Genomic DNA, 121,375 nt, shown 5'->3' with positions numbered 1-121,375 from the left:
ACTTCATTGAGGTTACCCGTCTTAAAGTTGCCATGGTTGAGAAACTCTCTCCTGTAACTTCATAGTCTGGATTTTTTTCAGCCTAGATATTTTACCCCATGTGACTGGTTTGGGGGAGGAATGTCGGATTCCGATGTAGATTTTCACTTAGGCAGAGCACAGCTGGGGCCCCAGCCTGTGAGTCAGCGCCTGAGCTGCTGCCAGCCCCTCCCAGCCTGGCCAAAGAAAATTTTTGCATTCCTTTCTCAGCTGAAAAAAACCAGGCGTTCCCTGGCTGCTCAGAACATGGGCACCCGGGGGGGGGGGCAAAGCTCATGGCCCTGATTGGCTGGGGAGGGGGGCAGAGTGGGCATGGCAACGCTTAAATACCCCCTTCCCATTCACAGCACTCGAGGTACCCGCTATGGATGCCTTTGGGCAACACTGTTTAGCTACAGTTTGGAGGCATGATTTTCAGCTGATTTAAACTGGCCTTGGCCATGTTTGAGCTATTCAAGATTTGATGTGCCAGAGGAAACCCAAAAAATGCCCTGCATTTTTAAGAGCTGCAGCCTTAAAAATATATCTGCAAGAAACCCAAGAGTTTTTCCAAATGTGCAGGCCTGCTCAGCCATGTTTCTGCTAATAATTTGTGATTTAATTCCCTCCATGCTGCTTCGAAAGTCTTCATTTTTGCAAAGCTCCCCTAACTAGTTGCATAGAGCTGATCTGTATTCACCACAGGAGAGTAGAAGAAGTCCTTTTCACAGATAACCAACTGGCAACAGAATAACATGAAAGCCGGCTGGGTGACTTTGGGCCAGTCCCTCTCTCTCAGCCCAAGAGCCAATCAGGTGTGGTAGGAGAGTTCTAGTCCCGCCTTAGGCATGAAAGCCGGCTGGGTGACCTTGGGCCAGTCCCTCTCTCTCAGCCCAACCCACCTCACAGGGTTGTTGTTGTGGGGAAAATAGGAGGAGGAGGGAGTATTAGGGATGTTTGCTGCCTTGAGTTATTTATAAAAATAAGAAAGGCTGAATTAAAAAAAAAACTAAAATAAATAAATAACCTGAGGGGATAAAAATGGTTATATTTTTTCTATACACCGTACTGATCTGTTAACAGTATCTTCTTACCCTTCCCACGAAAGGTTCTAAAGAAATTCACAGATAATAAACACGCTTTCAATGTTTCCTTTAAACAGCAGAAAACCATTTAAATATCTAGAAGAACACGAATCAAGCAAAAACTGCAACCAAGATTATACTTCCACATGATTCCAGTTAATCCCTGAAGGCATGGAAAAATAGAAAATATTTTAAATGCGTCCAAAAAGAGAGCAGGGTCAAATACAAATCTCTCTCTCAAGGATGCACATTCCCTTTTTCTGACACCATCCGTTCACGGCTGTCTACTCCCCAGAGCAGTGTTTCTCAACCTCAGCAACTTGAAGATGTGTGGACTTCAGCTCCCAGAATTCCCCAGCCAGCATGGGAATTCTGGGAGCTGAAGTCCACACATCTACAAGTTGCCGAGGGTGAGAAACACTGCTCCGGAGGATTAGACCATAATGCTCAGCCATGCTGTCCGGAGGGAAATGGGAGTTGTGGTCTTACGGATCTTGAGGAGGTGGCTTTAAACACTCCAAGGACAAATCAGGATATTGCTTACAGTGGGTCAGGGAAGAGCTGAACTCTACGTGGAGAGTTTTACAGAAGGTGCTCCAGCATCTTAGACTTGCTTCCTCCTCTGGAAATAGTTAGGTGTGTTTTCCACGGTTGCCTGGAAAATAAAGATGTTGTTTGCCGTAGATCAATCCCTCCAACCAAATGCAGGATTTCCCTTTTGTGCGTGTGTTTCTACCATTCCCTTCCTATTGGTTTGAAATGCCCAAATGCAGATTTTTTTGATTAGGAACAAAACCAAAGCGTGCCAGCCTCTTCTCTGCAGCTTTGTCCCATATCCGCGCGACATGGGAAAAACACAAACGGAAGCATCCAGTGCTTTCACGTTCCCTGTGTCTTGTGTGTGTTGAGTAGAAAAGCAGCTTCGGGATTTCCCTTGAAAAAAAGATTGAGAGAGAGAGAAAAAGAGAGGGAGGGAGGGAGAGAGAGAAAGAGAAGGAAAGTGAAGGAGGTAGAGGTGGAGATGGAAAGATAGAGTTCTGTGGATGGGTTTGTAAAAGAAGGTTGACTAATTTCTATTTGAACTCAGACAACCACTAAATCCAGGGATGGGAGAAAGGTGAAAAAAAATAACCAGGGGACGGTGAGTTCTAGTCCCACCTTGGGCATGAAAGCCGGCTGGGTGACCTTGGGCCAGTCCCTCTCTCAGCCCAAGAGCCAATCAGGCGTGGTATGAGAGTCCTAGTCCCGCCTTAGGCACAAAAGCTGGCTGGGTGACCTTGGGCCAGTCCCTCCCTCTCAGCCCAACCCACCTCACAGGGTTGTTGTTGTGGGGAAAATAGGAGGAAGGAGGAAGTATTAGGTATTTATAAAAATAATAAAGATGGGATAAAAAATCTAAAAAAAAATAATGCACATCTGTGCAGCTGTCTCATATGACTATAGATGCTTTCTTTTCTTCGCAAGCACGTCATCGGAAGGAGTCTTTTCTTTGCAAGCACCTTTTCCAGCTAACAAATGTTATTGAAAGACTTAATAAAAATTTTAGTTGGGAAACTTGTGCCTTTTAATAACATTTGTTGGCCAGAAAAAGTGCTACCAGACTCCTGATTTTTTGCCACTGCAGACTATCACAGCTCTCCTCCCACAATGTTCTCAAGCAGCTGTGTCCTGATGGGAAGGAAACAAAGGCTTTCTTGGGAATGCTCCCGCAAGGCACCTTACATCAAAATGAGACCCTGTTCTCTGTAATCTGTCTCTCATGTAACCCACAACCTAACCTGCCTTTCCCTCCTTTTGGCCCCCCTCCGGCTCACCCCGATTAAAATCCCACATCAGTCTAGCCCCCCATGCATCCAACGAAGTGAGCTGCAATTCACAAAAGATTCTGCCTTTTAATAAAGTTCGTTAGTCAGAAAAGCTGCTACCAGACTCCTGTTTTTAAGGCAGATTAAAAGCGGTAGCACATCCCATTTTTTTTCCCTTGGCACTGCTGGGATGACTCCTGACTTAACCAACGGCACAAAACGACTAAAAGGAAACATTCCCCACTCCCTACAGGCCTCTTTTGCCTTCTGTGAAAACAGGGGCTGATTCCAGGGCTGGAAAAAAACACAAATATTTTCCCTCCCTTCCCCAGCCACACCCAGCCCCCGGCCCTCTGGAGCTCCAAAGGACTGGGGTCAGCCTGCCCCCTGCTGGCTGTACACAGAATTAACTGAGAGCAGAGGGACATCCGGGGTTTTGGGACCCTCTGCACCCAACATTTCCGGAGCAAAGAGGACAGTTTCTTGGGCGCTTGCAACTTTCCAGCCTTCTGTACCAAGGGCCAGATTCTGAAGGTTTCTCTCTCGCCCGCCCACCCCATTCCATCGCACTCAGTCCATCTCATTGGTGCTCTTCTGCTCAGGAGTCCTGCTGAGCCTATCCTTCTAGACCAGGGTTTCTCGACCTTAGCAACTTTAAGAAGTGTGGACTTCAACTCCCAGAATTCCCCAGCCAGCTATGCTGGTTGGGGAATTCTGGGAGTTGAAGTCCACACATCTTAAAGTAGCCGAGGTTGAGAAACACTGACCTAATGGATGGATTTAAGAAAGAGAACTCCACCCCTCTTGTATAAGATTGCCGCTTGGAGCGGCTTTTACATTCTGCAATATGCTTTTTTCCCTTGCGTCTTTGTGGCTCAGTGGGGCGGAGACCACCCATCGCCTCCACGCAAATGGCGCTACCCGCCGCCGGAAGCTGCCTACCCTCTTCCTTTTTCGTGAGGGAGGCGCTCTTTCCTCCCCTTTCCGGTTCTCTCTCATCCCCTCTCTCGTGGCGCAAGATGGCGTCGCCGGGCGCCGCTGCTCAGGCGGCCGCCGCCGCCTCGTCTTTTCTGGGCTTCAGCGCCAGCTCGCGCGACCCGGGCCGGCTCCCCTCGCGGCGGGCCGGCGGCCTGGGCGCCCGGAACCGCAAGAAGGGCTGGAAGCGCTGGCGGGGCCCCGAGGCCAAGCTGGGCCGGGAGCTCGGGGACTGGCTGGAGGAGCGAGCCTCCGAGCTGCGGCACTTGGGGTGAGGGCCGGCGGGGCCTAGCGAGGCCGGGGGGAGCCTGCTTCCGGAGCGGGGGAAGGGGCGAACGGGAAGCAGCGGAGAAATGGCGCCTCCAGGTTCGGCGGCAGTCTACCACTGGGTGCCAGCATCTGGGGAGCAGCCGCAAGGCTGTGCTGCTGAGCTTCCCAAAGGCGCCTGGCGGCCGTGGCAGCAAAGGGGGGCTGATCCCAGGTCCATGTCAAAGGCCTGGGCAGAGGGACGCAGAAGGACGCCCTCCGTCGGTCCCAAGGGAGGGGAGGGGAGGGGTCGGCGGCGGAGCACACGCTTTGCCCCCCGAAGGGCCGCTGCTTTGACCTCGATGCCTTTAGAGTAAGGCGATGGTTCTTAAACGGGGGGTAAATGCTCCCCAGGGGGGTAATTTGGGCACATCCTGGGGAACATGGAGCAACCTGTAATTGCTTGTGAGTCGAGGATTGAGTCTGGGACTGCCGCTGCCGAGATGCTCGTGTAAAACGACCGAGTCTGGGTTTTTTTGTGGGGGTAAGAGATTATTCGAGGCCAGGGAAAGGGGCCATTGGGTCAAGCCGTTTAAGAATGTAAGGACTGCTAGTAGTGAGTGATGGGAAAGACCCCTCAGGGATGCTGCTGACCTGAGCTGGAGGGTGAGGGGTGAATGGGCTTATAGGCCTATAACCCAATTCAGTTAAATTTTCAGCTGAGAGGATTTAGGTAGAAAAGCTCAGTCGAATTAACTTGAATGAGTCCCGGGACTGCGGTGATGGAGTAAATGGCATTGCGCTCAGTGCGATGCAAGGTCAGGTTTGTGTTAGGCGAGCACTAATAGCTATATTTCTATTACAGCATTTTGTACAGTTTGGGCTGTGGGGCTCAGGACAGGATACATGACTTAATTATTTACTCATTCATTCAATTTATATAGCCGCCCATCTCAAATATATAAATCTGGGTGGCTCTTGATGGAAATGGCTAGTACTGCAAATCTGAATGTAACATATGGCTTGATGAGCATCTCTAGAGAAATCTTATTTTCTCTTTTGGCTATGATGTTTCCCTGTTTGGTGGCAACCTTGGGCATGTGTTAAAAAGTTAACGACTGTCCTTTAAAATGGTGTAAAAGTGCTAAATGAATGTTAACAGAGTCGAGTTTGTGTCCAGCAAGAGACGGAATTGGAAGAGAGCAGGCTGACAGCATAGAAGGTAAAGACTAGGCACACGGAGGCAGGACAAGAAGATGTGTATGTGTTTGTTTAAAAGATATATAGGAGACATATTGCAGGAAGAGGATAAGTGGCTGATGAAAACGGTTGTGGAGTTACTGTGGGGGTAACTGTTGTGAAAGTACTCTGGAGGGCATTTCACAAAGAAGATTCCCCAATGTTACAGTTGGGGAGAAGGAGGCTGGCTATTTTCCATTACTGAGAACCCAGGAATGTGTTTGCTGTTGGTGAGAACTCATAAACTACTTTTATATCTTCTTTTTTCCCCAGAGGTCCAGTGTCAGAAAAGCCAGATGAAAGCCTTTTCTTCCTAGATACCAGCAGCGAACAGCAAGGTGAGAGATTGCAACACAGAGCAGAACCTTTCTGGAGCTGAATACCTGAAAAATGAGAAGGTGGAACTAAATTGAGGGAACAGGTCAGTTAGCCTTGAGAGTCAGAGCAGCCATTTTGATGGGTCCCAATATCCCTGTGGTCTGTTTTCCTGAAATCATCAGTGATCCATTCTGATCACTTCCCCTCAGTGGTGTTTTCTGGTTCTTCCCTTAGCCAGCAACTTGGAAAGTAAAGAGAGGGTGTACAGCAGGGTTCCTCAACCTTGGCAACTCTAAGCAGTGCGGACTTCAATTCCCAGCAAGTGTTGCTGGCTGGGGAATTCTGGGAGTTGAAATCTGCACAGCTTAGAGTTGCCACGGTTGAGGAACCCTGCTGTACAGGATGCTTTTCTTGGCTACAACTCCCTTTGTGGATTGGCTTTAGTGCCACTAGCAAATCGAGTGGTTGGCAAGAGAGGCAGAAGGCAGCATGGGAGAGGGATCTGATCAGGTGGTTTCACTGCAAGCGTCTTGAGTCCTCACCTCAGTCGTTACCCCCCTTTGTGTGATTGATGCTCCTGGGCTCAGTTCTCGTGTGTGTTCTTTTTCCAGGCCAGAATCAGAAGCCAGCCAAAGAGAGACCTCTGAAGATTGACTTGATCCTACAGCCAGATTCCAAAGTGCCTCCACCCAAAAAGTGAGTCTTTTTCTCAGTCTCTTATTGTGAGGTGGGTGTGAGGAAGCCACCACCTTCATTCCTTTCCAGGTTCTCCTAGTATCTCATCTTTGGGGCGAGAATGTTTGACTTGGGGAAGGAGAATTTAGGGCAGAGGCAGGAGTCTTATTTTAATTGATTTGTAGGGCTGTCCATCTTGGAACTTTAGCAACTCAGGGCAGCTACCAAAGTTAAAAACTGAAGAAAACAACCAAACAGTAACCTGGTTCCTTTCGTTTGTCATGTTGTGAAGCGTTCTGCTTCTACTTTCCTGTTTTTTTGCTGTGTTAGAAGATGGCCAAGATTCTTCCCCTCTCCCTCCTGGGCTTCCCAGTTCTCAGGCTTTCTCCAATATGACTTGCTCTGCCAGCTTTTCGTGGAATCCTTTTTCATTGTCCGGTGTCATCTTTGGAGTGCTGTACTTCTATTCCCTGCTTCCAAAAACTGAGACTCTTCCGGAAGTGGTTTCAGAAGAAATGGCCCCATTGTTGCCCCCTTGAAATGGAAGATGTAGCCACAAACACTCAAAGAGAGGAATATCTAAATTTGCCCTTAGGGATGCAGGGAAAGGACTTTGGTCCCGCGCCAGGAAACCACTTCAGTTTACTTGCTAGAAATAAACTGAGTTTATTTACTGTGATTTATGGCTTAGGGGTGGGTGTGAACTATGCCATTTTAACTTGTTTTGAACCACAGCAGGACAGGTGTGTATCCAGGCTGTGGCTGGGACCGTCTGACCTAAAACCTGCCTCCTCCCTCCTCAGCATCCTTGCCTATCAGGTCCCCAACGGCCGGAAGCTGAAGCAGAAGCAGCGACTCTGGGAGAAGCTGGCAGAGAAAGGGGTGGTGCCCCGAAAAGAGCGGCTTCTCCAGCAGAGGTTGCAAAACCCCCCCAAAGCCGATGCAGCCGGAGCAGGCAGTGGGACCAATCCCTCCAGGGAGTTCTATGACATTTGGTCAGGTTCAAGTAAGCGTTCGCTCAGTCTATCGTCACAGACCTAATAATAATTCATTAATGGTTACAGTTAACCTCGGCTCTGCTGCCTCCACCCACTGCAGGAAGACAGCGATCTCTGCAAAAAGAGCTGATCCCCCTGCCCACTCCCCCAATTGTCGCTGTGGTGCTGGGTGTTCCCTCCTGCCTTGTTCTTTTGCTCCTGTTTCGTTGTTCCCCTCCTGTTTCGTTGCTTAAGAAGGACGTTGTGGCCACTTCACAGGACATTCACTCCTCCCCGTCCTGAGGATATGGGTGTCCCCAGTCCACTTCTACCGTTGGAGGTTTGGCCCTGCCTCAGTGGCTCTGAATGAGTACATAATAGCCCCTTAACCTCAGCTTGCCGGAATAAAGCGCCTCCTTTCAGGGGAAGCTCCTCTTTCCAGGTCTCCGCTGCGGTTGTTATCTCGGTGCTCTCTCTTCTTGCCCATCAGACCCGCTTGACAAAGCTCTGGCTGGGAAGGACGTCTGGTTCCTGGAGCAGACCAAGAAGCAGCCTGTGAAGGTCAGCGCTGGGCCTGTGGCAGAGTGGAGGTGGGAAGTGGTCCTCCGGGCTGAGTCTCACTTCTTGGTGTTTTCCGCAGCGTCCCGACAGGTTGAAGAAGGCCCCATCAGAGCTGCCAGCCATGGAGGTCATCTCGCCAGGAGGATCCTACAATCCCAGCTTCCAGTCTCACCAGGTATTTGCGGGGGGTGGTGAGGGACTGTGGGGTTTATTTCCCTCCTGTGTGGCACTTGAGAGTCCTGGGTGATCCATTGGGGTGGATTTCATGCAGGGTCCAGGTGGGAAGTCTGCTGAGGTCTGTGCGAAGAGCTCAATGGGTCTGTGCTTCCTCCCCCACCCCACCCCAGGCATTGCTCCTCCAGGCCTTTGAAGCTGAGCTGGGGAGGCAGAAGGCAGAGGAGAAGCTGCAGCGGCAGTTGAATTTTCCCACGGCAGCCGAGGCCCCCACCCAGGTAGGGGTTGACGCCCAAATGCAAGGAAGTCCAGTCCTGAACGAGGAGCGGACAAGCTGGCCTGCCAGGGCAGAATTCTTGGCGCAGATGAATGGCAACAGGGCCATTCATAGAGGAGATTGTGTTGATGGGGGGGGTACTTTCCCAGGGTTGGGGTCACAATTCTAACGGGGACAGGATTGGCCTGTTTTTGAGAGGATGAAAGAGATGTCATCATCAGTGGAAACATGCGCCCATTTATACGTGGGAGAGAGAGAAGGAGTGACTGTGTGTTGAAGAACATAACCTCCTGCAGTGGCCGTTGGTAATTTTCAAACGAGCGCTTTCTCCTAACCACAGCCTGAGTTCAGTGATGTTTGCCAGCTTTTTTCCTCATCTGGGTGGTGCACTCTTCAACAGAGAGCTGTGTTTACGTGAAGGAATAGGTGTACTTGCTGACTTCTAGCAGCTTGAGCAGTGTTTCTCAACCTCTGGCTGGGGAATTCTGGGAGTTGAAGTCCACGCAGCTTAAAGTGGCTGAGGTCGAGAAATACTGGGCTAGACTGTTCCCAAACAGTATCTTGCTTCTCTCAGAAGTAGGCCTATACTGAACCCCTTCCTGAATTTTGGCATGTAGAAAGAGTATTCTAGGCTTAACCCCTGAGTGTGGTATTTGAAGGGAAATCACCAAAGAGCAAAAGGAAGTGCCAAGATGCTTTTCCTTGACCTTTGCCAACTGAGTAAACCTTGCAAGCCATGCTGCGTGGGCCGTGATGGACCTGCAGGTCACTTGCCCACAACTGGGGCTGCCTTGGGCTCCCGGGCATGGTTGCAACACGGCTGATTCCTGCTTTTGCAGCTGCCCGTCAGGTGGGAATGGGGAGTCTGTTGGGAACGCTGTATGCCAAGGGACCAGTCTCTGACATCCTGGGCTACAGTGGGCACGGGCCTGCCTCTCCCTGACGCTTCCCTTTCAGCTTCTCCTCTTCCGCCCTCTTACAGGAGACAGTGTTTCAGGAGCAGTGCGAGGGCCTCATGGAAGAGGAATCGGAGGGCGAGGAAGGGCAGGACAGCCCGTCGTTGCCACAGGAGGAGGATCTGGAGGCAGCCTCTGCCCCTGCCCCCCATCTTCTCACAGCAACGGCAGTCAGAGAAAAGAAAACAGAACGACAGCGAAAGAAAGAGAAAACAGCCAAGCAGCTGGTGGGTTTGCCCAGCTTGTGGAGACTCTGCGGGAGGGAAATCTGTTTTGTACAGCCTCATTCTCTAACAGGGTTAGACCACGGTCCCCTTGGTCCCCAGCCCACCCAGGTTTGCCAGTGAAGGTAGCATTCCCGCCTTGCTGAGTGGCTCCAAAGCGTGCTTCCGTGACAGCCTGCAAGGCCTGCAGAAGGTAGAATGGCCATGGGGATTGATTTGCTTCACCCAAATATTTCACTTTCCACCGCGGGAGAGAATCAAGTTCCTTGCCCTTCGTGCAATGTGCAGATAGGATGTTTTTAAGATAAAATGGTGTCCAAAGTGGCTTCTGGCACCCCAAGGAAAGATCCAACTGGGGAGCCTCTGGTACGGCTGCAGTGATAATGCTGGAAAACAGGTCGGTGCCACAAAGGAACTTGGTTGTTGCGGCCATCTCTGCAGTCCTGGGGGTGGAGGGCTTGGGGAGGTTTCTGGCTTGGCCCTTCCCTTTAACCTTCAGAAGATCAGAATGAGTAATGCGGAGGAAGTGGGTATCGCTGTCTGCTGAACTAGCCAGACTTAACGGTGCTTGTAATTATTGAGCTCTTTCTTGCTGTCAACAAGAGTGATCTGGGCACAGAATTCTTATTCTTTTAGTTGGGGGGAGGCACAACCCAAAAGAGGAAAATACAGCACTCTTTTCTTTGGGCCTACCCTGTGCATGAGAGGGACACAGCAGGGATTCCTGTTTAAGCCCTGACGCAGCCCCCAGCTTCCCGCGCTGTCCTCGAAGCAGCACCGCCAACGCTCGGGGCTGCCTTCTGGGCTGCCTGCCAACAGGAGCTTGATTAGCCTCTCTGCTGACAATGTTGTGGCTCACAAGCGCCCGGCCATCTGGCCCAGCCGTGCGCCTGCCATCTGCTCCCTGCGCGGGCTCTGCAGAAGAGAGCGAGATGCCAGCTCGTGGACGGCTGCGGTACCCACTGAGACCAACCCGGCGTGCCAGCAGGGGCTGGGGAGGATTTGCCCTCTGCTGCAGCCAGCCAAGGAAAAGCCAGGTTGCACCACGCAGAGACCCTGCCCCATCCTCCCTTTCCCGTCACTTCTTTCTGCACAGAAAACCCGAGAGCTCTCCGAGAAGGCAGCCCGACACCGGCATCAGGAGCTCTTTCAGCTGCGGTCCATCCGGCTGCAGCTGAAACAGCGGGAGGCTGAGCTGCAGCGCCGGAAGCAGATTCGGGAAGCCAAGCGGAAGTTGGAGGCCGTCAAGCCAAAGCGGCTGGGCAGGCTCAAGTAAGAACCGGGGGCTGGGCTGGGCTGGGCTGAGCCGAGCCAAGCGGGGAGAGGGTGGGAGAAGAAACAAGCTGGGCTCATATTTCTAAGGCAGGCCGTGGCCTTTTCTCTTCGTGGCAGGTACGAAGAGCCAGACGTGGATGTGCAGCTGAGCAGCGAACTGGCAGAGTCCTTGAGGACGCTGAAGGTACGGTACCCTCCTCTCTGGCTTTTTGGCAAGCCTGCTGGGCAAAGAGGCCTGCTTGGGGGGCTTCCTCTCCCCCTCAGGCACAGCAGTATTCCTGTTTGCTCCAGGCCACGTGCCCTTCTGCAATCTCATCTGGGTGAACCCTCTGCCGCTTTTTGGAGCAGCCCTCCGGTTTCTTCCCTGCTTCCGCTCCAGCCACTTCTTGAATTACATCAGCGTTTCCCCAGAGGGGTGCCCTCCAGATGCTTTGAACGCTGTCCCCCCCTCCCCCCCCCCGCTGCTGAGCGGGGACGGAAGGGTGACCCACCCCAAGGGTGCTGGTTGGAGAAAGGCTTTAATTGGTTTGTCTCCTGCTTGCTGAGAAGAGGAACGGCCCAACTACATTGCCTTTTTGAGACAGTGGGTGGAATGGTGGGGGGGCCCTTGGGAGGGATCTGGCGCTGTGTGGAGGTCTCTCCACCCCCAGTAGCAGAAAGCTGGTCTGGAGGTGCTGTGGGGGAGAGCCAGGAGTCCTGCGTTCTTCCTTCCTTCTCGTGGTGTCCGATGATGAGACCCATCCTTGCGCTCGGAGAATTTGCAGCAGCTGTTGCTGGGAATGTGAAGGACCCCAGGGGACCCCCTGGTCCTACCGAGTGGGTAAGGATCAGGGAACTGAGGCACCACCCAGGCCTTCCTCCTCACTTTCCATCACAGAAGGTCCCCTTCTTCCACATACCAGAGCCTCCAAGGAGGAGGAAATGCTAAATTAGCATCTTCTGGTATTGCAGTCTCACCGATCAATTCGGAAGATTGTTTCTGAAGCCTCGCCTTTCTCTTTTCCCCTCCCCCAGAGATGCTACCCTTTCCTTGGCCCTTGCTTCCTAAAGGTGTTGGGATCTCTTGAAGGAGGTCTTTAGCACCCTGTTTCTGAGGACCGTCTGCTCTGGTCTTCGGTGAGACGTTTGGGGCAAAGCCTTGGTGTTATTGCCTTGCCCATTACAGGAAGTAATCTGGGGAGGAACACATCCTTTGCTCCCTCAAAACTGGTTCTTTAGGAGCCATCTGGCCATGTGTTTCTGTTTGGCTCATGTCTTTTTCAATAAACCCACAGTCAGTGTGTTAGCTTGGAGCAGTGTTTCTCAGCCTTAGCAACTTTAAGATGTGTGGACTTCAACTCCCAGAATTCCTCAGCCAGCCATGCTGGCTGGGGAATTCTGGGAGTTGAAGTCCACACATCTTAAAGTTGCTAAGGCTGAGAAACACTGGCTTGGAGCATAACTTGTCCGCTGTTTAGCGTTCAGCTTAGCAGCCCACTCAGCTTGCAGGTGGGCTTTTCGCACAACCCAGTACTCCATTGCTTTCCGCTCCCAGCTTCCTAGCCTTGTGCCCCAGCAGATCCAGAAAAACCATTTGTGTCCCGCAGAGCAGGAAGTCACCTAATGAGTGTACGTGAGGAGCTGAGGTGGTGTGAAAAGCTCTACTTTTGTCACCTGCAGAGTCTCTGCTGGAGGTGTGAGTGTGAAGGAGCAAGCGAGGGCTTTGTGCACTGCTACGAGAGAAACACTGTGGAAGTCCGTTTCCTGGTGGGGAGAAAAAGCTTTGGTTCACCAAAGGGCGACCTTTAGGAAACTGGGGGCTGGTTCACGTCTGTGGGGAGGGCAAGGACCACAGGGTGTGGGGCCATGGATGGAAGTGGTCTCTTCTGTTATTCCCTTGGTTGAAGAATTCTGCAGGGGTTTTTGCGTTGCCTTTTCTTAATAACTTACTGTAGGGATTGCAGAAAAGCATTCAGCTTTCTCAGAACGGCAGGAAACCACATCTGGTTTGGGCAGTTGCCATCAAATATGTTGCTGGAGGCCACCTCTGGTTTGGGCCCTGCAGGTTGTGCATCACCACCAAGCTGGTGGTGCTGAGGTTGGGGTTTCTGGTAGACCATTGTGGGCCAGACAGTGGATGCGCTTGATGTAAATGGATTTAATTGGGCGGGGTGGGGAGGATCAAGACAATTGGCTTGGAGCGGTACTTCTGCATGGCGAGTGTATTTCGGGCAGGGGGCAGATGCTTCGCCCTTCCAGAAGCAATCCCACCCCCTCCATCCTCTCTGCTTCTCTCTCCACCTGAACATTTTCTCTTGAGAGGCCGGGGAGCCTCCTCACAGCCAAGTCAGAGACTGACCGAAGTTGGCCTGTCTGGTGGGTAATATTCAAAATCGATGGCATTGCAAATGCCAGCAAAAGTGTTGAGTGAGATCCTGTGTGGCACAAAATGGGTATTTGCCGAGAAAGGTTTGCATGGCGACAGAAGAAGCCACGAGGATACTGTGAGCTGAATTTCCTTCCTTCCTTCCCTCTCTCCCCTCTGGGAATTCAAGCTGGCATGCATGGCGGCCTCCCTGGTTGATCTCCGTAACAAGGGCGAACACTGGGCCATAGTTACTTGGAAACTGACTGACTGGGTCTCCCTTGTCCAGTTCCAACTCCTTAACCGTTTGCTGATTCTGGTGTCGGGCAGCCCAGGTTCACGATGCTCTTTGTCCTCCTTCCCCAGCCAGAAGGCAGCATCCTGAGGGACCGGTTCAAGAGCTTTCAGAAACGCAACCTTATTGAACCCCGAGAGCGGGCCAAGTGAGTGACTGGGGCAGAATGGGATGGGAAGCGGTAGAACGGTCTCCCCAGAAGTCCACACATCTTGAAGTTGCTAAGGTTGAGAAACACCGTTCTGAATAATTCCAGGGTTTCCACACTCGGATAGACTGACAAGATCCAAAGGCAAAGTGGGAGTTGCTGTCAGTCGGAAAACTTCCCACTGCTTGCCTCTCCCCTTTAAAGCTAGCCTGGATTTGGTTTGCTGATTGTTCTAAGCCAGAATGTGGCTTGCTCGTTTCAGGACAGCACGTTGCATGGACAGGCTAGCTTAATTTCCTTCCTCCGTTGGGGGATGTACATTGGCAGCACATGACTCCAGCACGTTGTTTCTTCCCTACCAGGTTCAAAAGGAAATACCGTCTGAAATATGTGGAGAAGCGAGCCTTCCGGGAGATCACGTACGTGGCGGCCTTGCCTGGAGCTGGGAGGGGCTGGCAGCATCCCAGGCGCTCTCTGCCCCTGTGGTCAGACCAGCTGGCAGGTCCAGGCGGATTGGAGCGGGCGGGGGCTCGAGGGTGCTGTAGGGCAGCCCTTCCCAAGCTAGTGCCCTTGGGATGGCTTATGGTTCCCATCAGCAGTGCCATCATACACTTAGGGGCTTTGTATTCTAATACTTGGGGAGGGCTCCTGTGTTCCCCTTACATTTGAAGTTGTCTTTGAAAACCAAGTTTTCCCCTATTGGTTGGGGGGGGGGGGCTTGTCCTGAGATCTGAAGCGGGTTATGGCCCTGGGCCCTCCAGTTTCAGCCTAAGAAGTGATGTTCCATCTAACTGGGGAAAGGTGGGCACCAGGAGAGAAGCTTGCCAGGTCCAGAGAAGAGGCAAGGAGTTCCTGGCACATGTTGCCGTCCAGTTGGGGCCTGGTTCAGTGAAGACCTGGACCTTTTTTGTTCCTCTTTCTCCAGTTCTTCTCATTTTTGGGGAGAGAGTGGTGAAGTCCAAGCTTCCAGCACCTCCTGTTTTTTTGTTTTGTTTTTTATCATTGCACGCCTCGTTCATCCTTATTTTCTCTCCCCCCCCCCACCTTTCTTCTCTGCAGATTATAGAAGCATGAGAATAGAGCTGCCCAAGAGCTCTCACGCTGCCCTCCCGGTTCATTAAAACTCCCATCAACCAAACTCAGTCTGTTTTGCTTTGTTCTTCCTCTTTTCTGGGTGGTTCTCACCACCTTCCCCTACCAGATACCCTCCTCCTCCACTCTCACCTGGTGTCAGTGGTTCTGCCCGGGAGAGGATGGGAGTTGTAATCCCCAACGTATGGGGAACCCCAGGAGGGAGAAGGTGGCTCTGGCACTCGTGACCACAAACAGAGGATCCATGCCCCCCCCCCCTTTTTTCATCACAAGAACAGATCCAGTCGGCCATTTAAATCTGCAGTTGGACGTTCTGACCTACGTCCGTCTTAATCGCACAGATTAGCATTCATTTGATTACTTTAGATACTGCCCCTCAGCCCCTAACCGGTTGGGTGTAGGAAAGAGAGCTTCGCAGTTGCTTTAAAATCTGTTTGGTCCCCTCCCCGCCCCCTTTCAGGGCGTGCAGTGGCTGCAAGCCTTTGGGGCCCTATCGCACCAACACACAAGGCCCTTACCTTCAGGGGTGGGTGTGACTTTGCCCCCAGATGCCAGCATGACCGTTTATTTCCATTTTGGTTTCACCAAAACAGTGCTCCAGATCTCCAGGGAGTCACCAAACTTTTATCATTGCACAGGGAAATTATTCAGGCTGCTAGAAAGCAGGAAGCCACCGCCTCTTGGCAGCTGGTGGCACATGATGCGCAGCTAGAATGACAAGGGCTGCCCACTGAGGGAGAATGCCTTGTTTTCATTCCTAGTCCCCTCTCGTGATGCACTGGACTAAGACGGGCTCTCGGGCTGATGCAATGTGGGCCATTCGCAAGTGCAAGCAGTCTGCTTCTCCAGAATTGCAGGCCTGTCCTGGTCCCTTCCACGCGAACTGCCCTGAGAGTTGAGATACCTTTATCTCGTCATTAAGCCCTAAATCTTCCTTCTTCCTTTGGTCTTGTTGCTGCTTCCTTCCTGTAACAGCCTTTCAGATATTAAAGCAGCCGGGCCGTGTATCTGCTGCAGCCTAGAGGAAAGAGGATTAAAACACCCCCACTTCCGATGAGGAGCTCAAGGGTTTATCCCCGGCCCCCTGATCATCTCTCTCTCTGCTCAACTTGTCTGGCATTTGTTGCTGAGCTCCTGGCTGGGGCCTTGATCTTCCCTGCCCTCCACGGGATGTGATGGGCTAGGAATTGTTAGTTGCCGTCAAATCGTTTATGACTCGTGAGTGCTGTACGTATAACAACGAAATGCTGCTCAGTCTTGCGCCATGTGCCTGACCCAGTGTTTGCATCCATTGTTGCGGGCTAGGAATAGCTTCCTTAATATTTTAGGTCTCTGTTGTGAGCCTTTAACACCACAACTGTGCTGCAAAATTACGGCTCACCAACTAGATCTCTGCAGGAGGTCAGAAGCTGGCAGGCAGCTGGTTTATCTCAGGCATCAGATGGGAGGGTACCTGGGCTGCATCAACCCCCTTTCCCTGCCCCCCTCAATCTCCTTTCGCCCACTTCCCTTAAGAGTCCCTCGTCCTCCAAGGCAAAGTTCTCTTTGAGAAAGGAACAGCGTCCAGTTCCTTCACCTCCCTCTTTTGAGTGTGTCTGTGGCCCATTTTAACACCAAGGCATTGCTTGCTTCCCCTCTTCTTCCTGGAGCCACGATGGGCATTTCTGACAATGCATACCCCCAAAAGCCTGAAATGAGTAAGATTTGCAGTCAGCGCGTTACCACGGCACACTCAATTCTGGCACTTGCTGCAGAGAAGCATTTGTTCTTTGCTCTGGCGCTCCAAAGCAAACCCTTCTCGGGGGTCTGTTGTTAGGAAGGACTTTCCTATTCCAAGAGAGGCACAGCTACATTTCTGCATGCATCTCAGCTCTGGGTACCTCCCCAAATCAATGCTGTTGAGTTTTTGCAGTGAAGGTGATTTTTCAGTCAGCCACATCATGCCCAGGGGTAGGTCGGCCTTTGACCCTGCTAAGAGATGGGCAGCCCTGGATTAACTGTTGAGCAAATAGGCCCATGCTTAGGGCACCAAGGGAAGAGGGCACCCCAGAGTTTTTTCTAGCTATCAGGCCCTTGACTCTTTCACTGCCCCACTCGACTTCACAAGTTTTGTAATGGTTCTTACCTGCCACATTTGACTTTCACCTGCATCGTTGAAAATACTTTTTTCTCTGGCACAGTGAATGACTAAAGTTTAAAAGTTTGAGTCTTAATGTCTTGTTGGCAAAGCAATGGGAGGGCCGGGCTGCACTTAGAGCACCAGTTGGCCTGGAGATGGGGAAGCCATAGCAAGGCGTCCTTCAGAGGTGCAGCAGGCAGCATCCGTAGTCATCCTTCAGGTACCCACTGGGTGTTCAGCACCAGGAAGGCCCCAGGTTACCAGCCCTGGAGCTCTGTCTGCTGTGGAGCAACAGCATTGCCCGCACTTCCTTATGGGTTTAGTGTCCGTGTCCTGCAACCCTCCCCGCCGCCCCGGTCACCCAACCCCAAGATCAGGGCTTCTGGGTGCAGAAAAGAAGAGCAGCCGCCAATGGGAAGAGTCCTGTTGAGCTGGTGCAGGGTTCCTCCTGGGGTCACTGCTTTCTCCTGGCCCACCTCAGACTTCTGGCGGCCCGCCGGAGAAGTTGATGTGGTGGTGGTGGTGGGGATTATGAGTAATTCAACCCTGCCTGGAGGGAATCTGGAAGATAGGAAAACTGCATCTGTTCTCCAGGTATCTGGAACATCAGCATCAGACTTGTGATCTCTTCCCCGCCACCCCACAATTGTCAGCTTTTAATCTGGCACTCTGGCGGAGGCAGGCGTGAAGGGGGGCTTTCTCCTGGCCGTCCTGGTGTTGCCCCTTCCAGCAACCAGGCTGTTCTCTTTCCATGCTCATCCACCCACCCACCCCAAAACCCCAGCCAGCTGCTGGTTCAGCTTTCAATAGCACCTCACAGGAACTATGCATAATTCACACCGGATAACACTCTTCTGCTGTCATGTGCCAAAGCACCTTTAATCGGGGTATAAAAATAGCAGAACTACATCAGGTTACTGAAGGCCCTGCTCACTCGTTGCCTCCCTTGGGTCCTGAGCTCAGGCTGGGGCGGGGGTGGGGGGTGGGGGAGAGACCAAGGGATGGTCCCAGGTCTCTGGGGTGAGTTCCTCAGAAGTGGACTAGGAGGATCAAAATTGGAGGAGCAGTGATGTGCAGTACTGATGGAACCAAAGCTTAGTGCAAATTGAAGCATCTGAACTCACGGCTGTCCAACCTTTGCTTGAAGGACCCCAGAGAAGAGGTGCCGTCACCTCTGGTCATTTGTTCCTTCTTGCAAGGTGATGAATGGGGCTGGATCCTAGTGCTTCAGGTTGTTCCTTCAGAAAGTTAGTCTTCCTGGAGACAGCTGGCCTTCTCCACATTGGCCAGGTCCTGGCAAGGTGTTTTGGGCTGGACAAGGCTGAGTTCAGACAACCTGCTAAACTCTAGGGTGGTTGGTTTGATTTGGCTCCATTAGGAATTGTAGACAATGGTTTAGAGCTCAATGCGATGTGCAGACATTTGTCGGTTGTGGTTTATTAACAAAGCGTGACTTAGCACAATGTGTGAACCTGGTTTTGTGAACAGGACAGGCTTAGGGGGCAGAACTCTGGCATAGCAAGAGCCAGGATCAACGGTAGGATTTGAACTGGTTGTCTCTCCTGTCTTTTGAATTTGATAAAAGAGTCAGTGGGCAAGCCACAATTATGGATGTTGTACATACTCTAAATGCCAAGAAAGGCAAAGTTTCAGCAATGCTGCTTGTATGTTGCAACCATCTTGTAAAAAAGGAAATGTTGCCGGCCATGTGGTATTCCCACAGGCCTGCAAATTCTCTTTCAGGCAGCAATTCCAGAGAGGCCGTCATGGTCAGAGCTGAACTGCTCCAAGTGTGAAGCTTTTCTCTGTCCCCTTCCATTTTTGCAACCAAATTACTGGTTCTCTAAAGCTGCCAACTTTCTCCCAGCCTCAGCTCTTGTGCTTTAACCATCTTTTAACAAACAGAAATTTAACCAGCTGCTTCAGGCATGGAAGTGTGTGAGCCAAGAGGAGACTTCCCTAACTCTTACATTTCTGTCATAAGATTATGATTATTTATGAGTCCAGGACCTGGGCTGGTTTTTCAAAAAGACCTGCAGTCTTCTGCATCTCTTATCCTTCGCCTCCTCTAAGCCCCAAAGTCTGCATTTCCCTCCCCTTGTCACTGAGGGAAAAATGCCATGTTGGCAGCCGTTAGACCTCTGCAGGTACGTGTACAAATAAGGTGACGCTTCCTTCCCAATGCAAATGAGTCAGCTTGGAGAGACTGGGGGGGTGGGGTGGGGGAGAGATGCTGCCTGACCTCCAGGCAGGGGTGCCTGCTCAGTCCTAAAAGTCCAGCTTGAAGGTGGAGAAGAGGGGCCAGGAACTCTGCCCCTGCCTTTACCCCAGCTGCTTGTTTTGGGAAAAGTAGCTTTGAACCCGTGTCTTCCCACCATCCATGATCGTGCAGGGACCTGTCAGGATTCCTCTCTTAGGAAGTTGAGGGGTGGGTGGTGACTCCCAAGATGCCTAAATGGAGGATACCAAGCTGAAGCTCTGCTCTAGCAGGGGAGGGGAGTGCATCAGCTGCACCAAGTCCATTCTCATTGTAAACTTTGCTCGCGTCCTTCCTGGTCTTTCTTTGTACCCAAGCATCAGTCTGCACTGGCACCCTTTCATCTTCGGACTGAGCCTGAGGCTTACCGTCTTGGGACTTGAGGGTGGCACCTCATAGCCCTGCAGGAAGATAAGGGAATAACTGCCTGGAAACCTGCCCACCCCGCTTCCATCCTGATGCCGTTTGTCTCCTGGGCTTACCCAGCTGAGCTGATCCTTGCTCTTCTGGTTGGTACGCCAAAGCGGCTTAGGAGGTGAGGCACTAAATACAGCCCGGGGGTCGAGAGTGATGTTGATGGAAGAGCTACTGGGGGTGGGGGTGGGGGCGGGTGGGAGGGGGTGAGAGCACCCAGCAAATCATTCTCCCTCGGCAAGGTCAGGCAGGTCTCATGGGTCGGCTCCTGGGCTCTCGGGCAACATGAAGCAGATGGGCTTGCCTAAATCCCTTTTCTGTCTTCAAGCCATTCGAGCACAGGAGAAGGGAGAAAGGCTGGAAGCATCTCTGAGCATGGGCAGAGAGCACAAAAGTGTTGGGGAGCACTCCTTCCCCCAGCCTGGCTGAAATTGGAAAAGTGAGTGACAAAGGAGGGATTTGGACTTTTCAGTTAGGAAGGAAAATGCAGGTGGCAGGGGCTTTGGGATTTAGATTTGTCCGTGCTCAGGGTTGTCTATTCTGCTTTTGTACATGACTATTTACAATCATGTATTATTTTTCATTTATTAAATGTGTACACCACCCAACTTCCAAAGACTCTGTCGTAGGTCTTCCACAGCAGCCTGGCCTCCTGGGACAGAACAGGTGAAGTTTCACTAATGGAAATGCATAGTTACCGTATTTCTATAGGCCGAGATGTTCTTGAAGGCGCTAAAGCAGGATTTTAAGAGCGCTAACTCTAAAAAAAGTTGGAGGATGAATCTGGATTGGACTAAACAATTTTGGAAAGGAGCATTTTCAGGGGAGAAGAGGGACATCATCCTGTGTACGGAGGTTCAGAGTGTTGAAAAATAGGATTCAGTGGAAGCTGGAATGCCTGCCTATAATAGAGCTGTTTTTAAGGAGTTAAAAAGGGGAAGGGTTTTCTTGCAAATTCTGTCTGCACATTGAAAGGATTCACTTGTCATCCCTGACGGGAGTGTTTTAACACAATGTAATAAAAGTTGGTGATGGAAAAACCAAAAATAGGTGAACTGTAAGGTACAGCTCTCAGCCTGCAGAGGGGAGAGGGGCAGAACAGCAAAAGTTTTTGTGGACCTTAGAATTGGGGATTAGATCACTTTGCAGCATTACTGCCAGTTTGCTGTCATGTGAGGCCCCAGCTTAATTTAATTTAATTTAATTTACTCGATTTAGAAAACCTGCCTACCCCACTCCCTCCAGTTACTCTGATTCCAAGTCAGTTTATCACTAAAAGGAAGAAAATTCTCCTTTTTTATTGCATTCTTTACTGGGTTTTGTTTGTTCTTTTTTTTTAAAAAAAAATCACATTTCCTTGTTAATTACACTGCATAATATTTACACCACAGCAGCCAAAGAGAGAAAGCACTCTTTGTGCTAGAGAATGGGGTGGGGGGGACATCTTTTTCTGCCTCCCTTCTTTGCTGTCTTGCAAAAAGAAAAAAAGAATAAAACACCCAAAACAAGCCAGCTGTCTGCCCTCCACCCCAAAAGCCTGCCCCATGCCCCACCCTGCCCCGGTCCATAAAAAGGAGTTCTAGGCACAAGTTTCCATGCATCTCATGGCTTTGCTTGCACCACGATAGTGTGTGGAGAGGAGATTCATCTGAAGCCGGCCACGGGAGCAAAGGGAAGGACCCTTTTCTTTTGCTGCTGCCAGCGAGCTCCGAAGGGGCTGGATTTCTCCCACTGGCCCTTAAAGCGATTTGGATGCCCTCTCCCCCGGCACTGAGGAGGGGGCTGAAAAGCACCCACTGAATATTGCATATTGGGAGGTACTCTGGTCAGTTTTTTTGCATTGGCGGCATCAGCTCAGCCGAGGGCCTGCTTCTCGCAGCACCAAACGCACTCAGACGTAGGCGGACTCGCTTGACTGGGTCCGCCCGAGGGTAGGCACTTGGGCCAAGGAGGAGAGATCCTTCTTTCGCACCTCACAGATGGATTTCCGCCTGGCCTGCACCCCCCGGATGGCCGTCTTGATCTTGCGCCAGCCCAGGTGGTTGAGCTCAGCCAGGTTGAGGAGGACGCAGATCCCGCTGACTGCAAACATGAAGACCAGGAAGACGGTCTTCTCCGTGGGCCGAGACACATAACACTCCACTTCTTTCACACATGGGTAGCGGTCGCATTCAAAGATGGCCGGCACGTTGAACCCGTAGAGGAAGTATTGCCCAGCCAGGAAGCCAATCTCCAGGGCATTGCGAAAAACCACCTGGAAGAGGAAGAGAAGCTCAGTGGTTAGAGCACATCGCCTTTACCTTCTCTGATCTGCTGCTGCAGCACGGACCTGAACAATATTAAGTAGATCCTGCAGATCTGCAGAATTCTAGCCTGTTGGGCCTTTTCCTACCTCTTGTTAGAAAGCGTTGCACCCCCTCGTCACGTTTTCCTCAACTCCGTTGCTCTGCAGCTTCCAGCCAGCGAGGGGCTGGGTCTGCAGAACACCCTGCACCAAAAATTACCCCACCACGTTTTAACATAATGTGTCTTATTTTGGAGGCTGACTGTACTGTGTTATGTCAAATGAATGAGCAGAAAAAATGTCTGAGTATTAACAATATATTGCAATGTCAACACTGTTAATTGTATAGAAAGACAAAGGGGGAACCAGCCTGGGAAATCCTATCACAAACGGAACAATTCCACAATATTTTGACTCTTTGAGCGTCTCCTTCCTTGATGTTGGGTCGGGAAAATTCAGCGTTCAAATCAGTGTTTTTCAATCTTGGCAATTTTAAGAGGTGTGGACTCCAACTCCCAGAGTTCCCCAGCCAGCATGCTGGCTGGGGAATTCTGGGAGTTGAAGTCTACACCTCTTGAAGTTGCCAAGGTGGAGAAACCCTGGTTCGAATGGACAGCAATTCCCACACTGGCAAGCCACACCTACCCATTAACCTCGCTTATCATGCAACCCTAGCCTCTAAGCTTCGTTCATGGCTTGGGGTATCGTTCAAACTCAGAAAAGGGGGGGAGCTGGGAAAACTCTGGTTCTCTTAAATGAGCTGTGCAAACACACTCATAGATTGTGCAAAAGTGTGCAACTGGCTACTAAAGGATGGGATCTGGCCAATCAGGAAGGCATTGTAGAAGTTTGGCATAGCTAACAAGGAATCTACTGGCTGCTGGCTGGGGAATTCTGGGAGTTGAAGTCCAAGGTGGAAAAACAAGTTGCCAAGGTGGAAAAACACTGCTCCAGAGCTTCTCCAATCTAACCATGGTCTGCTCTGTGCTCCCCCTTGCTGCCTGGTCCTTGCTAGAAATGCCCTCTTTCCATCCGACCTCCCTTGAATTGGGGCTGGTGTTCAGAAGTCCTGCAGCTTATCAGAGGTCAGAAGGGAGGCTGCCGGGGACCTTAGGACCAAGCAGAGCAGAGGCAGTGGGTAACCTCCTATTACATAAGGCCACCCTGCTGCCTCTGCTCAGTCTGAAGACTGCTTGGGCCTCCCGCTGCTGTGCTTGGCTATTCCTCACCCTGTGAAACTCCCTTAACACAGATGGTTGCTCTCAGCAAGGCAGAGGGGAGAAAGGTCAAACCGACTCGGAGGGAGAGAATCCCTCCCTTCGGTCAACCTCTGCTTAGGAGAAGTTGAATTCCTCAAGCCGAATTGCATGAGACATGTCCTTTTGGCCCAAGGGAGAAGGGCTGTCAGCCCTTCGAGGTAGTCCAGTCCAGAAACCAGCACTACCTTTATGGTAAGGTTACAGGAACAGACCCTTGCAAGTCTGAAAGCACATCTCTCGCCCCTTGCCTTTACTTTCCAGGGAATTAGGGAGGGTCCCTTCTGAGATGCTTTTTCCATCCCCATTCCTTCTGTGGGCTGAAATGTCTCTTATCCAGTGTTTCTCGACCTTGTCCACTTTAAGACGGGTGGACTTGGGAATTCTGGGAGTCGAAGTCCACCCGTCTTAAAGTGGACAAGGGTGAGAAACACTGCCCTGACCTGACCGTTGCCTGGCTGCGACTCTTCCTCCCCCCGTCTCTCAAGGATCTCCCCACTGACCATTTCAAGAGCATTGGCCTTTCTTGGCCAGAGCTCCCCATGGTTGGCTTGGATCCCACTGCTGAACCTCCGAGCCTTTCCCAGGGCACCGCTCCTTCTAGGTGGAGGCCGAGCACATGCCTAGTTGGAAGGGTCCCCAACTCCAGGGCGCCGCATCACCTTTCCCAACGGACCTGGATGATGTAGAAGCGGGAAATGCCCTCCTGCCGCTTGACCTTCGAGCTCTTGGGGGGCCTGAGCGGGGTGCTGGGGATCTCCTTCACCTCCAGGCAGTCGGGCTCCTTGGACGAGCCATCGGGGTTCGGCACCAGGATGCCGTTGACGTTCTTCACCTTCTTCCCTTCGCAGGTGCCCTCCTTCTCCAGCAGCGGGTACAGGAAGGAATAGCGCCGATCGCGCTGCTTGGCGGACTGGTGGACGGAGTAAGTGATGAAGCAGAGGCTGGGCGTGCAAACCAGGATGATCTGGAACACCCAGTATCGGATGTGCGAGATGGGGAACGCCTTGTCGTAGCAGGCCTGGTTGCAACCCGGTTGCAGCGTGTTGCACATGAACATCGTCTGCTCGTCCTCGTAAACCGTCTCCCCCACAATGGCCACAATCAAGATTCGGAAAATCACCACCACCGTCAACAGGATCCTGTGGAAGGAGAAGCCACGGGTGAGAAACATCCCCCCTCCCAAGGTGCCTTCCCCAAATGGTGTTTGGACCCTGCCCCTCGAATGCCGGACCAGCGTGGGCTAGGACTCATTCATTCATTCATTCATTCATTCATTCATTCATTTATTCGATTTGCATAGCCACCCATCTCCAACCAGCGACTCTGGGCGGCAAACAGTCATAAAAACAGTTAAACAATTAAACGGTACAAAAGGAAGTTAAATACAAATAGCAGCCAAGAGATATTACAATCCGTCGGGGTCAGCACAACCAGGAAACGGGGCCCTTCACACACTCGGGACCCCAGGCCTGGGCACAGAGCCGGGTCTTCAAGGCCTTCCGAAAAGCCAGCAGGATTGGGGCCATCCTATTCTCCGGAGGGAGGATGTTCCAGAGGGCAGGCACTGCGGCAGAAAAGGCGCATCTCCTGGTCCCTGCCAGCCGACGTTCCTTGGCTGACAGGACCCGGAGCGTGCCCATCCTGCCAGACCGGATAGGACGGGTAAAGACAGCAGGGAAAAGACGGTATTATGGAAGTGGTCCGTCATAGTCCGTCCTAGGGGGACCGTGCCCTATGGGAGAGTCAAGGCAATTCCCCGACACCGTCTTAGAGTCTTCATGGGACACATAGGCCAGGTTCAGGCTGATGTAAAAGTGAGGGGTGAAAAAGTGGCCCTCCATGTACATTTTTCGAACTGTACCCTCAGTTCAGGACAACCGATTGTTATCAATCAGGAACGGACACCTTTTGAAGGCGGTTTGCAAGGGTGGGAGGCATGGAACATGTGCCCAAAGGTCCTTATGCCGTGCTTTTTTCCTATTGGGCTGGGGGCAATGCATGGGTATTTCATTGTTAAGCCATGACAAGCCTTTTCTCTCTTTCATTAAAGCTTTGCATTCTACAACATTCTAGCCTCTAGCAAATGAGGCCCCTCGCTTGGGCCCATCAGGTGACAGGAGAAGCCACCTCCCTCCGCACTGATGCCCCCGGCCCAGAGAGGCCACCCCCTCCGGAAAGGAGGAGGCCTGGCCAGGGAAAGGCGGAGCTGGCGACTGGAGCACCAGATCTGCTGAGAGTTGGCGGGGGGGGGGGTCGAGGCGGGGAGGAATTAAAGCGAGGGGGACTGAGTTTTGCCAGGAATCTAAAAGTGAAGTTTCCTTCAGGCCAAACTCAGCTCCGGGTAGCTTCAGGGGCACATTCTTGACAAGGGTAACATCCCTTCCAGGGTGTTTTTCAAACTACCTTCCAAGCTGTCTTGAATTGGAAAACTCGACAATCCTGGTTAGGAAGATAAATTCCAGGCCTATCCTAACATCTGCCAAAATGGCCTTCTGTTTTTTTTTTAAACAAATTCACAACCTAACACCCTACAGGGAAGGGGCATGTGAGTGAGATAGGCCTCCCTCCTTTTCTGTTCATGCAGCAGCCGTTTTATACGAGTGTTCCTCAACCTCAGCAACTTTAAGATGGGTGGACTTCAACTCCCAGAATTCCCCAACCAGCATGATTCTGGGAGTTGAAGTCCACCCATCTTAAAGCTGCCAAGGTTGAGAAACACTGATTTATACGATGCTCCTTCTCAGAGCTCCCAGAACAATTTGTGAAAGGTGAAATCCAGAAATAAAATATGCCATGAAACATGGCCTTTGCAGAACACAAACGTGGCGCCTGTTCTTCCTAGAGCGGGAGATGAAAAGTTCCCAAGACTTAAATCAGAGCCCGTGGTCAGCCCTAGAATGTATTTCCACTGCCAGAGTGCACCCCAACAGCCTTGACCTCAAACCAGAGAGTCATTCTAGCCAATGCTCTAGGCATCTGCAAACTTAATAGTGTGGCTCTCACAGAAATAGATGGTGATCTACCAGTAGACAGCTGGGTAATCTATGCCAGATCAGCAAGGATTTTAGATCCATTTAAGAGCCTCTCCATCCTAAATTAAATGGGGCAACAGGAACATTTAACTCTGCCCAGTCCTTGCACTAGAAAGTGGTTCCCGAGGCCTTGATTTCTTTAATTCTTTGGCAAAGACACTTTAGTTTGTGGGTGTTGTGGTTCTAGCAGCAATTTCAACCCCTCCAGTTTTTAGAGCCTGCCTCCTCAGTAGAATATGTCTGTCCCAACTTGAAGTCTTGGGAATGAGTCTCTCCTGAGCTAATAATTCAAGGGAGAGTGAATGAATAGATTAGGACAGTGTTCCTCAACCGTGGCAGCTTGAAGATGTGTGGACTTCAACTCCCAGAATTCCCCAGCCAGCCTGGCTAGCTAGGGAATTCTGGGAGTTGAAGTCCACACATCTTCAAGCAGCCAAGGTTGAGGAACACTGGATTAGGAACTGGGGGTGGGGGCTAAGGAGCATAACTATGAAGTGCATGAGAGTCAGTGAAGACAGTGGCACCTGCCAGAGTGCATTTCGGGACACAGAACTCTGTTTGCCTTTCTTCTGCTTTCTATTTCAAGCTTTCATTTATCACTGGAAAAATATTGTGTGGACTGGGGCTGAGAAGTGCGGGGGGTGGTGGTCTGTATGCCTCTGCCAGGTCTTGTGGGGATGAGTTTTGCTCAAAACACCTCTTGGTCTAAATTGGGGAGGTGGGAGAGGAAGTTGGGGCTCAGGTCAGATTCTGCCATCCCTTGAGATAATTTACTGCTAGTTCGCTTATTTATGGAGAGAACAGGAAGGGGCAGGAATGGAAAGAAAATTGCCCTGGGCCAGGTTGATCAGGATCCCAAAGATGGTGCGGAGAATATTGTTTCTATGTTTGTATATTGCAAGGGTCAAAAGGAGGGCGGAGAAGATACCTGCAGACCCTTCGCATCCCGGACACAAACTGTTTCAACTTCTGCCATCAGGACGGCGCTACAGAGTACCATAAGTCAAAACAACTAGACATCAAAACAGTTTTTTTCCTCATGCTATTGCTCTGCTGAACTCCTAATTAACGTAGCCTGATATAATGATTGACAATGTATGGTAAGACGTGACTGCTAAGATGTGACCGGTCATGCTCTGTTAAATGTGAACATATGTTTGACAACAGATGCAGTATATTGTCCCTTAATTCTCCCGTTAAATATGCGCGTGTGTTAGTTAATAGCCGTAGTATTATTTTCCTTCAATTTTTTTTCCTTTCTTGATTGTATAGTTTTAGTAAATAACATTATTACTTTACTATTGTTTATTTTTGATGTTATGTTATGTAAATATATTGAGGGCTCTTGCACTGAAGTCAAATTCCTTGTATGTCTAATCATACTTGGCCAATAAAGTATTCTATCTACTCTATCTAATTGTTAGAACACCCTTGAAAGAAAGCCCTGTCCTTAAACACTAAAAGAAGCCCTTTCATTTTCCAAGTCATAATTCACTGCTCAGAATTGAAAGACTTCAAAAAGAGACCCCAGCTTTAAATTGTCCAACCAGAATGCATCACAAATGTGGTTGCGTGAGTTTAGGGCTTGAAAATTTTGTTTTGCCATAAATGGACTTAAATCAGCCCAGCAAAACTCTCTTTCTCTCTCGCTCTTGTCTTCCCCAAGCTGTATATCTACAGCTTGGAAAGACTGAAAAATGTTCCCCTCTTTTCAAAACATGGCATGTTTTTCTGCACTCCTGGATACTGATATAAAAGTTGTCAAGTAAGGATAACGCTTCAGGCATCTCCTTCTGGAAAACGTACGCTGAAATCGGGGTTGGGAACAGTGGCCTGGCGGATGGTTTAGGAAGGGGACGAGACAGCAGAGGCTGCTAGCTCGGGGACAGATGCCAGGGCTCGCACCAGGAGGATTGCTGGGCAAAACAGGAGCCATCTCGGCAGCATCTCAGGCTGGGTGCGGATCAAAGAGGGATGCAGGAATGGATGGACCGCTTCTCTGCAAAAGCAGAACGCTAAGCATGTGCATCCTTTCCAGCTAAGCATGTGCATCCTTTCCACCACCGTCCTTCCATCCCACTCTCCCTCTGACTTCTTGTGCAGGTATCAGCTGCCTCTCCCACCCGCCTGCTGCCAGCTTTCAGCCCCCCTTGATGATCTCCCCAGGCTCGGCCTCCCTCTTCACCCCCACACCCTGCCAGCTCTGCCTTTCCCCACAACTTCCCCCTCCCCCAAAGTCTGGGTGCAACTGCCCCAGTTCCCTCCAGAGACTGGAGGGATTTCAGAGAAAAGGGGGGGGGGGAAAGCGGGTTGGATAAAACAGCCGGCTTGGTGGCAACGCCTCAGCTCTGCAGGACTACAGCTCCTAGTGACCCTGCCCCGGCCACTGGGCTGGTTAGGAGTGATGGGAGTTGTAGTCTAACACTGCTGAAGGGTCCAGAATCTTGAATCACGCTGCTTGGGGAGCAAGGGTGAAAACTTCAACCGGAGCGGCCGGGTGGGCACAACGCGGAATCTCAGGAAGGGATGGGGAGGTGCGGGACGCCGAGGCTGGACTCCCTCCCGGCGCGACAGCAGAGCTGGGGAGTTGCAGATCACCCCCTCTACTGCCCCCTTACCCCAACCCAGACCCGCGATCGGCAGAGGGGAAGGCGAGCCGGGGATCGGACACTTCCCGCCCGCCCGCCAGCCACCGCCAGCCCACGTGCGCGGGCAGCTCCGGGCCCCGGCGGCAGCTCCGGGCCCTTGGGCTAGGCGGAGCCAAGCTGCTAGTCCTCTTGGGGGACCCACCTCCCGATCATGGTGGAGTGCTGTTGCACTGCAGCCTCCAGCAGCCGTTCCAAAATGGTCCACTCTCCCATCGCTCCGGGCTGGACGGTCTGCCCGCATCCGAGGGCTCCGACAAGGGACGCTGGGTGCCGCCGCCGCCGCCGCCGCCGCCGCTCGCCTCTGCGCCGGCCGCTTACAGACCCCGCCGCCGCCGCCGCCGCCGCCGCCAGGGCCCCCGGCTCGCCATTGCCTCCGCGGGAGGCGGGGTGGCCGCGGGCTCCCGCCTCGCCTCGCCTCGCCTCGCCGCCTGCCGCCCTCGCGGCCGGGCGCCGTTCAAGGGCACCGCGGGCGCGGATCAAGCGCCGAGCGCACGGGCGGCGCAGGGCGCGCGCTCCCGCCCTGCCTCCGTCCCCCCCGCCGCCAAGCTGGGCACTGCGGCGACCGCGCGAGGCGCCGGGACCGCCCAGAGGCGGGCGGGAGGGCGGCGGGGGGAGGCGCGGGCGCGCGTCGGCCGCCGGGGCGCTGCGGGTTTTCTCCGCACCTGCCGCCGCCGCTGGAGAAGGCGATGCGCGCGCCCGCCCTCCGGCCGCCGGGGCGCGCGCGAGGCTGGCTCGTTTGGGGAGCGGGGCGGGGGCCTCCAGAGAGCGGCACCCCGTCGCAATCCGGGCCCCGCACCCGCCAGCAAGTGAAACGGGGAAGGTGATCGCGCCATCCCGCTCCCGGCGCGGAGGCCGGCTCTTGGGGGAGGCGCTCGCGGGCGCAGCCCTGCAGCACGCCCCGACCCGCCTCTCCCCAGTCCCCCCGGGGCGCCCTGGCGGGTTCCCCCTGGCCGGGAGACCTTCCCCGCCGGCCTGGGATGGCGCAGCAGCAAGCCTCCCCCACCCCCCACCTCCGGGCACAGAAAGCGAGCGGGTTCGCCGCGTTACGTGACACGCTTAGGCTGGTCAAGTAACGGCCTCCCGGCTCCGTTCCCACCGGGTGCCAAGCTCGGTGCGGGCTGGTTTGGGGTGCGCTTAGCTGACGGGTCGGTGTTTTTCGTGAACCCTGAAAGAGAGTCCTTTGCGCGAGCAGGTTAAGGGTGTTGTGTGAACCCGGCCCTGTGCTACAACCGTGAGAAAGAGAGAGAGAGACTCGGAAAGGCAGCAAGTTCCCAAAAGCGCTCCTGCGGGTCCGCCGGGGTCCCCCCATCCCGCTGCCGCGGCGGCGTAGGGGGAGGTCGCTCTTGTGTGCAAACCGGCCGCCTTCCCACGTGAACGCGGCGACCCGAGGATTCCTGGTGGTCGGCGGAGAAGGGACGCCTCTTTTCCCGAAGGGATCTGCTAAACTTGTCAAGAGCGATTTCTGCCCCTCCAAACTCGCGGGTGCACGAAGCTCGTTCGCTGCTAGATGTCTACAAGCGGACCGGCTGCTCTGAACCGATCAGGAAACGCCGTGAGAACGGCTGCCTCGGCAGGTTTCTCCCCGTCTTTCCCGTCCCCCGAGCGCCGTCGCGGGGATGCTGAGGAGGAGGCTCTCGGAGCGACGCGCGGATCCCCCCCTGGCGGCCCAGAGGGGACTGGCACCTCGCCTCCCTGGCCCGGCCCGGCCCGGCCCCCGCCTGGCCCGGGGTGAGAATGGCTCAGCAAAGGGTCCGCAGATAAGCCCGCTTCCCACCATCAGGCCCCTTCCTGCATGGCACGAAATACGGCATCTGCCGCTTAGAATTTCAGGGCGGACTCCCCGTTCTGGACATGATGGGGGGAGGACCACTCAGGCCCCTCACATCGGGGCGAGATGCTGCCGTTTTGGTGTTCCTGGGCGACCGTTGCCAGGGAGACAGGAAAGCGAGGAGGCTGGTTACCGAGGCCACTGGTGACCCGGTTGCTTGCCTCCTGCTTTTTTGGGTGGGGGGTCCCCGAGCTTTTTGGCCAGCCAGTTGCCCTGGCAAGGGGGATGGTGGCCTTTTTCCCCCCTGGCTTCAGACCTGGCTCTGAACCTGAAGTGGCCGGGATAATCGTGGGTTCCAAGGGCAATGCAGGTGGCTGGAAAGAGGTTTGAGGTTATCAGGAAGGGATTCTTTACAAATTTAAACTAGTCAGTTTATCTTTGCTAATCAGATAAAATGGTCAGCTGAGGCTCTGTAGCCCCGGGCAAGGTGAAGTCTGGAAGGAACTCAAATCTGAACCATCAAAAGCAATCTGGAGGCAGGGAGGTGATGTGCGTCCCAGTTTTCTTTCTTGTCAATCCCAGTCGCAAACCCTGCCAGGTAATTAAATTTTGGGTTACAGCGTGATTACAAAAAGTTGACTGGTTGTGTTCACACAATCCACATAACCCATTTCTGGTTTTCTGGTGTTTGGGTTTTTGTTTTGTTTTGTTTTGTTTTTGAGTGACTTCAATCTAGGCTTGGCTCCTGGCAACTACATGGACACACGTCCCTGCAGTTTTCTTGGCAAAATTTTTGGGAGTGGTTTACTAGCCCCTTTTTCCTAGGGCTGAGAGGGACCGGCCCAAAGTTGCCCAGCCCCTTTTCATGCCAAAAGGAGGATTAGAACTCAGGGTCTCCTGGTTTCTAGTCCCCACTGCACCACACTAAAAGAATTATTTGACTTCACCCGACATGCTAAGCTACCATACAGACATACCCACCCAAACCCCAATCAAAGCAAAAACTAACCACGTATATAGTGCGAATGTGGCCATTCGATGTAGAACTAACCCAATTAAGCCCACAAACTGGATTCCCGTGCCACACATTTAACTCTGAACCAGAATAAGAAAGCACAGTTGCTACCCTCCTATAACACATATTGCTCCTAAAATAAAGCATATTACAGCTTAAAGTGGTGGCCTGATTTACAGGCAAGGACAGGGTTTCCCATTGAAAAAAGCAAAGCAATGCCTTGGATGCAGACTTGCCCGTGGGTCTCCCCAAGGGGCGTCATAGCACTGGGTTGACTTTCACACGTGTATCTAAATGCACCTCACACAACCTCTATCAGGGAGGCATGACTGAGACTGTGCAAAACAGGCCGAGCTTCAACCGCACTGTTCCAGCCGCCATCTTGGCTTTTTTGACCATCCCCAAAGAGGCCCCTGGGCTCTGTCCACTGATCTCGGGACAGGATGTGCACTGCAAAAGGATCCAGTCCAAAGACTCTCAGGGGGAAAATCCTCTTCCTGTCTCATTGCCATCTCCACTCGTTGCTATTAATAAATGAAATATAACATATAGATAAATTACATCCAGTAAAGTCTTAAATGTTGCGTAAGTAATCTGGTCTTGATCTGCTGCTGGAACAAAAGCCCGATTGGCATTAGCTGTGCATTTCAGCAAGGGGTGTTTTGTGAGCAAGGCATCAGCACCGATTCCTCTCCTGTGGCCTCTAGAGCTGTGGATCAAAAGAACAACTGGGGATGCCTTTTAAAGCAGTAATGCTTGCTGTTGTGTTTTGGTTTGTTTGCTTCCTTGCTTGTTTGCATGCTAGATTCTGTCTCCAGACTTTTTTTTTTGTGATCATAGAACAGTTTATGAGTGGCCTTGGCAAAAAGTCATTTTGAAGAGAGGCACGTATACTTGGAATAAATAAATACCACCAGGGTAGTGCAAAATTCTCCCTGCTCAAGAGGATTACAAGCCAACTCATTCTGCAGAAACAAGCATTGAACAACGGTGGCTACTCAGAAGTAAGCCAACCCCAGTTTGGAAACAGTTGCCCCTACTTTTGCCAAGCCTGGCTATATTTTCAGGCTACCCTAGAGCATGCCAAGTTACAAACTGCCTTTCTTGCCAAAAAAGAAAAAAGAAAGACATCCAAAATGCATACTAGGGCAAAAATTCAAGTATACAGTAGCAGGGGTGTCTGCAGGGGGAGGGGGTAAAAAAAAAGTCTGTGATGCATGTGAAAATGGGGCAGGGCTTCAATCATGCAGTCATTAATTTTATCACACATACGAAGACATGTCCCTTGTGGACACTTCTGAGTTTGCTGAATTTGTGTTCATCTAATCAAGTATATATTTTGCATTTTCCTTCTTACCTTTCTTGCATTTTCCTTATCTTTCTTATCTTCTTATCTTCTGCTTATCTTTCCCTTTTGTGTGTGATAGTAAAAAGACCATAAGATTTCGAAGGACAAGATTGGTCCTAGAGATAGATAGAGAGGGGGGGGGATGATGATAGATAGATAGATGATGGATGGATGGATGGATGGATGGATGGGTACAGTAGATCAGTGTTGCTCAACCTCGGCATCTTGAAGGAGCTGGCTGGGGGTATTCTGGGAGTTGAAGTCCATGCATCTTCAAGTTGCCAAGGTTGAGAAACACTGCAGTAGATAGATAAAAAAAATAATTACCTGTTAATGTTTCTGCATGTGGAGCAGTGATTGATGAACTTAGAGTTATGGGATGGGGCAGAATGGCTCTGCCGCCTGGAAGCCAAGGTCATTGTGTGCCAATACCCAAGTCTGGCTTTTCCTTTTAGAAAAAAGTTTGGGGAGAACAAAAGGCTGGGCTGTGCATGATTGGACCAGCCCATGTGATAATGAGGGGTTTGGGTAAGGCCAGTTCCACACCATCGCTCCCCAACTGCCTTGGCTTGCAGAAAACCATGACTTTATGGAGATGCCAGTCTGATCAAAGGAGTAGAGGGACCCCATTTGGAACCCTAAGATGTTGACCCTGGTCAGCTTGACTCACCTTTCTGGAATACGGCCTCTCGGGTGCCCACTCCACAAGAGGGCTGTTTGTCTAGCACTTGGGAGTGGTGTTCCTCAGCCTCTGCCAGCTGGCAGCTTTGGTGAGTGGGTTGAGTCTGCCACGCTGGCTGGCAAGCAGGGTGCCCACCATTTGGAAGAGAAGCTCAGGCGGTTCCTGGATTTGGTAAGTCCTCCTGGAGAATTACAGCTAGCTAAGATTGGTTCCCCAGATGGCTTCTCCTATTAAGTCTTTCAACATGAGGAAAAGCTAAAAGAAAGATCTAGGCCAGTGTTTTCAGTTGCTTTTGCTTTGTTAAATGACGTCTCCTAGGCCAGTGTTTCTCAACCTTGGCAACTTTAAGATACGTGTCCACTTATCCTAAAGTTGCCAAGTTTGAAAAACACTGATGTAGGCCCACTAAAATTCAAGAAAAGGGATCAGTGTTGCCCTGTCCACGTGCTGAAGTGATTTATAAGCTTGGCACTGCCACAGCGGCAGCTGACTTTGGACACTTGCGGAAAAAATCAAAATGCCCCGGCCAAACCACAACTGGGTTTCAAACATAATGCTCTTTAGCTCTGCCTTGGTGCATTGTGCATTTCCTGCTATTTGTGGCATATGAAGTAAACAAAGGTTAAACAAATGCTGGTTGAGCACAATGTTTGGGCTCTGCTTCTACGGCATGTAGAGGGGAACAGGCAGAGAATGCTAGAGGGGTGGAGACGCATCCCCAATCGCCCAGATCTATTAATAATTTTTGATAATTAAAAAAAAACCGTTCCCCCGGATACAAGCAAGAAAAGAAACAGTGTGGAATTGTTGGGAGAGAATTGGGATAACGTAAGCCTGGGTTTTTTAGACTGACAGACAAACAGTGTATGTTTATAGTTAAATCAACTAAGTACCAGCCAATACAGTCTATCAGGCTGGTTCACACAACCCACTCATTTTTTTTAAAGTATGCTTCGGTAATCAAGCTACAAACAGCTGTGTCCAAACCTAATGCCAAGCCATAAACCCCAATGGCTGGATTCACACAACCCGAACCCCAAGCCATGGGATAGCTTAGCAAAAGGTGTGAATCAAGCCACTAGTTCAACCAGGCCAGGAAGGTGGCATCGACAGGCAAGGCACCAAGAACGAAACCTGAGGGTGATGCATCCCACACTTCAGCAAGGGTTTGTGGCAAAGGGAACACTCAAACCCAGCACCCACAGGTACAACAACCCTTCATTGAAGTTCTTCAGGCCTGGAGGGCAGGAGGGGAAAACCTTGCTCGGCCTCGGAGCCATTTCCTGTCCAAAGTTACCCACCTTCAAACAATTGGCGCCTTTAATCTCCACCTAAGAGGGGAAAAGTCAACAAGATAGTTTTCACTGCTGGCGCCATCCTGGGAACCTGCTTTTCCCCAAGTGCTTTCTAGCAAGCAAGCAAGCAAGCAAAACGGTGCATGGGGGGGGGGGGTGCTTGGAGGGGAGGGCTGGGTGAAAAGGACAGTCAATATTGACGGAAGCACTTGAAGAGCCGAGCTGTATGAGCTCACTGCATTCTTAAGAGCGCAGGGCTCCTCGGGGTTAGACCCGGACGGGCCATCCTGCACACTTTGGAGAACAGGAGGAAGATCCATCAAGGCAAAAACAGGCACGGTGGGGTGGGGGGAAGACTGGGGTAGCAGCACCCCTTCCCATCCCCCCCATGCAGATTGTGAGCAAATCCAGTTAACAAGCAGGTCGCTAGCGATGCCACGTAGTTGCTGGCCGTGAAATGGGCTCATAAAATAAGTGTGTGCAGTTTTAAAGGCAAAAATCCAGGTGTTTTAAAAAACCGGGGTGGGGAGTCGGGGTCGGGCTCAAGGAATCCTGACTGTTTTGAAGGTCCTCATATCTAAGCCCCACTGCTTTCAAGGGCCATTTTCTACATAGCTAAATCTGAATTCAACCCCACATTATAAAACACACAGAGAGAAGGAGCGAGAGAGGCCAAAAAACTCCCAATTTTCATTCTTTTTTTTTTTTTTAAAGGAGATGCCAATGTACTTTTAAGATACGCTTTTTCAAAAACGTTTTCTGCCTGCAAGTGACTACTCTATACGAAAGAGCTGTTGATTTCGATCTCTATAAAACCGCTGTTTTATTGGCTGGATCGCTGAACTAGACCCGGTTCTAGAGGAAGTATTTCTCCAACCTTAATTAGTTTTAAATTTGATTGTTAATTTATGTAGTTATTCAGGGAGGCAGGTTTTAGTGTATTATGTAGTAAGCCGTAGCACTAAATTTTGCAGACTGAGAAAATAGATAAATTCAATAAAGTTAAACGTGTGTTGTGCGAACTCAGCCACTGAAATGGGCATATCTGGAAAAAGACATTATTTTTATCTTTAACACTTATTAGAGGAAACCTCCTCTGAGCCCCCTTGCATTTGCATCTTTTATTTCACCTAGTCTGTATAATTTTTAAAATCAGGGTTGACCCCAAGAAACGGTTTTATTCTATTTGCAACATAGGCAGCAATGATTTGAAAACTCAGAGCCAGGTAGATTCATGTCATAAATATGACTCTTACAAGGAAGAAGGGACTTATCTCAGTTAAATAAGTGGGTGTTCAAATCCATCTGACGCAAAATGTGGGTTTTTTTTGTTCTGAACAAGTTTATTGACAGCAGCAAACTAGCAACGTAACAGAGAGGAAAAGAGAATTGTTTCACAGATGCTGGAAAAGTTCTCACCTGTTTGTGGTATTTAATGCCACGTATTTAAAACGCATTCATTGAGGGAGAAAAAAGAAATTGCGCTGAATGGCTCTTTTGAGAGGACATACCTGCGAACAACAAATGCATCGAGAAATTTCCATTCTTCACACTGTCCTGTTTCAGAATATTCAAGACTTCATTCAGTGCTGCTGTATCATATAAGGTAAAAGCAATGCTCTGAGGCTACATTTGTCATATGCAACCCTTTTAACATGCAAATTTAAAGCAATATTGATTACGCTTTTGTTGTGCAACAGCTTTGTAAGGCAGCCCTCCTTCTTCCCCTTCCACAAACTGGCACTTGAAGGTTGAGGACTAGGCCATTGCCACACACAAAGGCTTGAGGGCTGGGATTAAGCCTGGATTCCCCACAATGCCACGTGGCTGAGTCGGTTAGCATCCAGCTCAGCATTTGTGCCGGACAAAATGCTGCAAAAGTTAAGTGCAACCTGTTCTTCTGGAGCAGTGTTTCTCGACCGTGGCAACTTTAAGATGTGTGGACTTCAACTCCCAGAATTCCCCAGCCAGTGTGCATGGATTGGGGAATTCTGGGAGTTGAAGTCCACACATCTTAAAGTTGCCAAGCTTGAGAAACACTGCTCTGGAACCATGCAGCAGGAAGTTTCCCGCTATGGGGAAGGTCTGCTTTGTCACTTGCCCTGCTATTTCCATCCCCCCACCTTTGCTGCTCCCCCACAAACCATGGCTTGTTTGTGCAGCAAGACATGGGGGTGTTTGGGACAAAACGATGCACGGCCCTGGCTGTTTCTCATGTTCCCCCATTTACAGGTGGAGAGGGCATTAGAAGGAGCGAGGAGAATGCTCCTGGGGCATTGTGAATGCCATTCAGAGAGCTTGGAGAGTGAAAATGAAGAGGACGTAGAAGTTAGAATCATAGCACACTAGGGCTGGAAGGGACCTTGGAGGCTCCTTGGAGGCCTTCTAGTCCAACCCCAGTTCAGAAAGTTCCGGAAAGGTGGGCTTCATTTGAATGCCAGCATGCAGCTTTACGTACACCGGACTAACTGTGGTCGACTGAAAATGAGGACCAGTTTAAACCCAAGAAGCTGTAAATGGCAGTTAAGAAACTCAGTGGAAGTCAAAACAGGCTGGGGAGGGTTTCCCTGCTCAGATGCAACTGTCCGAACCCCCAGTAGGACCAACTGACCCTGGGTTTACCCATTGCACAAAGCAATCACCATTGGCTAAGCCATAAACTAGGGTTTACAAGCCACCGCGGCCACCTGCCTGCAGGATGGATGATGTGCCCTGGCAGACATTGAGAAATCCCAGCGTTTACTCCCCCCTTCCCATTTTGAAATTCCTGGTCTTGGCAGTGGGAGTGGGCACAGGAGAAGCCAAGCCCAAATCAGCTCTCTCTCTTGCTTCCTCCCAGGCACACTGCCATCGCCCTGCGTGGGAGCACTTTGGGACCGCACTTTGTTGCAATGGGGCTGCAGTTTGGGATGGAGCAAGCGCTGAAGGGCCAAGAGCATCTTGCTTTGCGCAAGACCCTCTTGAGCAATGAGGAAAAAGCTCGTCAGCTTCAGTGCAAGCCACAGCAATGCCTCCACCGGCATTTTCTCCTCCCGCGGGGCCCAGGCGTTGCTTCACTATGGGGCGTTTGTTTGCAAGAAAGCCTCTTCTGAAAAATGGAAGGACTGATCAGAGCCCTTTAATTTACCTTAGCACCCATTTTTATGCTCCTGTTTCTAGCGGTCTCTTTGCAGGCAGAGCCTGCCCGTAGAAGAAGGATAATAACTTCCTGCCCTGACATTGTTTCTGAGATATCTTGTGAGACCTTCAGTGAACAGCGGTGCTTAGTGGCTCATCCACATGCATACCAGGGCAGATGGCAATGTCTAGCTGACCTCTGCGGGTCTCAGGGAAAAAAAAAAGTCTGACCTGCTGAGAAGTTGGATGGGAGACCACTAGGAAATTCCAGGATTATAGGTTAGATGGGGAATTTGAAATAACCTTCCAGAACAAGGCAAGGGCCAACCGTTTTCCATACTGTAAACCACAAAGGAGGCCAGCTTGCTGTTAGGGAAACTTGACTTTTTCAGCAGCAGGAATAATCAAAGGATTGTTATTGGCTAATGAAGTGGAAAGGTTATTTTTTCTTGCTAGCACAGATCCCAGAATGCCCGTTAGAAAGCTAAGGAGGGGGGAAAAATAGCAGACCTGGGGAAATCTGGTCTTTCAAGTGGGAAAAGGTCATTTTTCCCTCTACCCCACAAAAAGCCTCCTTAAATTTTTAGGAATAGCAGTAAGACAAGAGATTGCCAGTGCAAAATAGAAAATCCATTTGTTACGCATCCCTCTGAGCTGATTGGCTGGTCCTGGGCTTCCCCATCTCTCCCACTGCATATTTCAGCTTCCCTCAAGGCTCGAGCTTCCCAACATGGGCCAGGTTTGTAATTCCCAGAAAGCTACATCCGGGGGAGTCGTCCCAAGCGCATCCAGAAATGGCCAGGTTGGGGTGGCCCGCTTTGTCCAAACTCTCAAATCCCAGTCCGGCTCAAACTATGGATAGCAAACCCACCCACCCCTGCCTTTGGCAGCTTCCTTTGGAGAGAGAATCTGAAATATTTGTCACCAACTGCGTGCCAAGAAGGGTTGTTTTGCTCTGGGATGGCCGGCGTTGAGGGTCTGGCCTAGCTCTGGCGGTCAACCTGAAGAAGGAAATGCTCGAAGCGCAGGGCAAGAAGACCTGGGGGAAGGAGGTCTCCCAACAGCTGCTCTGAAGGATCTCCGATGGGGGCGACCAGGGGCTGAGATGGAGAAGGAGGAAAAGGGGCCGGTAACCCAATCCGGTTGACCCACGGCAGCTTTCTCCTGTCCAAAAGCTGTCGGAGTTTCAAGGCTGAGGCTCCTTGAAAAGGCTCGAACACTCAGCTGCCAGTTGGATTTTATTTATTCAGTTATTTTCTATCCCGTCTTTATTGTTTTTTTAAATAACTCAAGGCGGCGAACATACCCAACACTCCTTCCTCCTCCTATTTTCCCCACAACAACAACCCTGTGAGGTAGGTTGGGATGGCAGGATGCTTTAGATGCCCCCCTGAGCTCCAACTGGAGAAGATTTCTTGTCCTGAATACCGAACGCTCCGCCGGGCCCCCTGGATGGACCAAGTCGTCCAGCCCTGCTCCGTGCACAGCCTGGCTAGACTACTACCACGGCTTGCCAAAGAGGAAGCTGTTTTCGGCAGTCCTGATGCTGGGCTGGGAGTCGGCGCTCGAACTGGGGCTGGAAGATAAATGCTGAAGGAGAAGCTTCTCCTCCACCGATGGGGCTCGGTGGAACGTGCAGCCGCCGTGGTGGGCCATGGTGCTGCTGTTGCAGGGTGGGGGGCCCTCCTGCTGCAGGCCGGCCTTGGCGTCCTGCTGCCTGCCCTGCTTCTTCAGCTTGTAGCGGTGGTTCTGGAACCAGATCTTCACCTGGTTCGGGGTGAGGCGCGTGATGGTGGCCAGGTGTTCCCGCTCGGGGGCGGTCAGGTATTTCTGCATCTCAAACCTCTTCTCCAGCTCGTGCACTTGGGCCCGGGAAAACAGCACTCGGCGCTTCCGCTTGGAGGGGTTCCCCACCGAGAACGGGGGCGGCGTGACCATGTCACTGAAGTAGCCCAGACAGTCACCTGCAGGCATGCTGAACCCTGGTGTCCCCATATACCTGGGGACTGGAAAAAAAGAAGAGAAGGGTGAGACATTCCCGGAGTCAGTTTATCCAGGTCTGGCCTCTTGGGAATACTTGTCCGAGAGCCCCCAGTCCAGCTCATACAGACCCGCAGGATCTCGGTGGTGTGGACGGGGAGGTGTAATACTGCAGTAACTCCTACCAGGACCGTCTCTAGCTTCAGACACTGACGCTGAATCAGCTGTGTACGCATTGTAGCGTTGCCCCATGGATCGTTCGCAGAGGTCCCCTCCCCGTAACCATCAACCACTCCAGTTGGTTCCAGCAGGCTTTTCTGACTTAATGACCGCTATTCCATTTTTTCCAGAAAAATGGGCAAATATTGTACAACAGCAAGCCCATTGTTCCCAGCCCTGGGGCTAATGTGGGTCAGGCCCCTCCTGTATTACTTTTTGTACTGTCCGTACTGTTAGTTGTTCTGCTCGGTTTACTCAGGGCTGCCTGTTTTTGTGGGTCTTAACAGGCCCACAACTAGGGTCTGTGTCACCCGGGGCAAACATGGATTCCATGCCGATTTTGGCACCCCACAGTGCTTATTTTGGCACATGTCCTGGTTGCCCCCAGCTAGTTGCGTTCCTGGGTCTTAATTGTTTTACTCCTTTTATGGGTTTTTGGTAAGCCGCCATATTGAATCGAGTAAATTGACTAAATTAAATGGCTCTTTGGAGTTGTTGGATCTGGACAGCCTCCAGTTATGCTCAGTGCCTGTTATGAACAAAAGTTATTTATTTCTTTATCTATCTATCAAATTTTACCACCACCCATCTTCCCCTTAAGGAGGGACTCTGGGCGGTTTACGATAAAAGAAAGATTTAAAATTCAATACAAACTATAAATAATACATTAAATATGAATACAAATAGAAGATAAAAATATAAAATACAAAAAAATCCAGGGGGCAGTCAGGTTCTACTCCAGCCCGTGAATATGTTAGGGGCCATTCTAGGGCACCAGCCATCCCCAAGAATGACTATTCCCCTTCCCGCCCCAGGCGAGATGGCAGAAACAGGTCTTCAATTTTTTTTTTAACGTTGGGTGCTTTGCCATTTCTGGTCTCTGTGGATAAATAAATACATATATAACCATAGGATCAACCAGTTATTCAATACAGGTAATTTTAAGGGAGAAAATATTTTTATAGAGGAATGTACAGTACTAATCAGCAAAGAGAAGGTCTGGACGGGCTGTACGGTGTCGGGATTTTGGGAGACGTGCACAAGGAATCTTTCTGCATGGAAACCTCCCCCAGCTTGCACAAGGATGTGGAAGGCGCCTGAATAGATGTGTTCGAAAGTATAAGAAGAGCTGCATGAGGGACACAGGATCCCAGCTAAACCTGAGTCAGGGAAAATTTGCCCTCCTTTCCAACCGCATTATTTTGCTTCGCCCCACGGAACTCAACGGAAAACAAGAGTCAAGCAATTTTTTTTTAACTTGGTGACCGTTTCAAGAAATTTCATGGAGGTGAACCGTCTTAGAAATGATCTGGTGGGATCTCAGACTGTGCCTTGCTAGGATTGCCCAACACACAGCTGGAAGGGGTTCTTACAGCTGTACCAGCCAATCTGTCATTGAGATCAACCATGCCCAGAACATGAGGACTTAAGGCAGGGCCTTCTTAGTGATGGCTCCCCGTTTTGAACCTGCCTCCCAGCTGGTTACTGCTGAAACTGACTCTCATAAACCTTGAGCCCCAGCAGTAGATTGGCAGATTATATCTGAGCTTCTGTGGTTTCTGCTTGCACTAGTCTATTGCCTTGAGCTGGTTTGATCTGGCCATTGACTTGCTGGGATTTTTACATGGGTTTATTTCTTTATTTTTTCTTTGCCTTTTGCATCCTCTGCAAAATAAGCAGGGCGGCAGCTGCTGAACTGAAATGAATGGAAACATTTGGAAGGATTGCCAAGGCAGGTTACTGTGGCCCTGTGTTCCTGGAACAGCCGATGAGAAAGATGGTGGCCCATCTTCTCTGAGAACAGCCCACCCAAGGGAGCATTTTGAGTGCTGCACAGGAGCACCTAAATTTCTGGTGGTGGACAATTTAATTTTTAATCATGTCATGAGCACTGATGGTGAGCAGGAGGGGGCCCCTATCCAGGGGGGAAAGCGCATGCGTAGTACTGAGGAGTTGAGCAGCCGTTCAGAGAGACACAGATCAGACCCGCCTTGACTTTTGGGGTTTATCTGTTTGGGTTTTTCCCACGCTTCTTCAGTTTGTCAGGATTTTCTGTCGAATGTAGCAGTAATAAAACACTAGAGACCTACTCCTCGTCTCGGCGTGGTTCCTGACTGTTAGGACAAATTTAGCCGTTAATTTTGAACGGCCTATTGGACTAGCAAAGGGGAGACCCAGATTCTGGTCCCCCCTCTACCCCTAAGCTCCCAGTCATTCTCTTTCAGCCCAGCCTACCTCACGGGGGTGTTGTGTTGGGAAAATGGGAAGACGGAGCGCTTGTGCATTGCTTTGAGCTCCGGAACTAAAGGCGGGGCATCTATCTAACAAACAAATAAAATGACTCCGCCAAGGGCTGTAGCTCGTAGGCAGAGTCAGGGATCGGCACACAGACAGGACACAGGGTTGCATCTCTGGGGTTGCAAAGGAGAAGACAGTACCTGATGCCAAACTGGCTGGGGGAGATGGGAGTTGTAATCCCAACCAGTCTGGAAGGGGCCCAGCTGGGAAAAGCTGATCTACAAAGACCAGTGGAAGTGACCTCTGCTAAAACAGGTGGCCTTGCAACGGCCTTCCTGGGCCTTTGCAAGGTACAGGCTGCAAACCAGCTTTTTCCCCCAAATGTGCTTAGCAAACTCCCATCACGCAGGTCGGGCGCTAGGATCAGGAGAGGCTGGCCTACCCAGCCAAGCCACAGCTCTTCTCAAAGGGTCTTGGCTGCAGTACTTGGAAAAAAGGTCCTAGCAGGGGAAAGCCACCAGAGATATGGGAAGCTACCTTGGATATACGGACAGGTCACAGACAGACATGGAAAGCAAGAAGACCACTTCCTAAATATATTGCTGGTTCTCCTGGAAAACAAGATCAGGCAGAGGCCACAAGACCTGGGGAAACTGGCTGCCCTTTTTCCAGTTTTTGACTTGCAGGGGAGAGCAAACTATCTTGAATCGAAGAAAGAGGGTTTCTGTAAGAGATTGCTAGACCTTGCATCCGGTGAAAATGCATTAGGTTACTTTGTTTGTTGGCATCTTGTTATGCCTCTGATGACACATTTGCACACTTTCGCCTTGGATAAATGAGTTTTATTGAAACGGCATTCTCCTTTGGGTCCATATGATGGAGGCACATGCATGCCCCACTTCCTCTCCCAGAAATAGCCTTGCCCAACCTGGTGCTTTCCAAATCTGATGTACTACACCTCCTATTATCCACAGCCACATCAGACACTGGGGAGGTCAAAAGACCCTGTGAGTTTCCCCAAACTCCAATGCGCTTGATTACAACCCTTTTTCATTATTTACAGCCGCGTTAGCTCTTTCTGCCTGCAGTCCAGGGTGGTGTGCATATTTATTCCTTTTTTTTAGCATTATTATTTTAGTATTATTTACTATTTAGTATTATTTTAGTATTATTATTTAGTATTTTTCTTTAGTATTATCAGCATTGTGACCCAATCCTCTCTCTTGGCTGGTATCTTCCAGATGGGTAGGATTACAAGCTGGCCATGCTTGAGATGTGCTGATAAGAGTTCCTTCTGGTAGATGGGTGGCTGTACAACTTTCTTTCATCAATAAATACATAAATACATTTGCAACCCCAGCTTCTGGAGCCCCACCTGATTATGGGTGGGTCCTGTAACACACTGGCTGGATTGACACATCTCGCCAAGCCCTAAACTGTGGTTTCTAAGCCATCTTGGCTGGATTCACGTAGCAGACACAATCACCAAGCCATGTTTTTGCTGGGCATCATGGAATGTGCTTGGCTGAAACAAATCATTTGTATGATGGTGTAAGGCAATAGTTTGAAAGTGGATGCCTTTTATTTTATTTATTTATTTATATTTATTTAATTTTTATCCCACCTTTATTATTTTTATAAATAACTCAAGGCAGTGAACATACCTAGTACTCCTTCCTCCTCCTATTTTCCCCACAACCACCACCCTGTGAGGTGAGCTGGGCTGAGAGAGAGGGACTGGCCCAAGGTCACCCAGCTGGCTTTCATGCCTAAGGCGGGACTAGAACTCACCAACTCCTGGTTTCTAGCCCGTTGCCTTAACCACTGGCTAATAGTAGTTTTAATAACATGGGTTAGTCTGAAAGGGCGCTGCCAGATTCTTCCTGATTTTTGGCTATGTTGGAGTACCACAGCTCTCCTCCTACAACGCCAACAGAAAGAGCTTCACTTACTTGAAGAGTAGGGTCCTTCTGGTGGGCTGGCGGCATACCACTCCCCATTCCTGAAGTTCTCCTGGGGATAGGCGGGCAACTCAGCCGGGCTGGGGAACGATCCGGAGTAGCATCCCAGCATGGCGTTCTGGGAGAGGCAGTGGGCAAGGGAGAATCTGGAGCTCCCCAAGCCGGGCTGGTGGGTCCTTGGCATCAACTGGGCAAGATCTTCCAGAGTGTCCATAGCAAAGCCTTTGAGATCTTCCATGGAAGGGATGGGGTGGCAGCAGCTTCAGAATGGCTCTGCTAGCTTCCCACCACCCCGCTGTCACCACAGGCAGTGAAGCTTCCTGGGGCAACCTTGCTTTTTATCTTAAGTCTGCACCTTATCAAAGATTAAGGACTCCACCTACCAGCCTGGAGGCGGGGGGGGGGGGCAGGGGGGGGAAGGAGCCAATCCTGCTTCTGGCACAGCCTAATCAAACAATAGCAGCTAAGAGCCCAGCCAGGTTAATGGAAGCTGCCAGCTGGTCAGAAAACCCCGGTAGACAGAAGACGCCCAAGTTAAGTAGTGAATCTTTTTCGGTTGAGGTGGTGTCAACTTGGAGAATGCTGGCATCATTCTAGAGCAGCATTTCTCAACCTCGGCAACTTCAAGCTGTGTGGACTTCAACTCCCAGAATTCCCCATACTGGCTGGGGAATTCTGGGAGTTGAAGTCCACACAGCTTGAAGTTGCCAAGGTTGAGAAACACCATTCTGGAAGAATATATCCATATTTATATCCCAGGAGCTAGACCTTGCAAGATTCTGGAGAACCTCAGCTTTCTTTTTTAGATCAAGTTTCTAGCCCCTTCGGTCTGCAATCAGTCATAGCAACAAGTTCAACCCCAACCCTGGTTTACAAATCACAGTGTGGCTAGATCAGTGTTTTTCAAACTTGGCAACTTTAAGATGTGCGGACTTCATCTCCCAGAATTCCCCAACCAGCCATGTTTTTTCCTGTTTACGTCCTCTACAGCAGTGTTTCTCAACCTTGGCAACTTCAAGCTGGGTGGACTACAACTCCCAGAATTCCCCAGCCAAGTTACAAGTTTCAAAAACACAGACTATGATAGATAAAATCCCACCGGCCACTATGAGAAAACTCACGTTCTCCTACGCTCAAAGTACAAAAAACCGTGTGGAAGAGGGCAAGGTGGTTCCAAAACCGTGTCTGGCAGTAGGTCTTCAGGATTCCACACAGCAATCTTTTCTAGCCTGAATTGGGAACCTTTACAATTGAAATTACCACTGAATTGCTGACGAGAGGGGAACTTTCATCCTGCAGAGGCGTTTTTTGCCAAGTTGAGTCCACATCTGTGCTTGATGGAGGAAAGATCTAGGCCAAGAACAGAATGCTGAGAAAATCTACACTCTTCTCATTTCCTTCAGCAAAGATTGTTTTCTGAGCCAAAAAAATACTTTTCCCTTGGGTATTTCTTTAGAAATACTTTCCCTTTCCATAGGCTGATGGCACTTCCCATCTGCATGCCGATACATAATCTCTCCTTAGCTTCAGAATGTTCTCCCATGAGCTTCCTGGACCATTCAGCGCTCCTAACTCAAATCAGATGTATTAGGAGGGAGTAGAACTGGAATTCTTTGATTCCATTCATGATTTTGGGAAGGAATGAGCAAGCTAAATATGGTTTGGAAAACATCTTCTCCCCCTGATCTGCTGGGCAAGACTGAAAGAAGAAGTTACAAATAAGCATCAACAGCATAAAGGAGAAGCTTAGTATGCAGAACTGGGTGTGTGTTGTGGAACAATTATTTTGCTTGGCCTGATATTTTGGGTATGTGCAATGACACTATATATTGTACTGGGGAAGGTGGGGAAATTGACACTGCTATGAAAACTCATTACTCCAGTTGGAAAGAATTACAGGTCAGGACTGAATTGTCTGCTCTTAGGTTTTCCTTTGTAAAGCCTGCATGTTACGTTGTTCATTTCCAAAAAACGAGTTTTCACAGATTTCAAACTACAGATCAGGGCTATCCAGAAGTCACAAGCCATTTAAAGTCCATTTTCAGGAGCCACATGACCCAGTGAATCAGGCTGTACCTTTGTTCAGAACTGACCTACGAGGGAAACAACCGGCAGAGGCAACAGAAACAAATCGTGAAGCAGGCAGTGTTTCTCAAATGTAGTGCATTCATGCACCAGTGAATAAATATTTGGGAAATGTGGGGATCACCCAATTAAACAAACGTCCCCTCCTTCTGATTTCATCTTTAGAGCATGGGAGTTTGGCAAATACAGTAATTACAGCTGCTTGGATACTACATGCCTTCCCATCCCCTCCATTTCAAAAGGCCTTTCCAAATTAAACCTTGTGCCAGAAACTTCAATCTCAAATTAAGTATTTATGTACCACTTGAATTACTGATGTACCTCAGGCCATATGAGAACAACTCTTAGTATAAACCACAAGAGATCACAGTCCCTTGCACAACATATTCAGGCTTACAGTCAACGACCGCACTTGAAATCTGCTCACGACTGCCCGTTTTCTGAACGTCATACTCACCCAGCTACTTGCATGTGAGCATACGTCTATTTTTGCCACTGATCTGTTTTTGCTCCTAGCAGGCTGACTGGCAGGGGAGGTAAGGGCTGAAGAAGTGAGTAAGCAGGAAGGTTGCAATAGACCAAGGCAGTCTGCAAATCACAGTTCGATAATCCTAGTTCCAGATGGGTACGGTGCTATTTTTTCTGTGCCCACTAGGGGGGAGTAGAAACCAAACTTGCTTTCCAGCGGTAGGCAGCATGGATTCAAGGACCTTAACGTAAAACTATGAGAGACTGGTTTTCATCAGATCTACAAAGAATGCTCATATATACAAAGGGCACACCCAGATTAATATTTCCAGTCTCATGATGGAAAGATGATGTGGTCCTCTGTCCTGTTTCTACTTTAGAATTGCAGAATTGTCGCTACAAACAAGCCTGCCTTGTATTAGGGTACATTCATTCTAATTCTTGTGTCTTCTGATAAAAGCTCTTCAGGCACAACCAGTGGGTGACAGCCATGAAACACTTCAGAGGCAATAAACTGAATTATATCTGATGACCAGTTTTTACCAAGAAGCTCTGTTCAAAGGCATCTTAAGCCTGGCTACACACATATTCAGAGAGAATCAATCCTCTTCTTTCAGAAAAACAGGATTTTATGCAACCATGACAATATTAATGTGACAGTTTGGCAAGATCCAAGTAATATGACCATCCTGATTGAATTAACCTATTTTCTGGGTTCACAAAATATTGTTGTTTATTTGTCCAGCCGCTTCTGACTCTTCGTGACTTCATGGACCAGCCCACGCCAGAGCTTCCTGTCGGTCGTCAACACCCCCAGCTCCCCCAGGGACGAGTCCGTCACCTCTAGAATGTCATCCGTCCACCTTGCCCTTGGTCACCCCTCTTCCTTTTGCCCTCCACTCTCCCTAGCATCAGCACCTTCTCCAGGGTGTCCTGTCTTCTCATTATGTGGCCAAAGTATTTCAGTTTTGCCTTTAATATCGTTCCCTCAAGTGAGCAGTCTGGCTTTATTTCCTGGAGGATGGGCTGGTTTGATCTTCTTGCAGTCCAAGGCACTCTCAGAATTTTCCTCCAACACCACAGTTCAAAAGCATCCATCTTCCTTCCCTCAGCCTTCCTTATGGTCCAGCTCTCGCAGCCATATGTTACTACGGGGAACACCTTTGCTTTAACTATGCGGGCCTTTGTTGTCAGTGTGATGTCTCTGCTCTTAACTATTTTATCGAGACTTGTCATTGCTCTTCTCCCAAGGATTAAGCGTCTTCTGATTTCCTGACTGCCGTCAGCATCTGCAGTAATCTTCACACCTAGAAACACAAAGTCTTTCACTGCTTCTACATTTTCTCCCTCTATTTGCCAGTTGTCAATCAAGCTGGTTGCCATAATCTTGGTTTTTTTGAGGTTTAGCTGCAAGCCAGCTTTTGCACTTTCTTCTTTCACCTTCAGCAAAAGGCTCCTCAGTTCCTCTTCGCTTTCAGCCATCAAAGTGGTATCATCTGCATATCTGAGATTGTTAATGTTTCTTCCAGCGATTTTAACTCCAGCCTTGGATTCCTCAAGCCCAGCATGTCGCATGATGTGTTCTGCGTACAAGTTGAATAGGTAGGGTGAGAGTATACAGCCCTGCCATACTCCTTTCCCAGTCTTAAACCAGTCCGTTGTTCCATGGTCTGTTCTTACTGTTGCTACTTGGTCATTATACAGATTCTTCAGGAGGCATACAAGATGACTTGGTATCCCCATACCACTAAGAACTGGCCACAATTTGTTATGGTCCACACAATCAAAGGCTTTAGAATAGTCAATAAAACAGAAGTAGATATTTTTCTGAAACTCCCTGGCTTTTTCCATTATCCAGCAGATATTGGCAATTTGGTCCCGAGTTCTTCTGCCTTTTCTAAACCCAGCTTGTACATCTGGCAATTCTCGCTCCATGAATTGCTGAAGTCTACCTTGCAGGATCTTGAGCATTACCTTACTGGCATGTGAAATGAGTGCCACTGTTCAATAGTTTGAACATTCTTTAGTGTTTCCCTTTTTTGGTATGGGGATATAAGTTGATTTTTTCCAGTCTGATGGCCATTCTTGTGTTTTCCAAATTTGCTGGCATATAGCATGCATTACCTTGACAGCATCATCTTGCAAGATTTTGAACAGTTCAGCTGGGATGCCGTCGTCTCCTGCTGCCTTGTTATTAGCGATGCTTCTTAAGGCCCATTCTGTTGGCAGATGCTGGGAAAGCCTTTAGCCCAGGAGAGGTCAAAAAAGTCACACACCAAGCATTTCTATAAAAATAATTTATTTACAGAAAGCAAAACAAAAACAAAACATATTTAAAGGATTTAGCTCCCTTTGGAGCAAGCCTTGCTTGGCTACATTGCCGGCAGAGAGAAAAAGAGGAAGTAAGAAACAAGTCCGGGCAGGTTTCCTCCCAGATGATTTGCATGAAGCACGTGAGAGGAGACAATCAATTGCAACCTTTTCACCCGGCCAAAATGACTAGGTACAACAGCAGCTTAATCTGTTAGTAGGAAAACCTCAACACTCCCCTTTTTACACTACAGATTAAGATGCAAACCAATCTTCTCTGACAACTGTGTGTGTCTTGGTACAGGAAGAGGTTTGGTTAAAATATCAGCAATCATGTCTTTTGATTCACAATATTTTAACATTATTTCTCCTTTGCTTATCATATCTTTGATATATTGATATCTAATATCGATATGTTTTGTTCTATTTCTGCAGGCTTCAGATTTTGCCATAGCAATGCAAGCTTGATTATCCTCATAAACAGTTATAGGCTGGTTCACTTCCATGCCTATGTCTTTTAACAAATGTTTAAACCATGTAACCTCATTACAGGTTTGTGTTAGAGAATAAAACTCTGCTTCTGCAGTGGAAAGAGCAACAAGTGTTTGTTTTCTAGAATGCCAGCCTAAGCTAGATCCAGCAAATTGAATTAAAATCCCAGAAGTGGATTTTCTGTCACTGACATCTGCTCCCCAGTCAGAATCGGCAAAAGCCTGCAATTTCTCAGTTCCAGAGGCATTTAGCTTCAGGCAATAATTCTTTGTTCCTTGCAAATACCTCATTAACCTCTTCAATGCTGCTTTTCCAGTATATGCAGGCTTCTCTACCTGTCTACTTAAAATGGCCACAGAATTTGAGATATCTGGGCGAGAATGATTTGCAATGTACAGTAAACTTCCAATTGCAGATCTATAGTTCTCTGCCTCAGTTGAGTTTCTCCTATATCTTTCTGAAAATCTATTATCATCGGAGTAGAGACTGGTTTACAGTCTTGCATATTAAAATCCTCTAGGAGCTTTTGAATTTTACTACGTTGGTTTAACAGAAAGCTACCATCCTTGTCTCTGTGTACTTCCAAACCTAGGTAATTGGTCACAACTCCCAGGCCTTTTAATATGAAATGGCTTTTCATGCAGGCTTCAAAATCAAGCCTTTTTCTGTTGATGTGAACAGCAGCAAATCATCAACATAAATGCACAGATACATACAGCCTTGTTTGTCCTTCTTCATATATACACAGGGATCTGCTTTTCCTTTTTCAAAACCAAAATTCTGCAGTTTTTCATCTACTTTTTGGTTCCAGGATCTAGCAGCTTGTTTTAACCCATAGATTGACTTCTGCAGTTCACAGACTAGATTCTCCCCTTTTTCATGGCCAGGGGGTTGCTGCATGTATAATCTGTGGTCTAAATCACCATAGAGAAATGCAGTTTGAATGTCATAGTGGTTAACTGACATTCCCTTGAGTGCAGCAACTTTTAACAGTAATCTAATTGATTCACCTTTAGTAACTGGTGCAAAAGTCTTGTCAAAGTCTAAATCTTTCCTTTGAGTGAACCCTTTTGCAACCAACCTTGCTTTATATTTTTGGATTTTGCCATCAGCATCCCTTTTCAGTTTGAAAACCCACCTACAACCCAGACAGCGTTCATTGGGAGGTAGATTTACCAGTTTCCATGTTTTATTTTCTTTCAAGGATGCTAATTCCTGTTGCATGGCAGAATGCCAATTTTGTGCAATCTCAGGTGGTAAAGCATTCACTTGTTCTAAAGACTCAGGTTCTGTGAATATGTGAAAAGCCTTTACTGTTTCAGCCTGAAAACGTGATGGAGGAACACCTTTATTACTCCTCTGAGATCTGCAAGGTAATACAGGGCTTAAATTTTGATTCCTATCACTTTCCTGAGAAGCATCTGTCTCATCAGACAGATCTTCAGTTTGCTTTTCTGGTTTAATGTCCTCATCAGGCAAAAGATCACCATCAGCAAGTCCTTGCTGTTCTCTTATGGTGGTCAGTTCAACTGGAGAGCTAGAATTTAATCTCCCCCAGTTTTGTTCAGCAAAAGAAGTGCTTTTGCTAATTATTAATTTCTCTCCCATTATGAACCTGTAGCTCCTTTGGCTTTGTTCATAGCCAACAAAGATGACTTTGTTGTGGGGCCTCCTTTCCTTCTCTGCTGTTTTGGAATGTGAACCCATGCAGTGCTACCAAACACTCTAAGATGGTTTACCTTTGGTTTCACACCATAAAACAAATGGAATGGAGTGTCCTGAATCATAGAGTTATACAACCTGTTCTGAACATAAGTGGCAGTAGATATTGCCTCTCCCCAGTAATTAAAACATAATCGTGAATCTTTTAACATGCATTCCATTGCATTTTGCAAGGTTCTGCCCTTTCTTTCAGCAACACCATTTTGCTGAGGGGTGTACGGGTTAGAAAGAATTTGTTCTATCCCTTTTTCCACTAGGAACCTTCTGAATTTGTGAGAAAGGTATTCTCCTCCTCTATCACATTGGAGTGCAGATACAGGCCTAGGGAATTTTCCATTTGCCCATGTCACAAAACTTTTAAATTTCTCAAATGCCTCATCTTTATGTTTTAAGATGTAGATAAATGTGTATCTTGAGAAATCATCAGTGATGGTCATTGCATACCTTGCTTGTCCAAGACTTGGAGCAAAAGGACCAATAATGTCAGAGTGTACAATTTCCAAAGGTCTAGTTGTAACTCTGTCACTGTGCTTACAGGAGCTTTTAGTGTTTTGCATTCTTTGCAAACTACACAGTCTAAGTATTTATCACAGGGTTTTATCTTTAGGTCAGCACACAGCTGTGGCATTTGTGCTATATACTTGAAATTAGCATGACCAAATCTCCTGTGCATCAGGTGTACACATTGGTCATGATATGGAGTGTTGCCAACTGCAGCCTTGCAGCTTGGCTTCCTTGCATTTTGCACAATGTACAAGGAGTCTTTTAACATACCAGTAGCACACAATTTCCCATTTTTTCGTATCTCACAACCATTTTTCTTAAATGTTATGATATACCCTGTTGCAGCCAATTGTGCCACAGATAAAAGGTTTGATTGTAAATTTGGCACATACAACACACCTTTTACAGTTTCTCCTAAGCAGGATAAATACAAGTCACCTTGTCCCATAATTTTGGTCACAGACCCATCAGCCAAAGATACACTTTGTCTTTCAGTTTTAGACAGTGACACAAAAGAGCTTTTACAATTACATAAATGTCAACTGGCCCCAGAATCTAACACCCATACATCAGAATTACCCTTCTCAGCAACCTGTGCAATCTGGGTTGTCTGAAGAGCCTTCTTCTGTGTTGCCCTTGTGTTCTTCTTCTCTGTCTTTCTACTCTTGGGTCTCATGGCACAGTCTCTTTGCAAATGTCCATCTGAACCACAAGTGAAGCATCGCTGGCTGGCTAGCGCTGTGGCCTCAGGTTCCTTTCCCTTCTTTTCCCTCATTTTCTGGTCTTGCAGCTTTCCAGAAGAGATGGGGGGGATCTTTCCTCTCTCTTCTCCCATTCAGCGAGTAAGCGCTGTGTAACATACGATGGGGTGAGGTCTGCTTCAGGCATAGCCTCCAGGGTACAAATCAGCGTGTCCCACATTGCATTTAGTGAGGACAGGAGGATATATGATTTTGTGAGAGGTGTAAATTCCATTCCTCTCTCCTGCAACTCAACAAACAGCTGCTGAATATAATGCAGGTGCTCAGGAAGGCTTTCTCCTTCTGCAAGGTAGGCTCTGTACAGCTTTTTTGTCAGAGTAACTTTACTCCCTGCTGTTGCCTTTACATATAAGTCTCTCAAAGCGTCCCAAAGTTGCTTTGCAGATTGCATGCCTCTCACGTGGACTAGCTGATTGTCCTCAACTCCCAAGATAATGGTGGCTCTAGCCCACTCATCCTGTCTCAGCCATTCAGCACTGGGATTTGGGGGGTTTTGCTTACCAATTGGCAGCCAAAGATTCTCTCTGCGAAGATACATCTCCATCTTCAGGGCCCAATTCAAATAGTTGGTCTCTGATAGGTGCTCCAGAGGCATCGCTGAGGGCTGGGAGGTAGCCATGGCTTCTTCCTTCTTTTGCAAGTCACCTCAGCTGGCTTCTTTGTCCTGTAGACCGGCAGTTGCTGGAAAATCTCCAGGCGGCTCCAAAGAAAATCTTCACAGGTCTTTGCTACCTGCCTTTAAATTGTGCATGAGGTGTGGAGCTGATCTCTCTGGGTTTTACTGTGTTGCTCACTGGGCACATAACCTGTTGGCAGATGCTGGGAAAGCCTTTAGCCCAGGAGAGGTCAAAAAAGTCACACACCAAGCATTTCTATAAAAATAATTTATTTACAGAAAGCAAAACAAAAACAAAACATATTTAAAGGACTTAGCTCCCTTTGGAGCAAGCCTTGCTTGGCTACATTGCCGGCAGAGAGAAAAAGAGGAAGTAAGAAACAAGTCCGGGCAGGTTTCCTCCCAGGTGATTTGCATGAAGCACGTGAGAGGAGACAATCAATTGCAACCTTTTCACCCGGCCAAAATGACTAGGTACAACAGCAGCTTAATCTGTTAGTAGGAAAACCTCAACACTCCCCTTTTTACACTACAGATTAAGATGCAAACCAAACCAGTCCCTTAAATCTATTCTTCACCTCCATTGCATATTCCTTAGGAATATTAGTGAGCTCATATCTAGCTGATCTGTGGGTCTTCCCTAATCTCTTTAGTCTGATCCTAAATTGTGCAATAAGAAGTTCGTGATCTGAACTACAGTCAGCTCCAGGTCTTGTTTTTACCGACTGTATAGATGTCCGCCACCTTTGGCTGCAAAGGATGTAGTCAATCTGATTTCGGTGTTCTCCATCTGGTGAAGTCCACGTATAAAGCCGTCTCTTAGGTTGTTGGAAGAGAGTGTTTGTTATGCAGAGTGAGTTGTCTTGGCAAAATTCTATCAGCCTATGTCCTGCTTCGTTTTGTTCTCCCAGGCCATGCTTACCTGTAATTCCAGGTGTCATTTGACTGCCCACCTTAGCATTCCAGTCTCCCGTGATGAAAATAACATCTCTTTTAGGCGTGTTGTCCAGTAGGTGCTGCAGATCCTCACAGAACTGCTCTACTTCAGCTTCTTCAGCATCTGTGGTTGGGGCATATATTTGGATCACTGTGATGTTAGATGGCTTGCCCTGAATTCGAATTGAGATCATTCTGTCATTTTTTGGTTTGTATCCAAGCACTGCTTTAGCCACTTTACTATTAATTATGAAGGCTACTCCATTTCTTCTGTGGTCCTCTTGTCCACAGTAGTAGAGCTGGTGGTCATTTGATGTGAAGTGGCCCATTCCAGTCCATTTCAGTTCACTGATGCCCAAAATGTCTATCTTTAATCCTGACATCTCACCAATAACCACATCCAATTTGCCCTGGCTCATAGATCTTACATTCCAGGTTCCAACGGTGTGTTGATCCTTAGAACATCGGATTCGCCGTTCACCACCAGCACCGTCGGCCGCTAGCCGTCCTTTCGGCTTTGAGCTAGCTGCGTCATCACGTCTGGGGCTAGTTGAGCTCATCCTCTGTTCCTCCCCAGTAGCATTTTGACCATCTTCCGACCTGGGGGTCTCATCTTCCGATGGTATACCGACATATCTCTGGTTGTACTGATCCATTTAGTTTTCACGGCAAGAATACTGGGGTGGGTTGCCATTACCTTCCCCAGGGATCGCATTTAGTCTGACCTCTCTGTCATGACCTTCCCGTCTTGGGTGGCCCTTCACGGTTTAACTCATGGCATCATTGAGGTGCTCAAGCTCAAGCACCACAAGGTTACGATCCTTTGCTGAAGTCACAAAATATGCTGACCCATAAAATAGCCAAACCAGAATTATATACGAAGCTGCAAGAGAGAAAACTAGCAAAGCTTTGCACATTTCTGAAATACAACCACCAACTTTTTTACTGACTATCAGTTACAAATGTGGTACCATTGTATGACCTCAGACAGCTACATTCCCAAGCAGGGAACTCTCATTTCCAATCTGTTTGCAAGTGAGCAAACAAAGGGCATCTTTTCTTCTGAGCTGGGGGAGAACACAAAAGTGCTACCTTTTCAAATGACTTGGGGTGCAAATTCTAACAAAGAACAGCACAGCTAAGAAAATAGGGGTCTGTGTGTGTGTGTCTGTAAATAAAAGAAAGGGCATGAGGATTGGGATCCAAACTGACTTTCAAGAAACAGAATGTATACCTCTATCATCACATTCTGGTTGAAGAAAGGGGACCACAAGGTGAGCACTAGCAGCCAGATCAGCAAAGTCATATGCAGAGGAGACCAGGTGATCCCTAGGGATTTATTTACCCTCTGGTGAAAAAAAAAGGTGACCACTTGATGCCCTTCTATTGCTTGCCACATGGCCAGGATTTTATGCCAAAATAAATTTCAGCGAGCATAAATTAAATAAATTAAATCATTAATCATGATTTAAAAAAAAAAAAAAAAAAGGAATCGCCTTAACGCATTTCTACACCGTCTCCTGGCACGGAAAAGGAAAAGACGACCAGATCCGGCACTCGTCGGGGCCAGACTATCAGGAGGAAGCGGGGGCGTCGCGTCCGAGGTGGTAGTAATGCCGCGCTCCTTCCTTAAAAAGAAAAACCTAACGGTTGATGGGCGTTTTTTGTCGGTGCGGCTCCGACATCTGGCTGATGCGAGCCCGGGGATTCGAGACGGAAAGCGGGAGCAGAAGGGGCTTTTCCTTTTTGCCTCCCCCTTTTTTCCCCGGACGGTGGTGTCGTCCGAACGTCGGGATAAAACCCTGGCGGACGCAACGCTCCAACTCAGAACGTTGGCGGTCCGGGCGTTCCGAGCGCCCCGGGGAAGCGGCGCGTGCGGTCATGGCGGTCGGGGTCAAGGTGGTTTACTGGTAAGGCGCCTGCCGCGCCTCCCCGCTGCGGCTGCTTCTGCGCGGGCCGCCTGCAGCCTCGAGCCGAGTCGGCCGCCCCTCCGACGGCGCGGCCGCCTTAGCGCGGTTCCGGCGGTTGCTCCGCTCGCCCGGCAGCGCGGTGCGGAGCCTTGGAGCCGAGTGTCCCCCCCGCCGTCCCCCGGCTCCCTCCCTGGGCTTGGCGGACCAGGCGCGCGCGTTGCAGCTCGTCGGTCGCAAGATGCGGCCTCGTGGGCGGTGCATTGTATGGCCTTGGGGACCTTGCTCCCTGCTTTTTTTGCTCCGTGCGGGGGTCGTAAAGAATAAAGAGTGACTCCGGAGTGACTCCGGAGGGCAGCGACAGATTGGTGTGGCGCAGGGAAATCCGTAGGCCGGTCCCTCTGCCACCGGAGCACCAACCCGCTGTGCCCTTCAGTCACCTTGCAGGAAAAAACAGGCGCGGGGGTCACGTCAGAAGCCAGGCACGGTGGCTGTTATGTCTGGCTCACCAGACCGTGGTTTACTGAATTACATTTTAGGGGCTGTGTGCCACTGGCTCCTACCATCGGGGAGCATCCTAGGCTGAAATCTGGGCGTTTGGCCTCAGCCTTGTGCTGGCAGCTGGAGAGGAGCTCAAACGTTTTCTTGAACTTGAAATTCGCAAGAGCTGGCCTGCCCATGCCCTTGAGCGTGATTTTTTAAACAATGGGGCATGGATGCTGCTTCCTTTGAGATGGAGACAGGCAAAAGGCCTGTGAGCATTCAGGGCTCTGTTTGGACTGGGCATCTGAGGCCCAAAGCTGTCCGTGGCACTCTCAGAGCCCCTGCAAAGTGAATTATAATTCTTACCACGACAGAAGACGGCCCAAAATTGTATTTTCCTCTGAGAGAAATGTGGCTTGAGGATTTGGCAGGTACAGGAAAACACATCCCTCTGTTTGAATGCGCCTTTCTGGATTTGCCATCCCGGGGCTCTGGCTGAGCATAATAGAGAATTACCACCTGCCAGATGATGAGGCAGCTTCTTGTGGTGGCAAGATGGAAAGTAATTTTATTTTTTCCTTTCGTTTTTGCTTGTAGCGGAGCCTGAGGCTACAGACCCAAGGTACGTCAATTATTTTTAATTGTGAGCTGCCCAGAGTCATTATATCTATTTATCTATCTATCTATCTATCTATCATCTATCTATCTATCTATCTATCTATCTATCTATCTATCTATCTATCTATCTATCTATCTAATTTGTCACCGCCCATCTCCTCCCACCAGAGGGACTCTGGGCGGTTTAGAGCATAAAACAATAACTATACAATAAAATTCCAATATAAAATATAGACTAAAACAATTTTAAAAACTACCAAATATAATAAAATCCTGAGGGCTATGGTCTCGTTCAATCCTTGCCTAGGAGGGGCACTTCAAGGCACTAGCCAACCCCAAGTATGATTATTATCCTCCCTGCCCCAAGCCCGATGGCAGAGCCAGGTCTTCAATTCCCTCCAGAAGGCTAGGAGCGATGGGGCTAATCTCACCTCCAGGGGCAAGATGTTCCAAAGGGTGGGGGCCACTGCCGAGAAGGCCCGCCTCCTGGACCCCACCAGGTGGAATTCTCTTGCAGACGGGGTCCTCGGCATGCCCTCTCTGCCTGACCGGGTGGGACGGGCTGATGAAGCAGAGAAGAGACGGTCCCTCAGGTAACCTGGTCCCATGCCATGTAGGGCTTTAAAGGTGATAACCAACACCTTGAATTGGACCCAGAAGCAAACTGGTATCCAGTGCAGCTCGCGAAGCAAAGGTGTTATATGTGCCCTTCTAGGGGCACCAAAGTAGCCCGCACGGCCGCATTCTGGACCAGCTGAAGCTTCGGGATACTCTTTAAGGGTAGCCCCATGTAGAGCGCATTGCAGTAGTCTATATGGGAGATAACAAGGGCATGAGTGACTGTCCGAAGGGCCTCCCGATCCAGGAAAGGGCGTAACTGGTGCACAACACGCAGCTGTGCAAAGACCCTTCTGGCCACAGCTGCCATCTGCTCTTCGAGCAGGAGCCATGAGTCCACAAGGACCCCCAGGTTACGCACCGGGTCTGTCTGGGCCAGTGCAACCCCATCCAGAACCAGAGATGTTAATGTCCCGGATACAGAAGAACCCTTAACCCACAGCCACTCGGTCTTACCAGGGTTCAGTTGAAGCCTGTTGTTCCCCATCCAGGCCCCCACAGCCCCCAGACACTCGGAGAGGGTGGTCACCGCATCACTTATTTCACCCGGGATGGAGACATACAATCGAGTATCATCAGCATACTGATGATACCTCATCCCATGGTGACGGATGATCTCGCCCAGCAGTTTCATGTAGATGTTGAATAGGAGAGGAGAGAGAACCGAACCCTGCGGCACCCCACAAAGGAGAGGTCGAGGGTTGGATCTCTCACTCCCTATCACCACCGATTGGGACTGGGCCTGGAGGGAGGAGGTGAACCAGTGCAGAACCATGCCACTCACCCCCACTCCCTGAGCCACCCCAAAAGGATACCATGGTCGATGGTATCGAAAGCCGCTGAGAGATCAAGGAGAGCGAGAATGGATGCAGTACCCCCATCCCGTTCCCGCCAGAGATCATCCATAAGTGCGGCCAATGCCATTTCCATCCCATATCTGGGCCTGAAAGGGGACTAGATAATCCGTTTCCTCCAGAACCCTCTGGAGCTGTAATGCCACCACTTCCTCAACCACCTTCCCCGAAAAGGGGAGGTGGGAGACTGGACGAATATTGTCCAGAACAGTAGGATCCAGCGATGGTTCCTTGAGGAGGGGGTGTACCAGCGCCCCCATAAAGGCAGCTGGGAACATTCCCTCTCTCAAGGGTGTATTAACCATCGCCTGGGCCCAATCCCACGTCACCGCCCAAGCTGCCTTCACCATCCAGGAGGGACATGGGTCTAGATGACAAGCAGTGGCATTTACTGTCCAGAGGATCCTGTCCACTTCCTCGGGTCCAACAGGATCAAACTGTTCCCAGGTAACTAGGTAAGTCCGCTCCCTTGGTATCTCCACGGACCCTGCCTCACGCTTGAAGTCTAGCGTGGAGCGGATCCGAGCGATTTTATCCTGCAGATGCTCTGAGAACTCTTCCACATGGCCCTGTAGTTGGGTCACTGCGCCCACCTTTCCCAAAAGGGATTGAATAATTTTAAACAGGGCCGTTGGGCAGCATTCTGTGGACACAATAAGGGCGGAGAAGTATTGGCGCTTCGCCGCTCTTATCGCCACCAGGTAGGCCTTAATAGCGGCTCTAACCAGTGTTCAGTCGGATTCGGTCTTTGTCTTCCTCCAGCGGCGCTCTAGGCGTCTCTTAGCCCTCTTCAGAACCCTCAGCTCCTCAGTAAACCACGGGGAGAATTGGGGATGTTGAGGCAAGAGAGGTTGCAGAGGCGCGATCCTGTCCAAGGCCCCAGCCGCCTCCCTGTTCCAGGCAGCAGCCAGGGCCTCCGCTGGACCGTGCAGCAGATTGTCGGGTATAACCCCCAGCTCCCTCTGAAACCCTACCGGGTCCATCAGTCGCCGGGGGCGGCCATATAAATGTATAAATAAATTTATTCTCTTAGCAAAGATACCTTTAAGCCTGGTTGAAAGAGCCCGGATAAACCGCGTGTCAGGCATGGGAGTTCTCTCTACCCTTTAATCACATTTTGCACATGCTTCTCTTCACGGTGCCTTAATTTCTCTGAGAACCAGTTTAGCTTCGGTTTTTCTGAACTTGACAAACTCAGCTTTCCCTTTTTTTTTCACTTGTAGTTCCAACAGCTCAAGAAGGAACTTGAAAAAGAGTTTCCAGGCAAGCTGGAAATTGTGAGTCTTTCAAGCCATTCTTGGTTCCACTTCCTTTTTGTTCAGTCATGTTGTGGGTTCCTAAATAAATAGATTCAGGGCAAGAAGGAATACTTGGACGTTTAGCTAGCCATTTCGAATAGTTTTATCAAATGCACTTTAATCAAAGCCCTTGTCCTTATACAAAGACACGCTGTAAGCTGACAATCCTGCTTCAGAAACTTCTGATCTTTTCCAAACACCTTGCCTATTGTGAAAGGTAGTGAAATTCTCCCCCAAACCTGGTATTTCGCATTGAGAAGATCCCACCGTGATTATTGACTATCCCCTGCCGTTGGCAGGGTTGGATATGATTAAGTGTCCCTAGTCTGTAGATAGCAGAATAGCTCAGAAATGACCTGCTTAGAAATGTTGCAGATTGAATGCAAACCTTGAAAGACCAGATGGTGCTTTACACCAGACAGGGCTACTGTCTAACTCAGTATTGTCTAAACCCGTGTTTCTCAACCTCAGCGACTTTAAGCTGTGTGGACTTCAACTCCCAGAATTCCCCAGCCAGCATGGCTGGCTGGGGAATTCTGGGCGTTGAAGTCCACACAGCTTAAAGTCGCTGAGGTTGAGAAACACTGGTCTACACCAGTTGACAATGGCTCTTAAGAGTCCACAGGAGAGGTATTAGTTCTTCCCTAACCTGGTCCCTCTGGATGAGGTGCCCAGAACTTCCAGCCTGGCTGGAAACCACCGGTTTGGGAAATGTCGATCTATACGTGACTAAGAAGAGCAAGCTTCAGTTACCGTTGCAGAATCCTCTCTCTCGTGTGCAGAGCAGTTGAGTTCCTTCATGGACAGCAAGATGCAGAAAGCTTTGCAGAGAGGATGCAGTGTGGGGCTTCCCCTGCAGAAATAGAACAGGCGCTGTTGGCAGGTCGGATTCAGCCCGTAGATGAGTGCGGGAGAGGGATCTGGGTTCAGTGACTAGGAGAAGGTGGTTGAGCAGTACTTGAAGGAGAAGTGGTGTCCATGTTTGTGTTCATGTCCCTGGTTAAGGAGAGACGGTCTCTTGCTTCCATCTAGAGCGGCGAAGGGACTCCTCAGGTCACAGGATGGTTTGAGGTGATGGTAGCAGGCAAGGTGGTGCACTCCAAAAAGGTAAGCAACAACTCAACGAATTCTTGTATTGAAGTCAACAAAGACTCCAGATGTAATTGTAATGTAATCTCCCAAGAATTAAGGGGTTTTCCACTCATCTCCAGCTCGTATGCGGATGCGGAAATAGGCTTCACGAAGATCGAGCTTGGAGAAAATCTTGCCCTTAGACAAGTGAGCTAACATGTCCTTCATGAGCGGCAGAGGGTATTTGTTGCAGATTGAGATGGAATTTAACCCCCGATAGTCTGTACAGAGTCAAAGCATGCCATCTTTCTTTTCCCGGAATAGCACAGGGGCCCCAACTGGGGAATTTGCAGGTTCAATAAACCCCCTTGACAGATTTTTGTCAATCAAGTCCCGTAATGCCTCAAGCTCCTTCTGAGTCATTGGATAAATTTTCGGCTTGGGCAATTGAGCGTTGGGAACCAACTCTATTGCACAGTCAGTTTTCCGATGGGGGGGTAGCTGATCTGCTTCCATTTCCCCAAAGACCTCTGCAAAGTCTTGGTATTGATCGGGCAAGCCTTCTAAACGTGCCAAACTAGGGCGCGGCTTGCTAAAACCCATCCTTAAAAGTCAGAGTTCTGCGTTCCCAATTTATATGTGGGCTTCGATAGGTCAACCAGGGAATCCCCAGAATTACCAAGGGGTTGCCAACAGGTGCCACCACAAATTTTAAAGTCTCACCGTGGCTGCCCATTTGCATTGCAACAGTTCCAGTGAAATGGGTTGCTGTCCCCCCCCCCCCCCCGCCATTGAACCATCCAACTGTGTGAAGATCAAAGGCTGCTGGAGGGGGAAGCTAGGCAGGTCCAAAGCAGCAACCAGATCAGGGTGAATCAGACACCTGGAACACCCAGAGTCAACTAAAGCCCGCAGGTGCTCTTCATGGCAGGTGGCTGGCGTTTCCCGCCGGCTCCTTAGAGTCATCTTCAGCCTCTCCCGAGAAGTAGAATACTTCCTCAGCGTCACCTGCCCCCTAGGCTGCTGTCATCCACCGCGAGGGGGGCAGCGATTTGGTCGGCAGCTTGCCTGCTTGATCTCCAGCCTTGGCTTTTGGGCAATTCGCTGCTCGATGCCCTTCCTTTCCACATCGGAGACACTGACCCCTCACATAGCGCTGATCTCTCTCCTCTTCCCAGGCTCTATAGCCTGGCTGGGCAGCAGTTGCAGCACTTCGGGGGCCCCTCATGGTGGCTGGTGGTTTTTCAGGTCGTCTGGTTTGCATGAAGGTATGCTGGGTGTGCTCAGCCTTGCCGGCCAGACAGATCCATTCATACAATGACTCTGGGTCGTCTCTACACAACGCCCATCATAGGACGTCCCGGTTGAGTCCCTCTTTAAACCGTTCTATTAAGGTTGACTCAGACCAGTCGGGGATTTTCCCTGCTAAAGCCTTAAACTCCAGGGCGCAATCAGCTACAGACAGCTGGCCCTGGGTAAGACCCTTCAGTGCCTTCTTAGCTCTTGCCCTGACCAGAGGATCCTCAAAATGCAGCTTTAACGCCCCCATAAAGTCCTCAAAATACTCAAGTTCAGGGGAGTCAGCCTCACTTAATTGAACATACCAGTCAGCCGCTCGACCCTTCAACTTGGTGGCAATGGCAGTTACCTTAGCCTCTTCGGAAGGGAAGTATGCTCCAAACTGCCTCATGTAACTTTTGGCATTGGTTAGAAAGAAAGATAACTTGGTTGGACCCCCATCAAACTTAACAGAGAAGTCTTTCACCCCCACTCCTGTTGGAGCAGAACTGGCGGCTGCTTGAGTGGTAGTTGTCGCTCTGCGGGGTGGAGATTCATCCCGGAGCCGGCCCCGCTCCGCCGGCGGTCCAGGTGGGAGGATGGGGGATGGTTGCGTGAAGCTGGGACCTCCGTCGTGCCTCCCCTGCCCCCCCAATGATAGAGACAGGTTTCTTAACATGTACTTCATCGATTCTATTTTGGCCTCCACCACTCTTAGCCTTTCAGAGGTTTGAGATTCCTCCCTCCCTCGCATGTTAGGCTGTCTCTCCGTTGACACCGTGGTAAATTCTGCGTCTGGGGTCAACGGGAACCGATGCAATTCTCCCACTGCCTCCCAGGTGATCAACTCTGCGGGCGATTCGCTGGGTGCCGGTTGCTCTGGTTCTCCCCCATCGTTAGATTCCTCCACCTCGGGGCTGGAACTCGAATCTGAAGGTTCGGGGGGGAGACTCAGTTCTCCGCTCCTGACCGTCGACTCGGGCATCAAGCTAGCCAGCTCCTCAAGTCCCCTGGTCGTGAGCTTGGACTTGGCCATTGTTAACTATTTTCCCTCACAAGAAACTAATCTTGGTAGGAGCTAATGGTACCACTTTGGTGATTCTCAGCTTTATGTAATGGTTGCCTATTCTAGAACACCATCAGACTCATGAGCAGGATCACAAAGATACCTGATTTATTAACAAATAGTATGCAGGATCACAAAGCTGAGAATGAAAAAAGTGCGCCAAATACAAACTAAAAACCCTTGGTACAAATGAGATCCCTCCCCCCGTAGAATCTTCCCAAGCTCACAATCCCAGGTGCTCCTAACGGCTTCTGATGGTCTGCGGGAAAAGTCCTTGAGCAGAGCACATAACCCAGACACATTCCATTGAAATGAACACAGATACAGAGCTTGGCACAAGGTCTCCCAGCAGCTCCCTCCCAAACAGAAACGCGCGTCAGCGCCATGGCATGTGAAACGTTACGATGTACAGTGCGCATTGAAACGGTGAACATGACAAAAGAACAGAGTTGTTGGGAGCTCAGCCGTGCAAGTTACGAGGGTTTATGAAATGAAGTCTGGTGGCTGTGGTTACACAACACCCTGTTGAGCCTAAAAGTAAACAAACCATATTATGGCTTAGCGTAGCGTGATGTCTGAATTAGGGTTATTAAGGTATAAGAGGAGGCACAGTCTGGAAGACAGTCATGTTTTGCCTGTCTGCCAGAATTACGCTCTTTGAAATTTGGGGCAGTGCATGTTAAGTCCACCAGGCTAAGAGAATAGCCTCTCTGTGTGTGCGTACAAGCACGTGGGCATGGAAGGAGCTGGGTTGTAACGCTTCTTTCACTGGTATTTAATATGTAGGAAACCTCATTGTGGAAGAGCCCAAAGGCATGCTCTCTCAGGGGTCCTAATATGATAGTCCAAGAAGATGCTTGAGCGATCTTCCTCCTTCGTCCCCTTCCACAGATGACTAATCCTATTATGTGGAGAACAACACTTCCTTTCTTTAAGAGTCAATCTAGTTGCAAAGAAGGGCAGATTTTTTGTTCCAGAAAAGGTAATAAATCTGCCTTGAAGAGCTAGTGTGTGCAATGGCGTGAAAAATCTTTGCCGTTCTTTTGGTACTGCAGCAACTTCCTTACGGTGTTCATACAGCAGAACTGAAAGGAGAAAAAACTCGCTTCTCATCTTTCCTTCTTTCCTCTAGAACGGAGATGGCTTTGTGGATGATGATGCCAAACTGTACAAGATAATTAAGGCCATCAGAGCAGCTTTGGTATAAGGAGGACTTTAAGCATGGGCTAGCAGCTCAGAGTGCAACAGAGGTAAAATCAGACATTTTTGAAGCTCATTTTATTCTGTCAAAGCCATATTCTTAAATATCTCTGCCTAAAAAGCGTCTGCTGTAAAGAATACGGGATCTGCGGCCCCTACCGGGTTCACATTGCTCTTTTACTCCTCAAAACATTCCAGTAAAATGTTGCTTTTCCTAAAAATGGAATGCATAAATCCCCCCATTTTTTTTAATAGAAAAGATTTGTTACAGAAAACCCTTTTCTGTCAAGGCTGATCTGGAGGTAGATCTCTTAATAACGTTGGCTGGAGAATTTCTGCAAATGGTGGCGTACGTGTAATACAGATCCAAAGCTTAAATAGGCTAGAATGTACATTTTAAAAATAGCTTGCATCCTGCCTCTTGCAAATAGTATGAGTGTGTGATGCATTTTAATGTTGTTTGCAAAAATAGCTATAAATATTAGCAACCCTTCATTCTAAACAGTGTTCTGTTCTAGCTAGCATATGTGGAGCCTCAACCCATAATCCAGGGTTGGTTCCTCAATTTGTGTAAGTCGAGGCTTACGTGAAATATTTTTAAGCCACTCTCTGGGTGGGTCTCTCCCCCCACCAAACCTAACTATCGCTAGTCCACGTCCACAGTGGGGTACATTGTCTTGCCAACCAACCTATGAAACATTTTTAGACGTGCAGGACCCTCAAAGCATTTGACTTCTGGGAAGGGAAAACAATTGCTGACTTGTCTGTCTATTAGCAGTGTTTTAAAAACAACTTTCTTCTTCGTTTGGTAGCTCAAGAAAAATCTGCTTTGTTCATCTTGGCAAATCGCTTGATGACGGGAGCTGCTGAAATGTTGCCTGACACCTGGCAGTTCCCTGAAACCGTTGCGTTGGATGCCACCTTGAGCAAAGCTTGATGGGAGAACTTGTGCTCTAATTCAATGTCTGAATGTGGATTGGACTCAGCATGAAGTGTCTGTACCTCCTGACATGCCTGTCTCCCGTGTTCAGTGGGTCCTGCGTGCAAACGTGGCTTTCTCTGTAGTTCTTTTTTATTTGCATGAGCAGCCAGTAACAATTAGGATTACTGAAAGATAGGAAGAGCGGAAGATTCATCAAATGTTTGTTTTCATCGTACACAAATGCTCCCAATATGTGATGGGATCAGATGCAAAAAAAAAAAAAAAACCCTTGTCTCGGAACTAACCAATTTTAGAATCCTACGTCTAATTTGAAAATTTAAATTCTTCTTCCATTCCCACCACTACTAACTTTCCTAGTGCAGGATTGTTTGGTTACTTTATACCCACTTCTGACTACTTTGCTTGAACATTGTCGAATCCACTGAACATTTAATAAAATGTTACTTTCAAGCTGTTGCGACCTGTGTGAAAACACTGTGCACAAGATTCAGGCCGCCTGTATTTCACACTAACGCTTTAGTTTCTATTGCAGATTGATGCTTTATTTATTCACTGCATTTATATCCCACCTTTTCTTTTAAGAGCTCAAAGCAGTGTACAACAGGAAGACGCCTAAATTAATCTACTTAACAACTCTGTAGAGGAGGCTGTGAGAGTAACTGGTTCTAGCTCATGTCCTCCAGTGAGTAGGGTGGACAAGTTGGTCTCTCCAAGTCCCCCTAAATTGCACTTGCCTTCTTCAGCAACTTGTCTGCTGCCTGCCATGGATTTTAAGCCATTGTTGATCCCTTTGGGACGTCTGCCATAGATACAGGCTGAATTGTACTCGTAACAAAGGCATCCAAATTTAAGAGGCTATGCTGTAAAGTTTACTTTGTGGCTACATAAGATGACTTTTTCCACTAAGTTTAAAAAGGATGCTTGAATGAAGAAAATGACCAACAAGTCTGCTTCTTTCAGTGGAATACTTGGTATTAATGTGTCTAGATTACAAAACTTACTAAAATCTGATTAATAGTACCGTTTAGATTAGGGTGCAATAACACCTAAGTCCCAGTTAGAAGGCTGTGAACAAAAAGAGTCAAGAACATGTAGAGAAAGGGACTGTCACGATAGGACATGTAAATACGTTACTTGGCTTGAGAGCATGGAAACAGGACATTTTGAAAAATGGAGCCTTGGATGCTGATGGAAGGAGGGGGAGAAATTTTTCCTTCTGAAACTCCTTGCCAAAAACTAGAGCGCTGGCCAGTTCCAGAGAACAGATGAGAATACTATCTGCTATAAAAATCCATCGCTACACTGAACAAACTCAAAGGCACATGCATCTGACGTCAGATACCGTACTATCCAAAAGCAGTGGGAGAACATGGAAAGAGGAATTGCGAAGACTGATTCTGAGCTAGAATTCTTTGGAGATTCAATACCATTATGCTGATTAAAGAAGTTTCTTTCATTACTGTGTGAACCAGCTAAAACGCACTTGAGAGGCCCAAGCCCCATGTCTCAACAGTTTTCTCCCTGTTCCCTCAACAACTATATAGGTAGCACCTAAGTTCTATTACCTAGCTTCAAAATTGTCAGGGGATCCACAGTAAAAGAAAAAAAAAGCCTGAATGTTCTACTGTATACGCTCAGATGCTCTTCTGTTTTATCTTTGGTTTGCTGGCTAATGGCTGTGACAAATACAAAACTAGGCACCGTCTTTCTCAAGTCTCCATCAGCCAAAGAGGGCCTAATGCACAAGAGCTTACACAAGGTTGTTTTTTGTAGCTGTTATCCCTGCCACACACAACTGCAAAGTGGAGGCACCCCACAAAGTGAAGCATCAGAGTGCCGTGTCCTCTGGGAGACTTGGCAGTGCTGCTTCACAGGTCTCCCTGCATCTGGCAATGCTCAGCCATGCAAAGATAGATAAATCAGAGACAGATGATAGATTAATAGATAATAGAGGTAAGAGATAGATTACAGATAATAGATGGATAGATGATAGATAGAAATTCCCCTCAGGAAGGCAATGGATAGATAAATAAGAGGTAGATTAATAGTAATAGAGATAATAAGAGAGAGTGTTGCCTAGAAACTCAGGCAGCCCGAGTGGTGTGGAGCTGAAGACCTATTCCCTGAATTTGGGAGAGAAACCCCCTTTGCAAAGGTGGCTCTTGGCCTACCTGAAAAAATGAATCAAAGTAAGTCAGGCAAAAGCATTTTATGAAATGGCTGGGGGAGTTGTCAAGTCCTTTTATAGGGTGCAGAAACAAACGATACATTTGGTATCCGTGATACGTCATAAAGCAAGTAAACAATAAAAGGCACTGATTACATGTGAGAATTGAACAGAAGAAAACATGGACTCAAACATTCCACAGGTGGCAAATTTACAGGTCGCATCACTCCCTTTCCCGGCGGGGTCTGCGTCTTCAAAACTTGCAAGTGTATCCAAGGACTTTCAGAATGCGCTCGCTATTGTTTAGCTGCTGAAAAGGCAAGTTATCCCATGCCAGAAGAGATGGCCTTGGCCCAGAAGAAAAGCAGGCTTGCCTAAAGTTAGAAAAGAGGCTTAGACTGCCATGTTAAAAGTGCTACCACCTTTCCTTAAAAGCTAATAAAGCCTAAAAATTCCAGGTAACAACAGGTAACAGATGGACAGATGATAGGTAATAGACAGGCAGAAATTCCCCTCAGGAAGGCAACGGATCCAGGACGTTTCCGACCGGGATCCGCCCCACCACTGGGCTCCCCGGGGAGCCCGCTTAGTAACCCCTCCGTTTATGCCCCGGGTTGCCTCAGCCCAGCCGCCCTGGGGCCGAGAACCACGGCTTGCGACGGGCCACGTCCATCCGGGCTTGATCGGGAAGGCGGGCTGAGCCAAACCCCGGCCGGCGCGGCGAAGCGGGCGATCCGGAGGAGGAGGAGGAGGAGGAAGGCCAGCCGCGGAGCCAAGATGGCGGCCGGCGCGCCGAGCTCACCTCGGCTGACCCGCCGCTCCCCCTCCCTCGCTTCCTCCCTCCCTCCTCCTCCAGCCCCGGTGCATGATGGTTAAAAAGCCTGGCCCTGGGACCCGCCATTTTCTGTGGGGGCAGGCGGGAAAGGCGGGAAGTCGCCGAGGAGGCAGCGCGAGTACGGCCGCGAGACGACCCACGGCGCCCACGGTCGCAGCAGCGCGAGGCGGACGAGCTCAGGTAAGCCAAGCGCCGCCAGTCGTGGGCCCCCCCACCCCTCGCGCCCCCCCACCCCACTTTCCGCGCGCTCCCGCTCGACGGCGGGGGGGGCGAAAAAGGGGGGGACGGATAGAAACTGAGGTCGTTTGAGGCGATGCGTTTCATCTCCCCCCCTCGCCCGTAGACCTTAAGTCCCGCCTTCCGTCTGCATCCCCCCGCGATTGGTCGAGAGGGCGACGATTACGGCCGCTTTCGTGATAGGCTGGAAAGGTGGAGGCTGACTGGCATCGAGTGGGTGTCAGTCTGCGGGGAGCCTCTGAGCGATCCCGCCCCCCTCTGCCGTTTAGCGAGCCCGGGCTGGAATGCGATTGGGTGGCCGCGCGCTGGCCGCTCGGAACGTGCCGTGCGGGGGGAGGGAAGAGGGTACAGTTGGCGTCCCGGCGTTCCGAGAGCCAATTGGGGGAAACGGCTTCCGCAAAGGCTTCTGGGGCGTGGAGTCTTCTCTTGTCTCGCGCAACCCAGCTGGCAGTGGAAAGGTTCCACTTCAACTCCCAGAATTCCGGGCTTGGGGGTTTTCCGGACGGACGTTCTAACTAGGGATTCTGGGAGTTGAAGTCCGGTGGCCCTGGAAGGCTCAGGATAGTTATATCTAGATGTTAATTATGAGGCTGCCGAGCTATTTCTTATTAAGTGGAGCTGCTCTTCCTTTTTAATTAACGCAAGAGAGCTTTTCCCTGTCTGTTCATCAAAAGTTGCTACGTTGCAAGAAAGCGTGAATCCAGAGCTGCTTTATGCCGTAAAGATTTTTTTTATGGGTTTGTAAATATTTAAGGTGTGAGAAGATTTTGCTTGTGCTGCAACAAAAAGTTATTGCCTACCAATACATTAATCCCCATTTATTTATAGGTAGTCCTTACTTAAGAACCATTCATTTAGTGACAGTTCAGACTTACAATGGGGTTGAAAAAACGACTTATGACCAATTCTCATAGTTATGACTGTCGCAGCATCCCATGGTCACGTGATTGCCATTTTCGACCTTCCTGGCTGGCTTCTGGAAAGCAAAATCAATGGGGAATCGTATGATTAGCTTAACGATCACATGGTTCACTTAATGCCTGAGGCGATTTACTTAACAGCCGCTGCAAAAAAGGTCGTGAGATCAGTCAGATTCGCTTAATGACCGCTTCATTTAGCAACCAAAATTCCGGTCCCAGTTGTGATTGTTAAGCAAGGACTACCTGCTTAACTTCTTAACTTCTGTGCTACTTCAACCAGAGCAACTGTAAGTGGCTTACAGCATTAGAGAAAATGCTAACAAACAGTGCAATAATAAGACATACTGTAATCATACATTTCTAATCCACAGATACAGCACCATTTCTTAACCTCAGGACAAACACAGCCTCATTAAAATCATTCTTCTCCAAACTCGCTTTGAAACAACCAGGTCTTTTCAAACTTCCTAAACGTCACCATGAAAGCGGCCAGTGTAGCCTCTGCGGGCAGCTCTTCTGTCTGTTGATGCCTGCCAGTGTTTACACTGAGGCGCTCTGCCTGCTTACTTGAAGTAATTCCCATGAGGTCCAGTGGAACGTACCCAGAGCTAAGTAGGCATGCCTTGCAGTCTTGTAATAATTATAAAAGAATAATAAAAATTATGGGGTCTTTTATATTAGTTCACAGAAGAAACTCCTGAAATGATTTCAAGTATGTGGGAAGAGAGAGGCTGTCTCGAGAGACCCCCTTTGTCCTTTCTGCACACACAAGGTTTCGGTTGCCAAAGTAGGAAATACTATTTTTGAAAATGGAGGTTTCTCTCCCTTTCTCTCTCTCTCTCTCTCTCTCTCTCATTTTTTTCTATTTATAAATGCTTTTTTTGGAAGCAGACTGTTTTTCAAGGAAGTGAGTTGATTTTGTAGATTGAGATAAACGTTTGAAAGTTGTCTGCAGGCTGCTTTCGTGGACTGTTTTAAAACAAAAACGTGCTGCAGGGCTGCTGAAAGAGTCTTGACATCTTATAACCGAGGGTCCTCGCTTTCTGTTTTCCTCAGCAGACGTTTTGCGCCCTAAGGAACTCCCAGGATGGCCCGTACCAAGCAGACTGCCCGTAAATCCACTGGTGGGAAGGCGCCACGAAAGCAGCTGGCCACGAAAGCTGCTCGGAAAAGTGCACCGTCTACTGGTGGAGTGAAAAAACCTCACCGCTATAGGTACGTGGAACAAGACCTTGGTGGAACTGGGGGTGGCCGCCCTCAGGCCTACAACCCAACCAGGCCCCATTTCCACCTCCAGAATGGTTGGTCTGTTGGGGAAGTTTGCGTGCCCATTTTTGTTTGTTCGCCGCTATTCATGACTCTTTGGGGGAAAGAACATTTCTGATCCTTAAGTTCTTGAGTCCTTTCTGGGGAGCTGCTTGCTGGAGGAGAGCCGTGTAAACTATTTCCATGTAATCCCATCTAGGCCTGGCACTGTGGCCCTGCGGGAAATCCGGCGGTATCAAAAGTCCACAGAGTTGCTGATCCGCAAGCTGCCGTTCCAGCGCCTGGTCCGTGAAATTGCTCAGGATTTCAAGACAGACCTGCGATTCCAGAGTGCTGCCATTGGAGCTTTGCAGGTTTGTTCTTCCTCAAGGTCTTTCTTTTCCTGTTTTAATGTGCATTTAGACAGCTGTTCCACTGACAACCAAGTGTTGTCCTCCTCAAGCCCCTTTTCCGCTGTAGAACTGTACCCCGTACCCCTTCTTAAAACCATGCCCATGACGCTTCTGCCAGTGTTAATCCTCTGATGCATAAGCCTCTGTTACTTAGCATGGTTTCTTCTGTAGTGAGAGATCTCTGGATTTCAGCGGTTTTTTCTTTCTCTGCCATGCCAGGATTTGTAAAATCCAGAGCCTGGAAAGCATTATTGGATGAATTGAACAGGCTTGAAGAGAGAAAAAAAAAAATTGAAATATCCCCTTCCTGAGATCAATCTTTCTTTTTTGACATTAACAGTACCAAGAGAGCAGCAATTGCCAAAATAGGACAATATTCTTCCTAAAAGATACTAGAAAATCAGAGCACATTCTTATATGGAAGTGAAAATTGGACATGTCAGAAATAACATAAAAGTAAACTGAAAACTTTTTTTTCTGTTTCTTTATATTTTATCTCTTGTTGAAACTTGACAAAATTTTATGAAAAAAAAGTAAACTGAATGTAGTAGAAATGAGGCTACTTAAGTATGTTATAAGGACAAGAATCAATGGATATCAAATATAAAGCCTTCCAGAAGGCAGTGAAGACCTGGCTCTTCCCCCAAGCATTGGGCTAGGATGAGGGTTGGTAATTTGTTTGTTTATTAGATTTTTATCACCACCCATCTCTCCCCCCCACAGGAGGGACTCTGGGTGGTTATTTAGTCACCTGGTGGGAAAGGCTGTTATGTTTTTATTGGTTGTTGTGAGCTGCCTAGGATAGCCATGTGAGATAGGCGGCCCTCTGAGTTCTTTATTTATTTAATTAAATAAAGGTGAGTGATTAGAGTGAGCTGGATTGGTAATATAGAAAGAACGAACGGGGATCGAATTGCAAAGGAATATATGGAGGCTGAACTAATGAGTTGAGTGGAAGGGGAAGTCTGAGAAAGTTGTGGGTGGATGGAGTTGAAGAGAGCCTTGAAAAAAGGTGAGAAGTTTAAAGAACAAGAACAATATATGAAGCAATATATGGATGTGATGGGGCTAAGGATCACATGAAAGGCCAGAAGGTATGGTGAGGTGGAGTGAATGGTGTTAGCATAAACTGCTTGCTTGCTTGCTTGCTTGCTTGACAGTCTGTCTAGGCCACTCTGATCCCAAAGAACTTTGGCTATATGTCCTTTTCTTTTTTCTAACTTGCATCTGTAATTTCTTTAAATTGGCTTATTAATTTTTGCTCCCAATCTGCACTCTACATAATGTTGCTTATCTCAAAAGGAAAGAATGTGATGGATACAAGTCCACCCGAAATGTGTTGGGTTTGAAATGTGATCTACTAGCTGTTCCTGTCTGTTTTTGGTTTGTATATACTGTGTGTGTGTATTCCCCCCACCCACCCCGATTGTGTAATTTTCTAACTCTGTCTTTCTATATTCTTTAGGAAGCCAGTGAGGCGTACCTTGTGGGTCTGTTTGAGGATACCAACCTGTGTGCCATCCATGCCAAGCGGGTCACTATCATGCCAAAGGATATACAGCTGGCCCGTCGCATCCGTGGCGAACGAGCTTAAGTTCTACTCCCCTTCCAACACTTAAACCTCTTTCTTGGTAGCCCCACCCTGCTTGTGTATTAGAATACACTCCAGGTTTTCCTCTTTTTTTTTTTTCTCTCTCTCTCCTACTCCTGTTTGTAGTAGCTAGGACATGTGAGGAAATGTTAGATACTCTATCATAGTAGTTCTCCAAGATCAGGAGACCTGATTGCTATTCATCATGTACAAGCAAAAAAAGAAAGAAAACAAAACCTTTGAAATCTGCAAGACTTCTGGATCATGTTTTTTTGTAAAACTTTTTTTTTCCAGAATTGCAAAAAAAATCCAAACCAACCAACCCAACAGGGGACACTTTTGAATAATCTGGTTTTATATACAAAACTTAAATAGATATAGGCATTTCAGCGGTAGAGTTTTTGGTCTTGAGTTTGTAAAATATTTGCAAACACTACACACTTCTGTTTACTGTGCGGGTTTTTTTTTTTCCTTTGTATTTAGGCAAGGAGTGCTTTCTTAACCCTTTATTTTCCTCTTTTCCATTTGTCTTGTGTCTGTGACTCTAACCTTTGTATCAATAGGGAACCACCTTGAGACAATAAGGAAACAAATAAATGTTGAATGACAACAGTTTGGCTTCTTTCGTTTTGGCTTAATGGTGGCACATGCAAGAGCTCTACTTTTTCTTGGGAAGACGGACAGAAAGCCCTTGAGTTGCGAAGCTCTTCCAACAAATGAAATGTGCTAGAGCGGGAGACGGACAATACGTGGCATTCATAAAGCCCTCTTTGAATATATACCTTGGTAACCGGTGCAGCTGCGGTGGCGGTGCTGGTTAAACCACAGCTGCTGAACTTGCCGATCGGAAGGTCGGTGGTTTGAATCCGCGTGATGGGGTGAGCTCCCGTTGCTAGTCCCAGCTCCTGCCAACCTAGCAGTTTGAAAACATGCAAATGTGAGTAGATTAATAGGTACCGCTTCAGCGGGCAGGTAACGGCGTTCCGTGTAGTCATGCTGGCCACATGACCATGGAGGAAGTGTCTACGGACAAACGCCGGCTCTTCGGCTTTGAAACGGAGATGAGCACCGCCCCCTAGAGTTGGACACGGCTGGACTTAGTGTCAAGGGAAACCTTTACCTTTTAACCGGTGCAGCAGTTCTGTATATCTCTGTATTATTATTCCATGTTGTGGAATTCAGTGGCTTGCCTCTAACAACCTTGTAGAAGAGATGGGATTTGAACCAACACACAGGTTACTTCCTGTGATAGTACAAGTAGTCCTCAGCAATCACAACAGTGAGTGGAAAATTGGTCATTAAGCGTGTGGTGGTTAAGCAAGACATCATGTGACTATACCCGATGTTACAACATTTTTTGCGGTAGTCATTAAGTGAATCACCCTGGTCAAGCGAATCATGCAGTTCCCCATTGATTTTGCTTGTCAGGAGCCAGCTGGGAAGGTCGCAAATGGTGATCACGTGAACCCAGGACCCTGCAACCATCGTGAATATATGCCAGTTGCCAAGCACCCAAATGTTGATTATGTTACCATTGGGACACAGTCGTATGTGCAAGGACTGGTCATAAGTAGCTTTTTTCCAGCGCCTTCATAACTGAATGGTTGCTAAATAAGTGGTCGTTAAGTGAGGACTACCTGTAGTGTCTAACGTAGCATCTGTTTTCTGCAACTAATTGTTTAGGGATAACAGCTATGTTGCTAATAGCCAGCATGCTATCTTTTCCAAAAATGCCGTCGTATATGTCCTTAGATGTCCATCTACCTGGTAAAATGAATCGCCCCTGCAATATGCTTGCCCTGTTGTTTTTACTAAAGTTTCCTAAAAGTTGACAGGGTGGACCTGTTGTGGCCAATACTAACTTGTCAGAAATCAATTAAGAATCATCTGCAAATTTTCAGGCGATGTACGATTTTGACAAGACCTCCAGCATAACAGTAGCTCCAATATCTTCAGACACTTTTGCCCCCTCCCTTTTTCCTTTGCTTAAGGACATCTAATTATTTTTAATGCACATTTATTTGAAGCTGTTTGAGCTGGTCTGTTGAATTTTAAAGCTTTATGGCTTTATTTTACAGCATGAATGTCACGCTGGCAGCTTTTGATACTGATAAAACTACAGGAAGCTATGAGTGTAAAAAGAGTTAATGTTGGATGGAAAGTAGTCAAAACAGGAAAGTAGTCAAAAGAGGAAGCAGACTTTAAAAAAGTTGCAAAGCTTTTGTGAAAATCCCAATAGTGAACTTCCTTTAAAATACCGTCTGATCAGCAGAGGGCAGCAGGGTCTCAAAGAAACACCAAGGGGAGAGTATACAGATGGTGGTTGGGGGAGGTGTTATTTTTTGATTGAGTGATTACGTGCCCTAAGTTGGTGTCGACTCTTAGTGACCAGGTAGATAGATTTTCTCCAGCAGGACCTGTCCACAACCTGGTCCTTTAGATTTTCCAACGGTGCGCCTGTTGCCGCTGTAACGGTCCATCCCCCTTGCTGCTGGTCATCCTCTTTCCTTCCACCTTTCCCAGCATTGGAGCCTTCTCCAGAGAGCTGGGTCTTCACATAATGTGTCCAAAGTAGGAAAATTTGAGCCTGGTCATTTGTGCCTCAAGAGAGAACTCTGGGTTGATTTGTTCCATGATCCATCGCTTGGTTTTCTTGGCTGTTCATGGTATTCTCAGGCATTTTCTCCAACACCCAAGTTCAAAAATTTCAATGCTCTTCCAGTGATTTATACAAAAGACAGAGTGCAATAAACTGGGAGCAGTGATACATGGCAAGCCTGTGTTTGGCTCTAACATGGTTTGTTTGATTTTAGCTTAGCTGGTGTAGTGGCTGTTGCATTCCAGTACAGGATATGCAAGCATTTTTATTTCTCCCCTTGATTTTGTTCTTCATGTCTCAGAGTTGATTAGAATCCCGCTTACACTCCAAAATAACTACTCCTGCAGTGACAAAAAGAGGTTTAGTTCTGTAGTTGTGGCCACCACCTTGACTTTTTGACACCCCCCCCCCACAGATGCCTGCAATGATGTCATGTACACCACAAAGACTTCATGGCATGATGGCATTGCACAAATGACATAAATGATGTCATTTATGATCTGTGGGACATCGTTGTGGCTTCTTTCAGTCGCCTCTAAAGGGAATAAAAGAAATTTGTTGAAGAACTGCTCTACAAGCCTTTCTGCAACAGCATTATTACAAGCTACACCTGTGAAGAAGCCCTTGGGCCAGTGTTGGTTAACGTCCTCAGTTTGGCTTGTGAGGTGTGAGTGACAGCTTCTGCAAAAACACTTTCTGGCTTAACGTAAAGGTCCACGCAATGGGCATGTTTCCCGCTGCACTGAATCGCGAAGTACCCCACTCCACTTTATCGCCTAGCCTAGTGGGATGTGCAAATGGTAGGTAATCTGTTTCAGGAGCTTCTGCAGCTCCAAAGGGAGATGAATTGGGGGGGGATTAAAAAAAAAGCAGGGATGCTGTTGAGTAGAATTGAAGCTCTTCTCCCCCACTGGGCTAAATGACTAGGCCGGCCAGCCTGCCCGGTGGTGTCAAGCTGCCTTTGCAAAAGCTAACCACTTTACTAGCCACATCCTAGAATACATGATCTGAAGTGCTGGCAAGGATAGTCCCCTTAGATGCACGGGGGCAGAGAATTACAGGATCTTGCCTGTTCCCTTTTTCCCAACAGCTCTGCCCAGGGACTGCTGGCAGCCTGTATCTCCCTCCCCAGCACATTTCTCAGAGCATTAGCAAAAGCTTGGAATTCCAGGAGGGATTTTTGCACAGGGGTAGTTTTGTCCTGGCTATGGTGCCACCCTTGTACGCTCTCGTACACTCTGCAAATGCAACCAGCAATTTGTCTTCATTTTCACATCAGGAGGGAGCTGGATTTATTTTGGCACCGAGCTAATGCTGGTTTGCAACTGGGGTAGCTTCTGGCTGAGACTGGGATGTCAGCCGATCTCTGAGAAGAAGGCAGGAGCCATCACTCCAATAATGCTGCCCCCCAAATATATATAGTTGGGTGTATGTCCAACTAAGTGGCAGCAGCTGGACAAAACTGGCCAGGCTCTAAAAAACTAAGTAGGGTCTAACTTAAGATAGACTGGGAAATTAAGCCATATTATTGGCAAGAAAACTATATGGGCACATCCACTGCAGTCAAACATGGCTGGAGGGAGGTTTTGATCTTCTGGGTTGATCATCAGGGTGCTAAAGGGTCATACATCACGCTAAATCATAGCACCGGTTTGTGGATTGACAGGTTGGCAAACCCAGCTCCTGTGATTTGATGCCATCAACCCAACAAACTCAACAAAATGCATGAGGGTTTTTTTTTCCTCCCCAAACTTTGGGAGTTTAACACAAGGAACCAAAAAAACCACCCTTCTTTCACTTTCATGGATGACTCATTTCTGCTCATTTCAAATTCTAGCAGAATTGGGAGTAAGTTTCCTGCAAAGTAGCCTGTGTTTTGAGCATTTTGAGAAATCTTGGGTGGTCCTTCCAAAGGATAGGATTCCTCTTAATCTGAATGCAGCATCTTTGGATCAACCTGCAAGTCTTTCCCCAGATACCTTCCAGGTATATCCCAGAATGCCAAGCCTTTAGGGCAGTGTTTCTCAACCTCAACAACTTTCAGATGTGTGGGCTTCAACTCCCAGAATTCCCCAGCCAGCCTGGGGAATTCTGGGAGTTGAAGCCCACACATCTGAAAGCTGCTGAGGTTGAGAAACACTGATCTGTGTTGTGGGAGCCAGGCTGTTCAGCTTATTCAGTGAAGTACTGCTTTAAAAATCCTGGGTTAGGTTTCTGCAAACCATAGTGAGTCTCAACCTTGTGTGCTCAAATTTTGATTAATTAGCAGCTTGTCTTGCCAGAACAGTGGTTAAGTTAAGTATAGTGAGTTTAATCAGCTCAGCATTGAGAATTATAGTTACAAGTTGGGTTTGCTTGCAGTGAACTGGTTTTTGTAAATACGGCTCCAGATGTGAATGATGCAATGAAGGAAGGAAAGAGTGGGGAACCTGAGGTTTGCTGCAGTTCCTCTGTATTTCTTCATATCACACAGAATGATGGTTTAGCAGCTGCTGATTATAATCTAGTGAAGGAAGAAAACAATGCCCAGCCCCATAAATCTGGAGGAAGAAAACAGGCCATTCATAAGAACTGTCAAGCCTCAGCATTTTTAACTAAATATAGCAATAATTATGCCCTACTCTCAATTTTTGCAAACATGAAAAAGCCCGCCTAAAATATGCAAAATGAAGATTAACTAGCATCTACAAATATGACAATATTGGCTATATAAAGTTCAGGACCCTTAATATAAATCATAAGCAGGACTGAAACTTTAATGAGTAAACTTTATAATAAAAACTGAGTAAAATGTTAATCTGATTAATGAAGCAACAAAGATAGGAAGAAAGATCGTTTGTCTAACACAAATGCTTTTTGAATGGATCTTAAGCATTACCCGCTATCTAGGAGAGTTTTTTCCTTGACACAAAAGGTATCTGTATCATCTGAGAAAAAAAATACATCAAGGCAATGTGCTCCTTCTTCACAACCTTTTTTTTACCCACATGCAAAATAGTTTCTCCCACATGCAGATTTGTTTTTTTAACATGCAAAATTGTTCTGCCACATGCAAATTTGGTTTTGCCCACATGCAAATATATGAAACTGCCATTCTCTCAAAGGCCAATGATTCATCGGAAAGATTTCTTTAAATAAACATACTATTATTGACCAAATGAAATAGCTAGCTCTCAGCAAGGGGACCAGGATAAGGCTGAAGCTATCAGGAAGGTTTTTGGGGAAACTTGGCAGAAGGGTTTGGTTGGAGGGGACAGGATAGTATCTAATTATTCAATCAGCCTCCAATGCAAAAGATAAGGCATTGTTTGGGGGTAAATTGGGAAGACCCATGTTGGTCCTGGGATTGTGCTTCCAAACTAGGTGTTTCATTGTGAAATTCTGCCAGCACAATGAGCTTGTTTGCTTATCAAACAGGGGATGCCCTAATTAGATGGAGACAGGAACAGCCTTTTCCATTAATTTGAAGAGGGGCCTAAACTGGGGCTGGTAGATGCTTATCACCGGTTCACTTCTGTGAAGTAAAAGGAATTGCTTGAAAAACAGATCTTCCTCTGCTAAGAAAGAGCCAGAAGGGAACTACTCAAGGAATCGAGTTTACACATCTTCCTCACCTAGGCAATATTTAATCACTGGCTGGATTTGTGCAGCGTGTGATGCACTAAGCCATATATGGTGGTTTGGCCAATCACGGTGACAAAATGAAAGTATCTGTTGGCACCCTGTGCAATCTCAACCTCTGACTTCCTGGCAAATGGGGAGCTTGCGCCGAAGATGTCTTAGCTCCCGAGTTACTCTTTAGGCATCCTAATATTCCGGCTAACTTCAAAATAACGCTGAAGTTCTCAAAATGGGAGGGTTTTTCTTCTGTTAAACAAGAAGGACCCCGTAAACAGTTAGCAGGGCAACTTTCCTTGCTGTGATTCCTTGTCCTGAACCTTTATGATCTCCTAAAGCAGTGTTTCTCAACCTGGGCAACTTTAAGATGTGCGGACTTCAACTCCCAGAATTCCCCAGCCAGCAAACTCTGGGAGTTGAAGTCCGTACATCTTAAAGTTGCCCAGGTTGAGAAACACTGTAAGGACTCTGAAGGCACAAAGAACAGAGGAAAAGGCAGGTGCAGAAGGATTTTTTTTTTAAAAAGCAACATTTTAAAGTGCTTTTAGGATCTGGTGAACAATTTGGAAACTCAATCCAGCAGTAAAGGAAGCAGCTGACAAAATAAGGAGAAACCTGCCTTGGAGCTGTTTAGGATTCTTGATTTGTTCCTTTCCTGCAATGTTTCGAAACTGCAGCCAGAGAAGGCTCTTGAGGCTGTGCGGGCAACTGGACCCAGGTGGGAAAGTGGTTGTGCTATTTAGCAACCTTCTCCTGCCTGATGGGATGGCAACTCCCAGAATTCTTAGCTACCACCGGTGGGGCAGCTGTGCGTCAGAAAATGTTACCCATTTTAATCTAACATGAAACTAGTAGAAGACGCCTTGAATTCTTGGATGGAAGAACATTGGTAAGCCATTCCACCATGACCTGTCTGTACTAGCTCGCTCCCTGTGCAGACACACCAGCAAGGGGGCATTGATTGACCAGAGAAGGTCCCTGCTGTGTTGGGAAGCTTCAGTGCTCCTTGGCACATGGGAAAACAGAGAGCAAAGGAAGGGATTGGATCCAGTGATTTTTAAGGTGCTGAGCTCCCCGGGCTGTGGAGAGAGGTGGTTGAGTCTGTGGTTCCAAGCAATGCTTTTCTAAGAGTCACCAAGGGGCAAAAAGCAACTGGTGGTACTCATTGGGATAAAACTGAGAAATAATAAGTAGAAAAAAAAGTCTGCAGCTATGACGCTGGAAGCAACATTGGCCAGGGACAGATAAGTCAGCAGGCTCAAACTGCTGTTTCTCTAAAGCTTTCTGGGCCCCTTGTTCAATAAAATGTAGGATCCTGTGTAAGAGAATGTGAATAGCTATCAACTGGCAGAGCAGCACATACATTAAAAATTGGACCTTTAATTTAAGAACAAGGAGCCCAACAGGGCAAGATGCAAATGTGTATAATGTTCCAGATGTTGTGTGAAGGGACAATAATAATTCAGGGGTTGCATCTGTTTCCAATTTCAGCAGTTTCCAAATTCCACCCCAGAGTTCTCCAGTTAAAAAATTATAGTTAAGAGTTTGTCAAATATGAGACAGCTGTGGGTAATCGTTTGGCCTGATTCAAGGGTGGTTCCATATATCTTTAGGTATGAAAAAGCCTATCTTCAGATTTTAAGTAAGTCTTTGAACGGTTTCTTTAGAAAAGCTTTAAAGGTGCAAAGTACTTTTAATTCAGTTCTTTGAATTTTGCATTTATGGACTTTGAAGGCCAAAAGATAACTTAGAAAGAAACCGTAATTTTCTATTTTTCTCAAAGTACCTCTAGTGTCCCACATGGGGCTTCCTGTAGAGATAATGGAGCAGCTCCTTCAAAGCTTCTGATTGCTTAAAAGGAGGAATACCAATGAGAGCAACCAAAAAAAAAGTGAGGAAATGAAATAAAGGAATAGAATTAAGGATCCATCCCTCTCTGCTGCAACAATGTCATTTAAATTTCTTTGTCTTGGTTGTTGGCTGATGCCCTTCAGGAGACAAAATGAAGCCTCACTGGGTTAGAGCAAATTCAGGTACTATAATTCTATTTCCTGCTCGATCCAAGGACAATTTGCTCTTAAAACCTCCAGCAATTCAATCACTTTCCAAGCATCCTTTTTGAGTGCCTTGTTAAGCCCCCCGCCCTCAAATAATTTTCTTTTCTGTCTTATCCCATCTCAATGGGCATTGCTGGAACCCGAAAAGAACCAACATCTGAATCTATGCATTGCCTGGCTTTATTTTACTAGAGGGAAGGAGCAAGTTTCTGGCAAGTAACCATGTTGGCCTGTTGCTATGAAAACAGCCCATCTTGTGGCATCCAAAAAGCTTTACACTATTCTAGTGTAAAGCTTTCATGCAATGAATTGTAGAATCCTGGAAGTCTATGTAATAACCAGGTTGCTCATTTTCCTGATGCCCCAAGATTACTTGCTGTCTTTTGAAGTTTTTAACACAACTCTCTTGCTCTGTGTGAGTGGAATGGTGATCGGTACATATGCCATGCAAAAGAGGTGCATAGTTCCCTGTTTTCCCCAGTATGAAAGCACCCAAATCTATGGATTCCTGTGGGATTCAAAACTGTCTTCTTCCCTTCCCTGCTCCAGTGTAAAGAAATCCATTCTCCCCCATTGAATCACTCTGCAAATTATCAAGATGTCACTTTAAACTGGCATTTGTTCTCAGCCCTGTTTTCCTCTGAGTTTCCTGCAGGAGAGAGGGGCTGGGAGAGGTGTTAATTGGAATCCAGCCCCTGGGGTAGAGGGAATGAGAATGCCTGTTTGTCTCTCAAATTAACTCCATTTCCACACTGACTATGTTGATTCTGATTAATGAACAAGGCGGAAAGCCTCCTGGTGAAGTTGGAGGAGAAAGGTACAGCAAAGACTGTCGCCCAGGCGTGCAACACAAAGACTAACAAATTAATTGCGGCATACAGTACTCGCTTTCATTTGGTTTTTGAAGCCACTTTGGACTGGCGAAGCAGCAGCCTATTGTTTCTGCCATTGACCTTCAAAATGTGGGTTTAATGTTTATTCAAACCTCCTCCTGCAAAAGCCACATCAATCACATGACTCAGAACTATTTGTAAAAAAGGAATATTTGTCCCCGTGTCCTGAGAATTGTGCCTTTGGAAATGGAGGAGTTGAAATTGGCGTTGTAGTAAAACAACATCCTGTTAACAAGTTTGGCAGGGGGTTGCACTGTTTCTGAAAATGTAGGAAATCGACCAACTGTAGATTTGAAATAAATCTGGGTTTGCAAGTTAGCCAATCTATCGTGTTATTTCACTGACTGAAATAAAACGATATTGCTAGTTATGTGAACCTGGCTTAGTTTTATGGCTTAGGGTGTTGGATAATTATAATTCGTTTAGTAAAATGTAGTTTAGCAAATAGTTTATGGCTTAGCACCTGTTCTAGCCTGTTCATATAATTTCCAGTAAAATTGCCAACAAGATTTCAAGAAGTTGATGGCGGCCATGATTGTGCAATTGAAAGCTCGCACATGCGATGCACACAGAAAAGAGGTGGGGCTTTGATGGTACAGTCACAGCTACCATCTTGACTTTTTTGACCCCCATGCAGATGCCCCCCTCAGCCCAGCTAGCAAATATGCCCAAACTGATTTCACCCTCGCCTGTGATTCTGCATCTTGACTGCACCAAAAATACCTTTTTCCCTTCCCATCCCCGTGGAGGTAGTATTGGCAAGACGATGCTGCCAGACTGAGCAAATTGTTTTTTAATGCTTATTTACTTCATCAACCCCCCCCACATGTCACTCTCATTCTCTTTTGTTTTTTCCTTTTTTCTTTCAACCCCCCCCCCGCCCCCCGCTTTACAATTTCGCTGATAAGCCTGTTGGACAAATTAAATTGTAAGTGTGTAATTGCAGGCAGCCTATTTTGGGGGGTTGCTGTGAAAATTGGGAGTTGGATTAAGCTTCACTGGAAATCCATTTTCATCTGCGTTTTTAATACTTTGGGACCTGCTGCTCTAGAATCCAAGACTGCATGCCAAGTCATCGCTGCTGCTTCGTGCCATAATTGAAATACACGATTGGGATAAGGGCTACTGTAATTCCCGGATTATTAGCTCACCTCTGAGGTCATGTGGATGCGCGTGTGTGCACACGCTTGCTTGCAAGAGACTTGCTAGGGCCTCCCATAATCTAACAGTAATATCCCAGCAGTTATAGGGACATGTGGGCTTTCAAACATTAAGAGCACTTTTGTGAATCTTATCTACATCAGCACTGTGAGATGTTATTATCTGTATGCCACAGATACAGGAGTGTAAGGCTGATCTTTGGACAGCTGGCATCCTTTATAGCAGCCTTTCTCAAACTTTCTGACCCTGGAGGAACCCTTGAAATATTTTTCAGGCCTCTGGGAACCCCTGCACATGCAGGCTCAAATATGGGCCAGAAGTTACAAAAATTATTATATGCGTTTCATGGGTAGGCCTGTCTATATGCACAAACAGTGTTCCTAAACTAGAAACAAAGAATGAAACTTACCTCTTTCATGTGAAGTTGCCCAAATTTGAAATAATTTTCTAAATCAATCATGATCTTCCAGGGAACCCCCAGTGACCTCTCGCAGACCCTTGGGTGCCATGGACCCCTGGTTGAGAAACCCTGCTCTGTAGGAATCCCTATGTCCTCTCAAAGTTTTTTCCATGGACAAAGTACATCTTAAAGCATGTTTTCCTAGGTTTTCCTAACTTGCTATCTAGTCTGTAAATGTTGCCCCTATTCTTCTTTTTTACTACTATCAATTTTATTTTTGCTTTTTATTGTATTGTTAAAATTCTTGATACATTACATTGTTTCAATACAACGATGTTGATATGATTTGATTAGAGATTATTAACACTCTATTATTTAGCTAACTTAAAGTACAGTATTAAAAATAGAGAAAAGAAAGAAAAAAATTCGTTCAACATCAATTACAATTTAGGATTGTCAATATTACAAGCGTAAAATTTTTTGGCTTTTTCATCCAAAGTTTTAAATATAACACCAAAGAAACCCCAATGCAACTTACATCAAAGTATTGGTTTATATGATAATGGTTTGGATCTTAAGCTAGTTATTTAACATTAAAATCTCCATTTTACTCTGTGTGTACATAAGTGTGTGTGTGTGTGTGTTGATAAAAGGAAAAAAAGATAGCCAAAGCAAATTTAACAGAAGTTAAAATACCTAAAAAGGAAAAAGGAAAGGAAAAGGGATAATGATAATAAAAGAATTTCTGCTTCCTGACTCCCCCCTTTTTATACATTTGCTAATTTGCGATATTTGTGGACATTCAGGCCCCTTTAAAGCCAAACTGTAAGTGATTATATTTATCATGCTGCATGATGTGTTGCCTATATGGAAACCATTCTTGCTTAAATTTAATTAAACTTCTATTGTATAAGACTACTGTCGGTTTTGCAGTGTTATACCTATTCTTATAGGACTAAGAGAATTGCTTTGTTGGACTGAGCCAAGCTCTACCTGGTGGTTTGGCACACTTTGCAAAAATAATAGTAACCCCTGCAAAAAGTCAGAAACGACCTGGTAGCACCCGGTTTTATTACAAGGCATAAGGTTTTGCAAGCTGCAGCCCGCTCCATTGGATGCTTCATCTGACCAAGCTGCCAGATCCTTGCTACTGCTTCATGCCACATGTTGAAATATGTGTGTGGGATAAGGGCTGCCATAATTCCAAGATGATTAGCTCAGCCCTGGGTCATTTGAATGCACATGTGTGCATATGCTTGCTTGCAAGAACACTGCCATGGTGCATATAATAAAATCAGTCAGCAGGAAAAGATGCCACCAGATGTTATCTGACTTTTGACTCCCACAGACTAACACATCCCTCTGTCTACAATGTCTAACCCAGTGTTTCTCAACCTTGGCAGCTTGAAGATGGGTGGACTTCAACTCCCAGAATTCCCCAGCCAGCTATGGGAATTGGAGTCCGCCCTTCCTCAAGTTGTCAGGGTTGAGAAACACTGGTCTAACCAGTGCAAAGTATCCCTTATTCCATCACAGATGGTCCACGGGTGGAACAGCAAGGCAGTTTTCAAGCTGAATTGGAGAGCTCTGAAATAAGTTGGCTTCCAAAGTGACTTGGAGAGAAAGGGGGCACGTTTACAGGACAGTGAAAAGAGCCTCAAGGCGCTTCTGTGCCGGATCACAGCCTGAAAGAAAAGCCTTCTGTTGTGGTCTTGGTGGCCAGCGACACGTCCTCCGGAAGTTCCTCGTTCCCTTCACCATACGGCGCCACCCTAATCCGTACCGTTCTATTCTAGGGCTGGGATTTTCAATTAAGAACGCTTACCGGGTCCCCCTCCTCTTGCTGTCATTTCCTTAATGAGGGGTGGCTGGTGGTAAATTAATTGTCCTGACAGTGTGACCCTAATCCGCCTCTGTATTATAATTATAAGGGGTGAGTGTGTTTGTGTGCAGTGACCAAGGAAAAGACCTTGGTTATTTCCAGACTGATGCCTTGTAATTAACTAGCACGTGGACTCCTTGGGTACAGATTATGAGAGCCATTTATTTGTTTATTTCCTTTGGACTCATTAATTTATCTCCCCCCACCCCTCCCACTTGGGGGGATCGAACACTTCTTGGCATTGCTGTCCTTTTAAAGAATCCACGGCCTGTCTTTGTCAGATGCACCCACCCACTCCGATATTTTTGCCTCCCAAGTAATGGATCTTGACCGCTTTGTTTTGCCTGACTGGAAAATTCATTTTCGTGAAAAGGGCATCGTTTCAAGGCCTCCAGGATTACAGGCCACAGAACAGCCCCTTCCCTGCCCTCATTTTAAGGGCATTAGCCTAAGTCGCCTGCAAGAGTCCAATTGAAAAAGGTACTAGGAGGCAGCTGGAGACAGGTGGGCAAGGGGTAGGACTCTGCCATGGTCCACAAAACTCCACATATCCCCTAGAAGGCAGGAAAGAGATCCATAAACTGCCAACTCACTCTCTGCCATCTGGAGTTTTGCAGCCCGGCTATGCATGATGTACGTGTTCACACATATTCTGTATCCTTTGGGGAAAGAATTAGTTACAGGAGTGAAACCAAGCCATAGGAAGACCTTGCAGATCTGCTAACAGGAGGTGTTTTGACAGGGGGGGCCTTTCCACCTTTTGCCAGCATTTGTTGAGCGTACTGTAATCCAGGGGAGGCTTGCTTGGGTGAACCAGACTAGGATTTGTAAACAGAGGCAAGTGGGCTGCCGGGTACGGTGAAAAACATCAAGGTGGTAGCCATGGTGGTGCAATTGAAGCTCTGCCTGTTTTTTTTTATGTGTGTCATGGCTGCCATCTTCACTTTTCTGACCATAAGCCTGCTGGGTTTACAGGGAGTCCTCGCTTAACAACCGTTTGTTTAGTGATGGTTCGAACTTACGACGGTGCTGCAAAAACTGACGATCAGTCCTCACGCTTACAACTGTTGCAGTGTCCCTGTGGTCACGTGATCACAGTTTAGGCCCTTGGCAACCAGTTCACATTTATGACCATCGCAGCGTCCCACGGTCACGTGATCACCATTTTCAACTTTCCCGGACGGCTTCTGGCAAGCAAAATCAATGGGGAACTATGTGATTTGCTTAACGACCACATGGTTCGCTTAATGCCTGCAGTGATTTGTTTTCTAACTTTTCTAGGGTAGGAAGTCACGCACCTTCAATGGTGGCGTTCCTTTTCTGGGTTTTCAATATTGCCAAGATTCTTCCTCTTCCTCTTCCTCCTCACCAAGGTAGTATGTACATCACTTCCCACTATCTTCTTTGCAGCTGTGGCTGAAGAAATTGTGGGTGGGGCGGGGTGGTTTCCTTATTTACTTTTACACACCTATCTTTATTGGTGGTCATCATACACAGCCGTTTTCGGTGCATTTCATTTTTCTGGTCTTTATTTTTAATGTATTGCTAACTCTGCATTATTCAATTACCTTATTTTTAATTCGCAGCCCATCGCTGCTGTTCCCTCCTTGCAATTCAGGACACGGTGATGACACCTGCTTTCCTTGAGCTACTGTTGTCTTTTCTGGTTCTGGGGCTTAGTGCTGATCTTAAAGGAGGGGTTAGCCAAGAGAAGAAGGTGACAATGGTGCTGGGGGCTGCTTTCATAAGCAAGGGGGCTCGAAGGCTGCGATTGTGGATTTGCCAGGAGATATGCTGCCCTCTTTCCTGGCAGCTGTGGATTGGAGAGATTTGTGAACCTCGAGCTGACGTATGGAGGCATTTTTCTCTCCAAGAATGCCTACTGGCATTTGCAAAAACACCTACTCAGAATTTCTCAATTCATGCCAGTTGCACATTAAAATCCTTTTCTAAAGGTGCAAGTAAGTGAACAGCAGGGATAAGAATTATGGTGGATTTGGCCTCCATTCATTCAAATGTTTTACTTGTGCAGAACCTCCACCCTTCCAGCTGAAAGGTCACTTTGCTTGGTTCTTTGGATCTTTGAGAACTGGGTTACCAGAGCTGGGCTGAAAAAAAATCTGCATCACCACTAGATGGCAGGAGAGACATAGAATTTTCTGTACCTCTTTGCTCCCATCTAGTGGTTTCCTGGAGTTTTGCATCCCAGATCTATGGCAATATTTTAGAGTTGATTGATTGATTATGTGCCGTCAAATTATTTTCGACTCCTAGCAACCACATAGATTATTTTCCATGATGATCTGTCCCTAACCTGGTCTTTCAGGTCTTCCACTCATCACCACTATAACCGAGTGCATCCACCTGGCTGCTGATCATTATCTCCTTCTCTCTCATTTCTTAAGAGTCAGAAGCAGAGTTTGAGTCCTACCTTAGGCACGAAGCCAGCTGCGTGACTTTGGGCTGGTTACTTCCTCCCAGCCGTAAGGAGGAGGAGGCAAGGGCAAACCCCTTCCAAAAACGTTGCCTAGAAAACTCCACGGAGTTGTCCATGGAGTTTCCTTGAGTCAGGTGTGACTCAAAGGCAAATATACGTGCATGTGAGCACACACACACATGTGTATGAGACTCAAAAGCAGATATATTTATGTGTATATGTAACAGGCACTGTCCTGGAATGTATCTTCTTATCCTTCCAGGGGAATCAAAGAGTTTTCGTCCTGTGGTTCTTAGTATGTCAACAATCGCCAGGTGGTACGATCTAGGAGACCCCTCCCCATCCTCTTTCTCTGCATACTTTAAGACATTCATGCTTCCCCAAATGGGACTGGCCAAACTGCGGCATCTTTGTTGTTTATTCATTCAGTCGCTTCCGACTCTTCATGACCTCATGGACCAGCCCACACCAGAGCTTCCTGTTGGTCAACACCCCCAGCTCCCCCAGAGACGAGTCTGTCACCTCTAGAATGTCATCCATCCACCTTGCCCTTGGTTGGCCCCTCTTCCTTTTGCCCTCCACTCTCCCCAGCATCAGCATCTTCTCCAGGCTGTCCTGTCTTCTCATTATGTGGCCAAAGTATTTCAGTTTGGCCTTTAATATCATTCCCTCAAGTGAGCAGCCTGGCTTAATTTCCTGGAGGATGGACTGGTTTGATCTTCTTGCAGTCCAAGGCACTCTCAGAATCTTTGGGCATCTTTAAATTAAGGATCCTCCTTGCCTATACGAGAACCCCTCTCCCCTTTCATCAGTTGGATTATCTCATTCCGCATTCACCAATTCTTGAAAGTTTTCCTTTCCATGTTATACGTTAGATTCATTTCTCTGCAGTAGAATCTGGAAACATCTGCCTTGGGCAGGGGGTTGGACTAAAGTCCCTCCTAATGCTATGATTCTCTGAAATGTTCAAAAATGGGCCACAACCTTCTTCTGAAAACTTAAGGACAGGTAATAGCAGGAATGCTTGTTATGGCCTGATTCTGCTGTACGTATGATTTCTCATAAGTAAGCATGCCTGAGATGTTGACCTTCAGATTTTGCGACATGTCATCAGTAACGCCGCAAGCACAGCCCCGCTCATTTCCCTGGGAATAAGCGGCCGTAAGCTTGGTGGGATGACTTCTCTCTAGATTAAAGACCAAATGAAAAAGAATAAAAGTGATTTTACAAAGGATGGATGGACAAAGAGTCTCTGCCCCTGATAAAGGGGGGGAGGGTTGAACATTTTGGCGGGAGCCAAAGGTCAGGTGCTCAAGAGGGAAATGAAAGATGTGGATTTCTTTGCAGAGATCACCTCCCCAAGTGATGGGACTTCCATCCTGATCCTCTGCCCAGGGTGTGGCCTCCCCAAAGGATCCACTACTGTGTTCCTTTATGGAACTATTCATCTTCTCCATTCTGTTCTGGACATCTGGACTTCCTCACATGGCCTGCTAAGGACCCACCATGCCAGAGTCTCCCCAGGAGGCGATCAACCTAATTGCAGTGGACGTTGGGAAAGGTGGATTACTGACTCACTGCCAGCAGGGTGGACATCTTGGCTAAAGTTACCTTGACCGTGTTGCCCCCCTCCCCTTTCCGGGATTAGTCGGTGAAATATAGACCATGACAGTTGACATCACTACCTCACTTTCTTAAACCATATGCATTCGGGTGGCACCCAACGCCTCAATTTCCCTCTCCCAACCCTTTACCCTGTTTTCTTTCCTCCATGACCCCCCACCCCGGCCAAGGTTTCTGCCTTGCAACACTCAGATGGGCCACTCAGGTCTGTGTACTAACTTTTCCTACCTTATTTTTTTCCCCTCTCCCCTAACAGGAGATACATGATTATTTGCAACTTATCCAGCTTTAGAGGGGTTTAGCTCCCTTGATAAAATTATATCTAATGACTTAAAGTCTTTATGCTTGTAATACAGCTTGGGTCGGCTTTATCAAGCTTAATTAAAAGGACTGCCGGGGGTTGGAAGGGCCATTTTTTAAAATTTCTTCCTCCCCCAGCTGATATATTTTGGGTGCATGGGATTGGTTTTGCTTCTGTCTTGAGAAAGGGAGATAACAGATTGATAATGAAAGAGAAAAAGGAGATTGGTTTGTTGCTTGGACCTGGCATTTTAAAAATCAAAGGAAAAAAGTTACGAGGGGCAAAGCAACAGTCCCAGTAGCTATTTAGAACAAGGAAAGCAATGTTGAACTTCTTTGTCTATTGGAACCCACATGAGTAAAATAACCAATATGTTTATACTGGGGATTCTGCAAATATTTGCAGGGTTCCTCTGAAACTTGACTTGGGTCTCAAGAAATGTAAAAGCCATTTACGGCCTTGCTTAGTGTGAATTATTTTGGCCCCGCATGTTATTTTTTGCCCTTGGATATTTTGTTGATGTGTGAATATTTTGTTGATGTGTTGCTTTTAAATGCAAATGTTTTGGGTGGTCCTCAGCCTGCCTTCCAATGTTGCTTCACTAAGAAGAAAGGGCTGGGATCTAATTATGCACGCACTTGGTGGATTGGTTTTAATTTACTTCTTTTATATCCCAAAGCAAAACTCACGCTTAATTTAAAGGAAAGATTTGCCAGGTGGCATCTCCAAGTTGCTTGGTCTAAATTGAGTGATATTTTGTGTTTTGGTTTATAGCATCTCCTTTCTTTTCATGCTGAGCAATTGGTCTGTTTTAGAAGTCCTTTGGGTAGGCAGAGTTTTTGTCTGATCATTCCTGGACGGTGAGGTCCTCTGTTCTGAAACAGCTGTGATACAAAGTGTGGAAACAGTTCGGATGAGATTCAGAACAGCCCCAAATATCTGGAGCTGAAACTGTGGTTGTCCTAAAGACTTTTTATTCTCCATGCTGAGCAATTAACTCTGTAGCCCTTCAGAGCGTCGAATCATAGATTGGATTGGAAAGGGTCTGGGGAATCATCTAGTCCAACCCCTACTAAACTGTGATTCCTAACCCCACTCATCACTAAGGCAATTGGTGTTGCACTGAAGCAACAGATGGAGGGGTCCAGGTTCCAGCTTCCTGCCTCAAAGCTTGTAATACCTACCAATATTTTTACATCAGGACCTAGCATCATGCTGTTAGAATTTTTTTTTTTAATTGCCTTACCAGGTTCGCTTCTGAGCCGGGATCAAAGAAACAGGCAGTTGCACGAAATTAAGTTCTTTATTCTTCACCCAAAAGCAAAAGCAATGAAGCAAGCTGTTAGCTGGGAGGCTGTGCTGGACCCCCTCCTTATAGTACATTATATACCTTCCATTCCATTCCATTCCTCATTTAGGACACCACCCCTTACTCAATTTCCCATCCTCCACCTTAACCTCATTCTGTATTAGGAATTTCCTTCCTTCACTCAACATCATTCCATATAAGGAACTTCCTTCCATCCTTGCTAGGGCACCTTGATCCTTATTAAACAATACCTTCCCTCTGGAGAAGCTATCCTTGGACTGTACACCTTATCTTGTTTCGATGGGCACAGCTATCTATCAAGGCCTGTAGGCTTGTGAGAAAGGAAGAGTAAGAAAGCCAACAAAACTCTTCAAGGAAATACAGCATGGTTTCAGAGCCATAATACAAGTGCAAATGGTTCTAATCTATGGATACTACATTAAAAATATATGAAAATGAAATATATTTGTATTTAAGTTCTATATATGTAAAACCTTCTATCAATGCTTGTTGTTTATTCGTTCAGTCGCTTCCGACTCTTCGTGACCTCATGGACCAGCCCGCGCCAGAGCTTCCTGTCGGTCGTCAACACCCCCAGCTCCCCCAGGGACGAGTCCGTCACCTCTAGAATATCATCCATCCACCTTGCCCTTGGTCGGCCCCTCTTCCTTTTGCCCTCCACTCTCCCTAGCATCAGCACCTTCTCCAGGGTAGCTATCAATGCTACCACGTTCTAAATCTCTGACTCCACTATTGACTGGGTTCAGACAACACACACAGGCATAACCTAAGGACCCCACCATAGTTTAGCGGTACAAGACATAACGTTGCTTATGCAGATGCAGAGCATCCTTAGCAAAGGAATCCTGCTTCTTCCTGTGTCCCCTTTATTTCACATTTGCTTTTCATATAAACATAACCATCAGTGCTACAGGAAAAACTAAGGAGCATCTGTAGCAGCAGAAAGGAGGAGATTAAGGACATTTGAGAGTGTAAAAAGGACTCAAAATTTTTTTCTCAGATCCTTCCGCTGAAATTACTCCGGTAAGAAGCTTAGCAAGGAAAAATGTCCAAGAAAGCATTTGGATTTATTGTGCAGCAGCTCCCTAAAAGAAAGAAGATTTTGCCCCGCCAGTGGCATCGCCCACTCTGCTTTACATTTTGAGAAGCAGTAGAGAAGCCAAATGAGCATTTCATGTTCTTATGTGAAATGCTGAAATTATAAATGTTTCCCGTTGTTGTCTTACACACTGAGAAACCAAATCTCAGCTTACATCTGCATCTTACTTTTCAATTCTACACACATTTGCAAGGAATAAAACAAGTTGATTCTACAGGCAAGTTTAAAGATTCCTCTACTAATTTTAAGTGTGTGGTAGTTATAGCAGGAAAGTCAAATAATGCTTAACAAAGAACACTCTTTGCAAAAAAAGAAATGCTTTGTTCAGACTTGAATGGGCTATTATATTCCTGGCCTATTTTTATAGTACTGAAGGCGCATAAAAATACAGTCTGTTACATTTTCATGTTTAGCCCAATGTTTGAGGTTGGCGAAATAGGATTCTCAGATATGCAAAATATATTATAAATTCTTCAGGACATCCACGTACTTATTTTCACTGAATAAAAGACAGATGAGGATTTTCATGGTGGAATTGGCTGGGAAAGAAAAAGGAAGAGGTGCCATGTCTGATTGTGCAGATCTAAACAGCTGATGGATATTAGCAGCTTGCATGAGAAACAAGGAAATATACAGAAGACACAAGATAATAAACCCCTTTCAACCTGACACTTGATGAACATCGACCTGTTCAACTTTGTGGGGCTAAAATGCTGGTTCAGATGAATTTACACCATGCATCCCTCTCTTCTGCACAAGAAATCCAGCTTTTCTTGTAGAAATCTGTTCTTTGGTGCATGCACTCTCCCCAGGGTATGTAAAAGTCCTAGTCATAGGACAAAATCAAAAAATTGGGAAAAAAATGGAGCAGGAGCTGTTCATTGTACTCCAGAGTGGTAAAACCTAAGTGGAATTATTTTCAGCCTGGTCAAAATAAAGGGAGCGAGAGACGACAAAGTCCCAGAACTGCGACATTCTTGTTTTGCACAGCTGTCAGCCCCTGCCCACTTTTGCACCTGGTCACTTCCCTTCATTGCTGAAGCTTCTCAGAACTAGAAGAACAAGTGGATAGTTGGGACTGTGAAGGGCAGTGTTTTACAAACTTGGCCATTTTAAGATCTGTGGACTTCAATTCCCAGAATTCCCTAGCCGGCACGTTTCCCAGTCCACGCATCTTAAAATGGCCAAGTTTGCAAAACCCTGTGGAGAGCCATGTTAGTCTCTGGTAGCTAAAAATCTGGAGGAATCTGGTAGCATCTGACGAAGCTTCTGCCTTTGAATAAAACTTGTTCGTCTGAAAAGGTGCTACCAGACTCCTGATTTTTCAGAGGGGGGATTCAGTGCAAAAGTGGCTAATCCAGAAAGCATTCCAGGATCAAAACAGCTGTCCAAGAGGGAGAGCATCCATGAGACAAATCTTGGGGTGATGGTGGAATAGAAGCACTGGAGGAGAAGAATCAACGCAGAAATGCCCAAGCCAACTCTTTTGTCCAGACCATACCCAAGCAACCTACAGCAAGCCAAGTGTGTGGGGCATTTCTGGGTGTCTAATGATGAGAACCCCTGATGAACCCCCAGATGGGTTTACCCCCAAAATGTCACCCACCCTCTCATTGACTCTGGGTGGCTTATCCTACGCAACAGCAGAAAACTGGGCGTATTTACCGGCATCCAACAAACTGTCCTTCTCCTGCTTATTAATCTTCAGGAGCGTGGCTCTAATACCAATCATGTGAGATCCCTGGAGCAGCTCTAAGAATGGACTCTTGACAATGTGCACCAATTTGTTTCTGAGTACACCCTCCCCCATCGCTGCTGCTGTGGACACCACCACTTCCCCACCACCACACCCTGCTTTCTCTAGGGCTTAAGAGGAGAAAATCCCAACCTTCACATCTAAATGCTATGAGAAGTCCTAGTCTACAGAATCTCTTCCCCAGCTCTAAATCTCTTTCAATTCAGGTTAAGCTTCTCTTTTTATTACAGATTATAGGGATCTCCCACTGTATCATTCTAGGTTATCCTTTTAACACATTTTGCTCTTTCTGGCTAGGGTTATTTTCTGCGGTTTCATGGGGTCAGGAAAGAGCTGTCTTTGGTCTTTCTGCTTGATTCATCCCCAGACCAAATCTGTGCTATGTTTTCTTGCAGAAGCCCTCGGCGGTCCATAGTCTGGGCACCTCTGCGTTGGAACTGCCATAGACAGAAGGTAAGAACGTTTTTTATGGAATTAAAAAGCTACGGTATTTTAGAAATGTGTGTGTGTTTGTGAAAGAGGACTCTAGAACATGTATGTCCCTCCCGGGAGACCCGGTGGATGGTGATGATTATCTTCACAGAGAAGAAACATGAAGTATGTTTTTTATTTGGGTTGACCTAGGAGGATGCCACGAATATAAGAATCCGTTCATTATTTGTAATTTAGCTTAAGAATCTTCAATGATCTTCAACGTTCTGTCCAATTTTGCTTTCTTATTCTGCCCAGCTAAGAATTCTTGGCAGCTTGGCAACTTAGGAACCGTGATGCTATAATAGAATAATTTTACATATTTGGGATGTCCCCCACAAATTTTTGATCACTCGCCATAGCAAATGTTTTTGTCATTTTCTACAATGTGTGTATGCAAGCAAGTTCTGTTACTGGACAAGGGTTGCAAGAGTTTTGGAAAAGGGCAAAATTGATTTATTCAGTGAAAAGAACACAGGGAAAAATACTGTATAATTTAATGTGGTCACCCTAGACTGCTTTTGAAAGGTATCTTGAAAGTATAAGTTACTACAGACTTTTTTCCAACTTTATTATCTCCAGTACGGTAGTGTGCAATTTCTATTTTGTTAATATTCTGATTATGATTTATAACGAAAGGAACCAAAACTGGGGAATATTTGATCCCTTACAAAATTTTTTGATATCAAGGTGTATTCTTCAAGGGAAAACACACTATCTGTCCAAGTATGTTCTATAGTCCATCAGGATGCCTCCACACTGGTCTCTAGAGATGAGTAACAAGTAGCAATTTTGTACTTCAGGATTATTATGGAGTTTCATTTAAGGAAATCAACACATACTCATTTGCAGTAACAGAATAAAGGTTGAAGAAAAGAAATCTGGCATTTCTTACCATCTTAGGGTCTGGGTTTTCATTTTCTGCAAATATGCTTTGACACCTGTTCTAGGTGTTAATTTTGTTTTAAAATTAACAAATGCAACCTGATTCAGGTCTGTCTATTTATTTATTTATATTTCAGATTTCCATCACCGCCCATCTCCCCTGAAAAGGGGACTCTGGGCAGTTTACAATCAAAATATCTGTATCTACCCCTATACCTATCTTCTCTAAAATATATTCATAATTATTGCGAAGTTTAAACTGGTACTACTGTAGTCAAGACTATGCAGATAAAATGAACTGCACTTTTCTCCCAAAATTAAAATAGCAGCCCCAATCTTCTACTTTTAAGGGAGTTATCAGTGGTGTTTTGAGTTTTTTTGCTTATTACAAACACACAAATATAGATCCTCTTTTAATTCTAATTTTTCTACTGAATATAAATACATTTGCAAACGTTGAGATATTTTTTGTTGCTGTTAAAAGGGAAATCATTGAAAGTTGATGTTGATTTCTTTTTTGGATTAATGTACCTATCATATCTCTAAAGCAAGATTATCATGCTCAGATTTACCTAAAAAGCAGCAAATCAACAAAAGAAAAATCCAAGGTTTTTGCTTGCTTTAAAGGATTCTCACTGCATCCTTCCCCCACTTTATAAACCTATAATCCGAGGCACCGGAAAGAGATGACATCCCTTTAAAACAGCAAAATATCTGGGGCAAAACAACATCTGCCTATTTCACTAAGCCCCAAAAGTCTGTAGTTCCTTAGATTAAGAAGCTGGTATTTCAGTCTCTCCTCGTTCATATCTTTGAATAGATATTTGACAGTTTTCTTTTCAACTGCTTCCCTATTACAAATTAAAGAATTCTAAATTCACATTGAAAGAGAAACCATTTTTTAAAAAAATTGAGGGTGTTTTGTCCATCCATTTTAAGGTACTCTGGTAAATAAAAGCAAAAAGCAACATACAATAATAATAATAAAAAATGAGGGAAGATCAGTGGAAGTAATCGGCTGGATATATGCAAAAGGCAGAACCTAATCAATAAAACTTGCATTTGCAGCATGGCCTAATCTTGGTTAGAATAAACCCAGGTTATTTGTTTATGGTTTAGGGTGCTGTGCAAATCCAGCCCTTTCGGTGAGCTTACGATTCAGTGCAATGTGTAAACTCAGAAAATGGATTAATTCAGTAACCAAGTTAAGAGGCTGTGTAAACACTGCCATTCAGTGCCTAAATTTATCCACTGGAAAATGGGGATCTTTTTTCAGTGCTCTGAAAGATACTTAAAGAAAGATTAAAAACATCCCTTGTTAGATTTCCCACTACCATTAATAAGTGTAAGAGTTTAAATGTAAAATCCTTACCCATTTACCTGGAAACCATTTTCAGTAAACTCACTGGGACTTCTGAGTAAACTTGCCTAAGATGGGGTCTACAGCTAACCAGGGCAGGCCTGTTATCAGGTGCAAATCGATTCATTACGGAAGGAATATTTCATTATTTAGAAACCTTACACCGGCCTCCTTATCTTTACGTGGTTTTAAGAACTGAATAAACACGTAAGCAAATTTTCTTTTGTTGTTCTTGAAGGACATAAAAAAACTGGACCAGAATGATAAAAGTCAACTCAGATTTTCTTGATTTGATTATCACCAGATCCATCCAAAGGCACAAAGTGATAAATACTCAGGCAGGGATCCAGGGATCTGTGACGGTGATATTGATAACTGTGGTTTACACATTGATTATTCAGGGTACTGCACGTTCATTATAATGTTCCTCATCCCAAGGCAAGGGATAAGACCAGGAGGGTGTGTGTGTGTGTGTGTGTGTGTGTGCACGCACTTCCATGGCCCACAATGAGTCCATGGTGAAGTCAAGTCCTCAGAGAAGGTCTTGCTGGATTTTAAGTCAGCCTTGTGAGTCAAGTTAGCCAGCTGAGTTTGCAGAAAACATTAAACCTTAAATTCAGGTTAGCAAAAAGAAGTGGCTGTGTTTACACAATTCTAATCCATAAGCCCTGTTGTGGCTTAAGGTGATGGTCTGGTTCACACAACATATTAAGACAATGGCTAGTTTTCTCACCAATGACCGGAGAGAACTTCAGCCTACTCCTGGATGCTGCACTAACCAAGTCACTGGTTGTTTAAGATTCTTGGGGAACTGATTATTTTTACTGATCTGGACCATTCCGAATCCTGCATCCGACACCATTAATACCTTTGTCAGGTTCATGTTTCTTGCGCATCCTCCTTACAAAGCCTTCTTCCAAGTGTGCTGTTGGTTAAATCTGCCTCATTCCCCCAGAATCAGCAGATCTTAAATGGAGAGAACAAACACATTCAAATGTTCCTTATGGGAAAACCGTTCTTTTTAAAAAATAAAGATGGAAACTTTTGCAGACCTTTCCTTAGACAGAGAAGTAGAGCTAGAAAAGCTGATTTTGCCCCCCAAGTGTCCCAAGTTTGCCTCCCCAGCAAGCAAGGGGTGGGAGGTGTCGAAAAGCAGTTAAATGCCTGTCTGCCACTTGGCCTGCGCATCTTCACCATCATCTTTCTTTTGCTGTCTACCAGGCCAGGCCAAGCTGTTAATTGAAAGGGGTCGGAAGCCTGGGCAGCTTTTCAGCCCAGTCTTGGAAAAATTTTAATGGCATCATGTTTATTTGCTCTGTCCTAAGGAAGAGACCACAGTTCTTCCTTTTACATCTCACAAGTTGAAGACCAAAGCCGGGGGATTGAGCGGTGGGGCCGAGAGAAGGGAATGTGGGGAGAGGAAGAGGCAATTCAGACGAAAGAGAAAAGAAGACAAAAGAAGACGATAAATACTGCTGAGCAGTTGTAAACTCTTCCAGAATGATTTCGGGACATGGAAAGGGAGAGGAAAGAGGGGCACAATCATGTAGGGGAGAAACGGAGGGTTTTTAATTTTTTTTTAGATTTTTTTTATCCGGCCTTTATTATTTTTATAAATAACTCAAGGTGGCGAACGTACTTAATACTCCTTCCTCCGCCTATTTTCCCCACAACAGCAACCCTGTGAGGTGGTTTGGGCTGAGAGAGAGGGACTGGCCCAAGGTCACCCACCCTTTAATGCCCAAGACGGGACTAGAACTCACGGCCTCCTGGTTTCTAGCCCGTTGCCTTAACCACTAGACCAAACTGCCTGTAAAATTCAGCCCTGCAAAATTCCCCCAAGTTGCTTCACTCGATTCCTCTGGAGCTCCAGAGGCAGATTTGAAGTGAGATCCAGGAAACATTTAGACCCCAGAAAGGCTGAAGATTCAGGCGCAGTTCTCAGCCTTCCGTTGCTACAGATGTCAAAAAGAGGCAGAAGCTTCCTCTTCTCTCCCCCTCCCCACTTCCATTCACATTGCATTAAAAACAAGGGAAAACCACAAAGCAAAAAGATCCAAGTCCTTGCTTCCCTCCCGCCTCTCTTTTCCGCAAGAAAGGGCGGTGGGTTTGCGTCGGGTTTTGGTGTATCCAGGTTTTTTTTCTTCTCGTATATACTGTATGCTGAGAAGGCTTTATGAGAAAGAACCCCAGTTATCTCAAGGTTGCAGATAAATTCCCCCAAGGTTATTTAAAAACTGTGGGTACCAGCAAGGAAAGTCCACCACGTTTTGCAGGCTTAGTATTTGATAGGTTTCAAAAATCTTTTTATTTAAATAGTTTTGATTAAGAGATTTTATATGCATAATAAGAAATACGTTCGAAGGGAAAAAAATACAGTAGAGTAAGCATGAAAAAAAAGGAAAGAAAGGAAAAGAAGAGACAAAGAGATAGACAAAAGAAATAAAAGAAATAAAAGAACAGAAAACATGAAGATAGATAGATAGATGATAGATGATGGATAAAAGTGGCTTCCAATCTTCCTCTCGGCAGTTATACATACAATTCTAATCAAAGCTCCCTCTCCAAGATTTCCTCCTAATTCCCTTCCTTCCTATAACCTGGTCTTTTTAGTCATCAAAACCGGAAGTCGCAAAATCATTTTCTTTTTTATGCAAAAAGCCCGTAAGGGGTTTCCAGTCATTGGTGAATGTCAATAATGCCCTTTCTCTAATCACAGGTCAGTTTGGCCCTCTCAGCAAGTCCTGTCAGTTTCACCAAAATAGGTTTTGAAAACCTTGACATCTCCAGTGCCACAGGTCCATCCCTAGCGGGGCAATTTTACGTGATGCCAGTTGTCTCCCTCCATCTCAGCTGTTCCTCCCACCCTGACATTTCTCAGTCATAGCTATACTTTCTCTTTCTTCATGCAGGGAAAAGAATAAACCTCTCAAGAAACTGACACCTGGCAATGAGACTCTCCTTTGATCTCTTGAGGCCACAGCTCAATGAAGGCATTCCGGTTTTTAGGTTGAAAATGCCCAGAATTCCTAGCTAGCTTGCTGAAGATGGGGAATTCTGGGAATTGCAGTCCCAACACATTTAGAGGCGGAGAAGGCTCCCTTTGTGCCTTTTTTGCTAGGTTGTATTTTCAGACTGCCCGCCCCTCCTTATCAGCCAGAGCTGGCGTTTTTTACAAAGATAACCTGGCTTCCTGGCTTAAAATCTAACTCTCTGATTACTCATTTATTCTCTTTGTATCTGTGGGTGACCCAGCTGCAGTTGAAAAAACACACAAACCCTCCCATCTGGCTGGAAGGCAGAGAAGTTGCCTTACTGTGGCTATTATTTTGTTTTACATTATATTAGTTTTGTTTGTTGCAAGGCTATTTATACACAGCTCGCTCCTCCTCCAAATTTTCATTAATCTGTTAAGCAAAATGAGTGATATGAAGGTGCAATTTACCCCTTGGCACCAGACTTGCTATTTCCTAATTACAAAAAGAGAAGCAGGAGAAAAATATGCCCACTATTTTTCTTGTCCCCCCCAAAAATGACTTTTCTAGACCAGAAAAGGAAAATCAGGAAATGGCAGGAGACTTGCAAGGAATTCAGCTTAATTCTTTACACTAAATAAGTGTAAATGAGATTTACACTTAAATAAGATTTCCACAATGTTTGTGCTGTTTGCTGAGTTTTAGTTAGACTCCAGGATGGATTGAGGAATAACGGAATGGCTTAGAAATTAACTGTGGAGTATTGGAACCTGAGTAAACAGCTTTGTTTCCTGATCTCGGGTGGTGCCATTATCAATCTGTGATGGGAGAGAAAAACACTCTGCACATGCTCACCCTTACTATTGTCTGAAGCGTAAAGTCCAGAGCTTTAAGGAGCCCACCTCCAAATTTAGCCTTAAATGTATTCAAAACCACATCCCAGTCAGCCAAGGATGAGAATTTAGTCTGGATGCTCAGCCCACGGAGAGACAGCTGCTTCCACCTAAAACTAGCATCTTCAAATTATCTGTATGTTCATTATCTCAGCCATGATGATAACAACCCTGCAAGGTAGGCATTAAGATCACCCCCAGACTGTAGATGGGGCCTGTCCCACCCTGTTATTTTCAGATGCATGCACACATTTTGCTCTCACAATAAAATCTCGAGTTTGACCCGGAGTGAAAACTTCTCCAGAAGAGGGAATTAACAGAACCAATCTGTTTCGCATGTCAGTTTTGCAGTGTTTGGGTGCCAAATTTTCTCAAAGAGGAAAGCCATGGAGACTCTCCACCTGCCTCTTTGGGGGCCCTGCAAAAAACAAAACAAAAACAAAATCAAAAAAACAAAAACAAAGTCCAGGGGGTCATCCATAACAGTTAATGAGTTGACTTAACCTGCTCATTTAAGTAATAATAGACCCCCAAGCGTGGGGCTGATTGGCTTGCTGATACCCAGTAGCTTCCTCTTTTGAGTTGCTAAAATCTTGGCCCCTCCTGCCTCTGTCCTTAGCTCTGGATGGAGGGTGTGTGTGTGTGTGTGTATTTAAATGCTTTTTACCCGGGTGGGGGCCACAAAGTCAAGTTGTGCAAAAGACCAATCTCAGCAGGAAGTCCAGCAATGCTGGAGAACATTGGCTGTGTTCTGCAGGAAAAATGATTACTGTAGGAGAACCATTGACTTGTCCAACCTTTTCTGAAAGGTGTGAAGCCTCCCTTGCCTTCTGCTGGCCTCCATTGGCCATTCTCCACCTCTGCCCCCTTGGGGAAGAGGCCACAAGTTTGCTGTGTGTCTTTTCTTTTCAGCTGCCTGTGGATGCTGAGTGGCCAGGATAACCCAGAAGGTTGTCTTCTCAACGCTCACTGAAGCTGAAGACCAGAAGGAGCATCACCTTGACTCCCAGCCAAAGGAAAGAGTTGGAGACACCACTGTTCTGAGCATGATGTCTTATATAAAGCAACCACATTATGCAGTCAATGGATTAACTTTGGCCGGACCGGGTATGGACTTACTGCACTCAGCCGTTGGATACCCCAGTGAGTGAATTTCCTTTTTTTTTTCCATTTTGAGGTTTTCCAGTATTGAATGGGTTGCCATGTTTTAGGCACTGAGAGTAAATGTGGTTTGTAAAGGAATGAAATCCTCTAAATTTTCACAGACAATCCCCCCTCAAAACTTCCTATACTAACTTATTTCATATTAAACAAATCAAAACATTTGGGGGGTGGATAATCACCTTAAGAATGGAAAAGCTCCAATTTTTCCATTCACAGAAAGCTGAAATGGTGAATTTTGTTATTTTTTTAAAAAATAAAATTTTTAAATGTCCCCCTCTCTAATTCAGAGGGCATGGCCTACTCTTTTCTGAATAAAACTATGCAGAAGAATTTTGGAGTTTTCTTCCTCGTCTGGAAGATGGCTGGAAATGAACAGGAGCTGCCCTCAGTCTGCTATCTTTCAGCTGTACTGGAGTTTCAGTAATGCGTTTTAAAAAATTATGGCCATGATCTGCCTGTTGGTTAGTTCATTTCACTTCTGTGGATTTTAGGAGAAAAGTTACAGTTCTGCTTAAGCCTCTTCCTTTGAAATTATAGGAAGGAGAGAATGGCTGATTCTCACCCAGGAAGTCTTGTAAGGAGGTAGAAGTTACTGCAAAGAAGAGAAAATAAGAGGACAGGATTTAGAGTAGTAAGCAAATAAGTCAGTGTTCTTCAAACCTGGCAACTTTAAGATGTGTGGACTTCAACTCCCAGAATTCCCCAGCCAGCATATTGACTGGAATATTCTGGGAGTTGAAGTCTACACATCTTAAAGCTGCCAAGTTTGAAAAACACTGAAATAAATTCTTTGTTTACAGAGGAGTTCTCAGTTCTTCAGGCATAAAGGCAGCTTACTCTATCTTGAAAAAAAAGGAGGTGGCAATTTATAAAGTAGTTTTTAATACAGAATGAGTGGCAGGTTGTTTGCTGCTGAAAAAAAAATGCAGTTGGATTTTTAAAGGCAGCTCAGGACCATGTTAAAAGTGCAGTTCCCCAAAATTTGGACTTTAAAGCCATCCTTCAAAATTTGCCATTGTCTCCATAAAAAGAAATGCATGGCTTGAAAAGGGCTAAGTATCTAAGGCTAAATGAGCAATAATTATTTGCAACAAGGATTAGTTTTTCTGGAATATATTTTATTATACCATTTGCAGACTAAAGAAAGCCTTAAAGTAAAATAACCCATAAATGAGGAAGAGGAAAAAAAAGATTCTGAGACTGTTTCATCTAAATTATACTTAGCTGTTTTTTTTAATCTATAGTACTGTTTAAAATTATTCTGCCTCCACATTCTTTCTTGCTTCCATTGTGCAATTCTCTTTTATGATTACGTTCACTGTTCTGAAAACCAAACATTTCTTCAGTAATCTTTTTCCTACCCTTCCTCTGAGGAATTTGGGATAAGTACCTGGAGTTTCCAATAAAGTTTAACAGTGAAACTAGACAGGTTAACTTGAAGACTTTATCTTTAGGATTAAAATCCCACTCCACTTTCCTAAAATCTAAGCCAAACATTAACAAGCAAAAATCAGCAGGGAAACTTAAATTGGTATTTTTTTACACACAGCGAGCCAAAGCAGCCAACATTATTGATTGACATCTACTCTTTAGTACTACATCTTTATTTCAAGATCTGTAACATAATCCATAAAGACTAATATGCACGGTGCATAGATAGGCCTGACATTTACAGGGTAACGGTAAAGATCTCTGTTGAGCAATGTTGTCTTCTGGATTTTTTTTTTAGAAACCTCAGCCCCGTCTAAAGTCCTGGGGGTCTGTGGTGATCTTCCATCCAAATATTAAGTCCAACTCAGCTTAGTTTTGGGGGCTGCCACTGAGGAGCCTCTTCAGAGCATAGGAAGGATGACGGTGACACTCCGGATGTGTGGACTACATTTCCCATTGTTTTCAGCCAACACAGTCATTGGCTGGGCATGATGGAAGCTACACTATAAGACAACTCAAAAGCAGCAGCTAATTTTGACCTATTTCTGTGGTAGCTCTGGTTGGATCCCTAGGCAGCCTCATTCATTAGTCAGCACTAATAATTCTGGTATATTGTTTCCCTGTCCAGTATCTTCCTTTGTGTAGCTAGCAAGCCCATCTGGAAGGACACAGCTAAGCCTTCCACTTTTAAGAGGCCATGTGAAAGGAAGAACAGACCATTTTACATTGCATTTTGATGATCTACCTGCCCAGCAGGGATACCTAAATACTCCAGAAATATAGAGATGCAGAAAAGGAAGGTTTATAATTATCCTAAAAATTAAACAGAGTTACAAACCCGATCAGGGAGGATTGCAAAAACCTTAGCAGTCTTTTAAATAACAGTTAACGTTCCCAGGCTATGGAGTGGATTGATGGAGATTTAAGTATGGGACTTTGAGGACCGCTGGCAAATAAGTCTGGATGCAATTGGACTTGCTTTGTCTTTGCTGGGATGTCCCTCCTTCTGAAAAGACTTTCAAAGCTTTCCCAATCCAAAGACTCCGAACAAGTCCCGCTTCATTCTCAGCATAGTCAAAACCCAGCTGCACAAACCAAAACAGACCATCTTGTCAGGTTTTTTTTAAAACCTTCTCCCCCCACCCCACCCCCTTGGCAACTTTAAGACGTGTGGACTTCAATTCCCAGATTTTTCCAGCCGGATGGGGAAACTTGAAAAAAACGGCTGGGGAATTCTGGGAATTGAAGTCCACATGTCTTAAAGTTGCCAAGTGTGAAAAACACTGCTCTAGAGGGTCCTTGTTGACTATTGTGATTTTATAATGTTGATTTTATAACAAATAGCATTATTGGTTTAATTACTGTGCTTAGCTGTAGATGCAGGGTAAATAAATTTACTACTTACTCCTATATATATTGGTCAGTGTTGACTCCTGCTGATTGCCTGGACTAGCCCCTGCAGTTTTCTTGGCAAGATTTTCAGAAGCGGTTTGCCCTTGCCTTCTTCTTGGGGATGATAGAGAGGGACTGGCTCAAAGTCCCCCAGCTGGGTTTCTACCTAAGGAAGGACTAGAACTCATGGCCTCCTGGTGTCTCACCTAATGCCTCTAACCACTACACCAAACTGGCTCTCACTTACCACTAGGATCACTAATGTTTGCTTTTTCGAAGCTGGTTTAATGTCTGCCTTAAAATCACTAGGCAGGTGAAACACTAACCAGTATTATTTAGGGAAATTAATGACCAAGCTTAAGGGGTAAAAGGATGCCAACAAGAAGAGGAATTTTGTGGCATGGGATGAACATGCAGGTAGTTCTCGCTTAACAACCATTCATTTAGTGACACTTTGGACTTACGACACTGCTGGAAAAAAACGACTTATGACCAGTCCTCACACTTACGACTGTCACAGTGTCCTGTGCTCACACGATCACCATTTTCGACCTTCCTGGCCAGCTTCTGGCAAGCAAAATCTATGGGGAACCGCTTGATTCACTTAACAACCACATGGTTCACTTAATGCTGTGGTGATTCGCTTAACAACCACTGCAAAAAGGGTCGTAAATTGGGTCAGATTCACTTAATGAACGCTTCGCTTAGCAACTGAAATTCCAGGCCCAATTGTGGTCATTAAGCAAGGACTACCTGTAGATTCTGTGCAAAGATGAAAGCGGAGATGGAACCAGCCCGGTTCTGATGGCAGAACATGCATTGTTGCCCCTCCCTGACTCTGTTCCTTTTCTCTTGCAGCCACTCCACGGAAACAGAGGCGTGAGCGTACGACGTTCACGCGAGCCCAGCTAGACATCTTAGAGGCACTTTTTGCCAAGACCCGCTATCCGGACATCTTCATGCGCGAAGAGGTTGCCCTGAAGATCAACCTGCCTGAATCCAGAGTCCAGGTGAGCTTTCTGCAGAACTTTGGCCTGTTGTTGTTGTTGTTGTTATTATTATTATTATTATTTACAGGTGAAATGTAACAAACTACAGTGATATTACCACAAAAGAATTGTCTATAACTGATTAGGATGAATGAAAACGTAAGAGAAAGAATAGGGGAAAAAAAGATCCACATAAAATTAAAACTACTACAATCCCTTTAACAAAGTATTAAATTTAGTCTTTATAGAAACATAATGGTTCCATTTCTAGAACAGAAAGACTTTTTTAAAATTGACAGAGAACAGATATCTTGAATCAGGGGTGTCCACAGGGTGTGATCGAAAAGGGCAAGATGGTAGAATTAGGGGCAGTTTTTAAAAAAACAACAACAGTAAAGTAAGTTTCAAGCCACCCACTTCTGTGGTTCTTCTTTTAAGGAAAGAGTAATCTAATTCTACATGACAGGTTACAGCAGTGTTTCTCAACCTTAGCAACTTTAAGATGTGTGGACTTCAACTCCTAGAGTTCCCTGGCCAGCATGGCTGGCCAGGGAACTCTGGGAGTTGAAGTCCACACATCTTAAAGCTGCTAAGGTTGAGGAACACTGGATTACAGTATATGCATTCTTGCTGTGATGCTTCGAAAATAATTCAGAAAAAAACTGGAATTTTTGCCGGCCCAGCACCTCTCTTCTATTCATTAAAGCAGCCCAACTTTTTTTTTCAAGTTTCCTGAAAGAAAGATGCTCTTTTAAAGGAGCTGACTCTTAGAACTTAATCAGCTCTTTAATCAGCTGTCACGTTTTTTCAAGTTCACAACAAGCCTGAAAGAAGTGGGATGGCTTTAATGAATACAGAGCAGTGCTGGGCTCACAGACGTCTTCCTAATACTTTCTGAAGCATGCACAGCCCTAATACACATCTTTGAAACTCAGTGTGCATTGCAGAAGGTAAAGTGTTTGTGTGTGTGTGTGTGTGTTTGCACATGCCTTCAAGTCATTGTTGACTCCTGGCAACTGCCTAGACAAGTCCCTGCAGTTTTCTTGACAAGGTTTCTCGGGAGTGGTTTGCCATTGCCTCCTTCCTTGGGCTGGGAGAAAGTGACTGGCCCAAGGTCACCCAGCTGGCTTCATGCCCAAGGCGGAACTAGAACTCACAGCCTCCTGGTGTCTAGCCCGGTACCTTTAACCACTATCTGAAACTGGCTCTTGCCAGAAGGGTACAACCGATAAATCAATAAAACAGGGCTGGGATGAGAAGACAGCCAGAATCCTCCTTTCAGATTGGAACTGCCCAATTCAAGCATGTTTCTGCTTAGTTTAAATAAGGATTTTCCCACAAGTCTTTCATCCTGCAGTGATAGAGCTTGGACTGTAATTTCAGGAATCCTGGTTTTGTTCTTTGGGTGTGTCGGGGGGGGGGGGGAGAAAAACCTTCTTGTATTGATGATGGAAAAAGGTGAAAATGTCCTGGAGGTTTGGATGCTGTTGGGCCAGGAGAATTCAGCATGGGCTGTTTGCTGTTTGGATTTTGGTGTGTGTCCTGTGCCCTCTAGCGGACAGAGATTCTCTCCCACCCTGCTATAGCTTCCCCCACTTTGTGTCCTGCAGATGTTTTCCAGTGGTTGGGAATTCTGGGAGGTGCAGCCCCATGCATCTGGAGAGAAGGCTGCCTTCATTAGGCCCCTGTTCCTTGGACTGCAGCCCACCACTGGGTGATTGGGATTCTTTCCTTCCATCAGGGACCGCTCCACTTGGTCTGGTGTAGACCAACGTACCCATGATGGACTTCCACCTTTCCTAGAGCTCTTGAGCAATTTGTAAGCCAACTTTGCAAGCAGTGTGGAACCCAGCCTTGTAAATGGTAGCTGGCAGTTTTAGCAGGGACAGTCTAGGAGTCCCACCTCTGTTCCCTCAATTCATGGAGATGGGAGGCTCATCAGATGGTAGCAGGTGGCAGTGGAAGCTCAGACCCTTTCACGGTGAAAATAGGTTGAGTAACTGAGGCCTTGGGAAGATGCCCAGCCAACAGAAACCGGTTTATAGCTCCTGATCTCCCTTGCCACTATCCAGTGACAGTATTGTCCCTTGATTGCCAGACTTGGTCTCCTTGCGTCGCATTTAAATGGCTCCTCCGCCCAGAAGGAAACGTGACCGTTCTTTTTAGTTCTGCCCCGAGTCCTCTCCTGCCCCGACACCTTGCTCTCCTGTTTTGCAGGTGTGGTTCAAGAACCGCCGGGCCAAATGTCGCCAACAGCAACAGCAGAGCAGTGGGCAGGCCAAAGCCCGCCCCGCCAAGAAGAAAAGCTCTCCTGCCCCAGAGACCAGTTCAGAAACCAGCGCCAATGGGCAGTACAGCCCCCTGCCAACTGGCACGCCAGTTGCACCCAGCTCAAGTGCCAGCGCCACTGTCTCCATCTGGAGCCCGGCTTCCATCTCGCCGCTCCCAGACCCACTGGCCTCTTCCACCACCCCCTGTATGCAGCGACCGGCGGCAGCCTTCCCCATGACTTACACCCAGGCACCGGGTTATACTCAGACGTACGCTGGGTCCACTTCCTACTTCAGTAGCCTGGACTGCAGCTCCTACCTGTCCCCCATGCACCCCCAGCTGTCAGCCCCAGGAGCAGCGCTGAGCCCTCTTGCCACCCCGACCATGGGCAGCCACTTGAGCCAGTCCCCAGCCACCCTCTCCAGCCAGGGGTACAGCAGTGCAGGCATGGGCTTCAGCTCAGTGGATTGTCTGGACTACAAAGACCCCACAGCCTCGTGGAAACTCAACTTCAATGCTGCTGATTGCTTGGATTACAAAGATCAGAGCTCTTGGAAGTTCCAGGTCTTGTGAAAGGTGGGCAACGGCACCTCCCTAGCAGGAAGCTCTCGTTCCCCTTTGCATCGTATTCGGGGACAACCCTTTTTCCTTCTCTACTCTTGACCCACCTGAGGCACACTGCATCTCTGCTTGACCTTCCCATCTCTTCCTTTCCCTCAAGGAGAACTCTTTTTCTTTCTCCCTTGTCCAGCGTATCTAAACCTTTGCCGTGGCTTTCTTTTTTCTGCGCTGTTTTGGGAAGCCAACAGCTTGAGAAGTTGGATCTGAGAAGTTAGGACCACAGGCCTGGGACGGGAAGCTGCTTTAAATTGGGGCTCGTGGCTGCTAACCCATCAGCCCCCCAGCTCGGTTGGGATGATGCTTGAACCCCTGGACAGCTGAGCCCCAGAGGGACGCCTCACTCCAAGTGGAATCAAGTCACTGGAGGGTCAACAGCCACAGTGACGACGACCAGGGACAGCTTTCCAGAATTTAGTCTCAAAAGCATTTGGTTTTTTCTGAACATGATATTTCACCGCCACCACTGTCCACTGGGGTTGGCAGCCAGAGTGGCGGGCATCCAATGGACTTACAATGGCCTTGGGAACCAGCCCTGATCAGGAAGAAGCCAATCTCGTGGGAGTAGTGGGCTCCCCACATTGCATGTTGATTGGACAAGAGGTGAAACAGCATCTCTTCCTCCTTACCTGAGTTGGTGCAAGAGCAGCTTCTGAGACAGCATCAGTGGGCTTTTGGAGTTGACCAGGCTCCTTAGCAGCCTTTGGCATTTTCTTCTTTTCTTTGGAGGAGTAGGGGTTTTTCAGTTTTATAGAGCTTCATAAAATAGCTACTGGCGAGTTCCAGCTTAGTTACCCTTCAGGGAACATTGTCCAGTGATTTCCTTGACCTGCGAGACTTGTTCGAAGAGGAAGAGAAAACCCAGCCTTGAAAGAAAGGGTCCCAAGCTACAGAGAAGTCCCTGGGGGTCTGGCACAGATCCCAGAGACTCCCAGGAACGGTGTCTGGTCCAAAATTCTCTGATATTCCCAACATAGCCAAAAGTAGGCAGCTTAGTCTCCTCCCCAAAGTCTACCTGATGGTGCTTTTATCCATAATGAGGTCCTCCTAGCCAACATCCTCTTAGCTGGTTTCTCCTCCTACAACTGCCTAAGGGGTTAAGAAGCCTACCTTGGTCAAGGAATTAAAATTAGCTTTTCATATTTTAGATTGCAGAGGGATGGAAGCCCAGGATCAATCAATCCGATTCATTTTCAGAACTTTATGAGGAGCTCCAGCAATCCCTTTGTACCTTTCCTGTCTGCCCCACTCCCCAAAAACAATAGATTTAGCTGGAGAGGCGAAAGCAGAAGAACTGTCCCAGGTATGTAGATAGTACAGCTTTAAAATCCTCCATCTGGACAGGTCCGATGGTGAGTCAATATTGCTGACCCTCCAGCCCCCCTCCCCCACCCAGTGCAAAATATGCTTTTCAAAGATTTGTACGCCATGGAAGACTCATTACCTTAGATTCCCTTTGGCAAATGATATTCTAGACCAAAGGAGATACGAAGGTCAGCTAACGTTTTGCCAGTGCATTGGACAGATTAATGGAGTTTTTAAAGTCTTTGGGGGGGAAGTAAAATGATAGTCTGTTGTTTGAATCAGAAGTGTTTTCAATTTTGTGTGACAGCAAGGGCAGACTCCCTGCTTTTTATTAAGGCAGCAATGTTGGCCATTTAGTTAGGGAACTCTCTTTGATGGTCCTCCCATTTAAAAAAAAACTATGAGAAATTAAAAAGAAAGCATGAGCACCCTTGAAAAAAGTTGGTTGAAGGAGAATATATTGTCAGCTTTTCAAAAGAAGTTTTCTTTTTAGCTGTGTTTTCATCTGCGGATGCTAGCCAGTGGCATGAAGGTTCCTGCTAATTTTGCGCAATTCATTCTGAATCCAATCCCAACTATCAAGTAAGCCCACATTTATAGAACAATCCCAGCAATTATTTTGGATTCATGCCTAAACTGGTGGGAAATTTTTGTATTTTACAATCACTACATTTGTTTAATCCTTCAGTCTTTTAAATGGTAATGAAACCTCTTTTGCTATTTGTTTTTTTATATTGGGTATAAAGTGACACAGCACAGCAGGCTGAAATGAACTGAATGAAGAAATACAGGCTGAAACCTAACTTTTTCTACATATGGTTTCATTTATCAGAGCTGTATCTTATTAAATTGTACTGGTAAAACAGTGATAAGTGTTTAATAAATAATATGATTATTTTTAATTCCTCTCTCCGATGCATTCAAGAACTGGGCTTTCAAATTTAAAATAACTGCTTTGTATTAGAAATTTTTTTAGACTAGTTTTCTTAGTCATTTTTTTTAAAGAAACAACTGTCCTTTTGCTGTAGATGAGAAGCATTTCATGCAAGTTATTTTTGTTGATGGATCTCTATTTATTATTGTCTTAGTCTGTGACAAGCTGTTTCCTGTGCAGTTACATCAAATTGTTGGATTAAAAAAAAAGCAAAAAATATTAAAATGTTTTAAAAAACACATCAAAATCTATTAAAAGGAAGAATGCTTTTGTGTGGGTTTTTGTTGTTTTAATTCCTGGTCAAAACAATTGATTCTGTAATATTAGGATAAGGTACATGACTGAATGATGGTACTAGAATTTGCTCTGGTCTGTAAACAGGGACTGCGAGCCAGCTTAATTCTGAGAAAATGCAGAACTAGGAACAGGAAATCACTGTAGATTAGGGCAGCGTTTCTCAACCTTGGCAATTTTAAGATGGGTGGACTTCAACTCCCAGAATTCCCCAGCCAGAACTTTTCCAGCATTAGCTGGGATTTGGAGCCTGCAAAACAGCGTTCTGTTCCCAAACTCCAACCCTGCTCTTCGTATGTTCATTTCTACTTGAATAAATTTTGGGGCATTCTTACAACATTTGCAGATCTTGCTTCACTGAGTGACAATGAGATCAGAGAAAGCTGGGGATAGTAAATTTTAAGAATATTTACTGTGGCTTGAGACAAGAGTGTGCCCAGCATATGGTCAAAAAAATCAAGATGACAGCCACAGCTGTGTGATTGAAGTTCTGCCCATTTTTTTATGTGGGTGGCACGTGCAACCTGCAAAAGACAGATGGACCTTCAATAGTACTGTGCTGGCCACTGTTTTGACCACTGGTGAGAAAAATGGTGCTCCCCATGAAGGTCCTGGCCTAAACATTTCTGTTCACACCAGATGTTTAGCTTGGTTGCTGCAGTGGTATGTGGAAATGACTTTGGGAGACAGGGGGAAGAGCCACAGCCAATCAGATAAGAGGCAGCTGAGCCCACAGAAGGAAAGGGGGCGTGGGAAGCATCTCAGAAGGGGCCCTCCCTAGCAGGGTCTCTCAACATATTTTGAATGCCCTATTTATCATCTGACCCAAAACTGACTTGCTGAAGGAACAGAACAAGGAGCGGGTGTCAGAACCCACAATCAAAGAATAGTTAATGTGTTCTCTGCCATCGAAGCAATGCATGTCAGGCTCCGGATGGGATAGTCGTGGCTTTTTGCTTTAATCTGTAGACATCAATAAATCTGAAATCTGCATTTCATCTGGATGCATGAGTCAGAAACTTATTGAGTCAACTGTGTCAGAACTTTACAGCAGGTCCCATCCACAAAACCATCCATCCATCAAATCCAACCTGAGAGGAGCTCTTGAGGCCCAAGACTTTCTTGACCATCCAGATTCTGGCCATTTCGATCTTGGCCATTCTTCTGTGTCCTGTTCTCTGGAATGATGGGAGAACAGAGGTTGACCTTGTGAGTTCCTTTCAGGGTCTTGGAGAATGTGTCCTTCTGTCCCACCCTTAGCTTCTCAAGGGTCTTTCCAGACCAGGGACTTCTGTTGGGGACCAGGTCAAAAAAATTGAGAAGGAAACTGCAACACCTTGACTTTTTACCACCCCGTATGGATGCTGCTATTCCAGACCATGCTTAAATCCCACTGGAGGTAACCCCTGACTCAAAGCAATTTGCATTCTGTTAAAAAATAAAAGAGGTCTTTCCAGCTTGGTTTCTTTTTTCAATAGGTGTAAAAATGGGGAGGTTTATGTGGACCTGTTTTCTTCCACTTTTGGGGTGATGTCTTCACCTTCAAGAAACAGCTCCTGCCCTCCAGATTCACCCCCACACCAGCCCTCCAACTCACCGACATTTGTTATTTTTACTTATCTAATTTAGCAAATGCCCCAATCCTCTTAAGGCCCTCGCAGATTGGTAACTGAATTAGAGGGGCTTAGCAAAGCTGCTAAGGATGACAAATTGGTTATTTTTTGCCCAGTGACAGCTGTTCATAGAGGCCAGTCCCCTGGGGTAACCTTTTTAATTAAAGAGAACAGGGTTTAGAATTAAAAGGATCAGCCAGACACTGATGGTACCTTGGTCTAAATGCTCTTTCAGCAACAATGCATTAATAAATAATAGTGACCGTTCAGCACCGTTCTCATTGCAGTTTGAGTCACACACCTGGCCGACTCTGGCTGATCTTGAAAGGTGAGCAGGCTCATGTGTATCCTGAAGGACTATATTTTCCACAAGTGAATTGTATTCACTTGATTTTTAGGCTTCTGTAAGCCACTTTGGAGGGGGGGAGTTGAATTTATATTTTTCTGTGTTTACTTTCATTAACCCCCACAGTAATTTTAGGCTGGGTTTGCATCTTGCACTGATTCATGGTTTAACAAGCCTCCGCTGAACAGGTTCATCTAACATGCTAAACTTACAAACCACAGTACTTGGATTTAGACATACTAAGCCGACATTCGAACAAGCCACAGAATAACTTCAGCAAAAACACCAGCTCTCTGCTATCGTGATGTGTGAAACAGGTCCTTGGCACAAAAGTAGCCTGCTGCATTGGTGCTTGGCTGAACAACACGCTTTCCCAAAAGGAAAGAGAAAAGTTCTAAAAAACAGAATTTTAAAATTCTAAAAAAAAAAATTTAAAAATTTGAAAAAACAGAATTGAATTCTGAACAAGCAGGAATCCCAGGGGTGTGGTAGTGAGATGTTTCAACACACTTGGAGAAGAATTAAAGGCCTTTCCGCTCTTACGCTGGACGAGCCCTGAAAAAACTCTTTTGCAGATGAGCTTTAAAAAAGTAAAATCTACTTCAAGTCAGTTTTGACTTTTGGCAATTTCATGGATGTCTCCAGGTAACTTTCTGTGTCACAATAATTGCACAGTTTATGATAAAAATGCAGCATATTTCTTTTTGACCGATCCCACTCTGAAACTCTTAACAACAGCCTCCTTCGCAACAGCATTTTCAGTACAGCATTTTCCTAACCATATAAATTACACTTTTCAACTGCTAGAAATTTATACTCCTGGCCAACTGGCTGATGGGAGCCAGCAGGGGAAAAAATGAGGTTCTGTTTTTAAATACCCAGCAACATCTGCCTAATTACATGGTCATTATTAGGACCAAGTGGCACACTGCGTGCTCAGGAATGGCCTGTCCTTAGTCCATTTAAAGAAATGTGATGGCAATCTGTGCATGCTCAGCAACACTTCACCCTTGGAGGATGGGGGAGGAGGAGAGAACTAAGTCCAGCTTGTTGCTGGCTGACCTGCTGCATTGGAAGGAAGATGGCAGGGAGAAGGGAGGGTGATGGGGGGGGTCAGAAAATTTAATCTGCAAACCTGTCAGCAGGTTTTAAAGCAGGAAAGTAGACAGGCAGATTGGATGATAATCTCCCTTGATCCTCCAGAGACAGATGGGTGGAGGGGACCTTGCAAGGTGAAGCCAGGAGTAGCTGCTGAATAGGAGAAATAATTGGGGGTGGGGGAGGCAGGCTGGTTGAGGAGCGCTATGGGGGGAGAAGGTTAAGCTTACTTGCAAGGTTTCTAATGGAGTGGAGGGAAAGATGCAGAACTGGCCTCTCTTTGCCTCTCAGCTACTGTAACAAGTTTGGAGAGGGGGTTGCCCGCCCCTCCCAGGTGCTGAGACTCCGCTTCCTACAATTCCCAGCCTGCCTTGCGGTCCAGGGAGCAGCGCGCGGGAGAGACAAATGGCCTGATCTGCTGGGGGGAAAAAAGTGGGAAACGCACGCATGCATGCCCGCCCGCCCCCCCCCCCCTTCTCCGGGTTAGCGGGACCCCGCTCTCTGCAACGCGGCTGCTTTTCTGGGCTGGGCGCCCTGAAGGGCCGGCCGGCTGGCCGAGCAGCCCGGCGCGGACCGCAGCGAAGCAACGCTGTTTGCAGATGAGCATCTGGTGTGAATCCAGGCGGACCGCCCCTCCCTCGATGCGCACCTGGGGGCACCAGGGCTGGGGAGGGCATCCCATGGCCTGCTCCCCCCCCCCCCGTTTAGACGACTGCGATGCGCTGCCCCGTTCGCTTCCCAAGGGGAGACGCGAGCCCGCTTGGCTTCGGCAACCCACTCCCCTTTCTCCGCCGCTGCGCTGAGCGCCTTTGCACAAAGCAACCGCCTTTAGGGCATCCCTAAATTTTATATTTAAAATTCCACACTTCTGCTCGCCGCCCGGAGTCCACTGGAGTTGGGCGGCCCGTAAATTTAAATAAGTCGTAACAAATCGCGCACGGGCTGGTCTCGTCCCCTTTTCCAGAGGATGCGACGGGGATGCGCCGTGTCTCTGCTGCCCCCGCGCGGCGAGAACGTTTCCCGCACCGCGTGTCCTTCGCGGAACCAGGAACCGAGGTTGTCCTCTGGTTGAAGCGCCGAGCGTGTGAACGCAGCCGAAGGGGCAACCGCGTTCCCCCGGGCGGCTTTCTCTGCCTTGGCCAACTTTTGCTGACGGCTCTGCGCCTCTGCTTTTCCTAGGGCACGTGAAAACACAACGGGCGGGAGTGCTCTTACTTTTTTCAGGGCAAGGGGCAAGCGGCAGACTTCTGGGGCGCCGGGTTGCAAAAAATTCATTGTGGGGGGGGGTTGGGAATCCGAGTCGGTGACGCGGCAAACTCAATTAAAAGGGACGGTCAGCGTGTCCTGGGGACCCAAGTCATCCAAGGGTGACTTCGTCCGCGGGGTGAGCCACGCCATCACGTGACGCCGTCACATGCCCGTCAGGTGAGCCCAGGTGCTGGGGGCTTGCCTAACGCTGGCTCATCTCGGCGTGCGATCGCAGGCGACCGACGCTGGCAAGAAAAGAAAGTGAAAGCAACACCGCGGCGCCTGGCGAGTGCCTTCGCGCAGGGAGGTGGGCTGGGCGGGGCAGCTGGTCATGTGAGCGCGACTTTTTCTTGCCACGGCGGGTGGGGGGATAGGTAGCTGGTTCCGCTTCGCTTTCCCCGCAAAACCTCCCACCCCAGATCTCGCTCCTTGGGGCTGGAAGATGGTGCCCTCGCTCCGGCTTTCCTGCGGGGTCCTCTTAGTCGCGCTGCTGGCGTTGGCACAAGCAGGTGGGTTCGCAGGTCTTCGGCCCGACCCTGGTTCTGCGAGCTTTGCCCCTCGGATGGTGGGGAGGGGTGGCCCCCTTTCCTCTCCGTTTGCTCGCTTCTGGTTGGGGCAAGAAGGGGGTCAGGATCGAGGCCGAGCCCAGTTCCTCCGGGGACGTTACTCTGTTTCCAACGGGGGCCAGTTCAGTATTTGGGGAGAAAAGTTGCAGGTGGGGGCAGGCACGCATCCGCTTTCAGCATGCCCTGGCACGTGATATTCAGGGGTAGACTGCTCCTGCATTCTCCTGCCGGCAAGTGGAGGCTCAGTTCTGCAGTTGTAAAAGCATCTGCTACTCCCTCCTGGGTGGTGTGATTATGGTAGACTGCTCCTGCATTCGAAGGTTTTACCCCGGCTGCTGTGGTTCCTTTTGCCTGGCGTTTTGAATCTTCGGTCAGTCGGAGGCTATTTGCTCACTTGAGCATGCCCAAGGCGTCCCCGCCCCGCCGTTGCAGAGGCGCCAAAGCCCCGAGACTGCTTTCTGAAAAGAAACTCAGCATCAGCCCTTAAACTCACAGGGTGTTCTCCCGCTTGGAAAAGTCTCCCACAATTCTTTGGGGAGGGGGCATCTGTCCTAAAAAGGCTGGGGAGCAGACATCACCCCCACCCCCATCCCCGGATCTTTGAGTTCAGTCACTAATGCAGGTTAACCTGTGCAGCTGATTCTGGATTTATTCTGCACAGTTCCTGGGGGCTGAAGACAAAAAGCCAGCTTGCCTGTGTGGGTGGCTGATGCTACTGGCCGGAAGTAGGTGCCTTGAGGCTGCCTTTTTGATGATTCTGGCTTCTGAGAAGCAAGACGCCAGAACGGGGCTTCCTCGCTCTGTTTCACTTCTGCAGAAGCAGCTGTGAAAGAGCATCTGCCTGCATCTTTCAGTGAACATGGAGATAAAGTTACTTGTAATTTGAGAGAGAATTGGCTTCCAGTTGCACAGAGGGGGTCAACTGATCCCTGAACTGGCCACTTGCCAGAGTCAAATAGGACTGAGCATACACACCTTGGATGCCAAAAGACCTAAGCCATAATTTAACTATAGTTTATTGAACAAGCCAAGCTTGGCCTTGGGATAATGTAAGATAATTCATAAAGGCAGCTTAGAAACCGCAGTGGCTGGGCAGACAAGACACCGTGTTCACAGAAGCCAGCCTTCGGATCTAACTGGAAACCCCCTTGAGTCTGGGCAGTGTTTGTTCATTTATTTAATAGCGCCTGTGCCATCGCACTGGGTGACTTTGTACATAAAAAGAACCTTTTGTTTACACAAATCAATAAAACACTTCAGTATTTATGTATACAGAGGTGTTGTATAAATAAATTGGCAAGGAAGAGCTGCAAAATAATCTCTGATTGTGTTGCATTGCATTGCCCAGAGATGGCCTCACCTCCCCCTTCCACCCTAATATCCAAAATTTCTCCTGCAAGAGCATCAGGAGGGGGTTTGCTCAAGGTCCCGTCAATGCAAGGCACTCATGGGCCAGAAGGTGAGGTGGGCCTTGTCTGTGGCTGCCTCTGCCCTGGAACACGCTTGGGCCAGAGATGATGATGATTTGTTGAACTTGTATGTCACCCAACTCTCAATGGCTTTGGGCAGCTCACAACAATCAAACAAAGAAATTACGATAAAACCAATAAAATAAAATTGGGTGCCAGTTAGCTTCTAGGCCCAGTTCAAGGTGTTGGTCATCACCTTTAAAGCCCTACGTGGCATGGGGCCAAGTTACCTGAGGGACTGTCTCACCCCCATTGCATCGACCTGTCCCACCTGGTCATGCAGGGAGGGCATGTTACTGACCCTGTCTGCAAGAGAATGCTGTCTGGTGGGGCCCAGGAAGTGGGCCTTCTCTGCCGTGGCTCCCGCCCTTTGGAACGCTCTGCCATCTTGCTTGGGGCGGGAAGGAGGGTAGTCAATCCTGGGGGTGGCTAGCGCCTTAAAGTGGTCCCCATGTATTTATGAATCTGATTGCCATCTTGGATGCTATTTTATACTTTATACATTATGTAATATATCTTGTTTTTATCGTATTTTAATCTTTTTAGCTTTATTGTAAACCTCCTGGAGTCCCCTTTTTGGGAGAGATGGGCAGTGATAGAAATTTGAAAAATAAATAAATAAAAATAAAAGATGCAAGAACGATAGAGCCGATGAAAGGGGTCTCCCTTGCCAAAGGCCTGGGCGAAGAGCCAGGTCTTCTGAACAATAGCAGAGTGGGGCCATCCAGATCTTGATAGACGGTATTGCTTAATCAAGGGAACCCAGAGTGTGCCAACCCTGCAGGATCAAGTTGGCTGGGCAGATGTTATGGGAGATGGGGGGTCCCACAAGTAGCCAGGCCCTCTGCCATGTAGGGCTTTATAGGTAGCCACCAGCACCTTGAATCGCACCCAGAAGCAAACTGGCAACCAGTGCAGCTGGTGAAGCAAGGAGTTATGTGGGCGTGCCTCAGTATGCCGTGGGCATACTGAGGCACGCCCATAACTGCCCATGCCGCCATGTTTTGGACAAGCTGAAGCTTCCAGGTAGTTGACGAGGCTGGCGCGTCATTCGTGGCCTTCCAGAAAGTCCAGAAGAACTTCCATTTTAAGTGGGCATATGATCTAAGCTGAGGGCGACCAGGCAGGTATTTGGTCTGTGGAGGTGAGCATTTTTCTCACAACAGGTCAGACGTCTGGCAGCTGGTTCAACCCAAAGCAAGATTGCCCTAGATTCTTCTTTAACAGGATTTATTGAAAGGCTAAGGGGTAGAGTTAAAAGAAGCGGCTGCAGCTGGATTCTGTTCACTTCAGAACCCCATTAATCTTCCAGTTCGTTAGGACGGACGCATTTCCAGTCTTTTCCTTATGGCTTTCCTGTGAACTGGGAAGGTGACTCCTCTTTTTGCAGAGAACGGAGGAATGTCCAGGGAGCACTTTCCAAGATGGCCCCCGAATCCGCTTCCAAACAGAGTACTTATACACGATGCTGGGTATTGCAAACAGTTTCTTTCCTCTTTTTATTCTGAACCTCCCAGAGTTGATGAACTGGACTACTGGCAGCAATGCAGATGCTTTTAAGTTTTAAAAAAATCGTATTTTTTTTCCTCTGCTTTCCCCTTTAGGCAGAAACTTGTGGCTCTTCCGCAAGCATGTCCAGCAGCAACAGGAGGAACGAGCGATGAAAGAAGCCCATTCCCGCTGGCAGCAACAGACCCAGAGACCAGCGGTGCCAGGTTGGATCCCGGCATTGGTGGGCACCATCCCCCAGCCTCTGGATCACTTCGACTGGCAACACAGACGCATTTTTAACCAGGTGAAGAAGAGCAGTTGAGAACTGTCAGCCTTATGCATTCAGACCTGCCCTGGCTGTTTATAGTGGTGTTTCAGCTCCCAGAATTGGGCTAACCCTAACCCTTAAAAGCTCACTAGCATGCTGGCTGGGGAATTCTGGGAGTTGAAGCCCACACATCTTAAAAGCGCCAAGGTTGGGAAACATTAATTGATAGCCTCCTGTCCATCTTTTGGAAATGACCAATGTGCCACAGGCACAATACGGCCTTCCAGGATTTACAAGATCAGAAATAAGACAGTCCTTATAGACAGGTTTAGGGAGTCTGCGCCTGCTGCTAATAAATATAACAGTCAACTCTTAAAGGCCTTCCAGAATAGCCCAATTTTTGCAAGTTGGGGTGGGGTGGGGTGGGGTGGGGCAGGGCCGCAACTAGGGCGGCAATCGGGGCATGTGCCCTGGGCGCTGTGCTGGGGGGGTGGCAAAATGGGCGTGGAATCCATGTTTGCCCCGGGTGACACAGACCCTATTTGCGGCCCTGGGGTGGGGAACAGACTTTTGGGGGAGGTAGACAATTCCAGAAGAGGGGAGTCCCACAAGAGAATTCTTGGTGGGGGGGGATAGTGTCGGATGCAAAGCTGCACAGAGCCCGCACCTTTCATTCTCAGCCTTGCAGCATTCTTGAGTTCTGCTGTTATGTCCAGTGACTTGGCCCTCTTCCATCTTTTCTCTGAAATTCAGCGGTTCTGGATTAATGAGGGATACTGGCAGCGTCCCGTGGGGCCCGTCTTCCTCTACATTGGGGGGGAATCCGCCCTCTCGCAGTCCTCTGTGCTGTCTGGTAAGTGAGTGGGCTGCACAGTGGGAGGTTTTTAAGGAAGGCTGGTGGGGGCCACGAGGCCACGCTCCAGAGCGCAGCATTCAGCCTTGCTTCCTGTCCCTTGGGAGGAGTAAAGTTGCGTTGAGCAGCCTGGAAAACATCCAGAGACCCTGTTCGGCAGCCTTGATCCTGTTGTCATGGCCGCCATCTTGACTTCTTCTTTAACTCCCTCCCTGCAGACCGCCCCCCTGCTGCACCACGTAGTCATAGAGTCATCTGGGGTGGGTGGGAAGAAAATACCCCCTCTGCATTTGTTAGCATTTGGATCTCTACAGATTTGATTCTGTATCCAGAGCATTTTTACCGCACCCATGTACGCCTTCTGAATTTTCTCCCCCCTTTTCCTGCTGGAGAACAGGCAGATGTGCCTCCCTTTCTTTGCAGTTCGCCCCTGGAATTTGGTTGTGCAGTTTCGGGGGCTGCAAAAACAACCTTCAGGGCCACCTGCATTCTTGCCAGCTGTGGATTGCCCCTATCTAAGATTCGACCCACAGAATTCGAATGGCAGCTGTGGAGGCAAGCGAAGCCCTCCAGATGCTGGGGCTACCGTTCCTATAAGTTTCAGGGCCTGCAGCTTGATTCCTCTGTTGGCTGGGGACCCTGGCGGACTGTTCATCTTAACTGTTGCATTTTGTTCTGATTTCAGGCCATCATGTGGAATTGGCCGAGAAGCATAGCGCCCTCCTGGTTGCTCTGGAGCACCGCTTCTACGGGACCAGCCTCAACCATGATGGTTTGCAGGATCAAAACCTCCAATTCTTGTCCAGCCAGCAAGCGTGAGTTGCCTAAAATCCACCGGTTCTCGGGTGAGGGGGGCAAGGTACTGGTCCTGTTCTGCATCCTCGTTCTGGAGATTACTAGACCATTTATAAGGTCAGCTAGAAATCTGCCGATGTTCTCTCTTTCTGTCTGCATTGGCAAAAATTGGTTTTATTGGCATCTTTTGGCTGATTTGTTATGTTGGCTTATTCTAGATATGTGGGTAGAAGGAATCAGAGCTTTGATCTCAAGACGTTTGGACTAAACTCTGCAATTCCTTGTTACTAACCATGTTAGTTGGAGGTGATCAGATTTGAATCTGCTGGGTGCCAAGTTGCCTTGTTTTACTCCAACCACTGAAAAACCCATTTAGCTTTCCTCAGGCTTCTGAGGTTTCATCAGGCAGAGTCTAGACATACCCAAGTCCGTTTTTGCTGCCTTGAGGGCTAGAAGCTTGATGTGCCCCGTTTGACTCTGGTTGCTCTTTTTCAAAAATATACGGGAGCAGGAAAACCTCGTGAAAATAGAA

At 47.3% G+C, this 121,375-nt stretch overlaps 6 protein-coding genes across 8 annotated transcripts in view; 5 read left to right on the top strand and 1 right to left on the bottom strand.

Annotated features, from left to right (window-relative positions):
• The first annotated feature begins 3,908 nt into the window (after positions 1–3,908).
• Positions 3,909–14,730, top strand: NOP53 (NOP53 ribosome biogenesis factor). The gene is made up of 13 exons (XM_063312585.1): positions 3,909–4,154; positions 5,642–5,706; positions 6,298–6,382; positions 7,165–7,367; positions 7,829–7,899; positions 7,979–8,074; positions 8,247–8,351; positions 9,333–9,533; positions 10,627–10,802; positions 10,923–10,989; positions 13,516–13,592; positions 13,955–14,011; positions 14,652–14,730. The coding sequence occupies exons 1-13, from the start codon at positions 3,928–3,930 to the stop codon at positions 14,656–14,658; spliced, it is 1,437 nt and encodes a 478-aa protein (XP_063168655.1). The 5' UTR covers positions 3,909–3,927; the 3' UTR covers positions 14,659–14,730.
• A 6,325-nt stretch (positions 14,731–21,055) lies between these two features.
• LOC134503261 (gap junction delta-2 protein-like) lies at positions 21,056–28,923 on the bottom strand. The gene is made up of 3 exons (XM_063312010.1): positions 28,840–28,923; positions 23,691–24,156; positions 21,056–21,728 (listed from the first exon to the last, which is right to left on the bottom strand). Exons 1-3 carry the CDS (start codon positions 28,908–28,910, stop codon positions 21,366–21,368), a joined length of 900 nt encoding a protein of 299 aa, XP_063168080.1. The 5' UTR covers positions 28,911–28,923; the 3' UTR covers positions 21,056–21,365.
• Positions 28,924–55,966: 27,043 nt separating this feature from the next.
• SELENOW (selenoprotein W) lies at positions 55,967–66,007 on the top strand. Its single transcript, XM_063312473.1, has 6 exons — positions 55,967–56,124; positions 57,202–57,226; positions 59,918–59,971; positions 61,025–61,099; positions 64,540–64,657; positions 65,420–66,007. Exons 1-5 carry the CDS (start codon positions 56,096–56,098, stop codon positions 64,612–64,614), a joined length of 258 nt encoding a protein of 85 aa, XP_063168543.1. The 5' UTR covers positions 55,967–56,095; the 3' UTR covers positions 64,615–64,657; positions 65,420–66,007.
• Positions 66,008–68,585: 2,578 nt separating this feature from the next.
• On the top strand, positions 68,586–73,570 carry LOC134503618 (histone H3.3A). Of its 3 annotated transcripts, XM_063312471.1 has the most exons (5): positions 68,586–68,732; positions 70,081–70,321; positions 70,769–70,924; positions 71,175–71,328; positions 72,833–73,570. In XM_063312471.1, the coding sequence occupies exons 3-5, from the start codon at positions 70,797–70,799 to the stop codon at positions 72,959–72,961; spliced, it is 411 nt and encodes a 136-aa protein (XP_063168541.1). In that variant the 5' UTR covers positions 68,586–68,732; positions 70,081–70,321; positions 70,769–70,796; the 3' UTR covers positions 72,962–73,570. The 3 variants fall into 3 exon arrangements, with proteins under 3 accessions (XP_063168541.1, XP_063168540.1, XP_063168539.1); XM_063312470.1 differs by lacking the exon at positions 70,081–70,321 and having other exon boundaries at positions 70,766–70,924; XM_063312469.1 differs by lacking the exon at positions 70,081–70,321 and having other exon boundaries at positions 68,588–68,732.
• Positions 73,571–101,640: 28,070 nt separating this feature from the next.
• LOC134503250 (homeobox protein otx5) lies at positions 101,641–108,586 on the top strand. Its single transcript, XM_063311996.1, has 3 exons — positions 101,641–101,841; positions 105,544–105,695; positions 107,892–108,586. The coding sequence occupies exons 1-3, from the start codon at positions 101,745–101,747 to the stop codon at positions 108,516–108,518; spliced, it is 876 nt and encodes a 291-aa protein (XP_063168066.1). The 5' UTR covers positions 101,641–101,744; the 3' UTR covers positions 108,519–108,586.
• Positions 108,587–115,770: 7,184 nt separating this feature from the next.
• Positions 115,771–121,375, top strand: part of PRSS16 (serine protease 16) — a 13,418-nt gene continuing 7,813 nt past the window's right edge. The window contains exons 1-4 of the mRNA XM_063312587.1: positions 115,771–115,910; positions 119,041–119,231; positions 119,949–120,048; positions 120,734–120,863. Of these exons, the coding sequence (XP_063168657.1) occupies positions 115,844–115,910; positions 119,041–119,231; positions 119,949–120,048; positions 120,734–120,863 (488 nt within the window). The 5' untranslated portion in view covers positions 115,771–115,843. The remainder of the gene's footprint in view (positions 115,911–119,040; positions 119,232–119,948; positions 120,049–120,733; positions 120,864–121,375) is intronic.

This window comes from Candoia aspera, chromosome 10 (assembly GCF_035149785.1).
Source record: "Candoia aspera isolate rCanAsp1 chromosome 10, rCanAsp1.hap2, whole genome shotgun sequence".
Classification (NCBI taxonomy): domain Eukaryota; kingdom Metazoa; phylum Chordata; class Lepidosauria; order Squamata; family Boidae; genus Candoia; species Candoia aspera.
Note: the sequence above shows the minus strand (reverse complement) of the source record. Positions and strands in the feature narration are given on the sequence as shown.

Excerpts from the sequence above, each read along its gene's own strand:
- NOP53 (XM_063312585.1), top strand. The coding sequence starts at position 3,928 with ATGGCGTCGCCGGGCGCCGCTGCTCAGGCGGCCGCCGCCGCCTCGTCT. Across the intron at positions 7,368-7,828 it reads TGACATTTGGTCAGGTTCAA|ACCCGCTTGACAAAGCTCTG; the intron begins GTAAGCGTTCGC and ends CTTGCCCATCAG. Across the intron at positions 10,990-13,515 it reads AGTCCTTGAGGACGCTGAAG|CCAGAAGGCAGCATCCTGAG; the intron begins GTACGGTACCCT and ends CTCCTTCCCCAG.
- LOC134503261 (XM_063312010.1), bottom strand. The coding sequence starts at position 28,910 with ATGGGAGAGTGGACCATTTTGGAACGGCTGCTGGAGGCTGCAGTGCAA. Across the intron at positions 24,157-28,839 it reads CACTCCACCATGATCGGGAG|GATCCTGTTGACGGTGGTGG; the intron begins GTGGGTCCCCCA and ends CTCCTTCCACAG. Across the intron at positions 21,729-23,690 it reads CCCGCTTCTACATCATCCAG|GTGGTTTTTCGCAATGCCCT; the intron begins GTCCGTTGGGAA and ends TTCCTCTTCCAG.
- LOC134503618 (XM_063312470.1), top strand. The coding sequence starts at position 70,797 with ATGGCCCGTACCAAGCAGACTGCCCGTAAATCCACTGGTGGGAAGGCG. Across the intron at positions 70,925-71,174 it reads AAAAAACCTCACCGCTATAG|GCCTGGCACTGTGGCCCTGC; the intron begins GTACGTGGAACA and ends AATCCCATCTAG. Across the intron at positions 71,329-72,832 it reads CTGCCATTGGAGCTTTGCAG|GAAGCCAGTGAGGCGTACCT; the intron begins GTTTGTTCTTCC and ends TATATTCTTTAG.
- LOC134503250 (XM_063311996.1), top strand. The coding sequence starts at position 101,745 with ATGATGTCTTATATAAAGCAACCACATTATGCAGTCAATGGATTAACT. Across the intron at positions 101,842-105,543 it reads CTCAGCCGTTGGATACCCCA|CCACTCCACGGAAACAGAGG; the intron begins GTGAGTGAATTT and ends TTTCTCTTGCAG. Across the intron at positions 105,696-107,891 it reads TGCCTGAATCCAGAGTCCAG|GTGTGGTTCAAGAACCGCCG; the intron begins GTGAGCTTTCTG and ends CCTGTTTTGCAG.